Here is a 144179-nt window from a genome sequence, read left to right on the forward strand (position 1 = left end):
TGTAATGGAGAATGTCAATTTAAAAAGCTGATCACTATGCCAGTTTTGTGGCATAGCAGCGGGTTAAGCAACTGCCTGCAGCACTGGCATCCCATATTGGGCCTGCAAGAGCCCCAGCTGCTCCGCTTCTGATCCAGCTACTTGTTAATGCACCTGGGAAAGCAGCAGGGGATGGCCCAAGTGCTAGGGTCCCTGCACCCATGTGGGAGACCAGGGTGAAGCTCCTGGCTCCTGGTTTTGGTCTGGCCCAGTCATTCTTGTTGCAGCCATTTGGGGAATGAACCAGATCAAAGACTTCTCTCTCTCTCTCTCTCTCTCTCTCTCTCTCTCTCTCTCCGCCTCTCCTTCTCTGTAACTCTGCCTTTCAAATAAATAAATAAATCTTAAAAAAAAAAAAAAAAGAAAAGCTGATTTGTTCCCTTTGATAAAAGATACCTCTTGTTTCCACATTGAACAGGCTAAGTAAATATAATGGGAATACAGCCTACCCATCTTGTGTCATGAATTTTCATTCTTTTATTTAATCTCTGAGTAGAAATGCATGTCCAGTGACTTTGATTTGGTGAACAGGGTGAGCATTTAGAGCATCTGTGGAGTTAGGCAATGCAGCACATGTATTTTGTCAGATATAGGAGGAAGAACTTTGACAAACCCCCACGTGCTACTACTTAGCACCTGTCCCTTTAATTTTTTAAGCTCACGTGTATTATAAGAGATGTGATCTCTTTCATTCCTCCCCACTTGGTCCATAAAAGATACTTAGGAGACCTATTCCATGTTCAACAAGTTTTGCTGGTTTGTTTTGCTACTGTAAGAAACCGAGTAATTTTCCTTCTCCAGCCATTCCTCCTCTGCTTCTCCCCTTACAGCCCCTGGGTTTCTTCAAAACCAAACTACTGTGTAGCCTGGGGTAGGATTTGATTTAAAAAAAAAATTCTATTGATCTCTGAATCTAGGAATTGCTCTTATAGCAGTAATTGCCATTTACTGGAAGTCTCCTAGGCTCATGGCTTGATACTGGATACCTGGAGAGGGCAGTTGGAGAGGTACCTCATCCTCAAAACAAGTATTTCCTGAGCTTCTGTTCTGACACACAGCTGTACCTTCTACAGGATATCCCGACGAAAGAACAAAACAAGGAAATGGTAATGCTGAACTCATATTGGTATGTGTGCAGATGTCTATACATGAAAAGGACAGCATATGTGTTATATAAAGAGCAACAGCATATGAACCAAGTCGAATAAATTCACATGAGAAATTATGTAGTACAGCAATCTCCTATTTGTAAACAACTTACCTCTATTTATCCAAAACCCCAGTACTTCACGATGTATGATGTGAGGAGCTAGTACACATTCCTAAAGTAATTAAAATGCTAGCTCAAGTAGGCAATTATCTTACAAGGTCTAGACTTGGTTCACATTTTTAAAGCCACTTAATTTCTCATTTCTGGACTTCTTGACAATTGTATCTTGCCAATTAACACAAAAAATGTCACAATCCTGTTGTATGGCCTAAATTGAAAGCTTCCTTGTTGTAGGAAAAAAAGTTACATCTAAGTGTATATTTGATACTAATGTAAATCAGAGTCTACTTGTTTCACATATCAGAATTACCTGGACTAAAACACTTTTCATATCTCTTGACAGAAGACCCTGTTTTCTCCTATACATCTCATATCACGTGTCATTTAGTGTTTTCTTCTGTCACTCCTACTTATTGGATTCTCTCTGTTCTTGTTTTCTAAGTGACTATCATGAACAATTTTTGTTATAAATTACCTTTTAAAGCTAAATGGGAGCAACCAATCTCATTTTCAGCAAAAGACCTCAGGTTGGGAGAAGACTGCATTCCCAGAAGTAAAATAACAGGGTTTTATTTACTACAGTCTTCAGTCTATTTCATTGGTTTTTATTGGCATTGAAACAACATTCAGGAAAGATTATATTGCAGAATTTTTTTAATATGGCTGTTTAAAGGCTCACAATTAAATAGCTACCATTAATGTCTTCAGTACAAATGGATACTGGACACATTAATACCACTGATTTCAACCATTAAGAGAAAAATTGAGGTAAAAAACCATTTTGTAAAGGAAAGAAGAAAGCTAACATAATGCAGATAATTCTAACAGAAGAGCAAAAGAGTTATTCGAGTATGTGTTCTATCAATTTCAGAGATATGAATGAATGATAGGGAAGACAAAGTGTAAGAAAAGAGAAAAGGAAAGAATAGAAAGAATTAACAAATGAGAAATAAGTGTTTTTCCCCCAAATATTGGGGACTTTATCTTTTGTGACCCCTCTCAGTAGTTTATATTAAAAGCAGTAGGCAATTTCAAGACTAACACCTTAAGAATATAATTTAATAAACTTACATAGATTGGTTTTGCACTGCTTCTAAGTCTGACTCTTTGATGAACTGGGCTACTTCCTTTGTGCACTTAGCATTTTGTTCCATGTGGATCTATAGGAAGAGATCATTGAGATGATTGCTGACTCCATGGCCCTCACTTGGTTTCACCATATCTAAGCATATCCTGTTAGATTTATTTTGAGCATATTCTAAAATCACTACATTAAATCATTCTGAACTTCTTGGTTTATATAAAATAAAGGTTATTTCTCTACAAGTGTTTGAAACCATTATTCATCTAAATGTAAATGCTAATGATCAAACCAAACCAGAACAGAAGTTACAAAGCAAAAATTAAACAACTATAGGCATTCATCAATGATTTCCTGAATACAAATGATCATATAAGATATACTTTATTGTACTAAGTCATTTTATCCAAATTTATCAACTGTTCATTTTAATAACTTTCATTGCCTTACTTCTACCATTTACATTTAAATGCAAATCTTATTTTGTGATTCTACTAAAGATCTTATACAGAACCAAGGAAAATTACTATACAAATGCCATTACCTAGAAGTTGGAAATCCTGAGACTACAAACGGGTTAATTAATTACATTATCTGTAGCATTACCCTGGCTACATTCTGCCTGGAAGGCATATGGATCCACTCAGCTGCTGAATTTGAAAGAGCTGTGTCCTTTTCATCAGAAAAAAAAAATCATCGACATAACCCTCTTCCACCCTCTCTGTAAGCATTGGAGGACTTTCTGTTTCTTTTTCACCAGATTATTGTGTTCCTACTGAAATAATCAGAAGAATTGTTAAATAAATACCAAAATATTTCACCCGACCCCGACAGTCTGAGTATTACATATTTTATTCCAATCAGTACCTACTTATTAAGCTTCTATTACGTCCTAGGCAAAATGCTAGACAGTGAGCTGGGAGAATGAAGATGAATGAGACATGGGGCCTGCCTGTGAGGAACTCATATCAGAGAAAATTCACAAAAGGATAAGAAGAAAAAGAACACTGAAAAATCATTCCAAGATTTGATTGGAAAAGGAAGTATTGGTGGTATGAAAACAATTTGCCTAGCCACTTTCAGAGCTGAAATTAATTATAGAGTGGTGAAACATTTTAAATTGTTTTTTTTTTTTCTGTCCTCTTTTCCTACACTCCCTTTCCTAATTTTCCTCCTTCTCTAATTCCTTTAATTTTGTTATCATTTTTTCTCCATTTGTCTTAATTTTAAAAACAGTAGTAACAAGGCAGTTAAAAAATGCATATAGTGTCATGGGAAAAATGAAAACAGGCGATTGAATTGAAATGAGATAAATTAGGACTCCAAAATGTACGCCAGAAACTCCCACATAGAACTGTTCAGCCTCGCTGGCCAATGGGCTCTGAGTTCCCTAGCGGCCAAAGATAAAGGAGGCATAATTCAGCTTCCAAAATACTGGCAGTTCTTCAGCAGCTGCTGAGAAGCCCAGGACTCCTCCCAGTGTGGAGCTGGATAAAACGTTCTTCCTGATGGCAGGCATCAGGGGTGTCACGTGCTGTAGTAGGCGGTACTCTTTGCAATATCCTGTTGCCTGGTAAAACGCAGTTTCTGAGGATAACATGCTGGAGATTTCGTTAGTGTTACATGATTGTGGGAGAATTGAAACCCTCTGAAATCTGAATCATTTAAATGTTAGATTGGGCTTTCTCTCCTTCTCTTTCTCTGTAAAATATATATCACTTATAAGGTCTTAGTTGAGTACGAGCATAGTTATAACTAGTGTGAAGTGAAAAAATGCTTCCCGCAGCTAGAAAAGTTTTAACAAGTATACGCTTAAATTTAATAACAATGGTACATTTTGGTTTTTAGAGTCTTAATATTAATTGGAATCATCATGCTATTTTACTTTCCTACTTCAAAACTTCCAAAAATTTCTGTGTTTAGGTAAATTTTACATAATAATTTCAAAAATAATTTTGGCAATTGATATTTTTGTCTGAATGTTTATAGGCTTAACATTTAAGCTTTTATAAATATCTATTTTTACTTGAAATGTTTATATATTTTTGGAATTTTGGTTTTGTACTGTGAATGCAATATTACTGACTATGAATACTAAATATTTCAAAATTAAAGTATTATGCATATTAGCAATATTTTTATAGTTCACACTAAAAATATTAAAATGTTATCCTTTCCTTCTGTCCCAGACATGTAATCGCCACACAGTCTGAGAGGAGCTTTATTGCTCTTGCTGTCAACTCTGACTCTGTCTCAATGATGTGTAACAGTTTCACCATCCCTGTTACCAGAGGTTACTGCTTACCCGTATCCAAATAAAGGAAGGAAATAAGTAGAGAACAGGTGTTTGACTTAGTGGATAAGATAACAGCTTCAAAGACTCCGATTCCATGTTGGAACGCCTGGATTTGAGTTCCAGCTCTGGATCCCAAGTTCAGCTTTCAGCTAATGCATGCCCCGGGAGGCAGCAGGTGATGGCTCAAGTAGTTGAGGCCCTGACACTCACATAAGGAGATCCAGACTGAGCTCCCAGCTCCTGGCTTCACCTGGGATTTTGTTGCAGCCACTTGAGGAATGAACCAGAAGATGGGAGCACTCTCTCTCTCCCTCAATAGAGGATCCAGTTCTTTGTTTGAAGAAATTTGGAAAGTAATATGGACTAAGTAGCAGGTTTCAGTATTAATACAGATAGATTTTATCAAATTTGGTCATTATCTCCATAGGTTGTGTGCATGATACCCAATAACTGAGTTATGATATCTTTTAATGTCATGGAGCTTTAGTGTTTAATCTTCGAAGCAGGGGCTCTAACATGCTGACCATGGATATGGACCAAAACCCCAGAATTCTGCACAAATGGTCAATTCAAAACCAAAATAAGGCAGTTTGGTGGAAAGTTCAGTCAACTAGCATGGTGCTTTACAAATGAGACAATTTGCCAATGGAGTGACTCTTCCTTTAAAGTTCAGAGATCTCTTTTGGCTCTATACACACAGTCAGAAGGAAAGGAGGCTTGGTGAAATGTATGCTTTGAGTCTAACTCAGTAAATCAGGGAGAGCACATTTTCTGTAAGCATGAGCCATTTTCTGTACTTGGAAGCTGAGTGTGACCTAACGATGAATCACTTTATCATTTCTTAAGAAAACTTCTCAAGTCTGCTCTTTCCTAATTTATAAAATGGGATGGCTGCTTGGGGGGAATTATGGCCTGTCATCCAGAAAGCATTCTGAGCTCCTCATGGTCACTAGGCAGCATTTATTGAGCGCCCACTGTGTGCTTAGCTCTTTGCAAATACAAGGTGTCAGGTTAACAAATCACAACCCTTCTGGCTGCAAAATAATTTTTAAAAACCCTCGGCTCCATTAATATTCCATGCCATATGGTGGAGAAAGGTCTAAATTCTATTGCTTTTGCTTTTACAGATAATTTATGAAAAAAAATGAAATATTAACTAGGAATGTAGTAGAACGGCTTTCTATTTCGCTAGGAGATGACAAATGAAGCAGCATAGGCACACATTTGAATAAGGAATTATCAATCAACCTCAAACTTGACCCACAGCTGTCATCCCTATAAATTAATGTTTACCATTTTTAAGTATGTGCAGGACATCTGGAAACACACACAGGCTGTGGCTGGCGAGAAATTTCCAAGAAATAGTATATCAAAAGCTAATTATAGCAGCAGCGAGCCCAAGTGTCATTTTGTTATGGTGAATTATAGACGGGGAGCTCTGTCACCGCAAACTGTTATTCATAACTAAATCATAATGCTTTTAAGTTTTAATTAATCTGCTTAGCTTTAGTTGCAAGGGAGAAGCTTGCTTAACTGTTAAGCCACCAAGGCTCTCTCGGGCTACCCTGGAACTGCATCTGAGCACCTGAGGGAGCAAGACTGCATTATCAGGCTGACATTGCCTCTATTAAAGAGAATTTCTTTTAATATGCCAGAGTCTGAATATTTCTTTCTATTTCATTATCAAAAAACCAATTAATTTTCCATAAGAGCACCAAATTAATTACAAAATACTATGGAAATCAGAGATGTCTCTCCCTCCCGACCATTATGGAAATGCCAAGCCCCTTAGCAGCAAAGTCTTTGGAAGGTACCAGATTTCCTCCCGCGTTCACATTTTACTTGCTATATTGGGAAGACCGTAAAGAGCTGGTGGCTTCTTTTCTCATTCCCATGACTTAGTTTTCTTGCTTGTCAAGTTCACAATCTTTCTATTCAATCAGTCTTTCCTCAGGAAGGTTGGCTGGAGTAAAACCTTTCCATAAAGAAGCTCCTTTTATTCATTGTGAATAAAATGGGAATAATTCTGGGGTTTTCATCTTGTCAGTCCACATAGACTACAAAGTCTTCATGAGCAGAGCCATGTTTTTAACTTATTTTATACCAACACTGTTCTTTCTGCCCTGAATATGAACTCCTGCTGTGAATTCATACTAAGCATTTGATTAATCTTTGTCAATGTAAAGAAAAAAATTGTATGGGACTGCCGCTGTGGTGTAGTGGGGCTGAGCCTCCACCTCTGGCACCGAAATCCCATATGGGTGCTAGTTCATGTCCCGGCTGCTCCTCTTCCAATCTAGCTCCCTGCTATGGCCTGGGAAAGCAGCAGAAAATGGCCCAAGCCCTTGGGCCCCTGCACCCACATAGGAGACCTGGAGGAAGCTCCTTTCTCCTGGCTTTGGCTGTTGTAACAATTTGAGGACTGAAACTGAGCCAGTGGACGGATGACCTTGCTTTCTGTCTCTCCCTCTATCGGTCTGTAGCTCTGCCTCTCAGATAAATAAATAAAAACTAAAAAAAAAAAAAAAACACTTTAAAAAAATAAAAGAAACATAGCAACTGTAATTCGGTTAAAGAAATCCTGCCACTTGTGACTCATGGTTGGACATGGAGGGCAGTATGGCAAATGAAATAATCGAAAGACAAAGATTGTATGTATATGTGGAATCTAAAACACATTTTTAAAAAGTCAAACTCATGGAAACAGAGAGTAGAACAGTAATTTCCACCAGCTAAGAGGTGGGGGAAAGGGAGAGGTGTTTGTCAGAGTACATAAACATTCAGCTATATGATGAATAAATTATGAAAATCTAATGCTGAGTACTGTGGCTACAGAAATAATATCATATTGTATACTTGAAATTTGCTAAGATAATACATCTTACATGTTCTCCACAAAAATGTATGTGAAGTGATAAGCATGCTAATTAACTTGATTGTGATAATATTTCACAATATATATTTATATCAAATCATCACCTTGTGTAATGTAAGTATGCATGTTTATACCTCCATAGCATTCATATAAATTCAGACTTTTTTTATTTCATACGATTTTATGGGCATGGCATATTGCATGTCAATAAATGTATTCCATGTAATTTTAAAAATAACATGTTATTATGCAAATATACTATGTTTAACCAATCTCTAGTCATTAAATATTTAGATTTTTATTCACATATATTATGAAAACATTTAGTAATGACAATTTCTTTTAAGTATTTTCCCTAACTCTAATTATTGTGGTATAAGACAGTTTCAGAGAGCTGTCTCATTTGGCTTGTATTTTAAGACTTTTCCTATCTACTTTATAACTTACCCTTTAGAAAGAGATATTAATTTGAATACCCATAACCACTATATAATTGCATATTTACTCATATTCTAGGAAAATCCAAATGTTACACTTACTTCTGTGAATTTTATGTAATTTTAAGTTGATTTTCTTCATCATTAGAATCAACAAATCCCTGCATTTTAAATCTATTACTGCCTACTAAATGCTTCACAGCAAAGTTTCTTCTGCTGCCACCTCATTTTCCTCATTCCTAGAGAATTTTAATTTTGAGTCACTCCCAATGATTTTACTTCTACCAACAGATGTTCAAACTGCTACCTATACAAAGTTTTTTTTTTTCTGACAAGTGTTTAATTTGAAAATGTCATTATTATAGCTTCTTTCTGATATAGAAACATTTTTTTTTCCATTTTGGATTAACTCTTTTGGTAACTTCCCATAACTATATGAAGCACTTGTAAGCAAAGATTTCCACCTGATTTTCCCTAATAGTTGCCAATGCCTTTCTCCTAACTAATGTTGTAAGAAATGTATCTTCCTGGGATTCAAAACCCTCTGTACTCTTAATGTTCTGTTTACTGTAAGATCAGATGCTACGTTGACCCCTAATTGCTTTCAGTGCTACGTCTGATGTTTCAGTGAAGATTGTCTTTGGGATGCTGTGGCTAAAGAAACCATTATACTTAGTGAAATAAGGCAGTCCCCCAAAGACAGATACCATATGTTTCCCCTGATCCATGGAAACAAAGTACCTAAAAGGTAATCTATAGGAGTGAAATTGGCATTTTGAGATTCAATGATTTTTTTTACAGCCCTTGTCTCGATTATTGAAGAACAAACTGTTCATACTATCTGCTGAACACTTTACTTAGTGTAGGGTTAATCTTATGAGTATAAAGTTAACTGAACATAGATCTTTTCAGATGGGATAGGGAGGAGGAAGAAGGCTGGGAGTGTGGGTGGGAGGGAGGGTAGGGTGGGAAGTATCATTATGTTCCTTAATCTGAATAGAGGAAATACATGAAATTTGTATTCCTTAAGTAAAATTTTTAAAAAACATTAGTACATCTCAATCTTGGGGCTATTAACACTTGCAGCTACATAATTCTTTGCTGTTGAGTTGTCCTGTGACTGTAGGATGTTGAGAAGTATCCTAGGTTTTCACCCAGTAGATTCTTCTAGTACTCTGCCAGGTGTGACAGCCAGATATGTCCCCAAACACTAACAAATGCTCCCTGGTACACAATCACCCAATTGCAACCATAAGTCTAGAGTACAAGTATATAAAACTTGCAATAAGTTAATATCATTGTGGGTGCATTTAAATAGATCTAGTGCCCAGCTTAAGAGAGACAAATGTTCAACTGAGCTCTTATCAGAGCACAGCTTCAGCATTGACTCCAATTCTTTTTCAAAAACAGTTTATTTTAAAAATATTCTTAATAGACACATAAAATTGTGCATATTTATGGGGTACCATGTGATGCTTCAATACATGCATACATGTGTATTGTCCAATCATGGTAAACATATCATTTAACGTTTTTATAGTAAATTTAAAATTCTATCTTATAGGGCTTTTTTTGTGGAGAAATAAACAGTATATCAACATTATCTACAGTCACCTGTGTATCAGAACTCCAGAACTACTTCCACCTATCTGACTATAACTCAGTACCTTCCTTCATCGCTTCCCAGCCTCTCATAGCCACCGTCATACTTTTAATTTCTATGAGATCATATTTTTTTCCTAGAACTCACCTATGAGAATCATTAGATGACTGTCTTTCTATGCTTGTCTTTCTGAATCATACATTTGAAGACTCACGACAAAAATGAGAACTTCCAAAGCAGACCCACTCAGAGAACGAAAGATGTGAAGTTTCCTTGTTGAAGATCTTATGATGTAAGTGAGAGCAATTTGGTTTGCAGAACACTCAGAAAGAACTGTTTAATATCTGCTGTTTTAAAAGAAAAGCAAGATGGGAGACCTTATAGAAATACACATTTCATCTCAACATAAAGAACAGGTATTTAAAACATTGATAAGCTTCTTGTCACTTTAAGCTCAAGCAGATAAATGGTCAGAGTGTGGTTGGAAGGAAATGCTTACAGGAAGAGAACTTTGTCTTTCTCCTTTAAAATCTAAAGTTCTAAAGCTGTCCTTTATAGTTTTGGAGTAGTGTGTGTTTGTGTGTTTTTCCACTTGCCACCCTGCTTGAACAATATTCCCACCACTGGGCCAGTGTTTTGGCATAGTGGGTAAAGCTGCCGCCTGCAATGTCAGCATGCTGTATGGTTGCCAGTGTAAGACTGGCTGCTCCACTTCCCATCCAGCTCCCTGCTAATGTGCCTGGGAGAGCCATGGAAGATGGTTCAAGTCCTTGGGCCCCTACACCCACATGGGAGACACAGAGGAGGCTCCAGGCTCAGCCAGGCTTCAGCCTGGCCCAGCCCAGCCATTGTGGCTATTTGGAGAGTGAACCAGCAGATGGAAGAGCTCTCTCTCTCTTTCTCAAGCTCCCTGTGTGTATGTGTCCCTCTGTTTCTGTGACACTGTGTTTCAATATATAAATAAAAATTTTAAAAATATTTCCACCAAGCACATAAATACTGGAGGGAACAAAACGGAGTGACACTTTAACGAGAAGTTCATGTTCACCACCTGCCATGTACTCTGCTTCCAACAGTCCTTATATCTTAATAGGTCAGTCTTGTTGCCAGGTACCGCAGTAGGTATTCAGAAAGTACTAACAAATGTTTCTTGACCCCCCCTTCACTCCAAAATTTTCTGAACTCAGTAATATATTAATTCTTTTTAAGGATCAATTCCTTTTTAAAGATCAAATGCTGCTTCAGATTTCTAGCCGAATTAATCAGTTGGTTGATCTTTGTTTCAATCACCAGGTAGGCACATCCTGAAATAAAGAAAACCCCATTAACTTTTGTATCCCATTTGTTCCATTTCTTGGCTTTCTAGTAGACTGTAAGATTTCTAAGTTCAAAAACTGCTTCTTGGTTTAATTGCACACAGTATCTAGTGGAGCATGATGTACACATAGGCCCTTGATGAGCACCTTTCATATCCCAAGAGTCACAGTTCCATGAGGGAGAATGCTTTCTGCCCAGCCACCTGGGAGGTGTGGCTGTTCAGGTGTGATTTCCAGAGATATGCAATCCTTAGATGGCCTCTGTGGGAGAGATTCAGAGCACAGCATCATGACAGGAGGCTTTCTTCTGGCTAACACTTTGGACAATAAAGGGGTGTCCCTAAGCCCTTTCTCTCACTGCTTGTTCCACCTGCTCTTTCTACCTCTCTGGAGAAGCATAGTGGTTGATACCACCAACTCTGGTGCCAGATGGTGTCTGGGCTCATATCCCAGTTCAGCTACTTACTAGCATTGTGACTTAAGCAAGTCACTCAACTTCTCGTTACTGTAGAGTTCTCATCTTTACAATAGTTACATATCATATGAGTTAATATGCATTGTTATTAGACTGATTTAGCTATTCCATGATGTATACCTACATCCAAATACCATGTTATTTGCATCAGAAATAAATATAACTTGTAATTCTGTTTAAAAGATAAATATAGGCAAAAATTATTACAGTGATAACAAGAATAATTTTATGAAGTTGTTATAAGCATTAAATGAGTTAATTTGAATCAAACACTTAGAATAGTGCCTGTGAAATAATAAGCTCTTAATCATGTTAACTGTAGCTACCTTTGAAAATGTACATGAGAGAATTAAAAGTACTCTGCACTGTAAGATGTTACGATTGGATCTTCTCTTATGCTGCAGTTTTAACAAAAAATGTGTGTCTGTCTGCAGAAATAACTTCTCCCATCCTTAGGGTGATTGTTACAGTGATTAAATTTTTTTTCTTAGTTGGCATTATAGGACTGGCTGCCTTGGTTTGCTCCCCTCACTACAAGGAAATACTGAGATTATCCACATTTCAGATAGGAAAGGAGCTAATGATCTGGGAATCAAGTGAATAAATAATAGCATGGACCAGCAACAAGCTAAATTCCAGGAAAATTTATGAAGACATGCTGCTGCACTGTATGTAGTCATGCTTGATCTTGACTCCTATGTTCAGACCTGTAGACTAAATGGCTTTCTCAGAATTGCTGACCACTCAATCTACTTTTAAGAAAATAACAAGGTAATGACAATGATCCCTGTTCTCTGTCTTCCATTTCTATTTGACTTCTTTGTTTTGGGCGAGAGGGGTTCACAGGCTGGTTGTCTTTTTTTCCTTTGAAGGTTGAGTTCTTCCCTTCATTCTTTTCTGGTAGAGGCAGAGTTCCTTCCCAAGGAAATGGGGGTCCTCTGATCTGCCGTCGAGGGGAGGAGAAGCATGAATGAGAACTGTAAAAAGCCACCCTTAAAATCAAATAAAATTTTGATTGAATGACCTGAACTAGCAGTTTTAAGGAGCAAATGATGAGGTTCTGTGTGGAGGTTGAGAAATGCAATCATCACGGAAGGATTAAAATAAATAGTGCAATGAACCTTCATCCTCCTTCTCCCATGCCCCGATGCCCCCTCCCCTTGATAAATACACAAATCTACATGGGTGCACACCATTTCAGAGGGTAATTATCCAAACTGTCTAGAACAAACAAAACAAGTGCAAATGTTATGTCCATGTTTAATGAAGACTTTGGAGTGGCTCAGTGGAGTGAAACCCATTCTGCTCCGGTCACACATTCGCATCCCCTGACCCCACACACAGGCAGCCAATAAGGGGCCTTATTTGAAATTCAGAGTCTCTGAAGCTAGGATTTAATAACAAAACTGGCACCTGTCAGGTTTTTTTTATATATCAGCTGCATTCTACTGCTTTAACCATTGAAAACATCTCATCTGGGGAAAAACACAAAAGAATGCCAAGGAATATTTACTCTGCAGGCCTACAAAGACCCCTCAGGAAGTCATGAGGTGTGTGCTGCTAATTGTAGGGAAAAACAACTTCCAAGAAGTTATTCATGTGATGCAACTTTCTTTGCCCTTTTCTGTTTTCATTTGCATGCCTTAATCTTGTGGCAGCTTGGCATTCATGCCTTCACACACTCAAGCAGCTATTATTGTTCCAAGATGAAGCTAAAACTATCAAGTGGGAGCATGTGGGTCTGAACACACATGGGTGTATATTCCTGTACCTATGTGTTTACAGAGAAGGTAGTGTTTAATCCAGATTTATTTTTTGAAATGCTGATATCCAATATAACGTGCATGAGATATACAGAAATAACACTTAACGGACTTAATGGGCTGGCACTGTATGTTAGGCTAAGCTGTGTTTTGGACAGCATACAATATTTAAGTGCAGTTCAAAGCCTAGCTGCTTTGATGAAGCTTTCTGCTAACGTACCATGGAAGGCAGTGAATGATGGTGTAAATTCTTGGGCCCCTGCTATGTGAGAGACCCAGATGGAGTTCCTAGCTCCTGGCTTCAGTATGACCCAGCCCAGGTGCAGCTATTTGGGAAGTGAACCAGCAGATGGAAGATCTCTGTCTCTCTCTCAATCTCTCTCTCTCTGATGCTCAGCCTTGTAAATAAATAAGTAAATGAATAAATAAATCTTTTTAAAAAAAGGGACTTAAGTTCCACTGATGTACATAGGCAAAATGGATACAAACTTAAAATCCAGTCTGGAGTCAAACCTATTTAGATGTAGCTATATATGCCTGAAATAGATTAAAAACAAAATAGTTCTAGAAAGACAAATTATTTCAATTTTTTATGATCATAAAGACTTCTTTGAACATTTCCAAACTGAAAAGACAAAGAACCCTTCCCATCTCAAAACATTCCTCTTAGAATATGAAAGGACAAAGAAGAGTGGCTTGTTTTCAAGATATTCTCTTTTGTCCAAATTTTAGGTTCTTTTACCTAATCCTCCAGAAAAACAAAAGTGAAAGAAATAAAGAAGGGCTAGCCGTTACTGAACTAAGTTAACATCAGCAGATTAGATTCCAAAGTACCTGTCATCTATTCAAACTCATGCATTTTTTTAATTCCATTCTAGCTTACAATCTCTGGCTTCCTTAAATATTGAAACTGATGTGCAATATTAGACATTCATGAGCTATCAGTTTTTATAAAATACACAAGAATTGGGACCAGCACTGAATATGGCAGTAAATATGACACAGAAAATCTGAATTGGGATTTTTGCCTTTCAGGGATCTCTAAATGATTCAATGAGTTAAAGAACTTAGTGGTGTTTTTTGGGGCTGGCACTGTGGCGTACTGGGTACAGCCGCCACCTGCAGTGCTGGCATCCCATGTGGGTACCAGTTCGAGAACAGCTGCTCCACTTCTAATCCAGCTCTCTGCTGTGGCCTGGGAAAGCAGTATAGGATGGCCCAACTCCTTGGGCCCCTGGACCTGCGTCGGAGACCCAGAGGAAGCTCCTGGCTTCTGGCTTCGGATCCGCGCAGCTCCGGCCGTCATGGCCAACTGGGGAGTGAACCAGTGATGGAAGACTTCTCTCTCTCTTTTTGCCTCTCCTTCTCTCTGTGTAACTCTTTCAAATAAATAAATAAATCTTTAAAAAAAAAACTTTGTGGTGTTTTAAAAGCAGAATCAATTAAGAAGAAATATTGGGGCTGAGGCTGTGGCATAGCAGGTAAAGTTGCCATTTTCAGTGCTACCATCCACATAGGTACTTGTTCAAATAACAGCTGCACCATTTATGATCCTGCTCCCTGCTAATGTGCCTAGGAAGGCAGCAGAGGATGGTCCACATTCTTGGTCTCCTGCACGATGTGGGAGACTTGGAGGAGGTTCCTGTCTCCTGGGTCCTGATCTGCCCAGTTCCAGCTGTTTTAGCCATTTGGAAAATGAACCAGTGGACGGAAGATGGATCTCTCTCCTTCTCTCTCTCACTCTTGCTCTCTGCCTCTGCCTCTCTGTAACTCTACCATTCAAATAGATAAATAAATATTAAAAAAGAATAAATAGCAACCTATGAATTAAACAAGGGATTATTTCACTTATACCTCTAATCAAGAGTTATCATTATCATTTATTCCTTTCTCTGTTCTTGATATGAAGGTGTAAACAACATTAAAAGGGATCACTACAGCCTGATGTAAGAATATTTATGCTTGATTTTTCATGTAAGACATAGGTTTATGAAGATAAAAACTCATTTACAGTAAATCCATGATTCTTTTGTAATATAAATACCTTACAACATTCTACATCTGTCTTTTAAAAGAGCCATTAGGAATCATATTGAGCTTATTATAATATACACAGCGGTAGGGAAGGGACCAGAAAAGCTTAACTCATAGCTTAGTCTCTTGTACCTTCATAATTTACAGGTAAGAAATACAACTTTTCAAATGAATCCTTACCTATTTCTAGGCCAGTATTAGTTTGTTATTTGAGAAAAAGCAGTTTTAGGCGACCCTCTATACAGACAGAGGAGAGCCTCCCATCTGAACAATTAAAAAATTATGCTTTTACATTGTCATAACATAATGTCAACTCCTGCTTCCGAATCTGGTATCTCAAGCATATGGATCTTTCTATAATCAATGACCCAGAATATAGGCACTTCAGGCAGTTTTCAGGAAGTTAACTCTTTAATTGACTTTGATTCTGTACTTGCTACAACTTGCTTGTAGATATCCAATATTTAGGGAAGACAGAGTAAGTAAGAGGTTAACAGTCTCTTTACTTAGGATCCAGAGTTTCATGCCTACATTATTTTAATCATTGGTAATAATGCTATTCAGCTCCATTTTCTTAGATGTTTCTGGAAACAACTTCACTAACTTGATCTGTAATGTTCCCTATGACTTTCATTGTCATAGGAAACATAAAATAAGGATCCATTAATGGCTATTTCTGGAGATTGAAACAAAATTACATAAACAAAGGCAGGTATCCTCAGCCTTGATCACCTCAAACTCCAATATATGGCTAAAAAGAAGTAGAAGTGTTAATGGTAAACAGGGCTTTACTATTGAAAGGATATTATGGATATGATGATAGAAATAGAAAAGAATACAAACAAAGAGCTAAAGATACTGATTCAGTTACAACAATGAGAAAAATACAAAGCTGTATCACTGATGGGTAAGAAATTTTAAATAACCTCTGAAAGACTGAAAGGAAATGAGATTGAACTGTAAAGAAGAAACAACAATGAAAACATTCACAAGAGCATGTCTCCTGAATAGAAATAATTCTGGGATTTTGGCAACAGGGGCACGGAGCAGGAAACCCCTTGGAACCATCAGGGCCATTATTTGAGAAAATCCATTCACAATGCTCGAAAAAAACATCTTCTTTCCATCCTTAGCTTGTCAAAAGTGGGCTTCAAACCAGTATTTATCCCCAAAGCTAAAAACTTTAGTCCTTGTACTTGGGACAGGGAAGAACAGAGGTACCATAGGGAGTTAGTGATATATGTAGAAGGAACAGAAAACACTCTACCCAGAAAATATACCACAGGCACACTTATCCCAATAATATATCCTGCTACTCTCCCTCTTACATCAAAATGTAAGAACTTGAATAAGAATTAATACCCATGAATAGGCAAAATGAGATTAACAAACAGAAATAAGAAAAGATAAGGAAAGATTCCCAGACATTTGAATTAAACCAACACTATGAACAAGAAACACAAAACTTAATCAACTGAAGAACTAGCACTTGAGAAAACAGAGTTCATAGCACAAAAATAAAGTAACTTACTAATTCTCTTAGAGTTTTTTTTTTTTTTTTAAGATTCATTATCCAGCTAGTAATTTTCAATGTTAAGTTAATTATTCTTGTTTCAGGCTTTAGCCTAGTGGTTAAGATGTGACTTGGGATAGCCATATCCCATATCTCAGTGCCTGGGGTCGAGTCCTGGCTCCACTTGAGATTCTGCCTGCTAATGTACTGAACTCTGAGAGGCAGTAGGAGATGGCTCAAGTATAATTGGGTTCCTACATCTCACATGGGAGGTGTGGTTTAGATTCTGGGTTCCTGGCTTCAGTCCTAGCTCTGGCCTTTGTAGGTATTTGGGTAGTAAACCAGCAGAAAATGATCAAAGAATGTGAGTAATATTGACTTCATATTAGCATAAGCAAATATGATCACCCTCACTTACAATGAAGATTACTCAGATTTAAAGCTGTATAATTTACACCCATCAAATTTTTACAGTGTAGAAGTTTGCGAGAAAACAACAACAACAAATGAATTAGCGAACAACCCAAATGCTTATCAAGTGGAAAGCTATTAAACAAATTATAGTACATCTATACTATGAAGTAGTTTGCAATCATAAAAAGTATGCTGGGGCTGGTATTGTGGCACAGCAGGTTAAGCCACTGCTTGGGAAGCCCAAATCCATATCAGAGCATCTGTTCAGGTTCAGGTTGTCTGCTCCAGATCCAGTTTCCTTTTAATGCATTCTGACAAACAGTAGATGATGGCCCAAGTTTTTGAGCCCCTGCCATCGCACCCACACAGGAGACCCACATGAAGTTCTGGGCTTCTGGATTTGGCATGTCCCTGCCTTGGCTGTTTTAGGCATTTGGAAAATTAACCAGCAGAAGATATAAGATTTCTCTATCTTTCTCTTTCTCTCTCTCTTTTCTTTCAAATACATGGAATAAACCTTTTTTAAAAATGAATGCTATAATCTTTAAATACTGACACAATAAATATACCTAGTAGGCCACAAATAAACCTTTAAAAGACACTACAATTCCATTTATTTTAGAAGAAAAAAGCTCTGTGTGTATATGTCGAAAGAAAAGAGAGTATTCCCTTGCTTATATTTCTGTTGAACTATGGTCTTTTTATTTGTTGAACTCTTTTATTTTGTGAAGCATTAAGCCTTTGACTACAATGTAAATTAAAAATATATTATATTAAATTTAATAAAAGAAAGAAAAAGCTAAAAAAATACAGAAGATGGACTATAAAAAATCTACTAACATAACAGTAATTACTTATGAAAAAGGAACAATGGCAAGGCTGGAATGGAACTGGGAAAACAGAAAACAACTTTTTATTTCATGACTCAGTATTATTTAATATTTTCTAACAAAATATATCTATTACATAAAATTCTGAGGATATTTATACAAGGATATTGATCTCGTGTAAAACTATGCTTGAAGACAACTACACTTCTTTCCCCTTATTCGTTCAGCAAACATTTACTGAGCTCCTATTATAGTCAGATACTATGATGGCCAATACCTAAGGAGTGCAAAAAAAGAGTCAGTCCATGACCTCCCAAACAAGGGAAACTCAGATACTGTTTGGATTAGAACAAGTTTATTATGCTGAGAGTCAATGGAAATTGCCGCTGGAGCCAGTTCTAGCTAGAAATAAAATGAGACTATAAGGTTATAAATACAGTTGACAGTGGCACTATCCCAATGCAGATTTTGAGCAAAAATAGCTTTTTCTCCTCCAACAAATTTACTCTTCTATTCATGTGGGTGTACTTACCAGGAAGTAGTGCCAAAGCCCTCCGTTTTAATGTTTCTTTGCTCTATTCCTCACATGATTACAACTGAAAGATCTGAAAAAGATATTCTTTTTAACCTCTGATTGTAGCAAAGATTGCCCACATACAGTAAAATGTTAGTGTTTTCTTCACTGTAACATGTGGGTTTTCTGGTCTTCACAAAAGTTTCTCCACTTAAAAATTCATGTATATATTCACTGCCTACATCCTTGTTGTCATTTGCAGAAATGACAACAGGTTAAGATGTAAGCCTAAGTGTCATCCAACTTCTCATGACTAGTTCTTATGTATCCAGTTATTAGGGCTGGAGAAGATATAAAGTTACATTGCTGAAGCTACTAAGAACTTAATTTAAGGCAGTAAGGGCAGCTAAAGCCATGGAGAATACAAGTGAAACCCAGAAAATAATTCAGAGAATACATACCTTTGTTTAGTTCCTAAGGCTCTAATACTGTGTTGAAGTTACATGATCTTATATTTATACACTATTTGGTTTTAAAGTTGGTATATTATAATGAATAATTTAATAAAGCTACAGCCTAAATGCAAAAGAGCAAAAAAAAACAAAACGTAATTACAACCTTGTGAAATGCCTTCCACAACAGCAAGAAGTCTTAAGGGCAAGTGGATTTAATAGATTCAATGACTAGCATATCATAATAATTCAAATTTGATTTTCTTTCTTCTGCTTTCCCAACCTCAAAAATATTGCTTATTGTTTCATTAAATATATATGCTGAATACTGATGGTAAAATAATATCACAAATTTCAGTTTAGCATTCATTTTTCCTCTTTTTTCTCTTAGTCTTTAAATACTGACTCATAGTTTTTCTCCAAATTAAAATCTTCCATTATCTAGATATGATTTGCAATTAAAAAGCAAGTATTACAAATTTAATAAAACTATATCATAATTACCTAGCAAGGTCCAACAACTGAGTGTTTAGGATTGTTAATTTTGATTAAAAAGCAATTAAGTCCTGCTTGTTTCAACACAGTTTGAAAATCTTTTAAAATTACATAAGTTCTTTCTCCTTTCTTAACATGTGGAATTAAATTTCTTGCTAATTAAGAGCAATATTTTTTAAATGTACCATGGTTGGAAAATACAGTTGGCAGGATCAGGGCTCATTTTTCAAAATGGATAATTAAGATTAAAATTTGAGGTTAACATACAATGCACATATATGAATTTTTAAAAGAAAATACATTCTTGAAAGCAAATTGTATGTCAAAAATGTAAAATTGCTGGATAATTTTCTCATGAATTGTGTTCAAGAAACACTCCCAAAAAGTAGATTATCTCCTGGAAATGGTGCCACTTTTTAAATTTACCTTACCATCAACTCTTGACATTTGAGGTCCTTTGTATTTTGCAATCTTCTTTGTTTCAATTTCCCAAGTTTCACCAACATGCTTGGTGATCACTTCACCTTTTCACTGATTATCAAAGCACCCAAAGGATGCACAACCAGATTGTTTTTAGTAAATTTATTTCTATGTTTTATGTGCACTTCTATTTTCAACCCACATAGATAGGAAATCAACTTAAGAATTAAGAATTCCAATCTCTCCCTGTCCTAGAATCATATAAAATTTCAAAAAGAGTTCAAAGGGGCATCTGGTCTCTGGTAGATCCTCTATCCACATCATGGAGACACTCTGATATCATCATATCTTCACTGAGACAATTGGTCGACACAGGTCCATCCATCCATCTGTCCTTCCCTTGTCCAGAGCCTGTGGCCTCTTCAGGTGCTACTCTGGGGTATTTGGAAAACCTTCACCTGGGAATGTTGGCATCAGCTTGTTGATGTTACTGGGCACCTGGAAACATCCTGCTGCTCCAGGGCATGGCACACCACAGGGAAGTCAGAGAGGCTCTCTGGACCATGCGGCCATACCTACATATGAGTCTAGGAATGAGCCCCTCATGGGAACTACTGCCATCTCAGAAATTACCTAAGTCAACTTGTTTTCCTTTTTACATGTAAAGGAAGTGCTTTTGAATTTAAACATCTAAGAATAATTGTGTGTTAATTACAGAGTTCAACCAATAGTACTAGAACAAAAAAATACTAAAATGGATAAAGTATTACATTGTACATCAACAGTCAGCACAAGATCTCATCAAGTCACCGTTTCTCATAGTGTCCATTTCACTTCAACAGGTTTCCCCTTTGGTGCTCAGTTAGTTGTCGTTGATCAGGGAGAACATATGATATTTGTCCCTTTGGGACTGGCTTAATTCACTCAGCATAATGTTTTCCAGATTCCTCCATCTTGTTAAATATAAGAGTGGGAATAAGAGAGGGAGGAGATGTACAATTTGGGACATGCTCAAGCTGACTTGCCCCAAATGGTGGAGTTAGAAACGTGCCAGGGGATTCCAATACAATCCCATCAAGGAGGCATGTACCAATAACATCTCACTAGTCCCAGTGATCAATTTCAGTTCACAATTGATCATAATGCTAGGTCTAAGAGTCAAAGGGATCACACAAACAAGACTAGTGTCTGCTAATACCAGCTGATAGAATCAAAAAGGGAGAGAACAATCCAACATGGGAAGCGGGATACACAGCAGACTCATAGAATGGCACATGCCCTAAACAACACTCTGGCCTCAGAATCAGTCCATAAGTCATTCGGATCAGGCTGAAGAGCCCATGAGAGTATTACAGGCATGGAAAGCCAAGAAACTCTCGGAAAAAAAAAGACCTAAATGAAAGATCTCTGCAAGTGAGATCCCAGTGGAAAGAATGGGGTCATCAAAGAAGGAGGTACCTTTCTCTGAAGGGAGGAGAGAACTTTCACTTTAACTATGACCCTGTTGGAATAAGATCAAAGTTGGCGAACTCAAAAGGCTTCCATAGCCTTGACAACTCATGACTAGAGCCTAGGGAGATTACTGATGCCATAAACAAGAGTGTCAAATTGTTAAGTCAACAACAGGAGTCACTATGTACTTACTCCTCATGTGGGATCTGTCCTTAATGTGTTGTCCAATGTGAAGTAATGCTATATCTAGTACTGAAACAGTATTTTACACTTTGTGTTTCTGTGTGGGTGCAAACTGTTGAAATCTTTACTTAATATATACTAAATCGATCTTCTGTATATAAAGAGAATTGAAAATGAATTGATTCGAATTGAATGGGAGAGGGAGCGGGAGATGGGAGGGGTGGAGTGGGAGGGAACTTATGGGGAGGAAAGCCATTGTAAACCATAAACTGTACTTTGGAAATTTATATTTACTAAATAAAAAAGTGCTTTTTCAAGTCCCTAAAATCTAACAGTATTCTATTCTATCTTTTTCAATCATTCATTCATTAGGTCAGTCAGTGGCTCAATGAGTCAATATTCATTGATGTTTCATGATTCTTTGAGGTGTTTGTGTTATGTTCATTGTGCTTAGCACCTAAGTTAAAAAAATACATGGTACTTCCTCTCAAGAAGGCTATAGAGAGCAATAATATAAGAATAACAGATGTCCTAAACAGCACTCTGGCCTCAGAATCAGCCCTAAAGGCATTCGGATCTGGCTGAAAAGCCCATGAGAGCATTTCAGGCATGGAAAGCCAAAACACTCAGGGGAAAAAAAAAAAAAAAAAAAAAAAAAAAACAACCCTACATGAAAGATCTCCACGAGTGAGATCCCAGTGAAAAGAACAGGTCATCAAAGAAGGAGGTACCTTTCTCTGAAGGGAGGAGAGAACTTCCACTTTGACTACAACCTTGTCTAAATATGATCAGAGTTGGTGAACTCAAAAGGCTTCCATAGCCTTGGCGACTCATGACAAGAGCCTAGGGTGATTACAGATGCCATAAACAAGAGTGTCAAATTGTTAAGTCAACAACAGGAGTCACTGTCCACTTACTCCTCATGTAGGATCTCTGTCCTTAATGTGCTGTACATTCTGGTTTAATTTTATAAGTAGGACTCAAACAGCATTTTTCACTTTGTGTTTTTATGTGGGTGCAAACTGTTGAAATCTTTACTTAATGTATGCTAAACTGATCTTCTGTATATAAAGAGAATTGAAAATGAATCTTGATGTGAATGGAAGGGGAGAGGGAGTGGGAAAGGAGAGGGTTGCGGGTGGGAGGGAAGTTATGGGGGGTGAAGCCATTGTAATCCATAAGCTGTACTTTGGAAATTTATATTCATTAAATAAAAGTTTAAAAAAAAACGCAAAAAAAAGAATAACAATACATGGTATGGTAAGTATTATACCAATATATAAACAATGCTAAGAGATGTACTTCCCAAAATATTCTATTTAGGGGAGATTTTTTAACATTTGAATAATCTTTCAGCTAGAATAATTTCCCTTACTCACTAATCATTTCATTTACCTCTTCAGTCAATATATAGTAAGTGCTTCCATGTTTAAGGCATATTGTTGAAGCTAGGAATACAGAGATGAATAAGACAGGGACCTTTATTCACAGCTTAAGGGGAAAAAAGGCTTATTATGTAAACTTTGGGATTTGTCCCTGTCATAGGACAAATAGGCATTATAATAGAATAATAATTTGTTTCTTTCGTATATACATATATCGCTATAATATATAGGTATGTGTGTATATGTATATATATTTATATGCTTACATAAGAATGAATGAAATAAACAACTGAAAGAATTTGGTAGCAAAATCTATGGGTGTTATTAATCAATTTCACCATTTATTCTGTTGTGCAGAAATTTTTATTTTTCAGGTCTACACTCTTGGTTGTATTTTGGATAAAGAGGACGCGTTTGAATACTCTTATAAGAGTCTCTACTCACAGTCCAGTCTAATCTCTATTTCTAGAATGATGGGAATGGTGACTTCACTTCTACCCAGCGATCTAAAGCAACAGCAAAACCCAGAGAGAGACGTTGATTTCATGAAATTTTTCAAACACAGAGGAGGGGGGGAAGAAAGCTGTAAAATAGAAAATATTAAAGCTAACTATTTTTTCTCAGTATTTTGAAGATATCCCACTGTCTTTTGGCTTCCATTCACTGCTAACACCACAGTAGCTACAAAATCAGTCATCAGTTTACCTTTGCAGGATACTCTGACTGCTTTGGAGTTCCTTGCTTTGTTTCTCAGAATGTTTAGGTGGAAACTTCATCCTATGATTCACTAGACTTCTTTTCCTTAAAAATTTAATAATTATCTCTTTAAATATTGCCTATCTACCATTCTCTTATGTTTTCTGAATGCTTATTTGATCTTTTAACTTATTTTCCATTCCCTTAATTCCTTATTAGTATTGTGTATCATTTGCATTTTGTTCTATATTCCATACACTCTCTTCAGATTAATTCTGTATAAATAACTATCTTTGTAGTATTGCCAACACAGAGATCAGCTAAGTATGGTCTGCAGAACAAACCCAGCCTATATTTTTTAAGAAAACTTTTATTTAATAAATATAAATTTCAAAAGTACAACTTTTGGATTATAGCAGGTTTTCCTCCCATAGCCACCCTCCCACCCACAAACCATCCCATCTCCTACTCCCTCTCTCATCCCATTCTTCATTGAGGAGCCAGCACTGTGGCCAGCACTGTGGCCAGTGGGTTAACACACTGGTCTGAGGCATCGGCATCCCATATGGGCGCGGGTTCGAGACCCGGCTGCTCCAATTCCTATCTCGCTCTCTGCTGTGGCCTGGGAAGGTGGTGGAAGATGGCCCAAGTCGTTGGGCCCCTGCACCTATGTGGGAGATCCAGAGGAAGCTCCTGGCTCCTGGCTTCGGATCGGCACAGTTCTGGCCGTTGCGGCCAATTGGGAGTGAGCCAGCGGTTGGAAGACCTCTCTTTCTACCTCTCCTCTCTCTGTGTAACTCTGTCTTTCAAATAAATAAATAAATTTTAAAAAGATTCATTTATAATTATCTTTATATACAGAAGATCAACTTAGTATATACTAAGTAAAGACTTCAACAGATTATACCCACACAGACACATAAAGTATAAAGTACTGTTTGAATACTAGTATTACCATTAATTCACATAGTACAACACATTGAAGACAGAGGTCCTACGTGGGAAATAAGTGCACAGTGACTCCTGTTGTTGATTTAACGATTGACATTCTTATTTATGATGTCAGCAATCACCTGAGGCTCTTGTCATGAGCTGTCAAGGCTATGGAAGCCTCTTGAGTTCACAAACTATTTATTTAGACAAGGTCATAATCAAAGTGGAAGTTCTCTCCTCCCTTCAGAGAAAGGTACCTCCTTCTTTTGATGACCCGTTCTTTCCACTGGGATCTCACACAGAGAGATCTTTCATTTAGGTCATTTTTTGCCACAGTGTCTGGCTTTCCATGCCTGAGAAACTCTCATGGGCTTTTTAGAGTGATCTGAATGCCTTAAGGGCTGATTCTGAGGCCAGACTGCTGTTTGGGGCATTTGCCATACTATGAGTCTGCCAAGTATCCCACTTCCCATATTGGATCGTTCTCTCCTTTTTAATTTTATCAATTATTATTAGACCCAGCCTATATTTGTAAGGCTTGAGAGCTAATAATGTTATTTGTTTGTAAAACACTGTAAAAATCAGAAAGTAACCAAAAAGGAATGTGAGACAAATCAAAGTTTGGCCCTTTACAGAAAAGCTTAGATGACCCTTGATTTAAATTATTATTCAATCTTTCCATAGAATACATATTCCACAAAGTATTTGATTTAACTTATATGCTAATGTTTTTTTTTTTCTAGTTGATCTTCTCATTTCTTCTAAAACATGTTTCTGATTCCTATATCTGGTTGAATTTCTCATATGTTTAATAATTACCTTTAAAAATATTCTACATCTTAAAATTCCAGGATTTGAAGATCTTCAAATCTGATTCTGCTGTTTCTTGTGCCTGCTGACTCTCACCCATGAGAGTTTTATTTCCTCATTGCTTTGTGACTTCCCTACTGTGACCTGAAAATCTTTGGTACTATATCTCTAGCATGTGTTCTAGATATGAATTGTGGATGTTTTCCTCCAGGTAGGATATTACTTGTTTCTGTAGAGATTTAGAGGCACTATGCAATTAGGTATACTTGAAATTAAAACTCTGAACTTGAGGGTTTTGTTTCAAATAAACAGGATACACTCAGGATTAAAATCTCTATTAACATTGACTTTGTATGTACATTCTCCAAAGAATTTTCTTCTCTTCCTAGAGTTAAAACTGGGTCAATAGATTTTCTTGTACTCTACAGCTATAGGGTACATTTTTCCAAGGCCCTGACCTGCCTGAGGATGTAAATTATGTTGGATCACAGAATATTTTAGGCAGAGAAAGGTATGGCAGGTCTTCACTTTGCTTTCTTACCGCTTGGATATCTCAGGACTTTGTATTTGCCACTTCCCTCCCAGCAGTCACTGAAATACAAGGTCCAGGTTATCTGCTGTCAGTACATAACTCTCATCAGCAGGTGTGTCAGTTATCTTGCTCAGTTAACTTCCCCCTATTCACGTCTTTGCTCCTTTAAGTATCTTTTTTTAAAAGACTTGTTTATTGATTGATTGATTTAAAAGGCAGAGTTACAGATAGGCAGAGGCAGAGAAAGAGAAGAGATCTTCCATCAGCTGGTTCACTCCCCAAATGGCTGCAATGGCTGAAGTTGAGCCAATCCAAAGTCAAGAGCCTGGAGCTTCTTCTGGGTCTCCATGGAGCTTCTTCTGTGTCTCCCATGTGGGTTCAGGGGCCCAAGCACTTGGGTCACTTCCTCTGCTTTCCCAGGCCATAACAGGGAGCTGTATTGGAAGTGGAGCAGCTGAGACTCAAACCAGCACCCATGTAGGATCCTGACACTGCAGATGGTGGCTTTACTTGCTATGCCACAGTGCTGGTCCCTTCAGGTATCTTTTTAAAGAGGGCTTAAAACTAATTTATCTGGCATTTTTAGGGGTGTTTTATGGTGAGAAGCTTTCAAGATTCTATCCTGTCATCAAATTTGCTCATAAAAGTCTCAAAAATACATTTATGATAAATTAGTAAATAAATTATTTGACCTATAAAAGTTTCTATGTCTCTAGAACAAACATGTATGTATACAAAGGCACATCTTGGTGGGGTTTTGGCACAAATCATGTTTATTACATGCTTTCCAGTGCCTGTATAAACATTTACTCTGGTCATTTTGAAGCTATTGTCTCTCAAGTCTAATCAACCCTTCTGTATATAATATTTATAATATTGGGATTATTACCATGCTAAATACATTTATCCTTTACCAGTTGGCTTCCTGTATATTTCACCAACAGGAAGTACTGCAGACAGTACTGCGGGGGAGAATGTAGCAAGAACACAAATCTGGTTTCTGTTCTCATGAGTCTCGCCCCAGAACAGGCATTTCACTTACTAACAGGACAGATTTTCCTGGCTTCCTTGGCACTTTCAGAGATATCTGCATTATTTTCCTAGTATTATACCATCTGGACAGGGCCTTCTCTCCGAGTTCCAAGTGCCAACTCTAATGCGTCCATCTCAAAGCTCCCAAGGTCCCAGCAGGTAGAATACTTTTTCAGAAATCTGAATCTCAATCTGTGTTGCTTCTTCTCTGAATTCATCACTTCTAGAATCTCCAGTGTTTTTACTCTATTCCCCCAGCTCCAAAATTGCCATCTCTTTCCTGTACTTTTTTTTTTTTTTTTGACAGATAGAGTTAGACTGAGAGAGAGAGACAGAGAGAAAGGTCTTCCTCCAGTTGGTTCACCCCCCCAAATGGCCGCCACAGCTGGCACTGCGCCAATCTGAAGCCAGGAGCCAGGTGCTTCCTCCTGGTCTCTCATGCGGGTGCAGAGGCTCAAGCACTTGGGCATCCTCCACTGCCTTCCCGGGCCACAGCAGAGAGCTGGACTGGAAGAGGAGCAACCGGGACTAGAACCAGCGCCCATATGGGATACTGGTGCCACAGGTGGAGGATTAACCAAGTGAGCCATGGCGCTGGCCCCTCCTGTACTTCTTATATCTGTGTTATCTCAGTTTATGTTTGGTTTTTTCAGTCCTCCAAGTATTGTCTAACAATTTCTTATATTAAATTCTTTCTGCTGATCCATATATTGTGCTGTTTCTGGTTTTTGTTTTGTTTTGCTTTCATTTTATTTTGTTTTACTGCAACATCTCCATGAACAAATGTTCAGTTACTAGCTGCCTTCAGTAAATCCCAAATGACTCAGGAAGCATGAACGAAATAATATTCAGTGGGCACTTACTAACATAACACCATCACTTGACTCTCTCTAAAATCTTTTTTTATTAGTTACTGTCAAATCTATAATGACTATAAATATTATGAAAATCCATCATGCCTGTCACATATTGAGATAATCCCTCTGATATTTAATATATACAATGTCTGGTATCTAATTTGTAAACACTTACTTTGTGTATAAATGTTACTGGTAGACAAAAATCCAATACATTCAGGTTTAAGAGCAATCAAAATAATGCCTGGCCTGAATTTTTTTTTTGATATTGTACAATACACACCAAAGGTGAACAAATTTAACCAGTCACAGTGCTGTCAATTAATGCCAATTTTATTTTAACTTAAACACCTCTATTCAAAACAGATAATGACCTTGAGCATCTAACTCAGCAAATAAGCATTTTGTAAATCATACTCCAGATAATTTTGCACCCCCTTAAGGTGTTAATGGAGCTGAGTGAGGATAGTGGCAGGAAAAAGTAGCATCAGGAATGTAGATGTGGGACTTGTGGTAACTGAGACCAAAATCTATGTGTGGCATCGAGACACATCATATTGAATGCACCTGGGTGTTTAAGATGATAATTCATGGCCTCTCAGAAGTCAGGCTTCCCTAGGCTACCCTTTAACAGACAAGGATACTACAGAAAATCTTAAACCAAACTTGTGGGCACTTAGATTTGCACACCCTTCATAGGAAATTATGTACATAGTCTCCTACTGACTTGATATCTAAATGAAATAGTAATTTTGCCTGAAGTTGATTTTCAGAACAATGTTTCTCAATGTGACACATGACAAACATCTATGGCATAGTCAGACAAAGCAATTGTAAAGAAATGTTAATGACTCAGATTTTGTGCCAATGAGTTCTATGAAAGGAAAATAATATATAAAGGATATTGCAAGGAATTTACAATTACCTTGTGGTATGATACAAAATGATGGGCAAGGTGTATTAAGCATGTATTTTGGTGCCTATTCTAAGTAATTCTTACATGCACTAAGTTATTTAACCTTCAAGGTAATTCTGTTATCATCATAGAAATAAGAAAACACAGGCATAGAGAATTATATAACTTGTACAAAATCTCACAGATAGTAATTTTAAATGCAGGACTTATACTGATGCAATCCGATCCATCAGCCATACCCTCAGCCATGACACTATGCCTAGGTGATAACCATCAAAGCTCACATACAGCAGTTAATCCATCACTCCTCTGAAGTGTCAAAGTCACAAAGAATTGAGATTTTCAACACTGAATTTATTTACACATGAGAAAATATAATTCCTGTGAAAAAATTACTCCTGTCTAAAAATAAAGTAGGTCTACATTTACAAAGTTCATAGAGTCCTTTGCTTATGTAACCTAAATGCAATGTACATATTTTTTATAATATCAATCATATATGGGCCAATTTTACCTAGAATTACATCTAAACTTACCTGTTTTCTCCTTTTAAGGAAACCTCATTTGGTATTTCACCAAGCCAAGAAAGTCTGAAACATGTTTTGAACTTTTCTGAGTAAAGAAAACTAATCCGTGTCTCATCCTACCTCGTAGATGTTTGACCTGAAAGAAGCAGAGAGAACAAACTATTGTGATAACACAAGGATGCCTTATAACACAAAGCACATAGATAGTATAGACACAATGTTAAAGGGATAAAAGTAATTTTTTTAAACATCAGAGAGTTTATGTGATTTGTTTTAGTATATTTGAATGTGCTTTATTGAGAAAAGACAAGTATTGTAATATTTAACTTGTCTGTCAACCAGTTAATGCCATTTAATAGTAAATTATTAAGAGGTACCTTATTGAATTTAGCATTTGGAATTAAAAAACATTTGGAATTAAATGATTTGTTTTATTATACTTAGTTGATGATTTCTATGGTTATGGAGGCTATCAAATATTAATTGAATTGGTAAAGCAATATTTTTAGAAAGTACTGATTTAGATTCAATGAAATAAATTCTTTTAAGAATTTACTGATTTACTGAGCCATGGGTGAAATCAAGTCTTTGGTGATAAGGGATCATTGGATCAATGGAAATGAGTCAAGAGAGTAACAGTTCTAACAGGTCACTGTGGTAACCAGCGGGCCAGTACAGCTAAGTCCTTCTTTTGGAGGGCGCTAGTGAGCAGAACTGAATGAACCCTCAACTGCTACACTTCAAGTGACCCTTTAACCTCTCTCTGTCAGGACTATTTTAGCTGCTGTCCTCCCCCCAACCCCAGGAACTCAAGGACATTACAATGGCTGGATCAAACTTTAGGTGTGGGTTCCTCCAGAAGGCTCCGGCTCTGTCCTTGTCTTCCAGCTAACTGGGTTTGGCCAGAATTTCCCAGTGGTGGTTATATGGGACCCCTCACTTCTGCGGAGACCAAGGCCAGGGGCTTCTGAGAGGCCAGAAAATACCAGAATGAAGCTTTGGGGGAAAAAAAGAATATACTGATTTTCCTTCCAGTGATAAGTGAAGAAAGGAAATTACTTAAAAATCTTTTGATACAGTAAGATTGTAAAATGAGAACGACAAGGTTTAGCATGTATTTGACATGACATTTGAGAATGAACATATGGCTAAGAGCATAAGGTATGGAGTCAGCTAGAAATTGATTTGAATACTGGAATCACGGCTATGTGCTTCCTCAATAGTGTACATGCACCATAAAACAGTGTTCAAATAGTAGACACTAAATAAAAGAACTTAAGTTAATTTTGTGACTTTCAATCTACATTACAAATTTTCTGAACTGATTTTGATTTCTGGAACATTCTATTTCTGGAACATTGCCTCCTGTCCATCTGGAGAATGTCTACATTTTCCTCTTGACTCAAGTCTCCTCTGAACATAGTCTAGCTTTCCTTCTCTATTCTCAGTTACACCATTTCTTTCTCTATATTCTGAAGAATACGTCTCTTACCTTTGTTACAACACCTACAAATATGCATGTTTTTCCTCACTTACACATTTATTTCCCCTCACTAAAGCGTACAACATTCAAGGACCAAAACTAATTAATTTTATGTCACTAGCTCTTAGCACAGGGACAAACATCTGGCAAATTTTCAATTTAGTACTTGCTAAATAAAAGAAATAATAACAGAAAAGGTAAGTGAATAAATAATTGTATCAAGTGATTCCTCTTCATTATTCAAGATTCAAATGTGCATGTAAGATATGCAATAAAATACACAAGGAGGTACCATTAAATATTGGAAAATCATAACAGTTGTATTTTATTCAATAGTTAAAACACTAGGTTAAGACTTTTCTTGGGACACCCAAACCCCATATCAGTGTACCTGGGTTCAAGTGAGCTCTGCTTCCAATTTCAGCTTCCTGCTAATGTACACCCTGAGATAGCATGTGATGCTTCAATTAATTGAGTGCTCACCAACCACATGGGAGACCTGGAATGAGTTCTGGGCTCCCAGCTTTGACATGACTGAGTCTCTGCTGTTGAGGTCATTTGGGGACTGAATCAGCAGATGGAAGACAATGTCTGTCCACCTCCCTCTCTCTCTCTGTCTCTGATTTTCAAATACATAGTTAAAATAAATCAATAAAAATTTAAAAATTAATAAATCATTTTGTGTTTCTAGATCTTCTCCATTATTTAATTTTCCTAAGTGTTTTATAAGAACCATCAAATGGACTTAGAGGAAGGAATAAATTATTCATATTTGCTTCCAATATCAGTATTTCTTGAACCCTTCTGTTTCTGGGTAGTCTTCCTTTTATGGCTAGCTAGAATGACACTCTCTATTGTTAGGCTGCAGTAAAAAGTTGAATTTCTGCATGTAATTTGTATTATAGTTATGGAATTCACTGGCTTCCATTTTTTAAATACTTTTGTGAACTGGAGCCAGGGATTACTGGTGAGTTTTAATTAAATTTAATGGATTCTAATTAAATACCAGGCAATAAATGTTCTAATCCTTTGACTGCACATACATGTCAAAATATTTGGCTTCTTGAATCAGAAGCCACCAAATATTCTTTGAGTTTATTAATAGAAGTAGGATGAATTTAAAAAAAGGAATAAATTCTTTCTAGGTGATCAGGTATTTCACAGTTAGAGGCCTAAGGAAATTTTCCTAACTTACATATAAGCTTTTCTTCCCCAAAATTTGAAGCAGAAATTATGTATCATCAAATATAAGAATGTATAATTAGTAGGCTTTATTATATGCACAAAGTTGAACAACTATTGTCACTACCCAATATCAGACCATTTTCATCACCCCAAAAAGAAGTCCTATAACAGTTAGCAGTTACTCTCCATTACTCCACTACTCTGTTTCCATGAATTTACCTATTCTGGAGATTTCACATAAATATAAAAATACAATTTGTAGACTTTTTTAGTCTGGCTTCTTTAATGTGTCATAAAACTTTCAAATACTGATACTATGTATCAGTATTCATTATACGTCTGACTAATATTCCATTTTATTGATATACAACATTTCCTAAGTTGGTTCCTTTTCTAGATATTACAATTAATGCTGCTATGAAAATTTTGTCAACAGGCATACAGTTTCAGTCCTTTGGATATAGTGAGGGTAATTACTGGATAATGGCTATCAATTTAAGAGACTACTGAACTTGTTTCCAAAGTGGCTGCTCTGTTTCACCTTGGCAAAGGCAATATACGGGTTCTCTAATTTCTAATTTCTCTACATCTATGCCAACACTTAACTTTTTTTCATTGTAGCCAAGTGCAAAGTAGAAAGATTTTTATTTTTATTTCCTTTTTCTTGTATTATTATTATTATTTGACAGGTAGAGTTGTAGACAGTGAGAGAGAGAGACAAAGATCTTCCTCCTGTTGGTTCACCCCACAAAATGGCCGCTACAGCCAGAGCCAGGAGCCAGGTGCTTCCTCCTGGTCTCCCATGTGGGTGTAGGTGCCCAAGCACTTGAGCCATCCTCCATTGCCCTCCTGGGCCACAGCAGAGAGCTGGACTGGAAGAGGAGCAAGCGGGACTAGAACCCGGCGCCCATATGGGATGCCTGTGCGGCAGGCGGAGGATTAACCAAGTGAGCCACGGCACTGGCCCCTCATTTCCTTTTTCTATATCATTGAATCATAAACAAATATTTAACCTTTGTTCCCTTTTTCTATCATAGAGAAACAACATGGAAATAGAATATACATCATGCTACAATACCTTTGTATGGAATATTCAATTAAAATAGACTCTGTACTCTAGAAAATCTCAAAGGAAATTATATTTATGTCTGAAAGTATAAAGTAGGCCATATTCACTGACTATAATGCAAAAAGATCAAACTCATATAATCTGCAATGTAGTCCTAAACATCTGTAAATGAAAACAAAAGAAACATAACACAGGTTTCCAAATGATCCATGAATCATAAAAACGAAAGTTATTTTTAAAATCTGTAACTGAGGTATTGTGAAAGTGCAATATGTAGATATATCAATGTGTCTTTGATGGTAGTTAAAGCAGTCTGTAAAAGCAATTATAGCCTTAAATATATTTATCAGAAAATTTGAAAGTTAAAAAAAGACTAAGTTTTAAACCAGGAAGTTCAAAAAGTACAAAGTAAACTAATAATTAAATAGGTAGGCGTTTAATGCAAGAATTAAGAGGCTGCTTGGGACGCCCATATCTCATATCAGAGTGTCTAGGTTCATGTCTTAGTTCCCCTTCCAATTCAATCTTCCTACTACTGAGAACCCAGGAAGGCAAAGGTGATGGCTCAAGAATTTGGATCCCTGCCATCCATGTGAAAGAGTTCCTGGCTCCAGGATTCAGCCTGGCCCCACCCTAGCTGTTGCAGACAGCCAGGGAGTGAACAACGGATAGAATATCTATCTCTTCTGTCTCTTTCTCTGGCTTTCTGTGTCTTTCTGAGAATCAAATAAATTAAAATAATTAAAAATTATTTAAAAATGAGCAGAAGAGATTTATAAAATGGGATTTCTCTAACCTAAAAAGGAGTATTAATTAAAGTTAAAAAGTTAATACTGTATCATACTTAATAGTGAAACATTAGAAGGGTAATAGTTAAAGTGAATAACAATGGTAAGGAAGACCACTAACATTGGGCATTGATTATAACATATTGTCTTAATGATTATAATAAATCAAATGAGTATACATGTGTGAATGTATATATGTGTGTATGAGTGTGGCCTGCATAGAAAAGGATTAAACTTAGTTGAGTTTTGTTAATTATGTGCACTTAACTAAACAACACAAAATATTTAATTGAAAGCTATTAGTGCAAAAAGGAAAATTTAGCAAGGATGAAGAAATTAAAATCAACCAAAGCATGTCAAATTATTATGTGGAACAAAGGAAGCCAGATACAGAAAATCGCATGCTATATACATTTTTATGAGGTGCAAAGAACAGAAAACTGAATCTCTGGTGATCAAAGTCTAAATAATTGTTGGTCTTGGGATGAAATAATTTCAGAAAGAATTTAAGTAGTTTCAACAATTGTCTGCCATATGAAAAATTAGATCCTTACCTCATACTCTACACAGATAAATTAAAAAGTTACTTACAAACATAAATTAACATTGCTGAAAGAGGGAAAATATTTATAACTTTGTAAGCTTTTTAGAAATATTTTCTTATCAAACACCAAAAGCTAAGATGTGTATATGAAATAATTATTAAATTTGAACAAATCAAAGCTTTTGCATAGAATAAAAGAAAGTGAGAGGAGAAAATAATTTGTCAAATATATAACAAAATAATACAGCTACAATATATAAAAATCTTCAGAGATTAATAGATCAAAAGATAAATATTATAGTGTAAATATGAGCAGTTTGTGAACTATTACATCAGAAAAGAGAGACTAGAAATTGCTAATAAATGAAAGATTCAGATTTTGTAGTATCAATTAAAATAATGAGATACTATTTTCATTTAGCAACATGATAAAATAAAAATTCGTTGCAGAATTAAATGTTGGAAATGTAAAATAGCTAATATTTTAATAGTTCACTGGTGGTGTGCAAATGAACATAACTGCTCTGTAGGTCAAATTGTCAGAACATTAAAAAATTAATAGTATGCATTTCTTAGGACTCAGCAGTTCAGTTGCTTGGTGTCCAAATTTGAGAGTCATTGGCACATGAACACAAAGGCACAGATACCAGGATTTTCAATAATCACTGTTTATAATAAAAAATAAAAACAATCCATATGTTCATCAATAAAGGAGTATGTTAATAAAATGTTGTATACTTATAATACAACAATAAAAAAGAATGAACTAGATTAATATTACATTAACATAGATATCAAAAACATGGTTGAGAAACCAGAGCAAGCTGAGAACTACACATGCAGTAGTGCAGTACAAACCCATTCCTTTTTGTAAACACACACACATACATACATACACACACACATACATACACACACACATACTGCAATGTTCTATATGTTCAAAGAATTCAAATATTTGTGAGTAAAAAGACTGCAAAGATGAAAACATCCATGCAGCATGTGTCATCATAGGAATGCTGACAGAGAAATATAATGCCATTCAGGGAACTCAAGGAGGAGCAGTTTTATCTTTTCTGTTTTACTTTTTTGAAGAATGAAAAGCTTTTATGCATTGCTTGAAACCATTAGGGATACTTTTTTTTTTTTTCTGGCTGGTACAATACAAGTGAACATTGTTTTCTCAGTAATATGTTACCTTATTTTCTAAAATATAAAGTAAAAGATGTTAGAAGAGAAGGAAGCAGTCTGTGAAGTTACTAGAGTGGCTTGGGAGGAAAAATGGTTTCTGGTTTTTCCATGTATTCTTTTACCGCCAAGAGTGTGTATCAGGTCATGAGTCTCTCTGATCTTACGTTAAATTGCTAAGTGAGACAAACCTCGTGGGGCCTCAATTTTCTCATCTGTTAAAAGAGTAGGTAGGACTTAGCTTTCGTTTAAGGTCCCTTCAGGTGCTCTGTTTTATAATTCCACACGTAATAGTACGAGATTTCTTTGTAGTTTGGTAAAGGAAGCTGGTGTTTATTCTTCTGACTGGAAATGTCTTCCCATAGCAAAATGGAATACAGATTAATTAATCACCCCTCTCTTCTTCTCCAGTCCGTAATTATCGCCCTCAACAATCACTAATCTATATATTTTTTAAAAAAGACAAAAATGAGAACCTACCCAGTAAATTGTTCACTACCCACTTTTGTTTATTTGTTTGAAAGACGGGTCACCACGTATTAGGCCATGTAATTGCAACCCTTTTTTAACTGTCTTGAGAAAAACTTACGAGGCGGGTAAAGCTTGGATTCCAAGATTCCCTCTCACCCAGTTCAGTCTATTTCTTCCATCTCATCGGTACTCTCCATTTTTGAACAACCAAGATTCAACTTAAAGTCCATTCTAAGGAAAATCTTTATAACTGCGGGGTACAGGTTAATGTTACTATGGAATAAATAGCAGATCCCTGACCTCAGTGACTTGAGGGGAGAGGAGAAGGCTAAAGCTTTTCAGAGCTTTCTGAAATCCCAACAACATATAGTTCTCCACATTAGAGACTTAAAAGCTGGTTCCTCTCACTTTCACAAGTGGAAACTTCAGATGCCAATATGTCAAGTCATTGCTTCCATATCTCGCAAAGAACTGGGATTAAAATCTGAATTCACGACTTCTGAACTCCCAGTCTTGCTTTAGTAAGATACTCTGAACAACTTTCTCTCTGATCTCTTCTATTTGCTTAGCCTATCTCTATAAAAATCCCCTCTTCACTTTAACCCTCTTGTTATCATTAATTGATTCTAAATGTCTCGCTGTCCTTATCTCCACTGCCCTGACAGCTTTAACTGATGTGGTGCTTCCTGGCCAGCTTTGTCATCATCCATGCCAAACTGATCCCGAGCCTCAGCAAGGATTTTGAATTTGCTTCTTCATCTTTTTGCAATCTAGAAGGATGCAATCAGAATTGTCCCAAAGACTGCTTTGGCCCTCTACTAACCTCTTGAGTTTTAATATTTTCTCTTGTACTTACTTGATTCCTTAATATGCTTCACCAGAGTTTAATTCTCTGGTACTGTTGTATTCAGTTTTCTCATTTTTACTTCACTATGTACACATCGTCACATGGCAGTGGTATTAAACCTGCCTCTTGTTTTCCTACTTTCAATAAAATCTTACCTGTCCATAAGCAGGAGATCTAACACAATTTCTCCTTCAATTACATTAGCTACGGTTGGAAACAGAAAGTCACAGTTCTCCAATTCAGTGACTCCTTTGATCCTTCATGGGTCTTTAACCCAGCAGATGTCTGAGGAATCCAAGTCCCCTTGGAGTTCAACATTATGAGAGTTCAACTGACCCCAGCAGCTGGTTTTCCCTCACCTACCGTTTTGATGGCCTTCAGCAGATGACTCATAACACTGTCTTTGTTTTAGTTTTTTTTTTCTTCCAATTGCCTAAGTCAAGAGTTCTCCCTAAGCTCTTTATGTTTTAGATGACTATGAAGAGCATGTGACAACTTCAGAGAAATTACATCAGTACTCTGGGTTCTAGTGTTGAGGGATTTTATTTTTGGGTTTGGGAGAGATAGGAGAGATGGGACTGGTGACAATGGTCATAGGGGGAAAAAGACAAATACTGCCTTGTTATGATTGATATGCTCTTTATTTCACTTTATCCAATGTTCACTGAGGACTGTTACTCCCAAGCCCAGGGTTGTCTACTTAGTGTCCTAACCTCTCCATGAAGAAGGGAAAAACTATGCTCTACAATGAGTTGCTGAGGCACCATAATACCTAGTTGTTAGTGGGACATTGCTACTCCCAAACCAAACACAGTAGGTTGGGGCTACTACCCTACTTTTCCCAGTGCTGGTTTCAAACTCTGAGCTAAAAATATACTTGCAACATTAAATTCAAAAGATTCAGTCTAACGCGGTATCAAATAACAGGAAAATTTCCACATTAGTCCCATATGAAATTCTTATGAATCCAAACAATATACTGGGTACCAGAGTGATTTAAGGTTCAGATTTTTGCATCAGAAAGATTAAAGTTTGATTCCTATAACTGCCTTTTACTATATGTGTGTTAATAAGTCACTTAGCCATGGTAGCCTCAGTTTATTCATCTGCAAACTGGTGATATTAGCTATTTACCTCATAGTATTATTGTAGGAATTATATAATAGAATCTATTTAGAATGCCTAACATGGTTCTGAGGACATAGTGGGCACACCATCAATATTATCTGCCATTATTATATGCTCTTAAAATGTTAGCTGATTTCAATATTAAAAATGTCTAATCTATATCACTCAATTGCAAGACATATTTCAATCACATCTTCAGATGTTGTATACTTTCTATTTATAAGGAATATCTAGAACTGATTATATTTTTGAAAAATGAAACAAAAATACACAACTATGACTTACTTAGAATCAAGTTTTGCCTTAGGACATTCCACTACCAACTGAATTTTTACAGATTTTGATAATTCCCTGGTAAGTATTATGAAGTCACAGAATTTATAACTGAAAGGCATCAAATTCAAATGAACTATAGTACTATAGTATGAAGTATGTTTTATGAATGATTCCTTCTATATCCCTGTGAAAGACTCAGGCCTTATTATCTGTATTCCACAGGATAGCAAACCAAAAGAATATTTGAAATGACACAAATTCAGTTTAGTATAGTCTCTGATGAGAGATTGATTGGCTTTTCTGAATGTCATCAGTCCTCACCAGGAAACCATTTCTCTAATTCCTGAAGAGAATATCTATACTGTCACATTTCAGAAATTTCACACATTCTACTGTTATAAAGGAAAAGTTTCTAGATAATCCCCTTCCTGGTAAACCAGATGAAAAGCTTCCCATTGTATCCCCATGACCCATTTGGGCCGCTAGGGATCTCACATGGTCAGAATTGAGTTTGAAGGAGCTTAGAGCTCTCCTTAGCTGTATACTTAGTGAGAGAATTAATGGTAAATTCAAAGTCCTCTTCCTGAGCTTCTGAATGATAGAAACTTTATATAGAGGTAGGTCCATAGAACAAAAACCTGGAAATAAAATATTTCCCTGAAATTTATTTTATAGAGAAACTACTTGCTCCATAAGTCCAAAGAAACATTTAGACAGTTGTCTAATGACATGTATAGTTGCAAGATTTTGTAGTTTCTCTGAGATCAGGGACAAATATATTGAGTAATGCAGCAATGACATTTACTCTAGTGTACCACAATAACACCCTAGTCTTTTTTATAATGCTTTTATCCCTTCACAACTTCAGTTTATTCATCTGTAATTGAAGATCCTAATCCTGCGGAAGTGAAACAGAAAAATTGTGTGTTATTAATTAATAGAGAAGCAACACGCCAACAAACATCTATGGTTCTCTCTTCTCACAGCATTGAAGAGTAAAGGTAACATAGAAAGGAAAAAATAGAAATAGAATAGAGATAATATGAATAATAAATTCACAGATGGTGTTAACGACATTCTTCATATCTACCCCATCAAATAAATGTTTTCCCAGAGCTGCCAACCAGCAAATTTGAAGGCGGTTGAATAACACATTTTTCTTTGCCCACCTACTCATTATATTTGTTATACACCACACTAGATAGCAGAGTATAACAAGAAGCTAAAGATTTATACAACTCACAGAAATAATTCAGAGCTTCAATCTGTTTTCTATGAAAAATCCAAGATAGATAGATGTCAAATACCAAGGGTTTTGTCACCATTTCTCTACTTTGAGACTGATTAAGACTTTAAGAATGGACATGGGAGCAGACATTTAACAAGTTGATATCTATACCCTACATCAGAGTACCTGGGTTCAATTCTGAGCTCTGGCTCCTGACTCAAGCATCCTGTTAATGCAGACCCTGGGAGGCATCAGGTTATAGTTGAAGTAAGTGATTTCCTGTATCCCATATGGGAAACCAGGACTGTGATTCCAGCTCCTAACTGTGACCCTGGCTTAGGCCTGGTTATTACAGGCAATTGGTGGTGACAGCAGATGGGAGTATCTCTCTCTCTCTCTCTCTCTCTCTCCTTCTGTCCCTCTCTCTGCCTCTCTCCTCCCTTTTCTCTCACTTTTTATATAAATAAAAATAATTTAATAAAATAGAAATTATCGTGTTTTCTGCCTTTGTTTCTGTCTTACAAGTATATAGGCAGAATTTCTCAGGCTCTATATTATTGGCATTTGTGACTAAATAATTTTTGTTGCAAGGATCTGTCTGTAGGATGATTAGCCGTATTTCAGTCCTCTATCTACTGGATGCCAGTAGCACATCCCCCAGTTTTGACAATAAAAAAACATCTTCAGGCTATGCCAAGTGTCTCTGGAGGATACTCCCAGATTAGAACCACTGAAATAGTGGTATTTTTTTTATACCTTGTACCAATTTTAAGTGACTTCACCATAATTCTTTCTGATATAGAAAAAATTCCAACAAAGTTGACCTAGGTTGCCTTAAGTGTTGCTCTCTTCATTTTGCTTCCTGTCTTTGTCTCACTCTCTCTACACACCCACATGTGCACATGCACATTCACACACTTAAACCTTTTATCTTCCAAGCCTGCATGTTAAAGATGAAAAGGAGCCCATGGGTTTGTGCTGCCACATTACCTCTTAAGCCTTTCAAACTTATAATTCAGTAGATAAAGAGTTGTACAGTAATGTGGTTTGTCAATTCACTGTTCAACCTGATAGTAGTACTATGTGGTAATTTCAGCCAAAAAAAATTTAAAGCAAAAAATCAAATGACTCCCTTATACAGTTAGCACTTTACAGTCCTATGTGGAACATTCTTTTCTTTATGAGCTGTGTGCTATAAAGAAACTGTATAGAAAGATGTTTAATGTGTCGTCGAGAGTAAAATTATTAGCGTATTATATATGATGCAGTCATATAGCAAAAGAGCTGAAGCTTGTGTTTGCCCTTAAAGGAGATGCAGACATATAACAGAGAGCCTTAGAGCTAGGGTTTACTGTACTTTGGGAATTAATCACATAAACTATAAATTGGGTTCAACAGGCTGGCTGGGTAAATAGGCGCAGCTAATGAGGACACTATGAGATCTTATAAGAGAGCTGACTGCCCCAGGACAAATAGTCCGTGGCGCACCTGATGGAAAACTAGAAGACATCAAAGCATAAAGGATTAGTGCTCTCACAGTGTTGAGAAATGGCCGGGGGGAGATTCACCAACTTATTACCCACATCCAAGCTAATCCTGTTATCTGCAAAATATAACTGTGTTCAGGAACTGCCACCACCTCAACTTGCAGAAGGATAATTTTGCGTTTACATGGACAAAAGTGCAGCGAATTTTCATCTGACTAAGAGAAATAGAAGATGATAAATATTTTTAAAGGTTTCTTTCCTCCCTGTGTTTTTGGCTGCATGTAAGAAAACAAATAGAATATAAAAAGCTTCTGTGTCCATAAGTGGTGTAGAGGAGATAGGGTGGGGTTGGAAAGAGATAACTACAAAGAAGAAGCTACTGGGATTTTACCATAACTTCAGCTTGTCTGCAAAATGAGTATCAAGGGAAGAGGGGGCACGTGGCATATATAATTAAATCTGTACTAATTTCAAACAGACTGGATTTACCTTTCAAAGAAGGTGGGAAAGCACTCTACTTTAAAGGTAAAAGAATTAACCAAGGAAAGAGAAGTAAGGCACTGCCCAGCCCACTTGCTGCCCTTCCCTGCCCAGCGTCTCTCCCAGAATATTGATTCTGGGGAGACACCCACCTGATCCCAACAGATGATCTCTGCAGGGGAAAGGGGCCAAGCCCCTGAGCTCCCTGCCAGTCTGCCTTGGGGAAAATGGCTTCCTGGCCTAGAGTTGACATCCAGTTCAGGTTTGTTTATGTTATCTAGGGTCATACTGTTTGGAAAAGAATTACAATGTACCCCCATCTTCTACTGCTTATGAAGCAGAGAGTGATACTTAAGCTGATTCAGTCACTAACTGGCCTCCACATCCCAGGAGAACCTGTTTTCTCTGCTGCTCCTTTGTCTAGCTGAGCTGATGACAACATGGCTTGTGGGTGAGGAAGAAGGATGAGATTCCACCTGCTTATCTTCAGCACCAGTGCCTTGTGCAGAGCTAGGTTCTCTGAAGGAACATAAGTAGCTATTGAACGAATTCGTGAACACTGCAAAGATATGGGAAGAGTTTCAGCAACTAACACCCTATGGGAACAAAGAAAAGAGCATTGTTTTCAGATAAAAAAGGTCTATCAGAGCAGGTTCTCCAACATATCTTTTCCTTTACAGAAAACTTTAGGATTGCAGTTGTACTATTTGCCTGAAGAAACAACAAACAAAAATATTTGAAATGAAGTAAGAAAATCATCTTGAATTTTCTATCTCCATTCAAACAGGCTTCTCTGCTGTGATCAGAATTTCTGCAGATCCACTGGCCCTAGAAATTAAGCTTCTCATTTACCCCAACCCTTTCCTGCATCACTTTCCTCTCAGTTTCTACACATTTTGCTCTCCTGGTCTTATTTTGTTCTCTTTGAATACCTGCTCTCTCTCACATACAGAGTTCTCCTGCCATTTCCACCCACCTCCTCCAGTGTTCCTTTCTCTCTTATCATCATTGCAGATTTCTTCTTTTTCAAGAATTCAATTATCAGGTCAGTTCTCTGGCATAGTGGGTTAAGCCACTGCCTTCAGCACCGGCATCACATATGAGCACTAGTTCAAGTTGTGGCTGCTCCACTTCCAATCCAGCTCCTTGCTAGTGTGCCTAGAAAAGCAGCAGAGGATGACCCAAATGCTTGGGACCCTGCCACCCACGTGGGAGACCCAGATGAAGCTCCTGGCTCCCAGCTTTGGCCTGGCACAGCCCTGGTCATTGTCGCCATTTGGGGAGTGAACCAGCATATGGAAGAGCGCTCTCTCTCTCTCTCTGTAACTTTACCTTTCAAACAAAATAAATAAATCTTCTTTATCTCTGTTACTAATTCTCAGCTTTGTCTTTAGCTCTGCCCTTATGCCAAGATCCATATACTATGGTACCAGTATCCTTCTTGACATAGCTAACTAAGGAAATCAATTTAAGTTCAGATTCTACATATTCAAGATAAGTCACTTTGCTCTCCAAACTACCTTCTATTTCTACCTGATATCAGTGTAATCAAGGATCTCTAAGCTTTTCATATTGCAAACATCATAGTCATTTTTATATATCCATTTCCAGTATCTTCCATAAATAACTGACCTTCCATTCAAGTTTCCCAGAATATTGCTGTAGAATGCCTTCTTCCTATCTTGCCCTGCTTGCTACCCTTAAGACTGTATTACCTCAGCACTTCTCTGGCTCATGGCTTCCTCTGGTGACTCTCAATGAACTTTTTCACTAAATTTCCACACTAAATGCTACTTCATATATTGGCATGTCCAGAAATTTCAGACTCTGAATCCATTTATTGCAAGGTTATGGACACAGACTACATAATCTTTTTTTTTTTAATTTTTTTAACTGTTATTTAATGAATATAAATTTCCAAAGTACGACTTATGGATTACAATGGCTTCCCCCCATACCGTCCCTCCCACCCACAACCCTCCCCTTTCCCACTCCCTCTCCCCTTCCATTCACATCAAGATTCATTTTCGATTATCTTAATATACAGAAGATCAGCTTAGTATACATTAAGTATGGATTTCAACAGTTTGCTCCCACACAGAAACATAAAGTGAAAAATAATAGATGATTTTTTTTTAATGATGATGAAATCAGATCAGACCTATTGTCATGTTTAATCCCAGTGAGAGTCAAGTTGGGAATTGATAATTTCTTTCTTTTTTTTTTTTTTTTTTTTTTTTTTTACAGAGGATCAGTTTAGTATGCATTAAGTAAGGATTTCAACAGTTTGCACCCCCATAGAAACACAAAGTGAAATATATTGTTTGAGTACTCATTATAGCATTAAATCTCAATGCACAGTACATTAAGACAGAGATCCTACATGAGGAGTAAGTGCACAGTGACTCCTGTTGTTGACTTTACCAATTGACACTCCTGTCTATGGCATCAGTAATCTCCCTATGCTCCAGTCATGAGTTTCCAAGGCTATGGAAGCCCTCTGAGTTCTCCGACTCTTATCTTGTTTAGACAAGGTCATAGTCAAAGTGGAGGTTCTCTCCTCCCTTCAGAGAAAGGTACCTCCTTCTTTGATGACCTGTTCTTTCCACTGGGATCTTACTCACAGAGATCTTTTGCCAGAGTGTCTTGGCTTTCCATGCCTGAAATACTCTCATGGGCTTTTCAGCCAGATCGGAATGCCTTTAGGGCTGATTCTGAGGCCAGAGTGCTATTTAGGACATCTGCCATTCTATGAGTCTGCTGAGTATCTCACTTCCCATGTTGGATCACTCTCCCCTTTATTTACTCCATCGGTTAGCGTTAGCAGGTACTAGACTTGTCTATGTGCTCCCTTTGACTCCCAGTCCCTCCACCATGACCAACTGTGAACCGAAATTGATCACCTGGAACAGTGAGATGGCATTGGTACATGCCACCTCGATGGGATTGAATTGGAATCCCCTGGTATGCTTCCAACTCCACCACTTGGGGCAAGTCCGCCTGAGCATGTCCCAAATTATACATCTCTTCCCTCTCCCACTCCCACTCCCATGTTCAACAGGGATCACATTTCAGTTAATTTTTTGAAACTTGTTTTTATAATCTATAGGATGGGCCTCTTACTGAGAATTTTCCAAAGAAACAGAACCAACAGGTTACAGAGAGATTTCTAAATAGAGATTTATTATGGAGAACTGGTTTATGGAATTATAAAGGCTGAGAAGTTTCATGGTCTGCCAATTGCCAACTGGGGACCCAGGAAAACCAGCAGTGCAGCTCCAGTCCTAAGTGGAAGATGTGTGAACCAAGGGAGGCAACAGTGTAAGTTCCAGTCAGAGTTAAAAGACCTGAGAACCAGGAGCACTGACATCTGTGGGCAGTAGAAGAAAGATGTTCCAGTTCAGGAAGAAAGACTGAGGGGCTGATATGGTGCAGCAGGTCAGGTGCTGGTTTGAGTTCCCACTGCGTCCTTCTGATTCAGCTTCCTGCTAATGTCCTGTGAAGGGAGCAGAAGATACCCCAAGTGCTTGGAGCCCTACCACCCATGTAGGATAACCAGATGGAGTTCTTGGGTTCTGGCTCTCTGTGTGACACAGAATAGGCTGTTATATTCATTTGGGGAGAGAACCAAGAGATGGAAGCTTTCTCTCTCTCTCTCTCTCTCTCTCTCTCTCTCTCTCTCTCTCTCTCCCTGCCTTTAAATACTTTTTATAAATCTTGAGGGAAAAAAAAAAAAAAACAGAAGAGAAATTGAATTTGTCCACCTTTCTGCTGTGTGTGGACTCTCAATAGACTGGATGACATCCACTCACATGGGTGAAGGCCATCTTTTGATTTAGTCTGCCAATTTAACTGTTGCTCTCTTCCAGAAACATTATAATGAACATCAAGAAATAATGTTTTACCAGTTGTCTGCGCATTCCTTACTCCAGTCAAATTGACACATAAAAGTAACCTTAACATAAAAGGAACTTAATCTGTGCTATATGGATGGTTTTAAGGGTGATTTTATACACACATACACACACACAAACACATATATATATATAAATGTATATATATGAAGCATCTAGGGTAAGGCCTGGATTATTCATGTGTTGTATTTACGTAATCCCTTTCTCTTTGCTCTTTCTCCTCCTCAAGGACACTGTTGTGATTTTAATGATATGTCACCTCTAACCCAAATACTTCAAGTCAGTAGAATTTTAGATGATTGACTCCATTCTTCCCTTCCAAGCTGCAGTCTCAGCTGTGCTCTCATTGGCTAATCAGCAAGTACCACTCATTCCTCCTTTATTATGTTTTCCTGGAGTCTTTTTTCTTCCTGGGCCAATTGCTATTCATTCTTCAGGAATGAACTAAAGTCATTCTCCTTCTTGACAACTTAACAGAAAAGTCCCTACAGAATCACTCCTCTTTTGAGCTTTACTCACCCTCAAAGTCTCCATCAGTCATGCTAGAATCTGCAATACTCAGATTCCCTAAGCAGGCATCATCTCAAAATCATCATATTTCTCACTTTACAAAAACACAGCTGAATAGCAGAGAGGTCTAATGACTTATACAGAATCACATCACTAATTTCTGGCAGAATCAGTAACAGCTTAAGTATACTTAGCAGGTAATTTTTAAAATGTGTTTTATAAAGTTTTAATTATTGCAATTGTATTACTCTTATTCATCCAAGAACGTTGTAATAAAGCTAAGAGTAAGCTATCTATGACACTCTAAGTCAACCAAAACACACACACACACACACACACACATACACACACATTTGTGTGTTTAGGACATAACCTAGAAACTCAACAAATATGTGGAAATTAATTTAGAAGTGAATTTGGTTCATCATCACACAAAGATTAATCACTATGAGACCTGTGAGCCCTTGTCACAGGTATTTTTAAGTGGTTTGGAAATTCCTCATCTTAAGATCTTTAAACAAAAGGAGAAAGTAGTCTATTTTAAATGAACCACTGCCTAAAGGCAGGAGGATAGATTGGGTGGCTTTAGGAGTTTCATTTCATCACTATAATCCTATGATTATCTCACATATATCCCTGGAAGGGAGATAGAAGGCAGGTTGAAAAGGGCCCATAAATCATCTTCCATGGGTACATGAATACCAGCCGTGCCACTTCCTTTCTCTCTCTCTTTGTCCAGCACCTTTTCATGGGCAGCACTTAAATCACACACCCAGGCATGTTACATAGAGCACTGCTATATCCTGAATTCTGGGACTCATAAAACAAATAAAAGTGTCAGAAAAATGTGGAAACCATGTAATGGTTAAGAGAACAATTTTGAGAAATCACAGACCTGAGGTCTAGCCATGTGATCACAGGTAATTCACATAACCTCTAACAGTCTCAGTTTCCTGCTCTGTAGCATCCAAGGTTTGATGAAGATTAACTGAAATAATACAATTAAACAACTCATCCTCATAGCAAAATCTCTGAGTATCATCAAACACCAGTTGATGCACACACACTGGAGCTGCCTTACTTTTGAACTGCCTGTTTCAGACTTGCAGTCTCTGCAAGGGCTCTGGGAATGAGTTGATAGGTATTTCTGATAGAAAAGTCATCTGCCTTCTTGGTCTGAGATCAGAAGTCAAATCTTCTGAACCAGAAACCCTATTGTCTTCCATGTTTTAAAATTTACAGTCTCTTCAAAGGATATTTCCTTTTTGGTGGATATTTTATCACCTTTATCCCTTCAGTGATGAAGTTCACAGAAGGAGTTTCTTTTTCTTTTCTCGCAACAGGAGATACCTTACCACAAAAAGGGATCCATGTCAGAAGAGAATTCCAAGAGTCTGCCCTCTGGCATTCTCAAGATCCCCTGTGAAAGGGGTAGAGAACAGAATGATCAGATTGGAAGGAGCAGTCCCTTCATCATTTTAGAACTTTATCATAGGCAAACCTGTTTCTCTGATTAAAATAAACACTGCTCATTAGTAGTCTTCAAAGAGAGTTCGATTTCATTGAGTCTTTATTTGATTTCTGGATGATTTTTTTAAAAAGACAAGATAGGTCCTCTTTAGGAAACACGTATTCTTTTGTGTAATGTGGAGAAACAGATATATTGTCTGCCCACTGCACTCTTTCTGCAGACCTAGTATTCCAAGACAAAGAAGACGATTTGCTTCTTTCACCCAAACCATGTACCTGTCATGGGCTTTTGGTGGTTGATAGAAACTTGCAGAAGCATGATTTATAGAAGTCTGGGGTGACACCATCCTCATCTCTCATCTCCCTTCATTGGTTCAGCCGTGATCCTCAGAGGGTTTTTCCCAGGAAAAAGATGTTCTGGTAGAACTCACAGATCCAAGTTTTCCAAGTCTGGGGTCAGCACATTCTGGAATACTTCTTACCTCTGGTTCTCATCAACCATTACCAAATGTTAAGTTTTAAAATCCAAACATTATTTTTCAAGTTTACAGCAATAACTCTGGAAGGTGAAACCTAGAGTTTATATGAGGCTCTCTTTTACTCATTACATATTCATTCAATGTCATAGTGCTAGAGTTCGAATATTAGTCTTGATGTCCCCCTATGTTAAAGGCATGGTCCTCAGGGTGGTGCTATTGGAAGATGGTGGGAAATCAGTAGGTCATTGGGGTGTGCCCTTGTAAGGGCATTATAAAGTTGTTATAGAAGACTGGATTTGGGGCCAGTTTCTTTCTTTCCTGATTTATCATGTGATAACTCCACCACTTGTTATGTGACTATCACCAATGTCTGCATCATGCCATCTGGACTTCCAGCTTCTCAGAAAGGTAAACTAAATAAACCTCTCTTCCCTTTGTAAGTCACTTGTTTCAGATATTTCACTGTAGTTATAAAAAACTGACTAATACAAGTAGTCAGTGTGTTTTATTTGGGGTACTGACACAGACCTCACTGGGGTTGTTAAATCAAATAAAGTGTGTTTATCACTTTGCACTTTAAAAATATGAAAACTCTCAAATTCCAGGAATATCATTATATTCCTAGACTTGTATGTATAAGTCATATTGAATCTGTTAAGAATTAATTAAAATTAAAAATTTAAAAATAAATAAAATAAAAAAAAATTTAAAAAAAACCTACTTCCAAGAGTACTGGGCCAGTGATCTGAATTATCCCTTTTGCACAGCAAAAAAGAGAGAGGAAACAAGCGAGAGAAATAGCAATTCCTCCATCTGCTGTGCCTTAGAGTTGTGAAATTTTCACGATGCTTCTCAAACAATATGCATGCAAATTCCTTGATGAGCCTTGTTAATATGAAGATTCTGATTCAGTGGATTTGAGATTGAGTCTGAGATTCATTACTAACCAGCAACTGGCTATGCTGCTGGTCTATAGACCATAGTTTAAGTAGCAAAGATCTAGAGATTTGGAAGGCTCGATTTTTTTTTTTCACTTGGGCCATCCTCCACTGCACTCACTGGCCACAGCAGAGAGGAAGAAGGGCAACCAGGACAGAATCCGGCGCCCCGACCGGGACTAGAACCCGGTGTGCCAGTGCCGCAAGGCGGAGGATTAGCCTATTGAGCTGTGGCGCCGGCTGGAAGCCTTGATTTTTAAGAATATACCATGACATAATAAAAGGCAGGAGCTTATTACCAATACACAGGTGAGAAAAAAGGGGGATTTCATATGTAACGCATTTTACCTACTTACACATAGCCAGAAAATATAAAGTTGGGACTCAAAACCCTGGTGTCTTGACCAGTCTACCTCTTCTCCTTCTAGTTACCACATCACCAAGAACTGGTCACTATCAAAAAATAGCATTCAGAATCAAGAGTACTGGAAGAGAAAGTCCATCAAGAATTGTATGGGAATATCTCCCAGGGAAACATATATAATTAGTCATTCATGGTATGAGTGATGAAGCAGTAGACAAAGACAAAGAAAACTCCAATTCTGAGCCCTGAATCTCTCAGTAAAATGTCTGGCTCTCTCAGTAAGATGTCATCTCTGTAAGATGTCCTGGGTGTAAGCAATCCCTAACGTGCTTTGTAACTTTAGCTTTCTATAGTTCTACTTCAGTTGATCTAAGAGAGGGGAGCAACTTTGGTGAATTCTCACTTATCACCATCTTTCAGAATAATTCCCCACCATCAGGTGCTTTCTGTCATTCTAGATAGTTTGATATCATAAGGAAGAGCATCCTGGAGACAAGTTTTCTGAGTGTTTCTTATAATATTACTATTATTTATTTTTATTTATTTATTTGTTTGAGAGGTAGAGTTACAGACAGTGAAAGGGAGAGACAGAGAGAAAGGTCTTCCTTTCATTAGTTCACTCTCCAGATAGCCCCAATGGCTGGAGCTGCGCCGATCCGAAGCCAGGAGCCGGGAGCTTCCTCCTGGTCTCCCATGCGGGTGCAGGGGCTAAAGCACTTGGCCCATCCTCCACTGTTTTCCCAGGCCATAGCAGAGATCTGGATTGGAAGAGGAGCAGCCGGGGCTAGAACCGGTACCCATATAGGATGCTGGCACTGCAGGTGGAGGATTAACCTACTGCGCCACGGGGCTGGCCCCTCTAATATTATTTTAATTTTACATATTTATGAGGTACAGTGTGGTAATTAGATACCTATATTTAATGGGTGATGGTCAAATTAAGTTAATAGCATTTCCACCATGTTAAACATCTTAAAATTTTTAATTAGCACAATAACTTTACCTATGTCTATGGTGTATGGTGTAACATTTTCAACAAATGTATAGAATGTGTACTGCCTAAGTCAGCACAATAAATCTTTCCTACAGCTTTTCATTATGGAGGCTTTAAACTACACTCTGCTATTTGTTCATAAATTATATACTGTACACTATATATTGTGAAATGTACCCACCCACTGTGCTCTTGACCTCTAGAATGTATTCCACTTATGTAACTATCTTGATACTGTTATCTAACCTTCCTCAATTCCCCCTCCCACCTTTCCAAAACTCAAGTAATCTACATTCATATCAATTTTCCTTTTTATAGATTACACATATAAAAGCACACTTTTTATCTTTATGAGTGATTTATTTCACTTAGCATTACATCCTCCTGTTCTACCCATTTTGCTTCCAATAATAGGACCCCATTATTTTGCAGTTGAAAAATATCCCATTATGTATATATATTCCATTTTGTTATCATTCATCTGTAGATGGACATTAAGGTTGATTCTATGTCTTGGTTACTTGTGAATGGTACAGCAATAAATATGCAAGTGCAGGTATCTTAGCTGCCTGGGTTTAAATTCTACCACTACAACTTAGTTGCCTGTGTAAACAAGGCAAGATCCTTAATATCTTATTACCTCAGTTTCTTTGTCTATAAAATGGTGATAATCATAGTACCTACCTTAGGAAGTTTTTAATAGAAGTCTCAATTAATTAATGTAAGTAAAATATTTGGGAGAATGCTAAAGGGGAACATTTTAACTATAGCTCTTTATTTTATTTTATTTTATTTTTTGACAGGAAGAGTGGACAGTGAGAGAGAGAGAGACAGAGAGAAAGGTCTTCCTTTACTGTTGGTTCACCCTCCAATGGCCGCTGCGGCCAGTGCGCTGCACTGATCCAAAGCCAGGAGCCAGGTGCTTCTCCTGGTCTCCCATGCAGGTGCAGGGCCCAAGGACTTGGGCCATCCTCCACTGCACTCCCGGGCCACAGCAGAGAGCTGGCCTGGAAGAGGGGCAACCGGGACAGAATCCGGTGCCCCAAGCAGGACTAGAACCTGGTGTGCCGGCGCCGCGGCTCAATAGGCTAATCTTCCGCTTGCGGAAGATATCTCTTAAGATTTCCATTTATTCTTAAGAGATACAATAAGTCAGACTTGAAGATTTTAACTTCTTATTTTGAAAATATTTTATGAGTATGTAATTATGCTTCTCCCAATAAAGGACATTCTGTAAGTGTAACTTCATTAGTTCCTTGAAAATGAAAGAAGCAAGAATTAATTCTTATCAGTCTTGAAACTTGAGCATCCTTTTAAAAAGAGGGAGTTTGCTACTGGTTTTCAAAATATTGGTGATGAAATTGTTCTCAGGGTAGTAGAGCAACACTTACACAGAAGTTAAGGTGATAAGGGTATGAACATTCTGCAAACCCACCCCACTCCTAATCCAACATGTTTGCATCTGGCCATTGCAGGCGTTGACAGGTTGTTATTAGCATGCTCACATATCCCTTGGCTTCATCTGATCAGTTACCTTCCCGCCTTAAAATCACTTTTGTGGGAGGATGAAAGGGAAAGCAAAATGATTGAGGTGACAGGCCCCATGGTGCACTGAAAAACTGTGTCAGAAAATACTGCCAAAAGCTATTTTCAACTGGAGAGGAAACACCCTTTTGCGCTTTGTAATTCATGGTTGGACCACAAGAAAGTGAAAATACCTAATGTCTATGGAACATTGCCATTCACACATAGCAACAGCCTTATTTATAGATACAAAAACCATTACTACTTTCTGTTCCCTGAAGCACAATTTTAAGGCTGGGAAATTTCCTAGGATCACAAACATACAAGATCAAATCTTTGAGATTACTCTACTCCAACCTCCCAAGTCGGAATAACAACCTTGTGCATGTGATTTCCACTGCTTCTTCCCACAGCCCCCTCATCCTTCTGCTCATACCTGAAATGGATTTGGACAGGGACCAGAGAAATGGCTTGATTGCCTGGTATTGATTTATATGGAGATGCAATTTAGATGTTTTCTAAAGATTTATTTTATTCATTTGGAAAGGCAGAGTGACAGAAAGAGGGAGAAACAGAGCAAGCAAGAGATCTTCCATCCATTGGTTGGGTCCCTACATGGCTGCAATGGCCAGCATTGGGCCATGCCAAAACCAGGAATCAGGAGCTTCATCTGGGTCTCCCACATGCATGTCAGGGAACCAAGTACTTGGGCTACCTTCCGCTGTTTTCTCCAGGTGCATGAGCAGGGAGCTGAATTGGAAGTGGAGCAGCCAAGACACAAATTGTCACCCACATGGCATTCTGGCTTTGCAGGCAGCAGATTTATTCATTATGCCAAGACACCAGCACCGATTCCACATTCTTAACCATTATGCTACTCTGTTTCTCTGTGAGAGGGAGCTTTGGCAGAAAGGCAGAAAGACACCCAAAGTTCAGCTTTTCTGCTTCTCCTGTGGTCTCACAGAGTGCTGCCCCTAACCCCAGTTTCCTAAAATACTATTTATTGCAAGTAAAGAAGAACAACTTCACTGTGAATCACTATGTCACCTATTGTAATAAATAAAATACACAGATATTTCAAAAACTTCATGGAAAATGGAATTAGCAGATAATTCATGTTTTCTATGTAGATTTTGAAGGAGTTCATACTTCCAGAGAACTAAATAGGATGCCATTTCATAATTGAGGAAGAGATAGATGGATATTACTGAGAAGTTTTTATTTCAAGGAATATTTCCTGAAGTTTGATATTCATATTGCTTTGTTTACTAATAACCAGTATTTTGAGACATTTATACAACAAACTATCAAAAGAACTAGCTTGATATGTGAGAAGTCTGAGTTGGAGTTTCCAACATTATCTGTGATGAATTTGTTTCTGTAGAGACACTACCTAACTGAAATTTAATTTCCCCATTAGCAAGTTAGGTATTCATTTACTTTCCTCTCCTTAATTGCCTTTTGAGGATACTTAGACCAGCGATGTGTACAAAAATAGAATGTATGAGGGGGCTTCAAAATGTTCATGGAAAAGTGGAATCAAAAAACGCATAGGGCCAGCTTTGTGGCATAGCAGTAAAGCCGCCACCTGCAATGCTGGCATCCCATATGTGTGCCGATTCAAGTCCTAGCTGCCCCATTTTAAATCCAGCTCCCTGCTGATGGCCTGCAAAAGGCGTTGGAAGATGGCCACAGTGCTTGGACCTCTACTACCCACATGGGAGACCAGGAAGAAGCCCCTGACTCCTGGCTTTGGCCAGGCCCATTCCCAACCGTTGCAGCTACCTGGGAAGTGAACCAGTGGATGGAAGATGTCTCTCTCTCTCTCCCCCCCCCCCACTAACTCTCTCTAACTTTCATATTCAGATAAATACATCTTTTTAAAAAAGATAATGCACTTTTATTCTCTTCAAACTTTCTGAAGATCCCTGGTATTTAAAAAGAAGAGGGGGTTGGCACTGTGGCACAGCAGGTAAAGCCGCCGCCTGCAGTGCCAGCATCCTATATGGGCGCCAGTTCGAGTCCCAGCTGCTTCACTTCCAATCCAGCTCTCTGCTATGGCCTGGGAAAGCAGTGGAAGATGGCCCAAGTGCTTGAGCCCCTGTACCCACGTGGGAGACCCAGAAGAAGCTCCTGGCTCCTGGCTTCAGATCAGTTCAGCTCCAGCTGTTGGGCCGATTGGGGAGTGAACCAGTAGATGGAAGACCTCTTTCCCTCTCTCTCTGGCTCTCCTTCTCTCTGTGTGTAACTCTGACTTTCAAATAAATAAATAAATCTTTAAAAATATATTAATCAGAGTAGGAAGTCAAAAGCAAGACCAAGAGTGGCAAGAGTAGGCACAACTTTTCAGGTATTATCAGCCTTCAAATCACTATTGACAGTGAGCTGATCTGGCACTTTTTATGAGAAATAAAAGAAAAAGTTACCAGCTCTTGGAACGAATGAACTCTTTCTAAAGGCTCTCTAACATGATCTCCTCAAACGGATTTTCTTAAGGAAGATTTTAAATAACATGATAAACAACATCGTAAATGATTTTCCAAACACAGATGCATTACAGAATTCACAAGTCTATTTCTGAAAACGTGTAGAAAGCTTTGGGTTCACAATTGAAACCCAGTCCAGAGAAGTTTGTTCCTAGCAAGAGGGATGTAAATGAGTAAGGCAAGGAGGAGGACAAGGCTCAAGAAAAAAACAATCCAGTTTACACCTCCTGGTAGTCTGGCTCCATCCAAGGGCTTATATTTGGGATTATATGTAAATCGCTTTAAGAAGATTATGAAAGTCATAGACTCTCAACTCAGAAAGTCACACATACTCATATATACAGACTTTTTTTTTTTCTACAGATTTGGAAAGCTGGTAGATCTTCAAAATACCATCCAATCAACTGTTGAATGCAGGTCTTGGCGTTACAGGTTAGGCAACTCCATGTGGAGGAATAGATGAACTATAGCTCTTTCCTGTAGTGCTCCATAAATACTATTTATAACATCATAGCCTCTGATAAGCATGGAGAAACAAGTTGAAAGTGTCTAATTATAGGAAACATATGAATAGTTGATTTCTCATTATAGAAATCAATCAAGAAGCCCAAATAAAACTTTACTTGCATAAACAATACTCTTATTTCCAAAAAGAGTTCATAACATGCCACTTGGAAAAATCAGAATATTCTTCAGTAACAGTTCTGAGTCTGCCTTTGGATATGAATAATTGATTTATTAAACACCCAGTATTCTTTACCCTTGAGTATTTCTTAGTTGATCTTAATAGTATTCAAAGTAGATTGTTATTTTAAGAAACTTCACTGATTAATGAATCTGATAATGTGAATTAGTTGCCAAATGTGCACAACCCTTTTTTTAAAAAAATATTTATTTTATTTTAAAGTCAAAATTAAAGAGACAGAGGGAGAGATAGAGAGATGGGGGGGGCGGAGAGAGAGAGATCTTCCATCCATTGGTTCATTCCCCAAATGGCCACAATGGCTGGGCCAGGCCAAAGCCAGGAGCTTCTTCAGTTCTCCCATGTGGGTACAGGAGCCAAAGAACTTGGGCCATCTTCCACTGCTTTCCCAGGCTCATTAGCAGAGAGCTTGATTGGAAATAGAGAAGCCGAGACTTGAACTGGTACCCATATGGGATGCCAGCACTGCAGTCAGTGGCTTAACCTGCTGTGCCATAGCTCTGGCCCTGCAGAATGTTTTGAAAGTCTTTGGTTGGCATTTTTTGCTTAGGTTTCATATGACTTAATGTGAAATAAATTAAATCAATATTCCACTTTACATATATTATTATTATCCTATAAATTGTCTTACAGGATTTTGTATATTTTTAAATCTTAAATTTTATTAAAAATAAATAATTCATTTTTGTTCTTTTGTTTTAATAGTTATTATATTGACATTTAACTGCAGAAGAGTGACATTGTTAATTAACATGTTAGCTTTGAGAAACAAATAATTCAACAATTACCTATTTTAATCTAACAATTTTCTTTTTGTATTTTGAAGTCAATATATGTTATTCTCTGTATTCAAACATTTTATCAAGCCCTTCCAAAATTCATTTCCTAGAATCTAAGTCCAAAGAGGCTAATGAGTAAAACATCCCTGGATAAGAGATCAGATGACACATTGGCATGTTAATTAAAAAAGTTAAATTTTGAAAAATATATAGAAAACCTCTTGATTTTAGGATTGTTGACATTTACTCATATTCTGATGATAATAAGATGATATGAACAACTGTCTATTGAGGGTATTTCTCATGGCAATAAAGCTGTAACATCAACATACAGAAGAAGAAAGAGAGGCATGCATTCAGATTTCCCAAAACACACTGTACACCTTTAAGACTTAAGTTTTAAGCCTCTCAATATTGCTGAGTTTTCCTCAAGGAGACTATCCTGAAGCCTTCAAAAACTAAAGTCATCTTAAAATAGAGGTTTTGAATTTGCAGCAATAATTGAGCACCAATATTGAAATCACACGACTTATCCCATAAACTTGTTTTTATACATAAAAATTACTAAAGAAAGAAACATCATAAATTTTCCATGTATTTTTTGATATATTTTATCATGAAACTGCAGGGTTTAATAATTATCCATGATAGGGACCAGCACTGTGGCAAATGGGTTAAGCTATTGCCTGCAGTGCCAGATTCCCATATGGGTGTGGTTCAAGTCTCAGCTCCTCCATTTAAGTCCAGTTCTCTGCTAATATGCCCGGGAAAGTAGCAGAAGATGATTCAACTCCTTGGGCCTCTGCACCCACTTAGGTGACTCAGCTGAAGCTCCTGGCTCCTGACTTCAGCCTGGCTCAGCCTTGGCTGTTGCAGCCATTTGGGGAGTGAACCAGCAAATGGAAAATACATCTCTCTGTGTCTCTCCTTCTATCTCTCTGTGACTTTGCCTTTCAAATAAATAAATAAATAAATCTTTTTAAAAATTATCCATGATAGAAAAGATATTTCTAAAATCTGCATGATCTCCTAATGGTTACATAAAATATTGAACTGAAAAATTAAGATTTATAACTTTGTAAACTCGGAAACATAAAATAGTTTAGAAAAGCTGCTTATCAACAGATGGATGTATAATAAAGGGAAAGAACAGAACTTTTTTAAAAATATCATATTTTTTCAGTAGTTTCTATTTGAAGCCCCCCCTCCTTTGAGGTGTTTGGTGTTGTCTGCACCAAAACCAGAAAAAAAAACTAAGCTTTTGTATGTTTTGTATACTGGATTTCCACATATATTATATGTGAGGAAAAAAGGATTCCACTATCTTAAAACATAAAAAAAAGTTTTGAAAACCAATGAGGCTGTCTTTCTTAGAGTGTGCTCAAATAGAATCATTCCCATGAAGTTAATTAGGGTTATTGGTAGAGATCAGAGCTCAATGCAACAAAGCTTCATACATACAACAGTCAATACAATACAAGTCAATACAGGCTCTGAGCAGTTTTGGAGGTGAAAGGTTTCTATTGAGTATCTTCTTTAATTTAAACTTTATACTCAATAAGATATCTGCAGATGTTTTAAGTCACAGGCTGAGATGAAATTTAGGGACTTCAAATAGTTATCTTAAGAACATATTGATAAAATAAAGCAGTCACCCCTAATAGAATATTCAATTTTCTTAATCTAATTTATAGATGGGACACCAGTAAAAATGACTGGAAATGGGAATAGGGGAAAAAATCATAGATGCAGTTTGAAACATTCTATCAAACATTTTTCATCTTTTAATTTTTTAAAATTTTAAGATGTAACAACTTTTAACATTTTCCCATCATGATTTTACACCTACACACACATAACAAACACTTTGGTGGAGAATACCAAAGTTTATGAATGAACAGAGTGCTCCTGCCCAGCAAGGGTGTGGAAAGGCAGAGACACCTAATACATGGTCTTATGTCTGAATCCTTTGTGTGATCAAGTTGTTAACCAGCTAGCCTTTATCCTCATAGGAAAAAAGGAGTGGACAAACTGATGTGAATAGAAGTTCACAGTCTGCATTAAGGAAAAAAGAAAAGAGAAAGAACAGAGGTGTTGTCCCTCAGCAGAAGCTTCTGTGGGACAGCCAAAAAAAAAAAAAAAAGAAAGAAAGAAAGAAAGAAAGAAAGAAAGAAAAAAGAAATCAGGGTAGAAAAGGAGGTGAGTTATAAATGAATACTGCAAAAACTTGAAAAAGAATTAGTGAACAATTAAGTTCTAGCTTATTGTGCTATAAGGAATATTTTTTTAAACTTTTATTTAGTAAATACAAATTTCCAAAGACAGTTTATGCATTACAACGGCTTTCCCCCCATAACTTCCCTTCCACTCGCACCCCTCCCATCTCCCGCTCCCTCTCCCATTCCATTCACATCAAGATTCATTTTCAATTATCTTTATATACAGAAGATTGATTTAGTATATATTAAGTAAAGATTTCATCAGTTTGCACCCACACAGAAACACAAAGTGTAAACTACTGTTTCAGTACTATTTATAGCATTACTTCACATTGGACAAAACATTAAGGACAGATCCCACATGAGGAGTAAGTACACAGTGACTCCTGTTGTTGACTTAACAATTTGACACTCTTGTTTATGGCATCAGTAATCTCCCTAGGCTCTAGTCATGGGTTGCCAAGGCTGTGGAAGCCTTCTGAGTTTGTTGACTTTGATCTTATACCGACAGGGTCATAGTCAAAGTGGAAGTTCTCTCCTCCCTTCAGAGAAAGGTACCTCCTTCTTTGATGGCCCCATTCTTTTAAAAAAAAATTTTTTTTTTTTGACAGGCAGAGTGGACAGTGAGAGAGAGAGACAGAGAGAAAGGTCTTCTTTTGCCATTGGTTCACCCTCCAATGGCCGCCACGGCTGGCGCGCTGTGGCCAGCACACCGCGCTGATCTGAAGCCAGGAGCCAAGTGCTTCTCCTAGTCTCCCATGCGAGTGCAGGGCCCACGTACTTGGGCCATCCTCCATGGCACTCCTGGGCCACAGCAGAGAACTGGCCTGGAAGAGGAGCAACCGGGACAGAATCCAGCGCCACAACTGGGACTAGAACCTGGTGTGCCACCCCGATGGCCCCGTTTTTTCCACTTAGATCTTACTTGCAGAGATCTTTCATTTAGGTTTTTTTTTTTTTTTTTTTTTTTTTTTTTTTTTTTTTTTTTTTGCCAGAGTGTCTTGGCTTTCCATGCCTAACATACTCTGGGCTCTTCAGCCAGATCTGAATGCCTTAAGGGCTGATTCTGAGGCCAGAGTGCTGTTTAGGACATCTGCCATTCTATGAGTCTGCTGTGTATCCCACTTCCCATGTTGGATCGTTCTCTCCCTTTTTTATTCTATCAGTTAGTATTAGCAGACACTAGTCTTGTTTGTGTAATCCCTTTGACTCTTAGACCTATCAGTGTGATCAATTGTGAACTCAAATTGATCACTTGGACTAGTGAGATGGCATTAAGATGATTGTCTGGAAATGAAAATGACTATAGGCAAATAGAATTTATAAATGAATCCAACCAGAAGTTATTAGCAACTGTTTCATACTTGCATAGAGGTGATGGGAAGCCCTAATTTTCACTGGGTAGATTATCCCCACTGTGCCAGTATATGTTGTCAATGAACTTAAACTAGGGAAGAGGTGTCCACAATTGGATCTTTTTTTTTTTTTTGACAGGCAGAGTGGACAGTGAGAGAGAGAGAGACAGAGAGAAAGGTCTTCCTTTGCCGTTGGTTCACCCTCCAATGGCAATCCTCCACTGCACTCCCGGACCACAGCAGAGAGCTGGCCTGGAAGAGGAGCAACCGGGACAGAATCCAGCGCCCCGACCGGGACTTGAACCCTGTGTGCCGGTGCCACAATGCGGAGGATTAGCCTAGTGAGCCGCAGCGCCGGCCACAATTGGATCTTATAAGTCAAGTCAATCATGCTCCTGTGCACCAGTGAATTCAGCTTGCATTTTGTCCCTGGGAGTTTCTAGGATCAATATTTTTGCTTTTACATTTATTTTTTAGTCCTCAGATCCATAAGAAATAAATACTTTTTTTTTTTTTGACAGGCAGAGTGGACAGTAAGAGAGGGAGACAGAGAGAAAGGTCTTCTTCCGTTGGTTCACCCCACAAGTGGTCATTACGGCCGGCGCGTTGCAGCCAGTGCACTGCACCGATCCGAAGCCAGGAGCCAGGTGCCTGGTCTCCTATGCAGGTGCAGGACCCAAGGATCTGGGACATCCTCCACTGCACTCCCGGGCCACAGCAGAGAGCTGGACTGGAAGAGGAGCAACTGGGACAGAATCTGGTGCCCCAACTGGGACTAGAACCTGGGGTGCCAGTGCCGCAGGTGGAGGATTAGCCTAGTGAGCCACGGTGCTGTGCCAGCTGAAATAAATATTCTTATCCAAATAAGGAATCAGAGAGGTCACTTGCATAGTCAGAGAAATAGAAGGCCTGAAACTATCTAATACAGTAGCAGTAGCCACAGGTACCAATCTAATTTAAATTTTAATTAATGAAAATAAAACTAAATAAAAAAATCAAACTCCCCAGTCACATTAACCATATTTCAAGTGCTTAATAGCCACATTTGGGGAACAGTTACTATACTGAAGAATACAAATATAGAAAATTTCCATCAAGGCAGACAGTCCTATTGGATTTGCTAATTGAATGTCTATTAAGCTGAAATCTGGGGCTTGAGTCCAATGGCCAAAAGAGACCAGGTGTCTTGAAAAATAGAAAGTACTATAAAATAGGTTGTTATCTCACACTGCCTCTGAGTGATTTCACCTACTCACCAGCGATGCAATTTTCCCCTGAGTGTTTGGCTTTAGGGGTTGGATTCTTGTAGTAGTGAGGAAGAACTTTGTGCATAAAAGGACCAAAGGGAATTATAGAAGGCTCTTCTTTGAAGCTTGAATCATTACCTCTTTCTCACCATCCTTCTGTTCATATAAACTGCTTCAATTCATGAAATTTCCCAGTATCGAGACTTTGAAAGTTAGCACATGTTTCTAAAGAGCAAGAGCTTTATTTTATTCACCAAAATAGGGCTGGAACATAATAGGTAGTCAATGATTTTTATTAATAAAAGAGCTGTAATATATGTTAGGAATATAAAATCATATAATTTAAGTCTTTCAGAAAAAAAAGCATAAATTGAATTTTCTTCTGTTTCAAGAGGAAAAATAGAGTGGAGCAATCAGGGTATTTGTCATAATCTTTCTACTCAAATGTTCCACCCATGATTTATAGCACTAGTTTGTACTATCTGAGTGTGTGGTTGGAACTCAATGAAATCACTGCCAATAAATATTAACTGGACTTTGTGTGGTAAAGGAGAGCCCTCATTTGCAGCACATGCTAATTTCTGGGGGGGTGTGTGTGTGAATACTCCCACCATAGTCAATTACAAGACACTATATCAAAGAGTGACATGGGAAAAGTTGTACTCAGAAAGTTCTTGCAAGTCATGATGGGCCAGCTCCAACACACCATGGAATCCACATCTACCCAATGCAGATATACACGCACACTCACTCACTTACTCCTATCCAGAGTCTCTTAAATAAGGGCTGCAAAATTTGGTTTTAACAAATACCACAGATAATTCCAACGCACATACAGTTGTGAGAATAATTTCATAGAAATAGCAGGATTGACTGTAGTCGCTAAACCTATAATACCGCAAGGATCCCTTAAGTAGGCAGGCAAGAATGGGATTCCAGTAACAACAACATAGCAGGTGGGAACCAGAGGACCACAGGGAAATCTTCATCCAAACTGCACATTTTACAAGTAAACCCCGTCCCAGAGAAGAAAGGAGACTCCTCTTTAACTTCTAACCATTTGGCCGGCGCCGCGGCTCACTAGGCTAATCCTCTGCCTAGTGGCGCCGGCACACCGGGTTCTAGTCCCTGTTGGGGTGCCAGATTCTGTCCGGGTTGCCCCTCTTCCAGGCCAGCTCTCTGCTGTGGCCAGGGAGTGCAGTGGAGGATGGCCCAAGTGCTTGGGCCCTGCACCCCATGGGAGACCAGGAGAAGTACCTGGCTCCTGCCTTCGGATCAGCACAGTGCACCGGCCACAGCGCGCCAGCCGTGGCGGCCATTGGAGGGTGAACCAACGGCAAAGGAAGACCTTTCTCTCTGTCTCTCTCTCTCACTGTCCACTCTGCCTGTCAAAAAATAAAAAAATAATAAAAAAAGAAAAAAAAAAACTTCTAACCATTCCAGTGTAAATCTCTAACTCAGGGTTCCTTCCTTCTATCATGCCATTTTTCCAATGCTACAGCAGCACTTTGCCATGTTCCAAGTATGTAACTGCAGATACTTAATCTCTGGGCCTACCTTTCCTTTCAAAGTGAGAAGAGGGCCTATACTATAGAATTATTGTGGCAATCTTTCATGTGAAGACTCTGACAAAAAATAAAATGTTATAGACATTTCAGTCTCAGATGGCATTATTACCTACTAAGGAGTGTCTAGATCTAGAATCCTATAAAAGTCCAAAGTAGACCCCTCTCCGCTCCACAGAAGTCTTTTGTAGGTGTTTGGGACTCAGATTGACTCACTATAGCTAACAATACTGGCTTTCTGCCTGTTTATGTATTTATGCATCAATAAGCATATGTTCCTGGTACTTGGGTGCTCATCTCCAAAAGAAGCTTGTTTACTCTGAAGGCCGAAACTGAAGTCTCAGGGTGGTCTGTAGTCTCCTGGGATAACCTGAGCGATCAGAAGATAAACTTCAGACAAAGTTTTGACTCTTGACCAAATCCAGACATTTCAGCTTTGGAAATGCGCCCATCTACCCAGCACGTGTCAGAACAAAGGAATGGCAAACAGAAATGAGAAGGGCATTAAAAAGAGACTCTCACACCTGCATCCTGGTGGCAACTGGAGAAAGAGTTTATTTTAAGCACTAATTAGAATCTGTGAATTGAGTACGAATGCAGATTTTTGTTTTTCATCACTATGCTAGAAAATCTGCAGGCATGGACCGAGAGCTGTGCTAAAGGCTTTTGCTTTCATTTTTAATATTTTTTTCTTTGCAACAACCCCTGTAGATGCTTCTCAAAAACACCCCATGATATGATCTGTATTTGAAATATCAGCCAAGTAACTTATCCAAGGTTATGATGGAACCGGTGCTGAAACAGGACTGTGTGACACCAAAGCAGCACTCACAGCACTCTCCCAAGGAAATATCAGGCATTTGGAGTACCCTGCGTCAATGTTCCTTTCTTTTTGATCTGGAATTGAGAGCAGAAGTGTGGCAGCCAGAAAGTTGCCTGAGGAGTTCAGTGCCTGAGTAGGATGAGCACAGACCAAACAAGAGTGTTCATAGATATCAGGAAGTATATTTAAATTACTTGTTTAGTTCCTAAGTTGGAAGGGTCTTCTTTTCCAATGCGTTGACAATGCAACCAAAAGGAAGTAGAAGGATTGTCCTGTGGAACCAACTGCTGTGTGTTCAGGGGCCTTGATCACATTCTCACACTAATGTTGTCAGAGACAAGGTCTCCTGAAAGCCTTGGCAAATATATATACAGAGAAGCATAACAAATCCATAAGGAAGCTGTTTATGGAAAGTTAAGTACTGACACAATGATTTAGGTTTTCAAATGAATTTCTGATGTTTATCTTTATGAGGCTGTTAGTACACTGTAAACATTAATTTTGATATAATCTCCCCTATACTGCAACTGGGTGATGGCTGGATTCTCAGTTACAATGAAAGTATTGTGCAATGTGGCATGCGATCCATGAGATAATAGCAATGTTAACTGCTGCACTCAGGTGGAGTATAATTAATAAGTCAGGTAGGAAATAAGATCACAGCTTTTTTTTTTCCCTCAGTGAAAGCTATAACAGATTTTGACTCAAACAAACCATGAGCAAATGAACCAAGTCTGTATATGTCAAAAAAAATCACTCAGCATTAATATGCTTGAGTAAATGCCTATGAAAATAAACTGGTTTTCCTCCATGATATTTGTTCTGAACGACCAAACACTGGTTTTGTTTGCTTTCTCGGTTCTCATGTTTATAAATTGTTGGTTCACTGTTTAATAAACCTTCTTCAGCACAGTTATTAAACCTCACCCACTAGGATGTGACATCAGGTTCAGATCCTGGGAGAACTGGAAGAAAATAAGCTCATCACTCTCAAAGATACCCTATGCATTTACAAACACAAGAGCCAAGTGCCCCCTTAGGCATGGAATGGTGATAAGGCTACTCAGCCCTAAGAGAGAGTCAAAGGGTTGTGTACTGAGTTCTGAGATCCAAAGATGGAACTCTGCCCCATCACACTCCATGGTACTTTGTCCTGAAAACACAAAAACAAATATTTCAATCTTTCAAAGGTGGGGAGGGGATTGAGACAAGGAAAAGATGGTCATGGGCTTGCCTAACCTCAGTCTTCCTTGTATTAACCCCTCTGTGAGAAAACAGAAGCTTTAGAGATTCTCTACAGAGAGCAGCCCAACTGTTTGGGGCTCTGGAAACCACATTATCTGTTTCTAGTCCCATCTTGGATGTGAAATAGCTGTGCGATCTCAAGGAAACCATTTAACTAGTATGCTTTTTATGTGACTTCTTTGTGAACTGGGAATGCCAGCACCTCACCACCTTCCTTCTCGTGGGTGGTATAAGCATAAAGTGAGAGTTGGATGGCAAAGGGCAAACTGCAGGAGCCCTGGGAGCCCTGTAACACAAGTTGTCTTTATTACTGACCCTATTATCAATGCTACTCCATTCTTTCCTCATCTCCGAAGTCAGCTGTTGGAGTTGGGGAAGAGTAATGCAGGGCTCCCCACTCCATATTCTTACCCAGCCTCCTCGGACACTTCTGCAGCCCAACTAATTCCCTGTCTGTGTAAATTGCAGGAAATCTTCACAGACTCGCGTTTTTATTTTTATTTCATCAGTTTTTATAACCCCCTTGAGGCTCACTCTTTCCTGAATCTTGAAGATTAAAAGCAAACTAGGTTTAAAATGAGATTATGCCTAATTAATTCCACCTCAGTCTTAAACTTCATCCCACCATCCTCCAGTCCCCTGGATGCTAAGGAGAGCCAGCTTCAACTTGAGAATGGGGGAAGAGTTGCAATAAACATACTGGCTGAACTCTGGGTTGGAAGACCCTTAAAGATACCCCACTATGTAGCCCTCAATTCACTCAACTCATTCTGCTGTTAAAACCTTCCCTGTGCAATTAGATATCTGCTTCTCACTCAACAGTGTTCTAGGAATGTCTTTGAGGGAAGACCTATCACCCAAACAAACTTGTACTCTGGGATTCTAGGGAGTGCCAAGTGCTGGAATGTGCCTGATCTCTGGCTTAGAAATGAGAAAAAAACATTTGGAGATGAGAAGAAGGGCAGAGCCAAACTTTTTTAAATGGAGGGGGGGCGAGGAGAAAGGGCCTGGGGTCTATCCTGTCTGGTGAGCAGTCAATGCACTGCAGGCCTGCTTGCAGGCCAAGTGGGGTTGGAAAACTCTAATTAGATTAGTGATGTTTTGCTAGGAGGCAGAAAGCTTAAAACATTAACTTTTTAAACAAGTACATCAGTTCTGAGTAAACATTATTCTTTTATTTAGTCGTATGGTCTGAGTCAGCCTATTTCCAGGACAGTGGTAATGCATGCGTTTGATTCCTGAATGCAAATATGCTTTCAATTTTACTATGCAAATCCCCTGATTTTGGTATGCTTCTCCCAGGCTTGCAACCACTATCTGCTGCTCTCTTCTCTTCTGCTTGATGGAGCTCTGTTCCTGCCAGGCACCATTACACAGCCAATGGCAGCTCATGGTAGTCTTGCTAGAGCTCCCAATTCCTATGGACTGAATAGCATTTCATTGTCATTGATAAAGCCCAAATTTTTCACCAACTCCATAAAATTAATCCAACTTACATATTCATATATAAGGAATCATAAATCTTTACTTTGAAAGTAGTCACTAGAAGCAATAAGGTCTACATGAATATTAAATCCACATAGATCTGAGTAGAATTCTAAGACCATCATACTGATTGGGTGACTTTGGTAAAACTCAGTTTCCACACTTGTAAAATGCAGATATTTCAGCATTCTCTGTTGAGAGGATTAACTAAGACTGCATAAAAAGGGGCTCACTCATTGACTAATCACATACATAGTCCATGTTATTTAGTTCTTTCTATTCCTTTTCTATTTCCTACTCCACCAGAATTCAGGTGACAAGCAGAAAGTAGAAGTGAACTGGGTATATTAAACCATCATCTTTCCTTAGAAGGGACAAGAGCCTGCAGAACTGTGGATGGCCTTAAATGTCTCCATTCCAGCAACAACCCAAGCAAACCCACACCCAGTGTTTTGCCACACACTTATTCAGTTACTTTCTAGGCCTCCAAACATGCAGTTAACTCTGTATTCAGTATCTTCCCCAGATTTCTTATAAGGAAAGAAATAAACAGATGCATTTGTTTATTTGGAAGTCATAGTGACATAGAAAGAGGGAGTGAGAAAGAGAGATTTTCATCTACCAGTTCACTCCCTAAAAGCTGAAACAGCCAGATTTGGGACAAGCCAAAGCCAGCAACCAAGAACTCCACCTGAGTCTCCCACGTGGGTGGCAGGGAACCAAGTTCTGACACAATATTCCACTGCTTTCTTAGGTGCATTAGCTGGGAGCTGGGCCAGAAGCAGAGTAGCTAGGACTCAAACTAGCATTCTGACATGAGATGTAGGCATTGCAAATGGCAGCATAACACACTGTACCATATCACCAGCCTCTCTTCCCCACATTTTTTTTCTATAACATAAAGAATGACATGGCTTCAATGTTCAGTTTCAACATCACTTCCTTGGTGAATTTTGCCTGCTTGCTTACTCCTCAACCTCAGCAAAGTCACTCACCATATACACTTGCCCATGCTTTACCTTTCGCTTACTGTAGTGTGGGAGAGTATTCATTTCTTTCCTGGTCTTGCCCCATATTGGTTTCTCCAATGTATAAGTCTACATTTGAACCCCTAGAATCTAACACAGTACACAGCACACCTTTTGCTATTAAATAAATATGTATTGAATGAATGTCATGATGGGGCAGCATGGAAAATCAGTACCATAAAATATTTCTTGAACAAAGGCACTGACTCTCTTCTGAAGGATTTCAAGAAATTTCTGAGCACTCAATCCTAAACTACTGTGGAAGGAGTAATATTCTGGGCACTGCTCATGAGTCCTCTTATGGACCGTGATCATGGCTGCAGCTGCATGGACCCTAGAACTTTCCCTGCCTCTCAGTTTTATGCCCCATCCTCTCACAATCTTCTGAAAGGAAAGCTGCTTTGCCAGCAGCCTCAGAAGCTGCAGAAGCCACTAGTTTCAAATGAGCGACTATAAGTAAGCTGTAGACAATAAAGCAGGAATGACAGAAAGGAAATTAAGAGTTTTTGTGCCTGCATCACCAGAGACATCAATATCTCCTCTCTTTGCAAACGCAACAGAGGGAACTGGGGCAATTTTGTTCCACCTTAAATACAGCTGTCCCACAAAGAGCTTCCTATGTGACCTATATGAGCTATCACTGAACCACCTGGAATACAGGCAAGTTATAAACTATGACATTTCAGATGTGGCATAAACTGCCTGGACTTGAGCTTCAAGCAAGGGCACTACAAACATCTAAAAGACTACAATATGGTATTTTTTTTCTCTCTCTCCTTGAAACTTTCCTCCATTAAGGTCTTTTAGCTTTGCTTTCTGAACTAGTAGCTGGAATGGGGAGTGGGCTCATGGGAAGATGGAAGATGAAGGAAGAATGTTTGGAGAAACATAAGAGTTGTTCTCCAGGGTTACACAGCTAGTTGGCCTGGCCATTATTCCAATTTTCAGAGGAAGTAACAGAAAGGCCTTAAAAAATAACATGTGACTTTCATGACATCTGCTGCAGAAACTGAGCTCTGTCTTCCACCACTTGCCCTGAAATTTGCTGGCATTAAGTATGCAGTAGGAATTGGGCCCATAGGAACTTAACTAATCTTTCTCATGCATATTCACATATTCAACTTATTCAACATATTCTACATATTATTGGGGGTGATATCGCTCTATTTCTTTAAAAAACAGATTTATAACTGTGCAGAATGTTACAACTATATTTTTGCTTAGTACTCTTCAAAGATTTTCACAAACTAATGATAGCTTTTTCTTTTCATTTCCTTTGAGAGACTGATAAAGGGTTACCAAGGTATTATTTTGTCATAGTAAGGGCATTTTAAAAGTCATAAATTATAATTACTTCATCAAAGAAAGATTATTTTAGCACCAACAAAGAATCAGATGGTTCTAATTTCAGAAAGAAGGAAGGAGACTCTCTAACCTTATACTGTCCTATGGGTACATATTTTATGTTTTTCAGTCCCTGTTCCCCGGGGAATCATTCATTGAGCCCAACTCCACTGCATATATAAATGAGGAAATTGTGGCTTAGAAAGTATTAAGTAACACATTTAACCACTGCTAAATTCACAAAATCTAATTGCATGTAAGTCACTAATTGCTAATATAAGTCACGGCATAAAATGCAAACACTTGTAACACAGGGGTTTCTAACACATTGGAGCTACAATTACCTTACAGAAATGACATATGAAAAAAATAACTTGGAAACTAGATACTTCACTAATTGAAACTGGCATTCACAGCTCTTTGGAACACAATGAGTAAATAATATACCTATATAAAGGAGGGGAAGCCTTATGAGTTTAAACTCATGACCTAATGCTTAAGCACTCTATATATCAAAAACCCTTTCTTGGATTTTCACTTTAGGTAGAATTCCACAAGTCTTGGTGTCCTGGTATACTAGCCCATAGTAGATGAAAATAATAAATCAAAATAAACAGGACTGTTAGGATACCACAACAGCTATAGAGACAGCAGACAACAAAAGGGAATGTAAAAACTACTTCAAGCAACACAAAGTGTTGAGCAAAAAGGCAGAGACTGAGGCCACTTAACATAGAGACAAGAAACTCGGGACACAGAGATAGATCTTAAATGTGTCATTTCGTGAGCACACAGAACAGTAATTATTGCAGTTGAGAGCGTTTTCTAAGTGTTGAACCCTATATAGTGACCAAAGGATCAAGCTTTTGTTTGGATTCCTTGAAAAATAATGCATTTCCTGAAATACTTATTCCAGTACAACCATTGCTTTCACTGTCCAGCCTGATAAGAGAGGTAGTCTGGGGTCTAATATTTCTGTTGCAAGGAATTTAGAGGAGCTTCCTGTCTAAGTTATTCAATATTCTTTTCACACAAATTTGGAGAACCAATGCTCTGATTCAATGCCCTTTTTGTCAGGATTTTGTGTGTACACATGTGTGTGTGCATGTCTGCTATCCATTTTTCTGTTTTTTTTTCTTTCTCCTAAAAAATTCAACATTAGCATTTTCCCTTTTATTCTAGTACCCTGAAAATGAAGGACCCATTTTTCCTCTCAGTTGAAAATACCTCTAAGTTTTTTTGCTGTTTTCATTTCTGCTCTATTTTCATTAATCGTATAAAAAAAAAAAAAAACAACGTTAATCTACCTGCTGTTATTAGAAACGATTACAGGTATGTCCACACTTGTCTCCCATATCTGCATCATGGCAATAAACCTGCATTAGTCATTGAACATTGACAGTCTCATTATGTTTTGTCCATTTTGATGCCTGAGCTTGACGAAGTGCCTTTTGATTCCTCAGGGGTGGGGGAAGTGGGTGGGTAACAGCAGCCTTGTAGATGAAAGCCCTTTCAAGCAAAAGAATGCTGACTGGTGAGGGAGAAATAAAGCAGCCAGCTTGAGATTTTTTCAAACATATTTTGCAGAGGATCCAGTGTGATGCAAATGGCATGCCATAGCATAAACGTGTACACTTTTTCCAGAGAAGTTTACTTCAAATACTCCCCACAGATGTTCTCTAATAAAGAACAGTTGCCCCGGCCCTGCGAGTGAGTGAACTACTTCCTTTTGGAGCAGAAGGCTTCTTTGTAAGGCAGGCTCCAAATCACAAACATCTGAAAGAACCTGCAGCCTGGGGAGCTGCTGCCACCACCTTTGAGATGACCCTTCCAGTGCCCCCATCTCTCTGGACCTACAAGCACTGTCTTTGTGGTCCCATGCACAGTGTAGGTTCCAGAAAGATTCAGTTCTCCCCTACCCTACCCCCGATACACCAGGATGTCTTTTACCCATTTTAGGTGGTCACCAGGTCCATTAACTCAGAATTGTCCAAGCCAGGAGAGCTGTGTTTATGGTGTGTATATTAAAACAAATGATATATTTCCACCCCTACTCCAGTCTAGGTACTAGAGAATGATCTGTAAGTGATTATGGAGTAAGATAGGCTGCTATAAATACAAAATGAAGTATTGACATAGACAAAAATGCATCAAGAAGGAAACAAGTTAGAAAATAAAAATTGAAACAAGTGATACAGGTTTGCCAAACCCTGAAGCAGTAAGGCTAACCCAATTTCTTTCTCAGTGCACTAAGGGATATGATTCTTCTCCATCATGGGAGAGAAAGTTGTGCAAAGCCAAGATTAATGTGAGGCAAGGTTAAGTAGAGGTTTGGATCCTGTCTTCATTTAAAATATTGATATTTTGTTCATCATGAATTTTTTGCACATATTTTTATTTCCTCAAATATTATATTCAAATAGTTTTCTTGATTACTGAGTTTTTGGCTGACTTTTTAAATTTTGCACTGAGACAAGTGCCTAATTCTTATTCCACCTCTGATAGAGTAGACATTTCCATTAAGAAAATTTGTTCCTTATTATAAAATCCAGTTGTGTGCAAATAAAGCATAAGAGCATTAGTCTTTGAGTAAGGGTCCAGATTTATGACTTCAAGCAACTCACTACTCTACTCTCTAAGCTCCCATCTCTTCATCTGAGAAATCGAGACAGAATATTGCAGATGGAAAAAGGCCAAGTAAGATAATCCACCTAAAAAAGTTTTTAAAATACAAAACAGTATATAGTTAAAACAATAGCAGGTTGTATACTCCTATGATATTTTGTGTATGTCAATTAAAACAAGAACTCTGATAAAAGCAATGGCAAAAATTAGCCAGATACATTATTAAGGCAGTAAGGTAATTCACATACCATGATATTAGAGAGCTTTTATTTTTTAACCTACGTTTCACACAAGCAAATTAAAAGTTGTTTATTCCCTTCCCAAGCTTAGAAAATGGTTCACTGAGAAGTCAGATTTTAGGGAGAAAGGCAAGAATACTTGTCTTTTTGCAAAGTAAAATTATATGAGAAGCAGTGTGGCCAACTACCCTGGTTTGCTTTTTGACGCTAAACTAGAGGAAGTCCAATGCAAACTGGAAAACGAGTCAGTCACACAAAAAATCATGCTGTAGATAGTGGAAAGAGCACTGGACCCAGAGCTGGGTGTCCAACACTTTCTTCTTTGTTGGTTTTCCATTTACAACGTGACCTTGAGCAAATTACTTAACCTCTGGTCCTTGATTCCTTCACATGCAAAATTGGGAGGTTGGACTTAGTATGTAGCTAAATAACACTCATATTAAGCATGGTCTACATTTTATATCTATTTGAAATGCTCTGTGGACCTTACCTCATTGAATCCTCTCAAGAACTCCATGATGCAATTACTATTAGGACAGAGAGAGGGAAGGAGTATAAGTTGTACCATGTGAGGATCATTGCTGTGATGGACATGGCCTCAGAGACCAGGGATCTACCTCCAGCCTGACCAAGAGCTAGATATGTTACCTTGGGAGGATTCCTTAATCTCTGTGCCTCAGTAATGTGGGGGCTTCTTATAAGGTGATTCAAGAGTGCTTCAGACCACCTGGCACAAGAGAAAACCTATGCACATGTTTGTTCAAGAAATAAAAAAAGCATCCTTGCACTTAAATACTACACAGGCTGCTGCTCATTGCAAAGGTCTGAATAGTTTAATTTTATGAAAAGCCAAGTCCCATTATTGGCTCCCCTCTGAACAAAGGTAGAAAACAGATTGCTAAATACAGAAAATTTTTGGCAATAATGAAGGGTTAAATTATTGCCTCATTTCTAAACTACATTCTCAAAAAAAAAAAAAAGAAAAAAGAAAACCCTATACAGATTTACATGGAGTATCTGTGTGACTGAAAATATGTGAATTCATTCCTGGGCATCTTTAAAAAGGAAAGAAATCAGCACAATATTTGGGTAGTGCCTTGATTTTAAATTTGCAGACCTTTGCCAGTTTATAAGTTATTTGGAACCTAAAGATCTCTTAATTGGAGTTTTTTTGTTGTTTTATCTGAGAACAGAGAAGGTTTTAGTTATTATATTTAATCTTTCAATGAGTCATTTGGAGACTTTTCACATTGAATTTATGATCATTACTTAAGTTTCATATGTAGGATAAAGATATGATTTTGATTTCTAATATTCTGACAAAAATTCCCAGACATCTTTGCAGTTAAGTATTGTGCTAATACATCTTAATCACTAGTTTTTACATATTACATACCAATACATCACAATTCAGTCAATAATTTTTTACTGATTAAATCCTATGTGCTGGGCACATATATTTAGTAACTTTATTTGGAATACACAAAGCAGTTTCTAGGATATGCATACTAAGTCTGCTAATTTGCCTTTTTGGGAAAAATAAGAAAGTCACATAAACCAAATTTTACAGAAAAAAAATTTACAAAGACCTCCAGGAGGCTGACTCAAAGATTCACAGGAGAATACCAAGTGGGCTACAGTCAGAAACGGGCACAAGGCTGATTTCCTATTTCTGCTTCAGAAAGATTCCACTTCATTCTTTAATTGGCAAACAAACCTGATTTATCGTGGTTTACTGAGTTCTGTCTGCAGTTCTAGTCTGTTGCTGTTAGACGGTTTTCTTCCTCTGGGTGGCTAGGACAATTTTTTCCATTAAGAGCAACAGCAGTGAGTCCTCATAATTCCTCCAGCCCCTTTGCCCAGCCTAGTTCCAGTGATAGTAGCTGACAATGTAATACTCATTCAGCAGCTGATTATAATTAAAAATATCAGAATAATTAAAGTCCTCAGCTTGACAAGCAGAGCCATAACTTTGCCTTCAGACATTCCTCTCTAATTAGTTAATTAATCCTAATGCAAATTATAAGCAATAATTAGTCAGCCAAGCTTGACATACAAGTCTGCTGACTTACAGCTAAAAGGCTTTCTGGTTGCTGGTTTGTAGTTTCTAAAGGTGTCTTTTGTCCACTCATGGTTTCTGTATCCATCCTACTTCGAACTTTCTGCCGACACATAGATACTCAAAGCAATTTGAGCTGGAGAAAACCACAGCTATAAAAACCTGTATTACCACAGGCATTTTTCAGTTTGACATAATAAATTGCATGCTTGGTTTCTGTATAGAATATCAATATGAGATATGTCCTATTCAGGGGAAAAAATAGAGCAGGTAGAGAGGAGGCTGGGACATTATAACTCAAAGCATGATCTGAGATGTGTTCCAGGTTCATTAGTGCCAGATCACAATGGTCTTAACATGTGCTGATAAACTGAGTCATGATGAAACATGTCTGACATTTGACACCTCTGTAATAGAAAAGCTAATATTTGATCCAGATTTTCAGTGCATTTAACCAGATCCAGAATCTGTTACGTGAAATAATTTAAATTATCTTCTGATAAACCTAGGCTTGAATAATATACTCTCTATATATCTCTTCTATTAATGAGCATAATCCTTTCTTCTTAAAATTAAGAAATGTACAAAAGTCTGATCAAACAGAATATTGGAAGGACATTTTCCAGACACCTCCAACAACCACACACTCTATCACCAGTTACTTTAAATTTTTGTCCAGTGCACAAAAGAGTCTGTCCTGTGGATTAGAAATTAGCCCATAGAAAGCTAACACTAAGATAGCAGCAAGGTAGAGCTAAAATACGCGTGGAAACATCCCTCAAATGCTGTCTTTGGCCATAACACTCAGAAGTAATGTTTTAATTTGCTGATTACAAAAATGTGTTGAGCTATTCCTTTCTCTGTATCCAGACCTCTTGAAATGTGACTTTGTAGCTCTTCTCATTAGGCGATTGAATTCATTTCTTCACTGTGGAATTAGGCTTGTCTTCTAACTTGCTTTGGCCAGAAGGATGTGGTAGAAGTGAGAGCTTTCCAGTTATAAGCCAAGGCCTCAATATACCTTGCATACCTCCGCTTGCACTCTTAAAACCTGCTTCTACCCTAAGGTAAGCTGAGACTGGCCTGCTGGAGGATAAAGTAAAAGAAAGCATGTGATGGAGACAAATCATCCCTTGCAGGGCCAACTTAGACAAGCTGAATCATGAGTTGATTTTCAGAGTCCAAAATCAACCAAGTCAACCACAACAAGAATATTCACTCAAGTGATCTATAAAGTCATGAGGTAGATAAGTTATTTTTGTTTTCACTCAGTAAGCTTTGAGGTGTGTTGTTACACTAGCTAAATGACACAAATAATAATAAGACATCTCAGTCTACCACTTTGCACTTTAAAGAATCAGAGGAAGGGACTTCCACTTCCCCATTGTGTAACATCTCCATATATTCCTTCCTGTGTTTATAAATAGTCAGGTCTTCTCTTGATTACCAAGGAAAAGAAGAGGGAATAATATAGACTATTTCCATTTCTTTCATATCTGGCATTCTCTCCTGTAACTTCTCTAGTTTCTTTCCCTGAGACCAAAAAGTTGCTCAGGACTCTAAGTATATCTCTTGCCTTAATACCATGCCAGTGAACCCCACCCTACCCCAATTCAATCATAAATTTCTCCTTTCCATAACTGACAAACTTTTAAAGTAGGTTTTAATATACATTCTTCTACTTTCTCAATTTCCATTTTTTCCTAAGTGATAATAATCTGGTCCCTACCTCTGCCACTCTACAAAAACTAATTTCAATAGGGATACAAATAACTTCCTAATTGCCAAATCCAGTGATAGTTCTCCTGCTCTATCCCTTTATCACTATAAATTCTTGTGAAGTAGATTATGTATTTCCTTTAGTACAAAAATCAGTGACCAATTTTATTGTCATGCAGTTCTGTAAGTTAAAGTCTAAAGTAGCTCTTATGATTAAAATCAAGATGTTGGCTGAAATCTTTCTGGAGGCACTGGGAGTAGAATCTGTTTCTTCCCCTCTGGATTCCCCTACATATGGCCTGTTTCTTCATCTTCAAAGCACCTCATTCTTTTCACCAGCACATCTCTGTGTTCTGAGCTACAGATATTCCTCTTACAAGAATTCTTGGTGGCAATTGGTCCCATCCAGATAATCCAAATTGATATTCCAATTGAAGATGGTTAAATTGATCCCATCTTCAAAAGCCTTTGCCAAGGAAGTAACATAGTCACAGATCCCAGGCATTAAGGCATGAATAATTTGAAGGATTAATATTCTATCCAATATATCATGTGACCATTATCTAAATCTCAAACATTGTCAGAACTTAAAAAGATCTTCCTATTGCCTTGAAGTCATAACTGTCCTCTACGAGCAAATACCATCTTGAATTCTAATACCATAGATTGGATTTGACTGTTTCACATTTTATAAAAATGGGATCATGAAACATGCACTTTTTGTTCCTGGCTTTTTTTTTTTGCCAACCTTATTTATAAGATTTATCAACATGTTTATTTTAATTTTAATTTTATTTTACTTCAGCATTTAATTTAATTTTATTTTAACCTTAAACATTTAATTTTATTTTATGAATATTATTTTATTCATTATTTTATGAATTTTATGAATGAATTATTAAACATTTAATTTTATTTTAATTCAGTATTCAATATTTATTATTATTATTCCAAAAATAAGTTGACTAATCTGCTGCTGAACATTTGGATTATTTCCAATTTTTGGCTATTACAGAGAATGCTGTTATTAACTTCTAAAAAAATTGCATATTTGTTTTCCACCTTTAACACAGAGTTTCCCAAATTGTGTGTTTCATAATTATAGCTGCCCCAGCCCTTCTGATATTTACTATTTCTGCCTTTACTCTGTCCCATCATATTGATCTCTGTGTAGCATCTGACACTTTAGACTTTTAGAAAAACTCTCCTTCCTTGCACATCCCTCTCTCATAAGTCCTTAAGTGCCTGTCTAAATATTCTTTTTCATTTTTCACTGTTAGGTTCTCCCCCTTAATATATCACCATCCACCCTCACTTTTCACTTTCTTTCAGCCACTTCTCTTAAATGTTTTCAGTGGTACTTCTCAATTTCTATAGTATGGTAAGATAAAACCTTTCTTAATTTTATTCTTAATATTGATTCCACTAAAACAATGGCTTCCCACTGATACTTTCTGCTCTTCACCCTTGGTATATACCAAAATATATTTCCAAGCTTTCTTTCAGTTAAATAAACTATGTGACTGAGTCATAGAAAACGAAATGTGTGCAGAAGTGACAGCTGCAATTTTCAACCTTTATATCCCCCTCTCAAACCTGCCATGCTTCATAATTTGTTTTCTTTCTACTTTCTAGAAAATCTTCAAAGCTACGTGTATAAAATAGCAGTGCGAAAATATGGAAGAAGGCTGAGTATCTGAATCACTGTTTGGAAGGGAGATTCTTGACATACAAAGAATGTGATATAAATGAGGAAGATGCTTCTATAGTGTTAAGTCACTGGGATTTGAGAGCCGTGTGTTATAGCAGTTTGCCTCAGATGACAAATCTAGAAATTGGTAGCTTTGAAGTGGAATGCTGCAATAATAAGCATCCCCAATATATTTTTTAATGTGTCAAAGAAACAGATATAGCAAACTGTCAATCTACATTATACACTGAAAAACATACTTGGTAAAGTTATAACCAAAAGTAAAATGAGAAAGAGACCATGTGCTTACTGAGCTGGGAATTCTAAGAGAGTGGTTGTTTCAGTGTTGGTAAACATTGGCTACTGTTGCCTTTATTTGGCAAGGTATTTCAAAAAAGAGTAAGCTCATGAATGTAACAAAGAACAAAGTTCAAAATTTTGAAGTTAGAAAAACTGACCTTTTTTAGGTCCCAAGAAGAAAAGTTAGATTGGGATGCCTTTGACAAACAAAAGCTGTTCAGGATCCAGCTTTGGGAAAAGTGTTGACCTCTCCTCTAAAGTCAAGTATCTGCAAGTTAGCCACAATTAAATTGAGAGGAAAGAGATGCATGAAAGTTAATAAGCAAATAAATAGGAGATGTTGCTGTGGCATGGTGTGCTAAGCCTCCACCTGCAGCACTGGCATCTCATATAGGCGCTGGTTTGAGTCCAGGTGGTTCTTCTTCCAATTCAGCTTTCTGCTATGGCCTGGGAAAGCAGTAGAAGATGGCCCAAGTGCTTGGGCCCCCCATGTGGAAGACCCAGAAAAAGCTCCTAGATCCTGGCTGCAGGCCGCCTTAGTTCCAGCCATTGCAGCCATTTGGGGAGAGAACCAGCAGGTGGAAGACCTTTCTCTGCCTCTCCCTCTCTCTGTCTGTAACTCTGCCTCTCAAATAAGAGAGAAATAAACTCATTAAGCTCTATGCACAAGAACCAAGATGTAGAATCAACCCAAGAGTCCATCAATGGATGAATGGATAAAGCTACAGGTGTGCGCACACACACACACAATAGAGTATTGTTCTGCCATAAAAATGAATGAAATTCTGATATTTGCAGCAAAAAATGGATGGAACTGGAGATCACTGTGTCAAGAGAAATAAGCCAGACACAGAAAAATATTGCATATTATTGCTTATATGTGGAAGTTGAAAACTGACATGTGTATGTGAGAAAGAAAGAGAGAGAAAGGGAAATCCAAATTCCACAACAATCACTATTGTTGGAGGGCAGGAACAGGAAATGGGGGAGGTTGGATAATGTGTGCCAAAATAACGTAGCGTAAATGTAATGGGTTCCAGTGTTTTACAGCATGGTGGATTGAATGTGGCTCACAACTCTGTATAATATTCTGTATAAAGAACTGGACTAGTGTTGCTAGTAGGTTCCAAATGCAAAGAAAGGATAGGGAATGAAAAGCTGATTGCCTGATAGGTTAAGCTCTGTGTGTGTGTGTGTGTGTATGTGTGTGTTGAAATGTTGCACTGTGCCCCTTAAAAATGTGCAGGTAATACATGTTAATCGAAAACTTAAAAATTAAAAAAATTGAAAGAAGAAAAAAAGAATCTCTATCTTTAGGTCATATGACATTTCCTCATGCACAAACTCAGTTTGTAAAAAGGAAAAATAGTAATCTCTCCTTAAAAGTTTCCTGCTTCCCACTTTTCCCTCCAGCACACATTTATTCTTATCATTCTCCTCATCCAATAGTATTTATTAAATGGCCACATTTGCATGGCACCGTACCTGTGATTTTCCATTTCTCTCCAAGGAAGATTTCCTGGTTTAGAAGTTTTAATGGCTGCGCCTTTGAAAATGTCTTAAGAAGGTTTTGACTGTAATTCCTTTTCTCCTGGCTCTTATTTAATAGGTACCAATGCCTATCTTTTGCCTGGGGTATTGAGGTAGGGAGAGGAAGATTCATTAACCATGGTGAGTTATGGATTTCAATGCCCTGGCTACTTCATTTCTCATATCCAAGTAGATCGTTTCCTCCCTAGTCCTTCCAAGTCCAAAGAGGCATATATTGTAAGTAGCCTTAATCTGCTTCATTAGAACATTTTTTTAACTTTACAAGAATGATACAGCCGATATTACCATATTACTTCTGGTGACATGCATGGCAGAATAATCATATATTCATACTAGCTGGCAGTAATAGTAATGATTTTAGTTGTGGTAGGAAGGGTAGAAAGTCATACTATTTTATAGCTGAGAGATACTGAAATTAACTTCATTCTCAGATACAAAAATCCATGTCCAGAGAGGAGAAATGTGTTGCTTAAGGTTCCATACTGGTGACAAATGCCTGATTCCAGTACCTCTCATTCATAAACTGATATGTTACCACTCTACTCTTTTGAGTAGCAAGGCAGAGTGTAGGGTGACATAGATGGCAAGGAAGACTATTTCAGGAGCAAGGAACAGACAAGTGAACAAGGATTTTATGTACCATAACACAAAAAAGTACATGTGCTCTTGGTACACTTGGGATACCTTTTCGTTACACAATTCTCCCTTTGCTTCCTCTCCACGTGTCAGTGAAGAGCCCTATTTGGATGTATGCCCTGGAATACCAGCAGAAGCTTTCTTACTCTGAGACCAGCTGTGTTGTCTCCTAGGGAGAAAAGTAATGCACACATGCCCACAACATTGTCTAGCTTTCGGCACCAAGTTAACTCTTACCAAGAAGCAGGATTCTACTTGTACTTGCTATAAATGGAAGCTGCTTTGGTTCAGGGGATCATTTCTATGATCTGGCCACGTGGATAACCTTAAAATCACAAATGTTTATTTCTGATCCCTTCTCTAGAGTGGAAGTTCCCAACCTGTGCAATTTTTCTACGCTATCCCGGCTACAACCCTTCCAAGGGAAATTTGGCGATGTCTGGAGACATTTTCTGTTGTCTCAACTGAGGGAATGCTTTTAGCATTTAGTAGATAAAGGTCAGAATGTTGCTAAACATCCTACCATGCACAGAACAGCCACCACTAAAAAAGGGGGAGTCCAGTTAAAATGTCCATATGCTAAGATTAAAGAACGCTACCCTAGTATATTATCTCTCCCTCCCCAAACCTCAAATGAAGTCATGTGAGTACTCTTCCTTGGACTCTTAGCTCTTAGCTATCACAGTAAGAAGTCACATTTTGCTGTCTACAATCTTCCTTTAACAGAAGACTTCTAAAGCCAGTGGAGAAACAGCTCTGGACGGGGAGTATAGTACCTGGCTTCATAAATTCCCAGTTGTAAGAACACCTACTTACTTCATTGGGTTTGTGTAAAAACCATAGAATAAGAAAGTAGAAGTGTGATTAAAAGGGGTGGAAGGAGCAGTGGGAGTGGCGAGGTATAGCTCAAAGGGTGCTAATTTGTATTATACAAGATGGATAAGTCTAGAACTCCAAGGTGCAACATAAGGAATATAGTGAAAATGTATTGTTTAGTCAAAACTTGCTAAGAGAGCAAATTTAGGTGCAAATATCACACAAAAAATAGTTAAGTGTTTGATGATGGACATGTTATTTTCATTGACTGTAATTATTTCATTGTATATATATATATGTATATCAAAACATAATGTTGTGGAAAATATTTTTAATAGCTGAAAAGACACTGCTTGGTATGCCTTCATCACATATTGGAGTCTCAGATTCAAGTCCTAGTTCTGCTTCTAATACCAACTTCCTGTTAATATGTACCCCAGGAGGCAAGAGGAGATGGCTCAGGATATTGGGTCCCTGCCACCCACCTAAACCAGTGGATGGAAGGTCTCGCTCTGTCTCTGTTTGCCTTTCAAATAAATAAACACAATTTTTAAAAAACATTTTATATATCTTAAATATATAAAATAAAAATAAAATAAAACATGTTTGTTAGAGTGTTCCATAAACTGTGAAAGTGTTGCAAGATACAAATGCATTACATTGTCATGGGAGGTAACAATTCACAACAAATGTATGGATTTCTATTAGCGGAATTTCAGGAACTGACTAAAGGTACTTCTGGCTCAGAAGTTTGTACAGCATCTCTATTATTCCACAAAATAGGTGGCAAATTATGTTTAACACTAGTTCTGTTTTTACTGTTTTGAAATACTGTGTTTCTCAGTGCTAATCACATAGTGTATATTTAGTAAATTATTTACTCATAAGTTAAACAACATAGTTTTTACATTACAATAAAGACAAAGACCTTTTTCACCTCTACTAATTCATAAAAACTTACATTTAATGAGCCTTTCTGTGGTTTGATTGAGCTTCTTTTTCCTATCATCACAACAGAAATAGGTTAATGAGCCTGATAGAGTTTATTTCCTGAAATTAATTTGGTTTAACACTTGTATATTAGACATTGTGGTAGGGACTAATATGCAAATAACAGAGGCTAGCATATATTACACTCCAACCCTGTGTCAGTCACTGTGGTAGGCACTGTGTCACTTTATCCCTAACATTCCCAGAAGCAAGAGAAGTAAGCATTTATCCCATTTGATAAATGAGGCAGCTGAGATTCAAAAATTTTTGTGACTTATCTAAGACACTCAGCTCACTGCATGAGTGCTAGTACTGAGAGTCAAATTTACATTTACCTGGTGGTAGATGCCATGTTCTTCCTCACCAGTCCCCAACAGCTTCTCAGTTCCAGCCGTGTTCTGGAATTACACATCAAAACAACATGCCCAGTTATCATGATGAGCCAGGAATGTCTGTGCTAGAGAATGGGGTGATAATGGACAAAACACCCATTACTAATGGAGATGCTGGCATCTCTCAGGCAAGTCCAGTCAGTGCGTACTACTAGAATGAGTGAATAACAAAATGCCTAAATCCTTCCACTTTCTTAATACGTAAAACTGCTTGCAAAATAGGAATCACTTGAGCAACTCATATTTGTAGTGCACTGAGGATTTGTGTTTCAATTCCAAATAAATGAAGCCTGACTCAAACAAGTCTTTGTTATTTCCTACCTATCGAATTCAATTACATTTGGTGAGGACTTACTGAGTCAAGACTGTGTGCCTAGTGCTGTGGGAAACAGCAATGGATGACATGATAACTGCCCTCAAGAGTTTGATTTAGTCAGAGGGAAATGAGACTTAATTAGAGTATAATAAAAGCCAGCTGATACCCACATAGTAAACTTCACAAGATCTCCTTTATTCACCAACACATTCTCTGGTTCTCTCATAGACTCACGTATTCAGTGAACACGGAGGTGCTGTGGGGTGCAATGGGCATTGCTGTGCAATATAGAAAAGTGATACCAAGTATAGTAGATGAGCCTGGTGCTCAAGGGTGTGATCATGAAGGCTTCTAGCAGGTAGGAGCTGTTTTAGGGGAGGTGCTCAAGAATAGGGAAGATATATAATATGCGGAAAAAAATACATTTTGGGAAGATTCTGCTGATGCTCTATTCCACAATTGATAATGAGTTACTATATTGCTGAAAGCCACACATGTTTACAAACACATTATTGTGTGTCTTCCTCTGAGATAATAATCTAAAAATAGCCATCCAATGACACAGTTTCAACCAAAATTAGAGAGAAGCAATTAACATAAAAAAGTAATCTCACAACCTGGTGATGTGTGAAACTAACCTTCAGTACTAAAAGTAGAAGCTACTCTGTCATATTAAACAGAGAATATTTCCCTTAGTATTCAAAACACATGCCTCAAGAGAAATAGTTAATCCTGCTGATAATAGAAACTCTCAGATGTAAAAAGTAGCAACAGTTGCTTTGCATGATTTTCCTCACTTCACATGACTGCTAAAATATTCTTTTTTATCTTTTAATCTGTCTTTATTAAAATATAGCTCTGTATGTATTTTTAATTCCAAAAAAGAAATTGAAAACAGGAAAGGGAAATGAACTAAGAAAATGTGAACACTGTCCCCAAATATAACGACTATGATGTAATTATATCATATCCAAAATAAAATACTTGCATTTTTTGCACAGTATATAATTTTTATTTGGATGATAAGTAGGTAATTTCTTTTCATTTTAAATATCCCAAGACCATTAAACTTCTATTTATTCTAACTATCAACAAGAATATGACTTCCTTTTTTCTGCCTTAAAGACCAATAATTAAATAATAAGAATTAGGCATGGTGTTTAGGACAGTTTAAGTTGCCACTTGAGATGACTGCATTGCACATTGACGTGCCTGGTTCAAGTTCCAGCTCCTCTGCTTAGGATCCAGCTTCTTTAAAAAAAAAAAGATTTATTTTATTTATTTGAAAGAGTTACAGAGAGAGGTAGAGAGAGAGAAACAGAGAGAGGTCTTCCATCCACTGGTTCATTCCCCAAATGGCCACAACAGCAGGAGCTGAGCTGATCTGAAGCCAGGAGCCTCTTCTGGGTCTCACCCAGTGGTGCAGGGGCCCAAGGACTTGGGCCATCCTCTGCTACTTTCCCAGGAGCATTAGCAGGGAGCTGGATCAGAAGAGGAGCAGCGTGGCACCCAAATGGGATGCTGGCACTGTAGACGGCAGCTTTACCTGCTTCGCCACAGCACTGGCCCCCAGATCCAGCTTCATACTAACATATACTCAGGGAGGCAGCGGGTGAAGGCTCAAATTTTGGTTGCCTATCACTCCCATTGAAGTTCCTGATTGCTGGCTTTGACCTGGTCCAGCTCTAGCTGATATGGGCTTTTGTGGAGTGAATCAGCAGATGTAAACTCTCTTTCTCTGTCTCTGTTTCTTCCTCTGTGTCTCTTTGCCTTTTAAATAAAATGAAAATAAACATTTAAAAATTTTCACAAAAGAATGTTTGACTTGCTGAGTGGCATTGGTATCTATACAAGATAACACAATGTGCCTTCCATAGGTTTCTAGTTCATTATGAACTCAAGAGACAGGTTTAATATACACAAAAATATTAGTCAACTTTGCTTCAGAAAGAAGCAACTCCAGATCTAAGTGGCTTAAAACAAAAGCATGTATTTCTGGATTTGATTTTGTGTTTTGTGCCTGAAAGTTACTTGTGGTGGCCCTTTGTGTGTTTCTTATCCTGAATCAAGAGCGCTTCTATTTGGGATGCGCCTTCTCATGTTAGAGAAAAAAGCATAAGAGGTGGCAGAAATATGAAATGGCACTTAAAATTCCACTTGGAATTCGCAGTTGGTCATACCTTCTCACATTCCACTGTCTCCACAAATTATTTGGCCAATCAACAATGAGATAGGGAAATAAATTCTGCCTATATTTCATGGCAGTTGGTGGGGATATTTAATATTTTCCTTTGGAAGGGATCAAAAATGCATAAAAATAATATAGTCAAGATAAATATATGAGTTTGCTGATTCATCAAAATTTTTCAAATTCCAAAATATATCATTGATATGTATTTAAAGTTCTGTAGGAGAAATTTAAGGAGAATAAGAAATAAGAAGACAGAAATTAATGGAAATACATCTCATGTTCATGGATTCAGGGAATTAATGTTGCTAAAATATGTATTCTACCCAAAGCAATCTAGAGATTCAGTGCAATTCCTAATAAAATTCTAGTAACATTTTTCACTGAAATAAGAAAAATCATCCTAAAATTCATATGGAACCACAGATTCCCCAAACCTCAAGCAAATTTCAGAAAGAACGACAAAATTAGAGCCACCACATTCACTAATTTTAAAATATGTTACAAAACGATAGTTGCAAAATCATAATCATAGACAAATGGAACAAAATAGAGAACTCAGAAAAAAATCTATGCATATGCAAGTCAATTAATTTTCAACAAGGGTGCCAACAATACAAAATATGGAGAAGATCATCCCTTTGATAAAAAAAAGTGTTGAGAAAACTGGATATAAACATGTAAATACTAGTGAGATGGCATTGGTACATGCCACCTTGATGGGATTGAACTGGAATGTTTCTAACTCTACCGTTTGAGGTAAGTCAGCTTAAGCATGTCCCGAATTGTACACCTCTTCCCTCTCTTATTCCCACTCTTTCCTTAGTGTGCTGTACATTGAGATTTAATGCTATAACTAGTACTCAAACAGTATTTTTCACTTTAGGTTTCTGTGTGGGAGCAAACTGTTGAAATCTTTACTTAATGTATGCTAAACTGATCTTCTGTATATAAAGAGAATCGAAAATGAATCTTGATGTGAATGGAAGGGGAGAGGGAGTGGGAAAGAGGAGGGTTGCGGGTGGGAGGGACGTTATGGGGGGAAGCCATTGTAAAAAAAAAAAAATGTAAATACATGAAACTGAACCTGTATCTTATACCATATACAAAATTTAACTCAAAATGTATTAAAGATTTTTTTTCATTTTTTCAATATTTTATTTACATATGGTGAACATATTTCATGTATTTCATATATATACAGATTTAGGAACATAATGATACTTCCCATCCACCCTCCCTCCCACCCATACTCGTACCCTCCCTCTTCATTCCTTTCCTTTTTTTTTCTTTTTGTAGGACCTGAAATTGTAAATTTTCCAGAAGAAAACTTGATATTGGTGTTGGCAATGATTTTTTGACATGACACCAAAAGTCAAGGCAATGAAAACAAGAAAACAAAAAAAACTAGAATTATGCCACTGAAAAGCTTCTGCATAGCAAAGGAAGAGATAAACAAAATAAAAAGGCAAACTGTGGAATGGGAGAAAACATTTCCAAACCATACATCTGAAAAGGGGTTAATATTTGAAACATATAAGTAATTCATACAACTAGACAGAAATAATAATAATCTAATATGAAAATGATCAGAGGAATTGAATAGACATTTCTCCAAAGAAAACATACAAATGGCCTACAGATAGGTGAAAAAGTCCTCACCATCACAAATTATTGGAAAATAAAAGAACTATAAGACACCATCTCACATCTGTTAAGAGGTCTAATATCAACAAATAAATAAATAAATACCACAGACGTGGGTCAGAATATGGAAAAGGAGAACCCTTGTATATTGTTGGTAGAAATGCAAATTGGTACTGTTATTTTGAGAAATAGTATGGAAGTTCCTCAAAAACTTAAAAATATAACTATCATATTGTCCAGCAATCATAATTCTCAGTATTTATTCCAAAGAATTGAAATCATGATCTCATCTGCACTCCCATGTTCAGTGCATCATTATCCACAATAGCCAATATATGAAAACAACCTAAATGACCATCAACAAATCAATGACTAAAGAAAATGTGGAATATAGGATAGAATACTACTCAGTCCTTAAAAAGAATGGTATGAATGAATGAACAACATTATGCTAAGTGAAGTATGTCAAATACAGAAAAATAAATGGTATGATCTCACTTAGATGTGTAAAGTAAAACAGTCAAGCATATAGAAGCAGAGAATGGAATGGTGATTTACACAGGCCTGGGGATGAGAAAATGGAAAGCAATAGTCAAAGCATACAAAGTTTCAGTAATGCAAAGTAAATAAATTCTTGAGATATACTACATAGCATAGTACCTACAGCTAAAAATATTACATTGTATACTTTAAATTTTCTAAGATGGTAGATCTTATGTCAAATGTTGTTGCCATAAAAATAGTAGTAATAATAGTAGTAGCAATAGTAATAGTTATAAAGAAAGTGAGAGGAAACTTTGAGAAGCAGTGGATATGTCTATGGCCTTGGTGGTAGTAATGGTTTCATGAGGGCATAATTATCCCCAAATTCATGCTTTTGCATCCATTACATATGTACAGCTTTCAGCATATCAATCATAGCTCAATCAAGTGTTATTTTAAAAAACTGTGTTGTAGACCTACTTGGCTTAGTATTAAAGAGAGGCCTTGATAATTTGATTCTTTTGTATTAGTCACCAGAAACGAGAAATGCTCCCCATGGTGGAGAATAAGACTTTCAAATTTGCAGATATTCTAGTCCTGTGATACTGAAAAGAAAACACGTATGTAAATACAGTCTTTTAAGTGTTTAATAAATGCTTATGTTTGTATTAGGAAATATACACAAGTTCTCAATCTCCATCTTTCATGAACTTTTCTCTCTAATGGCTATTCACAGACAATTTATATTTGCAAGTTTTAACCATTTAACTTCCTGAGAAAGGAAATTGAAACAACAGAAGCAAATGTGTCCTGGACTCACGTACGGAACCAGTTATTTCAGGTTAATTATTATCAAGAACTGTGCAAGACCAAGACTGAGATTAAACATTAGCTTGTGAGATATTTCACAGTGGGGTTCTACAATAAAAACAGAATATTGTTCTTTCTAGGTTTTTTTCTAAATAGTCCCAAACTACACATGCGAATGAAGCTAATGTCTAAATAATTAAATGATAATGTCATTATTATTCAATGTAGGGATACACTTGAGAATCAAATTGAATCAGTTTTTTCCCCCTTGTGGCACAATAACAATTCATATTCAAGCTTACTTAATATATTCCTTGCTTAAAAGAAAAATCTGTGTGTACACTCATTGACTTCTAGAAAAGAGAGCTAGGCCTACGTGACTGTGGGACATAGCAGTCAAAAATCCAAAACAAAACAAAACAAACAAACAAACAAAAAAAGCAGTAGCCCTGGACTCAATGTGAATTTGGCTATGAACAGCACCTCTGCCTCTTTTTCCTAAACTTTCTCCTATTACATAGGAATTCAGTATCCTCCATCTTTGTTGAATCTCACTTCTTAAAATTGGGCTATTCTTGCAAACCTTGTCAAATGGCTACCGCTCCTAGGAATATTTGTATTTTCACTCACTCTCCATTGTTCATTGAAAAGCTCTGTTCCATTAATAGAACACTCATCAAATGCCAGGCTTAGTTCTAAACACATTCCCTGTATTAACTCATTTAATCTTCACAAGAACATTGAAATCAACACGTGTATTATTCCTATTTGATAAACAAGGAGACTGAGAAACAAGGTGAATGAGTAACTCTCTTAAGGCTGCTCAGGCACTCTAACCTGAGCCTGCATTTCTACCACTAAGGGTACGTAGGGGAGACTCGCATATCCCCAGTCACTGCTTCCAAGCCTTTTCTAGTATTATTTGGTTGTGCAGTTTCTACCATCTTACCACATTAAAGCCTCATAGACTGATGAAAATTTAAGAAAACTCACATAAATTCTTCTGGAAAAACACTGTCCTGACTAGGAAGAGGGAAATGGGCTTGGGAAGATGTCCTTACATACTCTCTCTCTCTCTCTCCAAGGACACCTGGGCCTTGCTAATCTGTCATCCCATGTCTGAGAGATTACATATTAGATGCTTCAATATTTTCCAATTAGTTTTGTTTCATTTGTTTCATTTGTCTAGGTGAGATAAGGTAAATCCTGAAAGGACTGTCACAACCCCTCTTTTTGACATTCTACCTTTATGATGCTACTAAGACTGGCTATGGTGGGAAAACAACACAGATATATAGGTTTAAGATAGGATTTTAAGGTAAGACAGGCCAGAAAAAAAAATCTGCTACAATACTAAGAAAAATTTTTCAATCTGTTAAAACATAAATGCAAGACTGTTAACTAAATAAATTAGATGCTCATAAATCATAAGTAAACAAAATGTGAATATAAAAAAATCGATTAGAAGGTAGCAGTCCTAGAATGTGTTGAGAAAAGTTGTTAATAACCATTCATAGTGAATGGAAGATCTCTCTCTCCTCTCTCTCTCTCTCTGCCCCTGCCTCTCTCTAACTTTGCATTTCAAATAAATAAATGTCTTTAAAAAAAGAGAATCATTTATGAGCTCTCTCCTCAAAAGAAACAACTAAATACGATGGTAAAAAATAATTATACATTTAAAAACTCATCTTAAAAGCATCAAAGTTTGCGAAAGTTAACAAAATTGACAAGCCAGCATCTAAATAAAACCTGGAACACGGGGAGTTAAGAGAAATCAGTATTGTCTGGAGGCACTTGCTGATTCTGTCAACTCTTGGCTTTCCTGTCTGTTTGGGTCCACAGGATGGTGACCAGCAGGATCTGCCCATGGTGGAGAAGCTGATAGGAAATGCTACCACCTAAGGTGCTGATATTTCACCTGGCTACCTCCTCAAAGTAAGGAGGCGCCAGGAGTAAAGACCTCATCTCCACATCTCTACGTAACGTTGGTTTAGTTTGCATTTGAGGGAAGTGTGATCATATATGTGAAGAGCTGCAAGCTTGCTTTAATAGTCATTATAACACAATATCTTACCCTTCCTAAAAATACAAAAATCAAAAAAAGGAATACTCATGCCAGGAAATGAAGGTAATTTAAGTGACCATAAACCAGAAGTGCTGTTAGGCACATGACAGAACACAGTGGAAATTCAATAACTCTCCACTTTAGTACTGAAAGAATTCTCACAAACAATATAAGAAACTTTTCCAGGGCTGGCACTGTGGAGTCCTGGGTAAAGCTGCTCTCTGCAATGCTAGCATCCCACACGGTTGCCAATTTGAGTCTCAGCTGCTCCACTCCCCTTCCAGCTCCCTGCTAGTCCACCCAGGAAAGCAGAGAAGATGGCCCAAGTCTTTGGGCCCCTGCACCCACATGGAAGACCCAGAAGAAGCTCCTGGCTCCTGGCTTTGGCCTGGCCCAGTTCCAGCCATTGTAGCCATTTGGGGAGTGAAACAATGGATGGAAAATCTCTCTCTGCCTGTCGGTCTGTCTGTCTATCTGACCCTCTCTCTCTGTAACACTACCTTTCAAATAAATAAATAAACTAAAAAAAAATAAAAAACCAAGAAAATTACCCATGGATAGCATAGTGAAATAAAAAAGAGCTACACAAACAAGAAACAGCAGTAAGGAAAGACAAACATGCCAACCAAACCATTAGACACTGGACTCATCAAAATGAGACACTAGAAATATTACACAAAGATTTAAACAGTTGTGTAAAATTGTCTTTACTATATCTAAAGAACTAAGAGATAAAATATCAGCTAGGAATAAGTAACAGCTATTTTTTGAAAATAATGTAGATGTGAAAAAGAATGAAATTAAGAAATGAAGACTAAATTCACTAAAATGTAAAACCCAAAAATGAGTTTTACCACAAACATAACTGTAAAGATAATTAGAGGCCTGAAGAATACATAGGAAGTAATTATCCAAAACGCAGGAAAGAGGACAAAAATGAACTAGAAGATGAGTCAAAAATAGAGTAAAAAAGATCTGACATACATTTAATTAGAATCCCAAAAAGAGGTGAGAGAGGTCATGTGACAGGCAATAGCTGAGAAGACAATGCAAGAGAATTTCCCACATACCATGGCAGAAAATAACTCTCAAATTAGGGGAACAGGGTAGCAAAATCAAGAAGAATCCACACCCAGACACACTGTAAAACTGCAAAACCAAAAAATAAATAAAAAGTATGTATTAAAAGCAGCCTAGGGGCCGGCACTGTGGTGCAGTAGGTTAATCCTCTAATCCTCCACCTGTGGTGCCTGCATAACATATGGGAGCTGGTTCTAGTCCCGGCTGCTCCTCTTCCAATCCAGCTCTCTGCTGTGACCTAGGAAAGCAGTACAAGATGGCCCAAGTCCTTGGGCCCCTGCACCCACATGGAAGACCTAGAAGAAGCACTTGGCTCCTGGCTTTGGTTTGGCGCAGCTCTGGTCGTTGCAGCCATTAGGGGAGTAAACCAATGGAAGGAAGACCTTTCTCTCTGTCTCTCCCTCTCACTGTCTGTAACTCTACCTCTCAAATGAATAAATAAAGTCTTTAAAAAAAAAAGCAGCCTATAAGGGTAGGCATTGTGGTACAGCAAGTTAAGCCACCACCTAAGACCGGCATTCAGTTATTAGAGCACCAGCTTGAGTTTCCAGCTGCTCTGCTTTTGAACCAGCTCCTTGCTGGTGTGCCTGGGAAAGCAGCAGCAGATGTTCCAAGTTGGTCCTGAAACCTATGTGGGTGACCCAGATGGAGTTCGAGGCTCTGAGCTTTGACCTGGCCAACGCGCAGCTATTGCAGCCATCTGGGGCATGAACAGCAGATGGGAGATGTCCTTCTCTCTGTCTCTATCATTTTCAAATAAATTTTAAAAAAATGTTTTAAAAGCAATCTACCATACTACTACTAATAATAATACAGATTGCTTTAAAATGGTTAACAGATTGACAGTTGTCCTTTAAATTAAAACAAAAAAAACCCTGGTAGCCAGATTTAGTGAAATGTTATCCTTAATATGCTTAAAGAAATAACTGGCAACTGTGACTCCCATATTCACAAAAATATCTTTTATGAATCAGAGAGATTTAAAGATATTTTTCAGATATCCTCATCTACGAAAAAATGATAGTGCATTTTTTTTTTGACAGGCAGAGTGGACAGTGAGAGAGAGAGACAGAGAGAAAGGTCTTCCTTTGCCGTAGTGCTTTTAACATCAGCAACATACACTAATGGACACTCTAATGAACATATTTCAGGCAGAAGAAAAATTACTATAGATGGAAGGAATAGTAGAAGATGTGTGAGAGTAATTCTAAATATAAACTTACTACATAAAACATTAACAATATTTTAGAGTTAAAAATGCAGCCATTGAAGTAAAATACATAATAATAATAACCTAAGTCAGACAACCATGAATGAAGTTAAATGTTCTATGGATCTTTTACCATCAGGATAGAAGGTGAAGGCAATGATTAACTCTGACAAGTTAAAATGCATGTTATAATTTCCAGAGTACACACTAAAGTAAGATTAATCTATAAATAAGTAGAAGAAAAATATCTGAATTGGCCCATAAGAAGATAATGATTAACAGAAAAATATAGAAGGGACAAGATAGATAATTTGAAAAACTTTACAAATAAACTGAAATATATTGGTAATAAATAATATTAAATATTGAACTTGTGCCAACAAGAAAAATACAAAAAATTTCAAAGGACTTAAACCTTACAATATATGACAACAGTTTAATTAAATCGCAAATTAATAATAAAATAATTAAGAATTCTTGTGTCTGAACATTAATAAACATATTTTAAATAACCAATAGATGAAATAGAAATAAGAAATCATAATGTAAATAATAGTATATTTTGAAATGACTAATAATGCAATTATTAAATATGAGATGAATCCTAAGCAATATTAAGATAAAAATATGGCATATGATGCATTAGATTTGAGTGATAGAAGGCTTAGAAAATTCTGTGAAGGGAACTATAACATCCTCAAGATATTAGAAAAGAACAGGGGGAAATGAAATGGAAGAAAGAAGAGACAAACAGAAAAAAATGACCTAAGAATGAAAATCATTCAATAAAGATTATCAATAAGCCTCAAACTGGTTCTTCCAAAAGCCTAATACAAATTGTCAAATCTCTGGCAAGACCCATTGAGAATAAAAGAAATAAGTCATGGGGCTGGCTCTGTGGTACAGCGGGTTAACGCCCTGGCCTGAAGCACTGGCATCCCATATGGGCGCCAGTTCTAGTCCCAGGTGCTCCACTTCTGATCTAGCTCTCTGCTATGGCATGGGAAAGCAATAGAAGATGGCCCAAGTCCTTGTGACCCTGCACCCACGTGGGATACCCGGAAGAAGCTCCTGGCTCCTGACTTCAGATTAGCACAGTTCCGGCCATTGCAGCCAATTGGGGAGTGAACCATCGGATGGAAGACCTCTCTCTCTCTCTCTCTTTCTCTCTCTCTCTCTCTGCCTCTCTCCTCTCTGTGTGATTTTGACTCTCGAGTAAAATAAATAAATCTTAAAAAAAGGAAAGAAGTCACAAGTAATCAAAATCAATAAATAAAGTGGGATACACTAGGAAACTGAAAATATTTAAAGTTAATCACAAAATAACATAAATACTATATGCCAATTATTTTGAAAATTTAGACTCAATTGACAAATTCCAGAAGATAACTAAAGTGACATAAGAAGAAAAACAAATTCAGACAGTTTAGTAACAAAATAATTGAAAGGTATACATTAGTTACTCAAATATTTGATTTTTATGGACTATTCATGTCTAATTTTTGAGCAATGAATGTGCATATCGATGTTATTTATATTGTCTTCAGTTGTCAAGAACACACTAAGACTGTGTGTTGGCATTGTTCAACAATCATATACAACAACGTTCTGAAGTAGCTTCCTCTTAAAACAAAATATATTTTCAGTGTAAAATATGATTTTCTGTACTATTTACTAAAACAGGCCTCTTGACTCTGATTTACATTGTGAAAGATGTCTTTGGCATAATTCTTTCTCTCTGCCCAAAAGTAAGTCTCATCTGAGGGTTACCTAATAGAAATCAGTCCAATAGTTTAATATACCTCCTTTTCCTGATCTCCCAGTAAAAAATTAGCTCCCACCTTTGAACTCTTACATAGTATTTTCTTCATCTCTTATTATTTCTAATAGGGCTTGGCAACCTTATTCTACAAAGTGCCAGACCTTTGAACTCTTCATAGTATTTTTCCCATCTGTTATTATTTATAATAGGATTTGGCAAACTTTTCCTATCATGTGCCAGATAGTAAATATTTTAGACTTTTTAGATCATATGGTCTCTGTTGCAGCTACTCAACTTTGTCAATTTAGTACAATAGCAACCATAGGCAGTAGGTAAACAAAATACTGTGGCTGTATTCCAATAAAACTTTATTTAAAAAAAAGACAGAATTTAGCCCATGAGTTAGCCAGCTTCTGGTTCATACTAGTACCCTGAGCTAAAATTAGTTCTCTAATATTAGGTTGTGATCTCAATGAGGCAAGTAATATTTTATGTTAATTTTCAAAAATCATATCGAAACTTTTAGAACATTTGTTTATGCCAAGCACAGTACTTTTTTCCAGCAAATAATGAATGAGTGAAAGAAATAATTTTAACTAAAATTTCTGTTAAAACTATATACACTGAAATAGAATTGAAGTATGTAATCTAATATTCAATTATGTTATCACATAACTGTTCAAATATGTCACACTTGAAAACCAGGCCTGATCTGATCTGAACAAGTTATTTCAAGCAGGAGGGGACTTGGGAGTGCAGTGGAGGATGGCCCAGGTGCTTGGGCCCTGCACCCCATGGGAGACCAGGAAAAAGCACCTGGCTCCTGGCTCCTGCCATCGGATCAGTGCGGTGCGCCGGCCGCAGCGCGCCGGCCGCGGCGGCCATTGGAGGGTGAACCAACGGCAAAGGAAGACCTTTCTCTCTGTCTCTCTCTCTCACTGTCCACTCTGCCTGTCAAAAAAAAAAAAAAAAATTAATCAGAATAACAACCTAAAATGTTCTGAGAATTTAGTTGATGGTGAACAGCAAAGGATTCACTTATTCCAGAAATGACAGTATCTGAGTTGAACAGGATCACAGGTTCCCATCACAGCCAGCAACTAAGAATAAACCAAGATGAAGGTAGTTGGTCATAGAAATGGAAACCAAGCAGTAAGTAGTAGTTTCCTAGCCACAGAAATAGGATTCAGGATCAGACCTCCATTCTCAAATAGAAGAAATTTAAAAGAGAAATTTGTATCCTCCTTTTAAAAGATGATTGAGGGGCCGGCGTTCAAGTCTCTACTGCTCCACTTCTGATCCACCACTCTGCTATGGCCTGGGAAAGCAGTACAAGATGGCCCAAGTCCTTGGGACCCTGCATCTTCATGGGAGACCCAGAAGAAGTTCCTGGCTCCTGGCTTCAGATTGGCTCAGCTCCTGCCATTACAGCCATTTGGAAAGTGAACCATCAGATGGAAGACTCTCTCTCTCTCTCTCTCTCTCTCTCTCTCTCTCTCCTCTCTCCTCTCTCCTCTTTCCTCTCTCCTCTCTCCTCTCTCCTCTCTCCTCTCCTCTCTTCTCTCTTCTTTCTTCTCTCTTTCTTCTCTCTTCTCTCTCTGCCTCTCCCTCTCTCTCTGTAACTCTGTCTGTCAAATAAACAAACACATTTTAAAAAAAGAAAGTGATTGAAGTATTATTTAGCTTATTTGAGTGATGAACTTCAGAATTAAAACTAAGAAAAAAAATACAGATCAACACTGAGGTTTAGGTCTACAAGCAAGCATGTAGAATTTTGAACCATAGAAAATGGAGCTAGAGCTGTTTCAAAATTCCTTCCTCAAGAGAAGTTAGTTCAGAGAGCAGAACAAGGAGGAGAGCACGGATAGGGAATCCCATAGAAATAGCTATCAACGGGAAAGAAATGAAGGAAGTAAGATATACAGCTAGGTCCGACAGCCAGTCCTTGGCAGAGCAATGGTGCCTTTATGCCACACTTCTAGGCTCTAAATGTATATGCAATAGCATTTGTTACTTGGCTTATTGAAAATCACTAAGAAAATAGACAGCTAATGTGCCCCAATCTTCTATATTGTCTTTTTTCCTGCATCAATTTTCCCACTCTATACTTAATTTTGTTGATTCAGTTTGACTTTACAAATTTGCATTGCAGAGTGTTCCATCTATTTATATGTTTTGTGCATCTGGGCATGGTATGTATAGTTACCTTAGTCAATAGGGGGCAACTATAACAAAATACTTTAGATTGAGTAGCTTATATACAATAATAATTTTATAGATCTGGAAGCTGGACTCTAAGTTCAAGATGCTGACAAGTTTGGGGACTTGACAAAGGCCCATTTCCTGGCTTATAAAAGGCTCCTTCGTGCTGTTTTCTCATGAAGTGAAAGGGGTAGGGTGGTGCTCTGGATTTTAAGGTAAGTAGTCCCACCAGGTCACAATTCCTACCATCACCACAGTGATGATTAGGTTTCCACAAATGGTATCTGAGGGAACATATTCAGACCATAGTAATGGTAATTTTGCCAAAGGATAGCTTTTATGTTTGGAGTACAATTTATTTCAATGTTTAAGTATTTCAATAAGAAAAAAAAAGGAAGATGAATTTGATTATAGAGACAGGCAAAATAGAACATAATTTACCACCCACTTGAGAAACACAAGATTTAGTATCAAAGTTAATTTTTCTGAGAGCCTAAGTATGTATGTAGACTTCTCTCAGATGATTTAAAACTGGAAAACCTTTTTACATTAGTTCTCCAGAAGTCACTAAGAACCATTCATTAAATTATATATATAATATCAGTGATTTAATTGTGAATTCTAGACTCTTTCCCACCAATTTTTTGTTTACTTTTAAACTATTTGAGTAGGGAAGGTGTGGGCAGAAGTCACTCAAATTGATGAAATTCACTTTTTGAAATATTTTGAAAAATTCATATTCTTGAGGATTGAAACCTGATTCAAAAATAATAGTATATAAAGTTTTATTTTACCAAAGTCAGCCTGCCATCTCCAACCTCAGGACAATTTTCTTCCTTTGAAGAGTAATTCCTATGATCAATTTTAGGTTAAGTGGCAGGTTTCAAAACTTATGCAAGGTAAACTAGGGCACTTGTGGATAAAGCTGCACTCACAGTAGAGTGATATTTTCCAACTTCCTTTAGGTGCTCATATATGGCTGAAAATGTCAATGACAACCCAAACTGGCTAAAGCTATGTTCTCTCTACTTCTTCCTTTCTTCTGGTCCTTTAATAGAATATTCTCATTTTTATTTGCTGTTTTTATAAACAAAATTTTATAAATTTGACAAGTTAGTGTTATATAATTACTATTTATTTCAAAGAGAAAGGTTGACTTTTGTACAGGGAGCATAGGAAGGTCCCTTCTGAACATCGTGGCATCAAATATATATTATTGCTCAAAAGCTAGAGTAGTGAGGAAGTTATTTGGCTGCACTGCTATTTCAGTAGCTTTGGGAAGCACAAAACTGTTGAACCTGGAGTCAAAATACTTAGATGGAGAACTAAATTTAACATTTACAGTTATGTGAACACAGACAGAACATGTCATAGGAATAATGACCGTGGTGCCTGCATCCTGGAGTTGGAGTAAAAATCAAAAAAGATAATGTGTGCATCTGATTTCTAAGTGCTCATCACTATACTAAGGTAACCACTTTTAATACAGTGATAATCATAACCACCTCTTTCTGAGTATCTTCAATGTTTAGGTTACAATAAAGAAAAATACCTTTCCAACCACACAAACAGTCTCTGATTGTCATCCAGTGTTTTATTCTTTCTTTTATGTTCATATTTTTTTTTGACAGGCAGAGTGGACAGTGAGAGAGAGATACAGAGAGATAAGTTTTCCTTTTCCGTTGGTTCACCCCCCAATGGCCACTGCAGCCGGCGCTCTGTGGCCGGTGCACCTCGCTGATCCGAAGCCAGGAGCCAGGTGCTTCTCCTGGTCTCCCATGTAGGCGCAGGGCCCAAGGACCTGGGCCATCCTCCACTGTACTCCTGGGCCATAGCAGAGAGCTGGACAGGAAGAGTAGCGACCCAGACAGAATCCGGTGCCCCTACCGGGACTAGAACCCGGTGTGCCAGCACTGCAGGCGGAGGATTAGCCTATTGAGCCGCAGTGCCGGCCCGGTGTTTTATTCTTTTAAGCAATGCTTATCTTTTGACAAAATGATTAGATATGTTAGGGAAAATATTTGGATTCCTTGATCAAATGGTGCTTACTCTCCTGGACACAGAAGCAAATAGCCTCACATGAGCTGAAAGAATTTGTTCACAGCTACTGAAATAATGACTCTGGGGATATCCCGGAGATCAGAAGAGGACCTACAATCTACTTGGAATTTTCAAGCCAATTTAGGATATGACAACCTGCTGATTAAAGAACTGGAACCACTGGGAGAACTGGAGAAATTCACATTCTTTTACCACCCAGTTAGGTTATGTTTCTGGAATCAGAGTCCCTATAAAATCTGTGCAGTTCAAAATGAAAATCAGTGTATCCATAGCAGCCTTCATGGTACTACTATTAGGGAAACATGGAGCTTAACATATAAGTTTTAGTTACTGATGGAGTCAGTCAGCTGTTCCTATCCATGATAAGGCTTAAAAATATGTCTAAAAATATATCTCAGACAGTGCGTATAAAGAGTAGGAAAAGATGACCGTGTTTCTGTGTTTCTGTGTTCAACACTTCTTTAAGCATCTTTTGCAGGGCTGGACAAGTGGCAACAAATTCTTTCAATTTCTGTTTGCTATGAAAGGTCTTTATTTCACTTTCATTCACAAATGAGAGCTTTGCAGGATATAATATTCTGGGCTGGCAGTTTTTCTCTCTTAGTACCTGGGCTATGTCTGCCATTCCCTTCTAGCTTGTAGGGTTTCTGATGAGAAGTCTGCTGTGAGTCTAATTGGAGATCCTCTGAGAGTAATCTGACGTTTCTCTCTTGCACATTTTAGGATCTTTTCTTTCTGTTTCACTGTGGTGAGTTTAATTACAACATGTCATGGTGAGGATCTCTTTTGGTCATGTTTACTAGGGGTTCTATGAGCTTCCTGTACTAGGATGTCTCTGTCCTTCTCCAAACCTGGCCTTCTTCCAGGTCTCCCATGTGGGTACAGGGACCCAAGTACTTGGGCCATCTTCTGATGCTTTACCAGGCACATTAGCAGTGAGCTGAATTGGAAGTGGAACAGCTGGAATTTGAACCAGCACCCATATAGGATGCTGGCACCACAGCTAACAGCTTCACCAGCTACATACACCACAGCGCCTGCCTCTATTGCTTACTTCTTTACAGACACTGCACCGTGTTGTTCATTTCAGAGGGCACATTCAAGTTATCATCTAGGACTAGTTCCTTGGGGGTATACAATATGGCATGTTATATGAGGCCGGTGCCATGGTCCACTTGGTTAATCCTCCACCTGTGGCGCTGGCATCCCATATGGGCTCTGGGTTCTAGTCCCTGTTGCTCTTCTTCCAGTCCAGCTCTCTGCCATGGCCCCGGAGGGCAGTGGAGGATGGCCCAGGTGCTGCAGCCATTTGGGGAATGAACCAATGGAAGGAAGACCTTTCTCTCTGTCTCTCTCTCACTGTCTATAACTCTACCTGTCAAATAAAAAAATATGGCATGTTGTACAAGATACTTTTTAAACCTTTAAAAATGTGTATTTATTGTATAATTACATGAGGTCAGAATGATAATTGTAATTTCCATTTTGTACAAATGAAGTCAAGGAATGGACCAGATTTTATACTTAAGTTTAATGGTGCTTAAACTGTCTTCTTAAGAAACCAGAGGTGAAAGTTGAAAGTAAGTAAGCAGAGCCTTTCATGAGTAGTCAAAAAGTGTTTACATCATAAGCTGCCTCTAGAAAGGCAGGCACAGTGAATAATTGGGCTGCTTACAAGAGCCTCTCATCCTGAGTCTTGTCAAGCAAGGTGATAAAGAACATTTTGTGTGCATGAGTGGTATCACCCACCTCCTGGTTTAATTGAACAGATTATTTCAAATACAAAATGAAACTATATTTAAATGAAACTATATTTATAAAATACCTAATCTAAGTCTTTTGAATGACTCACAGAAAGAAAGAATAGAAATTCTATTATACTGGTTTGCTGCTTTATAGTAAGCTAGCAGGAGGCATAAATAGAAAAACAAGTTCAATTATTACAAAGCAGTATAGAAAGGGAAGTCTAAACTGTCGAATTTACCCTTGAAAAACAATTCAGAATCTTCCAGCACTCCCAGATGAAAGTCAATGCTCTGTTTTGGTCTTGCATTTTCAGTTCTCAAAAAATAGGAAGCTTTGCAAATTTAATCCTAACTAAACCTTTTCCTTGGTAAATATAACTAGATATTCTAATTCCTACAAAATCATCTATACAAGCAGTTTCATACTCTCTGAATTTATTTGTCTTCTGCCTGTGGGTAGTATTACTAATCTCCTTGAAACCCAATGAAATGGAAATGCTGAGAATATGAATGCGTTTAGCTTGTATTATTATTATTATCTTTATTTTACAGAATTAAGTTTCCATCAGTTCTGTTCTAAAGAGAGACGGAGAAAGAGGAAGATTTCAATACAATTTGTCTGCATTAAATGGTCCAGATGATCTAGAATTGAAACCAACATTCACAGGATATAACACATCAAAGACCACGGCACCCTGAGCAAGAGAGAGAGTACATTAACGACTTGTAAGACCATGTCTGTTTAATTTGCATTCAACATGAGTACTTCCCAATGATTCCAGAAATCCTATTCCAGCATACAAACAGCACGATGGCTTGACCCTCCCTTTAGAAGGAGAAAACCTTCCTTGTGTTTCCTGTTTCCAGAGGCTCCCTTACCCCACTTTTCCTCACTACATAATAAAAAAAAAAAAAATAACTGTGTAAGACAAATAGGTCCAAGTAGAGCAGTCTGTGCTATCTAGCACAGTAATAGCAATCCACAGTCTCAAATGCAAAAGGAGATCATTCGGGCTCTTGTTTAATTAAATGTGTACCTTCAGGGGAACAAATATACCCTGAATATTATTTTGGGCAGCTGAGAAACAGTCTCCAATAAACATGGAACAGAGAACAGCAGTGAAGAGCACAGACTTTGAACTCTAAGAGCTTCATCTCTCTTCAGATAAGCAGCCATCAGTCCCATTTTAAAGACAGGGTAAGGTTATCTTACATTCCAATTAAAGAATCCAGAATCAGACTGTTCATATGTCACTGGAGACATCACCATTGGTAATAGGACCCGCAGAATGGGCTCTGTTATTTGGGATTTAAACTCAAATTATTTTGATTGGATTGGAAACCACATGTAAAGTCTTTATTTTTGAGCAAATAAATAAATAAAGCTGGGTGTTTACAATAGCCTATTTCAAATATTATGACACAACTCTAGTAATTAAAGCAGCAAAGCAGTGGTTAAAAAACTAACATATATATCAATGGAACAGAATATAAAAATCATAAATTAATTCACACACATAAGCTGATTTTTGACAAAGGTGCAAAGAACATGTATTAGAGAAAGGCCAGTTTTGAATGTTTTAAATGTCATGATGTTTTGAATAAATGGTGTCTGTCTCTGTATCTTTGCCTTTCAAATAAATAAATAAAATTTTTAAAAAAGAAATTGGGGGCCGGCACTGCAGCTCACTAGGCTAATCCTCTGCCTGTGGCGCCGGCACCCTGGGTTCTAGTCCCGGTTGGGGTGCCAGTTCTGTCCCGGTTGCTCTTCTTCCAGTCCAGCTCTCTGCTGTAGCCCGGGAGGGCAGTGGAGGAGTCCTTGGGCCCTGCACTCACATGGGAGACCAGGAGGAAGTACCTGCCTCCTGGCTTCGGATCGGCGCAGCATGCCAGCCGTGGCGGCCATTTGAGGGGTGAACCAGCAGAAGGAAGACCTTTCTCTCTGTCTCTCTCTCTCACTGTCTAACTCTGCCTGTCAAAAAAATAAAAATAATAATAAAAAGAAATTGGGAAATAAAGGTATAGACAATGACTTTTTTGAGTGGACTCCAAAAGTTCAGGCAACAAAAGCAAAAAGAGACAAATTAGGTTTCATCAAACTTAGAAGCTTCTGTACAGCAAACAAATAGTAGAGTAACAAGACAGAATGGAGAAAACCATTTGCAAGCTACTTATCCAACAACAGAGTAATACCCAGCAAGTATCAGGAACTCAAATAAAACAACACACCCAGACCAGTCAAGAAATGGGCAAAGGAGGGGCAGCAGTGTCATGGTGCACAGTTTAAACCACTGTTTGCTATGCCAGCATCTCATATAGGTGCTGATTTGAGTCCTGGAAGCTCCCCCTTCCAATCTAGCTTTCTGCTAATGACCTGAGAAGGCAGTGGATGGACAATTTCTACCTATGTCTGTCCCCCCCCGCCATGTAACTCTTTCAAATAAATAAATAAAAATCTTTATTAAAATGGCTAAAGAATTAGACAACTCTCAAAAAATAAATATAAATGGTTAACAAATATATGAAAAATGCTCAACATCATTAGCCATCAGTGAAACATAAATCAAAACCACAGTGAGATATCACCTCTTCCCTGTTTGAATGACTACTATCAAAAAGAGAAAAAGTAAAAAATGATGGTGAGGATATATACTGTCGGTGGGAATGTCAATTAACATAGCTACTATAGAAAATAGTATGGAAATTGCTTTAAAAACTACAGAATAGCCATATGATCCAGCAATCCCATTGTTGGTTATAAATCCAAAAGATATAACATCATTATATACAAAAGATACCTACTGTATCATGTTTGTTGTAGCACTATTCACAATAGCCAATACACAGACTCAACCAAGCTGTCCATCATCAGATAAATGAAGAAAGGAAATGTGACATATTTTCTTGTAATACCATTTAGTGACACAAAGAATGAAATGATGTCATTTGCAGTGAAATGAATGGAACTGGAGGACATCCCTTTAATAACTACTATTTGGTGTTCAGATGGAGTTCTTGAAGCTTTCAAGTATGAGGAATGACATGTGGTATTTGCCTATCAGACACAGAAAGACAAATACCACATGTCATTCCTCATACTTGAAAGCTTCAAAACCCCATTTAAGCACAGAACAATTATTATTAGAGTCTGGGAGGGATAGAGGAATATAAGGATTTGAGATAAAAAGTTAGACTGAAGAAACAAGTCCCTAGTGTTATACAGCATAGTTGGGTGACTGTAGTTTATAATAATTAGTATGTATCATATGAACAAATCAAAGAAATGAGTTCAAAGCCTCGAATCATAAAGCAATGTCAAAGAAGATGAGATGCTGATACCATGATTTGATCAGTGTAACCTATAAATATATACAATTATCGTTATACAAAATTATGTTTTTTAAACAAGAGTTTATTTATTTGAAATGTAGAGTAATAGAGAGAGAGAGAGAGAGAGAGAGAGAGAGAGAGATCTTCCACTCCCTGGTTCACTTTTCAAATCTCCACACAACAGACTGAGTTGGGACAGTTGGAAATCAGGAGCCAAAACTCCATATGGGTCTCCCACATAGGTGGGAATGAACCAAGTACTTGAGCCATCATCTGTTGCATCCTAAAATGTATATTAGCAGGAAACTGGATGGGAAATAGAGGAGTGACTTCATTCCAGGAACTCTAATATGGGATGCAGTCATCCCAAGTGACCGCTTAACCTGTTGCATCCAATAATTGCTTTACCAAATCCTTTCTAAAACAAAATTAGTGTACTATAAGAACAGTCATCTTGTTTTTGAAATACAAAAGCAGAACCCATATTTTATCAAAAAGCACAAGTTAAGTTTGAGTGTTTAAATTAAAATTTCTAACACCTGACATCATTTATGAAGAAAAAATTAAAATCATAATTATCCCAGAATGTTCATATTGATACATGGCATCGTAATGCAGTACATAAGCAATATATTATATTTGATTCATTGATATGTATAACCCCTTTCTTGAAGGGCTGAAGAGCAAATATTTTAGGCTTTACATAGTTTAAGGTCTTTGGCACAACTACCAAACTCTGTCATTGTAGAGCTAAAGCAGGCACAGACAATGTATAAATTAATAGGTGTGGCTATGTTCCAATAAAGTGTATTTACAAAAACAAGCTACTGGCCAAGTTTGGCCATGGACTATAATTTGATAGTCTATGCCATGATGTATATACAGTTTTGATTCATTGAGTCATTATTATTATTCTTATGATTGTTAGTGATTGGAATGAGTTGTAACTGAAGAAAACTTGGTTGTATTTACTTTTAATTGCATCATAATGATAAGAATTTATAAAAGAAATTTCCAATCTTTAATGCTACTTGTTTTCCTACACTATTTAAACTCATACTTTACATGTTTCATTAGCATATAAAAAACCACCACATAGGAAAATATCCATAAAATGACTCAATGTGGAAAGAACAACCATCGTAGTTTATCTCCAGAAAGACAGTACTCAACCTTATCAATTTACATTTAGCCAGGTACATATAGTTTTATTGCTTACAGAACAAATACACAGAGTCCAACAGAGAGTGAAAATGTTTAACTTTTCCTTTGGATGAGTTTATAGTGGGACCACATGAAGTTCACAGCAATAGAGGACACAGTAACCCAGAAAGAAGAAATGGAGAAAAAGAAGACAGCCACTTTCTCTCTAAATTAAACCATCTAATGGTGATAAAGGGAGATTGTCCGGTAACTCTGTTATGTACTTACTAAGAGAACTTTCACAAAAGTATATTCAAATTAACCCTGTAAATCTAATATGAACACCAAAATAGTATGGACCAAAGGTCTAGAATGGCTTGATATAAAAAGATATTTTCTAGTGATATAACTAGTACCTAGAAGAATTACATTTGAATAGTTTCCAGATAACATGAGCTTCCTGTTCTTTGGGTATATAAATCATAAAGTTTATCATATTCTCCAATGTTATTATACAACAGGTATTGATATTTTTTCATTCCTAAACTTGCTATGATCTTTCTATCAATCATAGACTTGATTATTTATGTGTATATACATTTATAAGTGTGAATTTCTTGTGATATTTCATTGAACTCAAACAATATATCAAATTTTTTCACTAATTGTTTCTATCACAGGGTAAATTTTCAGCTTGTAGCTTTTTTATCTCTATTCTCATACAGTCTGAGCTACTATATCACTAAAATTTTACTAAAGGATGTACTTCTAATAATACTGTTAACAATCATACCAGTACACATTAGAGGAAGAGAGAGATAATATCTGGCTCTGCTAATATATGTGTTGGAAAAATCCAAACTATCTAGGAAAGTATCATCTCCTCTATACTTATTTGGAGAAAGAAAGGGACCTCCAAGTACAAGAAGCACCTAGAACTCCTAATAGACATGACCAGAAAAGATTATCACCACAACACATTGTAATCAGACTCGTCACATAATAAAACATAAAGAAAAGATTCTAAAATGTGCACAAGAGAAATGCCAGATTACTTTCAGAGGATCTCCAATTAGACTCACAGTGGACTTCTCATCAGAAACCCTACAAGCTGGGAGAGAATGGCAAGATACATTCCAAGTCTTAAGAGAAAAAACTGTCAACCCAGAAAACTGTACCTTGCAAAGTTTTAATCTATGAGTGAAGGTGAAATAAAGACCTTCCATAACAAACAGAAATTGAAAGAATTTGTCACCACTGGTCCAGCCTTACAAAAGATGCATAAGGATTTTTTGCTGCACTCAGAAACACAGAAACATGGTCATCACTGCAAAAGAAGGTAAATAAAGAAAATCACCCAGTAAAAGTACAAAAGAAAACCAAATTAAAAAAATAGGAATACTGAGGGAAAAATGGCAATGCAAATTCATTACTTATCAATATTCACTTTAAATGTAAATAGCCTCACTCTCCAGTTAAAAGACATAGAGTGGCTGAATGGATTAAAAAACAAAACCCATCAATTTGCTGGCGACAAGAAACACATCTCACCAACAAAGATGCATGCAGACTGAAAGTGAAAGGATGGAAAAAGATATTACATGCTAACAGAAACCAAAAAAGATTTGGTGTAGCCATTATAATATCAAACAAAATAGACTTTAACACCAAAAAGTGTTCAAAGAAGAGCACTATGATTAATGACTAAGGGATCAAATAAACAAAAAGATGTAACTATTATATATGCACCTAATTACAAGGCACCTGGCTATTTAAAAAGAAATGTTAAGGAATCTAAAGGGGGATATACCAATTTGTAAAGTCAACAACAGGAGTCACTGTGCACTTACTCCTCATGTAGGATCTCTGTCCTTAGCATGCTGTACATTGAGACTTAATGCTATAACGAGTACTCAAACAGTATATTTCACTTTGTGTTTCTATGGGGATGCAAACTGTTGAAAGCTTTACTTAATGTATACTAAACTGATCTTCTGTAAAAAAAAAAAGAAGAAGAAATTATCAATTCTCAACTTGACTCTCACTGGGATTAAACATGACAATAGGTCTGATCTGATTTCATCATCATTTAAAAAATCATCTATTATTTTTCACTTTATGTTTCTGTGTGGGAGCAAACTGTTGAAATCTTTACTTAATGTATGCTAAACTGATCTTTTGTAGATGAAGAGAATCGAAAATGAATCTTGATGTGAATGGAAGAGGAGAGGGAGTGGGAGAGGGGAGGGTTGCGGGTGGGAGGGACGTTATGCGGGGGAAGCCATTGTAATCCATAAGCTGTACTTTGGAAATTTGTATTCATTAAATAAAAGTTAAAAAAAATAAATAAAGGGGGACATACACTCTAGTACAATAGTAATGGGGGACTTCAATACCCCACATTCAGCAATGGACAGATCAAACAGACAGAAAATCAGCAAGGAAATAAGAGGGTTAGTTGACACAATAGACCAAATGGACCTAACAGATATCTATAGAACTTTCATTCCTACAGTTGCAGACTATAAATTCTTCTCACCAGTGCATAAAATTTTCTCTAAGATTGAACACATGGTAGGACATAAAGCAAATTCAAAAAAATGAAATCATATTATGCATCTTCTCAGACAACAATGCAATGAAGCTGTAAATGAGCAACTCTGGAATGTTTAGAAAATATGCAAACACATGGAGACTGAACAACATGCTCCTGAATGAACAGGGGGTCATTGAAGAAATCAAAAGAAACATCTAAGGTTTCTGGAAACAAATGAATACAACATATCAAAAAATATGGGATACAGCAAAAGCAGTGTTAAGAAGAAAGTTTATAGCCATTGGTGTGTACATCAGGAAATTGGGAAGGCACCAAATAAATGAGTTATCAATGCATCTCAAGGATCTAGAAAAACGACAGCAAACCAAACCCAAAACTAGTGGGAGAAAAGAAATAATTAAAATTAGAGAAGAAATGTACAATTTGGGACATGCTCAATCGGACTTGCCTCAAATATAAATTTCCAAAGTACAGTTTATGGATTACAATGGCTTAACTCCCCCCATAACTTCCCTCCCACTCACACCCCTCCCATCTCCTGCTCCCTCTCCCATTCCATTCACATCAAGATTCATTTTCAATTCTCTTTATATACAGAAGATCAATTCAGTATATATTAAGTAAAGATTTCATCAGTTTGCACCCACACAGAAACACAAAGTGTAAAATACCCTTTCAGTACTAGTTATAGCATTACTTCACATTGGACAACACATTTAGGACAGATCCCACGTGAGAACTAAGGACACAGTGACTCCTGTTGTTGACTTAACAATTTGACACTCTTGTTTATGGCCTCAGTAATCTCCCTAGGCTCTAGTCATGGGTTGCCAAGGCTATGGAAGCCTTTTGAGTTCGCCGATTTCGATCTTATTCCAACAGGGTCATAGTCAAAGTGGAAGTTCTCTCCTCCCTTCAGAGAAAGGTACCTCCTTCTTTGATGGCCCCGTTCTTTCCACTGGGATCTCACTCACAGAGATCTTTCATTTAGGTCTTCTTTTTTCTTTTTTTTTTCCGGAGTGTCTTGGCTTTCCATGCCTAAAATACTCTCATGGGTTCTTTAGCCATATCCGAATGCCTTAAGGGCTGATTCTGAGGCCAGAGTGCTATTTAGGACATCTGCCATTCTATGAGTCTGCTGTCATAATACCAGATTTCAAGACATACTACAAAGCAGTTACAATCAAAACAGCCTGCTACTGGTACAAAAACAGATGGATAGGCAATGGAACAGATTAGTAATGCCAGAAATCTATCCAAGCATCTACAAGCACCTTATATTTGACAATGAAGGCAAAACTAATCCCTGGAGCAAGGACAGTCTCTTCAACAAGTGCTGCTGAGAAAACTGGATTTCTATATGCAGAAGTATGAAGCAAGACCTAGCCTTATACCTTACACAAAACTCCACTCAAAATTGATTAAAGACCTAAATCTATTAGAGAACATTAGGGAAACCCTGCAAACATTTGCACAGGCAGAGTTCTCGGGAAAAAATCTCAGAGGCACAGGAAATCAAAGCTAAAATTAACAAATGGGATTACATCAAATCAAGAAGTTTCTGTACTACAAAAGAAATACTCTGGCAAGTTAAGAGGCAACTGACAGAATGGGAGAAATTATTTGCAAACTAGACAACTGATAAAGTATTAATAACCAGAATATATAAAGAGATCAAGAAACTCAACAACAATAAAACAACCTAGTGAAAAAATGGGCAAAGGTCTTAAACAGACATTTTTCAAAAGAAGAAATCCAAATGGGCAATAGATATGTGAAAAAATGTTCAGGATCACTAGCTGCCTGGGAAATGCAAAACAAAACCACAATGAGGTTTCACCTCACCTCCATTAGAATTGCTTTCATACAGAAATCAACAACAACTGCTGGCGAGGATGTGGGCAAAAAGGTACCCTAATCCACTACTGGTGGGAATGTAAACTGGTAAACTATTGAAGATAGTATGGAAATACCTCAAAAATCTGAATATAGACCTACAATATGACCTAGCCATCCCACTTCTGGAAATTTATCCAAGTGAAATGAAATCAGTAAACAAAAGTGTTATCTGCACCTCCATGTTTATTGCAGCTCAATTCACAATAGCTAAAGCATGGAATCAACCCAAATGCCCATTAACTGAAGACTGGATAAAGAAATTATGGGATATGTGCACTATGGAATACTACACAGGGGTAAAAAATGAAATCTGGTCATTTGCAACAAAATCAATGAATTTGGAAAACATTGCTTAGTGAAATAAGCCAGTCCCAAAGGGACAAATACTACATGTTCTCCATAACCTGTCATAACTAATAGATAACCTAAAAGGCAATCTGTAGAAATGAAATTGACACTTTGAGAAAAAAATAACTTGAATAGCCTTTGTCATGACTGTTGAGGAATGATTTTTTATACTATTTGTTGTACTCTTTATTTATCACAGAGTTAAACATTTGTCTGAAATCAATTGAAAATAGATTTCAGTTAAAAAAAATATGAGTGGGAATAAGAGAGGGAGGAAGAAGAGGGTTTGAGAGTATGGGAGGGAGGGTGGGATCAATGGGAAGAATCACCATTTTCCTAAATTTGTAATTATGATGTGTATGAAGTTTATAACCATAAAACTGTATAGTTCTGCGTACATTCCTATGGACTTACTTCTAAGGGTACAGTTTTAAAACTTGCCATGGGACCCCAAATCCCCTTGAGCTTGGTGGTAAAAATATCACCTTAAGCATTATAGTAATCATATGGATAGGATTAAGGGTCTAGTAATAATAATAGATAAAATTCAAAAGGAGGGAATGCTCCAACACGGGAAGTAGTCCACACAGCAGACTCATAGGATGGCTATCTATTAACTATTATCTATTAACTATTAATTTATTTAAGTAGCACTGTGACCTCAGAATCAGCCCTTAAGGCATTCTGGTGTGGCTGAAAAGCCCACGAGAGCATTTCAGGCATAAAAAGCCAAGATATTATGTAAAAAAATGTCCTCCATGGTACCTTTCTCTGAAGGGAGGAGAGAACTTCCACTTTGACCATGGCCTTGTCTAAATATGATCAGAGTCGATGAACTCAGGGGGCTTCCATAGCCTTGGCAGCTCATGACAAGAGCCTAGGGTAATTACTGAGGCCATAAACAAGAGTGTCAATTTGTTAAGTCAACAACAGGAGTCACTGTGTACTTATTCCTCATGTAGGATCTTTGTCCTTAGTGTGCTGTACATTGAGATTTAATGCTATAACTAGTACTCAAACAGTATTTTTCACTTTATGTTTCTGTGTGGGAGCAAACTGTTGAAATCTTTACTTAATGTATGCTAAACTGATCTTCTGTATATAAAGAGAATCGAAAATGAATCTTGATGTGAATAGAAGGGGAGAGGGAGTGGGAAAGGGGAGGGTTGCGGGTGGGAGGGACGTTATGGGGGGGAAGCCATTGTAATCTATAAGCTGTACTTTGGAAATTTATATTCATTAAATAAAAGTTAAAAAAAAGGAAAAAAATGTCCTCCATGAAGGACCTCAGTGGGTGAGACCCCAGTGGAAAGAAGCGATCATCAAAGAAGGATGTACTTTTCGCTGAAGAGAGGAAAGAACTTCTACTTTGTTTATGGCCTTGTCTAAATACTGATGGAGTTTGTGTATTCAAAAGGCTTCCGTAGCCTAGGCAGCCCATGTCAGGAGCCTCAGGTGATCACTGATGTCATACATAAGAGTCTTAATTGCTAAATTTACAATAGAAATTGTACTGCACTAACTTCCCATGCAGGACCTCTGTCCTCAAAGGGTTGTACCATGACAGTTAGCAGTTTGTTCTCAAAGATTTATTTCATTCAATGTATTAAGTGGAGGATATTCTTATATCTCATAAGTTTTTTATGCCTAAGTGTCCAACTCCATTACTTATTTTTTAGGGCTTCCTTAATTAATGATAAAACTTGTTCTCAAGGACTTATTTTCTTTTAATGTATTAAATGAAGGATATTCTTATGTCCCATATGTTATAGTTATGTATGAGTGCTTGCAAAAGATCTATCGTTCTTGGGTGCTTCTTTGAATTTCTTTTCTAAAAAAAAATAAGTGAAATTAATTTCAAGATGCAATGACTTTGAACGGCCCCTGTCTCAACTGTTGAGGAACAGTTATTTTATTTTTTGTATAAATTGTTGAACTGTTCACTTACTATAGAGTTGGTCTTCTGTGTATAAATTAATTGAAAAGGGATCTTAGTGGAGAATGGGACTGGGAATTGGAGAGAGAGGAGGAGGAGGGGTTAGAGTGAGGGTGTGAAGCAAGTATAAGGGAAGAATCACTATATTCCTAAAGTTGTACTTATGAAATACATGAAGTCTTTTTTTCTTAAATAAAGGGTTTCTTTGGGAAAAATGCATTACTCTTATAGTTAGAAATCTAAAATCAGATTCACTAGGTAAAGTCAAGGTTTCAGCAGGAGTTGTCCTAGAATTTCTGAGTGGAGAATCACCTTGTTCAACATCTACTGGATGCTTGACATGGGCCCTTCTTCAAAGCACATCATTCCAACCTTCGTTTCTAGCCATCACATCAACTTATCCTTTCTGTCAAATTTCTCTTTGGCTCCTTCTATAAGGGCATTTGTGATTACATTAAGGGCCAGAATGATCTGGATAATCTCTGTAACTGAAGATCCTATTCTCTGAAGATCTCTGAAGATCCTGAAAAGTCCCTTTTTCCAAGTTAATTTAATATTCACAGATTCCATAGATTAGGACCTGGATATCTTAGGTAGTCATTATACTCTCCACAAAAGTACATGCTCTAGAACTCAAAGATTCTTGTCCATCACACATGCAAACTACATTCACAACATCCACAAAAATCTCAAACCAGTGCAGAGCCAAATGTCTACTTTCTCTTACATATTGGGGGGGAGGGTGCTGGAGACATCATAAATGTATTGAGTAGGGCCAACAGAAAGAGTTTTTCAAGTGAGTCCAAGGCTGCCTAAGAAATATGCAATTCTCTGTTTAACTTTCTCTATAGTTCTGTATAGCTATTTCATACATTCTCCGTTTTCTTCAAACTGCTCACTGTGCATTGCTTTCCTCACCTGCCATTCTCAAAACCATTACCCCAGCTAAGATAGACTTCATCTTGAGCCTGACCTTCTGGCCAAGATTGTAACAGATTTCCCTGCTTCCAGTAATAATCATCATATCAGTCAGGGGATCATGAAGTTATCCAGATAGCAAGGATGAAGATCTGAACTGAAGAACTGGTAAAATGAAAATGAACAGATGGATTTAAATTTACCAAGAATAGATCTTAAGTATTCTACAAATCTACAAACACACACACACACACTCACACACACACACACACAGGGGAGAAATGGATACATTATTGGTTTGACTGTGATAGTCACTGTACAATATACATGTATATCAAAACATTGTGGCATAGTGAGTAAAGCCATTGCCTGTGACACAAGCATCCCATATGGGCACCAGTTAATGTCCTAGCTGCTCCACTTCTGACCTAGCTCCCTGTAAATGTTCTGGGTAGAGCAGTGGAAGATGTCCCAAATGTCTGGGCCCCTGCCATGCATGTGGGAGACCTAGATGATGCTCCTGGCTCCTGGATTCAGCCTGGCCCAGCGCTGGCTGTTTTGACCATCTGGGGAGTGAACAAGTAGATAAAAGATCTTTCTCTTTGTCTCTTCCTCTCTCTCTCTCTCTCTCTCTCTCTCTCCCCCCTTCAAAATAAATAAATAAATCTTTAAAAAATTCATACATTAATAAACATTTTTTTCAATTCTGCCTCAAGAAAGCTGAAAAATAAAAAGAAATATTTAAGGGGAATAATAGAGATTGTGGCAAGAAGGAAAGGAATGGAATGAATACAGGATACATAAGAAGAATATAGGCCCAATTTCTGGCTTGGGTCTCTAAATGAGTGTCTATGTCCATAAAGAGATTCAGGAACAAGATTCATGGTGGAGTATGTAAGGGAGATGATGAATTGGAGATCCATAGTACATCTAAGAGATAACATCAACCATAAGATGGCTACATTGTTCTAGAACTCAGAGATCTGACACACAGATATGAATTGCACATAATCAGAGTGTTGGTAGTGGAAGTCACTGGCCTAGATGAGGTTATCCAAGGGGAAAGACTGAAATAGGAGAGATGACAGAGGAAAGACCCCACCCCACATTTAAAGATTGGGTGGAGGAAAGGAAGCTCATGAGGTTGACTAAAATGACTCTAAGAAGCAAGAGAAGGGGCTGGCACTGTGGCTCAGTGGGCTAAAGCCCTAGCCTGAAGTACCGGCATACCATATGGGCACCGGTTCTAGTCCTGGCTGCTCCTCTTCTGATCCAGCTCCCTGCTATGGCCTGGGAAAACAGTAGAGGATGGCCCAAGTTCTTGGGCCCCTGCACCCATGGGGGAGACCTAGAAGAAGTTCCTGGCTCCTGGCTTCGGATTGGTGCAGTTCTGGTCCTTGCGGCCTTCTGGGGAGTAAGCTATAGGATGGAAGACTTCTTTCTGTCTCTACCTCTCTCTCTAACTCTGTCTTTCAAACAAATAAAATAAATCTTAAAAAAAAAGCTCCCCAGGAAATTCTAATGTGTGAAAAATCAGAGAACCAGAACCAGTTTAAAAAAGAAAAAAAGAAGAAGAGGACAAGAATATCCAATTACATTGATAGTGAAATCAGGGCTGAACATTGTCCATAGTGCTGAGTGGTTCAGAAGTCATTAACCTTCATGGTAGAGATAGAAGCCAAGAGCTGGAGAAAAGCAGATATATTTTGAGAACTCTGGTCATTGTAAAAACTGTCATTTTGGTTTTTGAAGACAAAAGAGGCAAGAGAACATAAGAAGAATGAATAAATACAAAGGAAAATACAAAAGTGAAAAATAAAGTAAGATGTGGCAAATAGAGAAAGGTAGAGAATTAAAGAGGTTCCATAACAGATGTGAAACGATTGTCTTAGAACAAAAGCACAGATACACCTTTTCCTAAAAAATAAAATGGAGAACGTGGATAAAGGTGGCTTAAATATCTAAATAATTTATGGAACACTCACTTGAGAATGCATGTTTTCTCTCTAAATTCCAGCTGAGATGCTCATCTGAGAGGTTAGATCCTCAGAATCATGATTAAAACTGTGATATATCTATTGTTAAGAAAGAAAAACTTTGGGACATAGGAAAGTATTACTGAGAAGAATTGAGGACTCATTTGAGTCTGGAAATATAAAGTTGTAGCTTTGTGTCATGTGAGTTTTATGTAGTTTGTTCCCCCAAAGGTTCATGTGTGAAAACTTGATCCTTGCTATGGCCAAAACAGTGGACTTTCTAAGAGGTGTGGCCTTGTGAAAGGGAATTAGGTCATGGGTGCTCTACCCTCATGAATGGATTAATGCTGTCTTGTAGGATTCAGTCAGGTTCTGTGGGACTGGATTAGTTCCCAAGAGCAGGTTGCCTTGGCTTTCTCCTCCCCTAGTCTCTTGCTTGCTGTGTCAGCACTTGATTTCTCTTCCCCTTCTCACATGTGCTCCAGAGAAGATGTCATCTGCCATGTTGTGAGGCAACCAGAAGGCCCTTACCAGAGGCCAAATTGATGGAGATAGCTAATCTTGAATGTTCGACATCCAAAAACTTTATAACTTTCCCAGCCTAAGGTATTTTGTTTTAGCAACAAAAAACAAATGAAGACAACCACCAAACTCACAATCACAATTGCCCGGGTGCTCTTTCTGCAATGCAGCATTTTAGATGTTTCTGAGAATAGGGGACAAAAGGATGAAGGAGAAGAGAATTTAAGATACAGAGCTCTCCTCAATTAATCATTTAACATGACAAAATCAGGAAAATTTGGAGAATTGCCTTGCATAACCTATATCTAAAGAGATTTCCCAATTTCTCCTTCCCTTTTAGTAATGCACAAAAGTTCCCTTACCAGGAAAGTTGAAGTGCCTTTTTGAGGAGAATACTTTCTCAAGAGTACTTACTGAAAAAATTGAAATAATCAAGCACAAGTCACAAATTCTTTCTTGAGTAAAAAATGAATAAACTATTGTGTCACTTAGATTTTAGGTTCAATTACCAATTGTGACAAATGTATGCCACTGAACACAATGCATATTTTTTACCTTCCTACAGCATGAATTCTTTCTTCTATAATATAGGGTCCAAAAAAGGTACCTATTCAGTTTTCATGAAAATACATGTAAGATTAAATAGATAATAAATAATATCCATTAGCTATTACTATTTCTTGTTTTGACAGAGGGAAAACAATGAGCAAACAGACACAACACCCAAAATGTGAGGTTACCATCAAGAAAGGGGAAGTGATAAAAGTTGAAGATAGACTTCACTTGAGCCACAATGTTAGCCCTAGGCCAAACCTGTTTTCTATCTGCTGTTCAGGATGAAAGAAAAAGACTCAATGCAATGTTGATGTGTACTGCAACTGAGTGTATGACAATCTGAAAGGGCCATTTTTGCTGAGCTGTATGACACACAGAGCAGCTCTAGGTCACCTGGTTTATGCATATTTCTCATATTAGCATAGCCAGCTTCATTAAGAAGGCAACATATTCTCATCCTCCTCACTGTATCTGTGATATCTAAAACAAAAACAAATTTTAAAAACCCCAGTGCTTTCAGAAATGTCACTTCACAATTGCATAATGCACTTTAATTACCATTGCTTTTGAGAAAATAGAAATCCCTCCCAAATTCATAAAATATTTTCTTCCCTAAATGTCCTTGAAAGGTCTGAAATCCACACCTCAAGAGTTTTCCATGGTGCAGAAGAAACTGCTATTTTAAAAAAAGAGATTCAAAGCATAACCTTAAGACCACCCTCCCAAGTAAGAGATAGAAAGTGTCAAGGACTGTTGAGCACCCAGTAAATTTCCACAGTGGAACAGTAAGAAGTTATTTAGCACAGGTGTTTAATTATGATGCATTAGGGAAATAGGTAGTGTTCAATGGTCCTCAAACATGAACCTCCACCTGTGCAGAGGTCTAGCATTGGTTCATAGAGTGATAACATCAAGGGAAGTGATTTTGCTCCCATCCTGCTCAAGGGCCTTTCTTTTCTTGATTGGTGTGACCAAGTTCACTGCCAGGAAGCCACGGGTTTTCCCCACATGAGCAAGTCCATCATGCAAGTTTATAATCTGCATCTGGGTTATCTATCCCAGAATTAGCCATTTCTGAAAGCAAGTGAGTACTTCAAGATGTCCTGCAGAGAAAGTATTTTCAGGTACCTTCCCAGAATTTTGACTTTGTAAGAAATGGAAATCAACATACTGGCCAAATGACTAGACAAGGTCATTCAGATTGATCTTGAAACAGTAACCAGTTCCCTTGAGCTAGTTTGGCTAGCATTCCATAGTCAAGAATGCTGTGGGATCCATTATTCAGCACCATCCTAAGAACTTCAGAAGCATTATCTCAACAAAATTCTATGATGTAGATACTAATCTAATTACTGTTTTAGAGAAGAGAAAATTGATATTAAGAATCATTGCACTGGAGCTGGTATTGTGATATAGCAGGTAAAGCCTCCACCCGCAACACCAGAAAACGCATATGGGTGCTGATTCTTATCCCTGCTGTGCCACTTCTGATCTAGCTCCTTGCTAGTTGCCTGGGAAAATTAGTGGAAGATGACTCAAGTGTTTGGGACCCTGCCACCCACATGTGAGACCTGGTTGAATCTCCTGGCTGTTGGTTTTGGCCTGGTCCAGTCCTAGCTATTGTGGCCATCTGGGGAGTGAACCAGCAGATGGAAAATCTCTCTCTTTCTCTCTGTGTGTCTCTGCTTCTCTGTATCTTTGTTTCTCTCTCTCTGTAGTTCTTCCAAATAAGTTAATAAATCATCTTTTTAGAAAAAAGAATCATTGCACTATTACTTGCCAGGGCCAATGTTTACATTTTTATTTGTGGCATATGCCTTCCCAAGGCCCTGGTGGTAACATCCACAGACTCTTGAGTCAAGAGAGTATAGGTAAACAGGAATGCGATAAAGTCTTCATTCCCAAATCTACTAACCGCTCATGCCACCTCAGCATTCGCTTCTTTCCCTCACAAACAATTACCTTTCTCTTCTGCTTGGTCCTTGATTTAAACTACATAGTTATCTGTAGCTATCCTCTTAAAAGAAGGGAAATAGATCTAATGCGTGAGACAAGTAAACTGTTTAGACTTAGTATGAAATGACTGTAATACGGTCCTTTCTTTTAAAACCTGGTAGATGAGAAGTAGTGTCTATGAACTATCAGAATCTAACAAGCAGCAGTGATAGGGCAGAAACATTAATGGACTTATTATCAAGAGATCTGAGTTTGCCCATATAATGTGAGCTGGTAGAAAACTAGGGATATGTATAACTTGCACATCTAACTCAGGGTCACATGCATAACAGAAACTCTATGTGTGTTTATTGAACTGTCTGGAACTAGTCCAAGCTCTCCCATTCACTTTGGTTTAATAAAATATAAGTCACTCTGAAGGTCTCAGCTCTCTTACCTCAATCATGGAAGTATCAGATGAGATCAGTGGTTTTCAGACTTCTCTTCCATGGAATCCAGTGTTCAAACGAAATATTCATCATGAGCATAAGTGAACTGAAAGAATAAAAGGGGATTAATATTCACAGCTTCCAAAGCAGTAACAGAAACAATTAGAATGTGTTAGAACTAATTTTTTTGGTGCTAATACTTGTTAGCTTTGTGTTCTGAGCACCCCAAATGACAGTGTGCTTTAGTATAGTTATTCTGACTGAATGATTTCAGATTTTCCTAGTTAGCTGGACAATATCAATAAAGACTATTTAAGCAGTTCACCAGTTAGTAGGTAGATGACCTTAGAAAATTTATGTTTCTGATCTACAGATGTCTCATCCTTAAAGTGGGGACAGTTTGATAACAGAATACAGGATATAGAAATATACTCTAACTATCTAATACCTTCTACAGAGTAGGTACACATGTAATATTCCTGTTGGAGTGTAAAGCCTTTTGATTATGGGACAGGCATCTGGTTCAACAGTTAAGTCACTGTGTGGGACACTCACATCCCATAACATAGTGCCTGGTTAAAGTACCAGTTCCTTTGTTTCTTTTTTTACCATCAATTATGATTTTTATCCTCTGAAACAAAAATACTATTTACATTACAATAGAAATCATTGGAGAATGTCATCAAGTTATATGCAAAATAGATACATAACCCCTTTACTATCTTTAATGTCTTTGTTTTATGAACCCTTGAAGATGTGCCACTTGAAGTGGGGACGTGCTGGTTTGTGCTCACATTTTCAGCTCATAGCATCATCACTATACATGTTTACAGAATTACTATCTATGTTGTACTGGATGTGTATATTTTAGGGATAATCATCCTGTTATTCAAAGTGTTCTTCCACTTTTGAGACAATTTCCTGTTAATGCATATCCTGGAGAAGCAGGTGATGGCCCTAGTACTTGGTCCCTACCACCCATGTGGGAGACCTAGATGGAGTTCACCATACCTCGGCCCTGGCTATTGTGACCATTTGGGGAACAAAGAAGCAAATGCAAGACCTCTCTAGCTTTCTATCTGTCTGTCTGTCTGTCTCTCTCTCTCTGCCTTTCAAATAAAATGAAAATTTAAAAATTAAAAATTAAAATATTAAAAAAAAACCTTTCGATGAGGATGTAGAATTCTAGCACTGCACACTCAGACCAGCAGAGTATCTGACCCTATGTCAATCCTGGGAATGGATTCATGGATGTACTTAGGTGGTATGACAGAATGAGTTTCCATGGGCAATGGCTACCAGTACCTAAGATAGTGGTTAACTTCCTTTACACAGTATCCATGTACATGGTATCAATGAAAACAATCTAACACAAATTTAGTGTTTTCTTTGAAATTTATTCCACTCCAGCCATAATAAGATTAATTTCCTTGAAATTCATATGTCAGTTAACACTCTCAGGTTTAGTGGTTGAGATACTTAAAGCCTATAAAAACATTACAGTAACATTAAATCAGCTAAATTTCTTCCTCTTCAAGAAATATACCAGATTGAACTTTAAGAGTGGTTATTATCAAGTATGGTCATGAACTATTCAGGTTACTACTTAGAGCAATACCCATTATTGATTTCTTACTACTGCTGATTAGCAGTGGGAAACCCAAAAAGATTTGAACATTTTGACCCAATCTAAGAATACTGTAAATATTTTCCAATAGCAGCTACATTTGTCAAATTTAATAACTAAGATCTACACATTTTATTATGTATTAGTTATTTCTTATTTAAAATAAATAATACAAATATTCAAAATGAATACATATTAAAAGTTATTATAACTGAGCATTCTTATGTGGGATGAATGCTGTGTATAATTAATGTGTGAGATTGAAACACTTTTCAGTAGGCCTTAATGGAGGCATCTAACCATCTTCTTTATCTTTTAGGGATTCAAAGAATGTAAGATTCAGTACCAGGGGTCAGTGACATGCTGAAACATTTGAATTCTACCATTTGATGAAGCATCAATTCTTTTCCCCCTTAAATTCTTTTATGTGACTGACAGTTTCATCCACTTTTTCCTGAGGCCACTATTGAAATTCCTTTGTACTTGTAGAAGCAAGTTTGCTGGTTCAAGAATTTTGTTTTACCTTTGCCTCTAAGACTTGTCAACGGCAAATTAGGACAAGGAATTCTAATTTATGTTTCATAGGCATCGGTAGTAGTGAGAAGTATTTTTATTTACATTGTCCCCCAAAAAAGTGTCAAGTCAAGATGATGAACCACAACATACTACTGTACAATTATTAGAAAATTCCAAGAGGAGTTGTGAAATATGAGAAGGGCAAGTAGGGATAATGCCAGCTAATCCTAATAAGGCTCCTGAAGTGTTCAGCACAGCAGCTGGGGCTGGTCTGGAGGGAAGTAGAGTGTGTATTTGACCCTCACTTCCATTCACATTTGTACAAAATCTACACATAAACACAAATGTCTTTAGAGAGTTAAAGTTGTCTCTAGTGTTTCTAATACTGCATAATAAAAACAAAATAAAAGTATTGGCACAAAATAGTGGCTTTTAGTTTTGTTGTATGCTATGATGAGTACTTTCAGATATACAGAAAATTTGAAAGAACTGTACACTGAATATCCATATTCCTGTTACTTAGAATCTATAATTAACATTTTTGCAATGTTAGCTTTATCAGATATTCATCCATCTATCCAACTTGCTATCCTTCCATGCTTTCTTAAAGCAGTCAAAGTAAACTATACCTCAGTGACTAAATATCAGGATAGTTTTTGTTTTCTCTTTTCCTAGTGTTACTCAAGTCACTAAATGATAATAAAGGTCCTTTCAGGCCTTATTGTAAGAGCGTATTTTTAATTATTGAGTCTGCTTATTGAGAGAAGGTGCTTATGTACTAGCTCATTCTTTTGACAATATTACAAGGGACACAGAAATTGAGGATGAAGAGGAATAGACTTCTGCCTTAAGCACCATTCAGCAAGATGTAGAAAATACAATCACTTTAAATTCCATTGCTTTCATGGATATGATTGTCCTTAGACTTTTAAGCTTTCAACTCTGTGTGATTCAAGAGTCACCCACATCTTATAGGGTTGACACTAAGTAACTCAGGTGTTGGCAGAGAACCCTGATGGATTTACTCAATTTGGATCCGTAACAGCCACCTCAAATGCATCAGGTCCTGTCTGATCCTTATACATATTGCCTTATATGCCAGCACTGGTTAAGACAAAACTGATGGACCACCCAACCCCTAGACGGTTGTTGTACTCTGCAGTCTTTGATGTATCACCCCTCTCAAGAATAAAACCCCCATACACCCACTGATGTCTTACTGGGTAATTTTCTTTTAACTGGGCAAGGTACAGGGAATGAGGCAAAAAAAACTTTGGCCCATTCTCCCATCCCTTTCTGAGGTTACAGGAAACTTGACAGTTTGTATTTGGTTCTCTCCCCACAGACACTGTTACTGTCTAGTGTCCAGTTTGTTGTGGTATAAGGGAGTTCTCCCCAACAAAGCAAAGACAAATGACTTTTAACCTCAGATTTTCAAATTTAAAGAAAAGTCTATCCTTTTCCCTCACCATACACACAGAAGTTTAACACTTCACTCAATGCTCTTGCTTCCTTTCCAAAGCTCTAGCTTGTCTCTTCCAGCCCAGAGGGTTTTAGATTCAATCCCTGTGCCAGGCAAAACAGGATAGCTAAGTATTCATCCAAATGTATTGTTTAATCTAGGATCTAGCCCTTGGGAGATCAGAGGCTGAGCATTATCTTGTTTCATTTCTCTTTGTACTTCAGTTCTGACCTCCATTTCCCTGGGGCATGGATGCCAAAGCAGTTTGAACAGAGCAAATATGGTGGGACTTCAGATTAAAAAATAATAATAATGAAAAAGCATCACCTAATACTCCTTAGCTCACCTCCTAATATCTGCACTATGTGTGTCAGTCTGTTGTCTAGAGCAGTTGTTTGCAACTGGGGGTGATTTTGCACCCCATTCTTCCAGCCCCCAGGGGGACATTGAGCAACGTCTGGAGACATTTGGGAAGAGGAAATTGCTACTGGCACCTCATAGATGAAGACATGTGATGCTACTAAAGAACCTACAATGTACAGTTTAGTCACACAACACAGAACTTTGCAGCCTTAACTGTCTAGAGGGCCAAAGTTGAGAACCTAAACCAATGCTTCTAAATCCATTTCAGAAGACCTAAAATTTCTATGGAAAGATTATATCAAGAGCTAAGGAGAAAGCCGGCGCCGTGGCTCAATAGGCTAATCCTCCACCTTGCGGCGCCGGCACACCGGGTTCTAGTCCCGGTTGGGGCGCCGGATTCTGTCCCGGTTGCCCCTCTTCCAGGCCAGCTCTCTGCTATGGCCAGGGAGTGCAGTGGAGGATGGCCCAGGTGCTTGGGCCCTGCACCCCATGGGAGACCAGGAAAAGCACCTGGCTCCTGGCTCCTGCCAGGATCAGCGCGGTGCGCCGGCTGCAGCGGCGGCCATTGGAGGGTGAACCAGCGGCAAAGGAAGACCTTTCTCTCTCTGACTCTCTCTCTCACTGTCCACTCTGCCTGTCAAAAAAAAAAAAAAAAAAAAAAAAAAAAAAAAAAAAAAAGAGCTAAGGAGAAGATGAAGAGGTCACCCTCACCCCAATTTGATCAGAGAAATTTCACTTTGAATTTCAATAAAAGATTTCATGGTGAGAAGGGCAAAGTATTTGGCTGCACTTTTAAAAATCACTGCAATAGGTGACCCTATATTTTCCTAATTTTTTTCACAAATAGCAATTTTTTAAATGTAGAGGAAATGAAATTAGACTTTGCCAAGAAATGACATTAATAGCATTTTTATAGGTTCTTGTTCATTGTTACCATGATTTATTATAATTTGATAAAACAAATAATCTCATCCTAATAAAACGACAGGAAAATGTATAACTTCAAAACAACAGATAACAATTTCAGTTGAAATATTTTAGCCTTATGGAAAACTTACAATATTATCTGTATTTTTCTTATTTTGCAGCAAACCAGTAAAAACTCATTTAAAGACCAGCCTTTATCGACAGACTGACAGGAACTTCTGCTACAGACTCTTAACTCAGGGATTTTATAAAATCTATTCTAGTGTTTGAGATTTTTCCCCTGTCTCCTTACTTCAGTGGTACTTGTGATGTTTCCCAGTACAATAAGGATGTCCACATTGCTTTATATTTTTCAAACACAGCATGAATCTTGAGTTTTTGTTTAGTTTTGTTTGTTTAGTTTGTTCCCTAAATTTGGAACTTTGTCCACTGAAGCCCGGATTATACAGATTCTAATACAGAGAAAATGACAAATACATTATAACAAGTCACAATAATCTTTTTTGTTGAATTATAATGGATCTTTCTCTATATTTACCCAATCCAAATTTCCAGGCACCAGCACTATAACAATTACTAACTGGGGCAACACACAGTAATCGAAGACATAAAATTAATGTAAAATTAATGGTTAAGGGTCAGTAAGAGAATAGACTAGGGTGGAAGTAGATGACATTGTATCTGAATTTATGATTGGTGGTCAAATGATTTGAGTGAGAACATAACATTCATATGTTTATGAACATACAAGTAATTATATACATAAATATTTCAAGCATTATGTTTTCTATTGTAAGGAATAAAAATAAAAACCTTCCTGTGATAATGAATGTCCAGGACCCACAATCTGTAGAAGCCTTGAGAACCCCATATATGCTCAGAATGAGATGACAGGAGAAAAGTTAGCTCTCTTTTGTTTTGTTTTGTTTTAGCTATATTGACAGTTAAGACATACTTATCTATAAAAATCTCATTTACAAGTACTTAGAGCGTTCTACTTGCTAACTCTCAGTTCCATCTTAATCCATACCCTCTACCACATACATTATGAAAATAATTTGATCAATGAACAGCTCTTGGAAGAGAAGAATTAAATCATAAAACAAAAAAAACAACTTCTCCTATGTGGATTTAAGTGATGTCATCATATTTTGCACTCCTACAATAACTTACATCACCATTAGCCAATATTAACGAACCACTTCTAAACACATGACAATGTAGACTACGAAATTATCACGAAATAAAGATGTGCTTTTAATTCCTAAGGGCTTAAAGCCTAAAAAAATTTCAGTATAATCTGTTTAATGTAACTAGATCTTATCTGGCCAATGGAACACACAGAGTGAATCACACATATGTACACACACAGAGTTTTCTAATTCTACTGTAAGCTTGAGGCTATTACTATGACTTCATTTCGTCCTGTTTTGTTTTGCATGGAAATAGTAATGGAGAAAAGGTGATTGTAAATGGAAGCAAAACAAAAAAAAAAAAAGAAAATGAAAAAAACAGAACAAACATATACTGAAGTTAAATTCCTCATCAGGTGTTTTACTTAATTGTATTTCTTCTCAAGTAATTCTCACAATAGTCCTTTGAGGTAGAAAAATAACCTATGTATGATGAAATGGGGGCTTAGAGAAGCTAAACAGCATGCCCTCTGCAAGTCATAGCATTAACCCCAACTAAGTCCACCTCCAAAGTCCCTTATCTTATCACTCTATCATGCTAAAAAGAAGATGCATTCGACAGGATTTTTTGTCTATTATGTGCCAGATATGTAATCATGGAATCACAGAACAGGATCTTGGAATAAGCAAACAATTTTTTTAATTCATTCATTCCTCAAATACATACTGGTTACTTATCCTGTGCCAGTCAGAGTAAAATTCCTGCCTAGAAATATTTATATGCAATGTAAGATAAATATTACTCAATTGCTGACAATTACTGAACCTTACCCAGTACTGTTAATCAGTTTCCCAGAATGGTTTCCACACTAGGGCTGGTAATATTGCATTACCAGGGGCTTGTGATTTATTAGTGTACTCCATCTTATATTCAGAACTCTGCTTTCTTATTTTGAGTTCCCTCACTTTTCTCTATCACAGTTTACATAACTGTGAATTACTGCAAATTACTAAATTTTTAATTGTTAACATAATTTAGTCTTTCTTTGAAAATTTTACAAGGCTTTTTCTGGATATCTTTCAAGGGAATTATATAGTTATATATAATATATATATATTATATATATACCTATTCATTTTATTGATAAAGACACTAAAGCACAAAGAAAGGTCTTGAATTCCGATACTCACATGACTAAGTGCCAGCAAAACTAAGTCAAAAACTCAAGCTTCCTAACTCCTGGAATAGTATTATTTTCATTTCTGTGCCTCTTCTTATTTGGAACTGAGTCAGTTCCTCAAGTATAAAAGTCTCTTCAACTTATAACTAATTATGGTTATGAGAGTCACAAAATTTTCTGCCTATTCCCATGCCCATTTTCTAATTAAACAAGTGATAAAAGATGTGACTGATGTAATGAACATCAAAAAAAGGAGAAATATGAAATAAACATTATGAGGTTATGAGTTGGCTTGAGATCAGTTCACTGTTCTTCATTATACTTATTCATACCAGCTTGGAGTATATCCAAATAAGCTGCAACTCTATGTTCTAATACAGCAGATTGTTAGGTTCACAGGTTTTATGCATTAAAAAATAGAAAGGCATCAAATTCAGTCAAAAATTGTTTAAGTATCTGTATGCATGAGGCATTATCATAGGCTATACAAAATCAAAAGTATTTCCAAGACATGGCCCCAATCTAAAAGAGTTTTACAATCTTTTTGTAAAATTAGCAGTTCTTCAAAGTGAGACATTTATCATATTATTCAGTCACTTACCCACTAGCTAAATTATTTATTGAGCATTTATTGCATGCAAGCACTATGGTAAGGAGACAATCAGCAAAAAGAAGCAAATAAAAAAGCTCAAGTATAAGTGTATTAAGAACATATAAACTGCATAACAAATTACACTAAAACCTAATGACTTAAATAACAAAACTGTATTATCTTAACAGTTTCTGTAGCTCTAGAATCCAGGCATGACAGAGCTAGGTGCCTCTGACTCAAAAATTCCTCATGAGTTAATAGTTACACTGTTAGCTGGAGCTGCTGTTTCATCTGAAAGTTCAACTGCAGAAAAAGGGGTGTGGTTATCTTACCCTGTGGGATTCCTACAAGACTACTTTATGAAATGACATCCAACTTTTCTCAAGGAGAGCAATCTAAGAAGGAACACTCAAAATGGATGCCATTGTCTTTTTATAATTTAATCTTAGAAATGACATTTCACCCTCCCAACGCAGAATTCTATTCATTAGAAGCCTGTAAATAAGTCTAGCCCACATTCAAAGAGAAGGAATCACAAGTGGGGGTATTAGACATTCACTGAGATCACCTTATAGATTGCCTGCCACAGCAAACCTTGCCCATAGGAAGCTGAAAGCCTTTTTATGTTTAGCTTTATTTTTACTATGCTGTCCCATGACTTTAAAGAAGTAACTCACCAGGGCTGCCATTGTGGCACAGCAGGTTAAAGCCCTGGCCTGCAGCACCATCATCCCATATGGGTACAGGCCCCTGTCCCAGCTGTACCTCTTCTGATCCAGCTCTCTATTGTGTCCGGAGAAAATGGTGGAAGATAGCCTATAAGCTTGGGCCCCTGTACCCATGTGGGAGACCCAGAGGAAGCTCCTTGCTCCTGACTTTGGATTGGCCCAGCTCTGGCCATTGCAGCCATTTGGGAAGTGAACCAGGGGATGGAAGGCCTTTCTCTCTGTCTCTCCCTCTCTCTGTCTGTAACTCTACCTCTCAAATAAAATAATTTTTGAAAAAAAAAGTGGCTGGTGCCATGGCACAGTAAGGTTAATCCTCTGCCTGTGGCATCAGCATCCCATACAGGTGCCAGTTCTAGTCCTGGCTGCTTCTCTTCCAGTCCAGATCTCTGCTGTGGCCTGGGAAAGCAGTAGAAGATGGCCCAAGCACTTGGACCCCTGCACCCACATGGGAGACCAGGAAGAAGCACGTGGCTCCTGGCTTCGGATCAGCACAGCTCTGACCATTGTGGCCATTTGGGGAGTGAACCAACAGAATGAAGACCTCTCTCTCTCCTTTCTCTCTGTCTCTCCCTCTCACTGTCTGTAACTCTACCTCTCAAATAAATCAATAATCTTTAAAAAATTTTTTTAAAGTAACTGACCAACAGAAGATTCACAACAGCTATTTGCAGAAAAATAGGTAACAAATAACGAAGGTGTTCAGGGCTAAGTTGAAAAAGCCCTAGAATGAGTAATTTATACTTAATTTGATGAGCAATGTAGACTCACTTCTACCTGGAGCTGACATAGCAACATCGTTGGGGAGAATTGTTATTCACTCTGACAATTGCCCTTTCCCATCATTCCTCTGTTCTCTCACAAGCACTGAGAAGAAAGTTTCCATCCTTTTTCTACTAGGGTAACAAACCATCCCAGTTTGCCCAGACCACATGGGTTTGCCTTTATGGGACATAGGACTTTCAGTGTGAAAATGAGGAAGATACTGGATAATCTCCTACAAAGTGCTCAGCCCCCTCTACTCTGGAGGTCCTTTCTCCCTACAGAAGGAAGAATGCCAGTTCAATTGGTTCAAATTCCAGGGGTATCTCAGAACCATAGAGCTCTCTCACATTCTGGCCACTTACGCTTAGCTGAACTTCTTTTTTTTTTTTTTTCTTTCAAACTTTTATTTAATGAATATAAATTTCCAAAATACAGCTTATGGATTACAATGGCTTTCCCCCCCCCATAACATCCCTCCCACCCACAACCCTCCCCTTTCCCACTCCCTCTCCCTTTCCATTCACTGAACTTCTAATACCCACTCAGGAATCATGCCTCTCAGTTCAGCCAATTCATCTGCCTAGGTAGATGAATTGGAAGTTAGAAGGCTTAGTCAAATTCTCTTACCTGGCTTTGCCAAGAATTAGACAGATAATATACACTATTTTATTGTTCGAGTTTTCACTTTGATAGAACACTGAGAGACATTAAATAATTATGGTCTCACATATATCCAACAAGAATTGAAACTAAATTTTCAGCAGATTAGTTACCAAGTGTTTATAAAATGCCAAATGAGGAGCACACAGAATATTAGTAAAACAAATAGGGCAGTCTCCACCCTCATGATATTAGCAGTTAAATGGGAGAACAGACATATGAACCAACATTTACACATACCACCTAAATTTTATCACAGTCAATTATTTATATCACCTTGAAAGGAAGAGCAGCAAAAGGTATATATTTTCCTTAAAAATTCAAATTATTGTTATGGTTGCATCATTCCACAGAATGGGAATTATGGACCTTATTTTAGAAGGAGTGATGCCTGAATTAAATCTTGAAAAATAAATGCAAGTTTGTGAGGCAAATGTGTCAGAAAGTGCATGCCAATCCAAGTGAGCAGCATGTGCAACAACATGTAAGTGTTAAAGATGATGGAAATAACAGAAAATAATTTAGAATGTATTCACCTCTAGGAGACCGTGGGAGCATGGCAGAAAATAGAGGTTAAAGTTCATTTTGCATCTGGACGTTTTGAAATAGTAGATTATGGCAAGGCTTGAGAAGCTCAAGTTATAGATTGAAATACAGGTTAGAAATGGGAAGAACAGTAATTCTGAATACGGTTGGGATGGTGCAAAAACTAAAAAATCAAGTGGTTGCTGTAGAATGAAATGAGATCAAATTGGACAGACAGAGGTAGGGAACATAATATATAGGACTTTCTGACTGGTGAAAGAGAGATAAGGGCACAGACACAAAAGTGATCCTGACACTCTGGTATAGGTGACCAGAAGAGAAGTACCCTCAACAGAACTAGGAAATTTAGAAAGAGTGTTTAGGAAATTGGTTCCATTGAAGAACTATTTAGTTTCAGGGGCTGGTAGGACCACCAGAGTTATGGAATGATTCATTAGGAAATGTGCACATGCATCTTAAAAGAGATGTAAGGAGGCACCAAACACAGATCTATCTAGTGATGATGGATGACTGACGATATCCCCAGAAAGGGGAAAAGAAGGAATTAGAAAATAATCAGAAAAGCCAATATTTTTGCAGGAATAAGGATAAACTCTTTTGGGAGAAGCAGTAAAGAGAAGTGGTTCAGCAGGTAACTGAAGGGAGGAAGGGGAGATTTTTGAAGGAAGAAAAGATGATTAGTTGAGTTGAAGCAACTTGAGATGCCAGGAATTTTATGGAATAATTGGATAATTACACCATAATGGGATAATTGTCCCATGTTCCTATACCCATCAAATATGAGGGATGAATAGGAATATGTATGTGACTAATCTTCACTTTGAGGGGTTCCCAGTAAACTCTAAGTCAAAATCTATGCCCAAGTGGAAAACACCATTTCAGATGGGAATATGCTATGACATCCATTATGCTCTGGAATCTACAACTTTTCAGTTAAAATGGTGTTTTTAGAGTTTATTGGCTCAGACTCGTTCATTGTAATGGTTGAGAAGTTGAGACCCAATTATGTAACACATATAATTCAAATACCTTAAGATGTTAGCTACTTGATTTTGTTTATTATGGGCAACAAAATATTAAGAGTATGGTTAATCATACATAACAGCCTTGACAAAGAGAGAAATAAAGGCAACATAGATGTGATGGACAAGAACTTGGAGGACAAGTTGCAGCATAGCTAAAACTTAACAGAAGTACATTGTTTCATTTATTCTGCAAATATTCATTGAACATCTACATTATACCTGACACTATTTTAGGTACAGTGGTGAATAAAATTTAAAAAAAATCTCCACCTACATGGTGCTTAGGTTCTAACAGGGAGCAAAGAAAACCTAGAAAACCTAAAAAATAAACACATACCAGATCAGGTAGTATATTAGTTACCTAAGGCTGCAGTAACAATAAGCACATTTTTTAGAACCAGCTAAGATCTATAGTCTCTAGATTAATAGACTATTCACCAAATATACCATTTATGAACAGCATCAAATAGTAGGCCTCAATTTCTTATTCACTCTCTCATTCATCCATCCATTAATGAATTCACCTATTGATCCATTCATACAAGCATAATGCTAGATATTAAGAATACAAAAGTGATAAGTAGTTCCTACCTTCAGGAAACCTTCTGTCTGTTAGTCTGTGTGAGATATAAAAATGAAGATGCCTGAAGTGTAGCAGTTGCTATAGCAAAATCACAGAGGACAAAGGAAGTTCAAAGTACAAACTGGAATTTCCTCCATGGCTTTAACAGTGCCAACAAAGACTGAAAAATTTTCACTCATCCACAGTACAGTGAAAATCAGAATGGGTTCTGCCAAAACAAGGTCACTAGCCCCCCACACACATGTCAAATAGCAGGTGACAAACTCAGACAAATGGAGGGTAAATAAATTGGATTTTAAAAGGTATGGCAACAAAAACTCAAAAAGCTGAGGGATCAAACAGGCAATCTTTTGTTCTTTTTATCAAAAGGACTCTGTTTTCAACTGCGATCAGTGACTACAAGGAAAACTTATAGAAATACACTTTAAGGGTTTTGTGTTACTGTAGTAAGACTCACTTAATCTCTCTACTTGAGGTCTTACAAAGAAGGTGTTGTCAAATAGATAAGGTCCAATAGAGTTCAAGCATGAAAACCATAAGACTTTTCCATATGGTCACAGCACAAGCTAAGGATAGAAGCTGTGATTACTCCTTCCACAAAGTAGAAACAGGGCAAGATTGCTAATGTCATCCTGACTCACTGAGAACAGCCAAGACTCACCATTCAGCAAAACTGCTGAACTGTACAGTTGCTGCTAGATGATATCCACACAAAAGGACTCTTCACTACATGAGGCTCTCAAAAAGCAGAAGCATCTGCGAGGGTCCAATAGATGTGCCACGTTGAAGAGTCCCTTCCACACAGGCAGGTGCCAGAAGGACAAGTGGAAGAACAGATCAGCCCAGCAGAGGCCACTTGTAGGGGAAGAAACTTGCAAACGAACTTTCAGGCCTCCACTGAAACCTGCCAGATCTGGTGTTCACAAGGCTGTGAAACAGAGAGATATCCAATTATCCCTTATTAGATAGAAAGTACAATTTGCTTGGCACCTCTCAGGCTTGAAGTCATCTGCAATGATCACCATCATGACCAATTAGCACCGACAAAAACCCACAACATACCAGTACTTCACTACCCAATAGAACTTGCAGGTACCCAACTCTCCAATGCTGCGAGGGCAGCAGAGACTTTTGTTTGGAGACTGTAAGGATGGCTACACACCTTCTCTTCCTGGCTTAATAGGTAGTTCTGGGAGAAGGAAGAGAAAAGCAGAAGTCTGTTACAACTGAGAGTGTCTTCTTCCTTAAGAGAGGGTCTAATCTCCCCCACAGCAAAGCTAAAGAGGCTCCGGAGAGAGCCAAACCAGGATAATTGTCCCATGTTCCTATATCCATCAAATATGAGGGATGAATAGGAATATGTATGTGACTAATCTTCACTTTGAGGGGTTCCCAGTAAACTATATGCCCAAGTGGAAAACACCATTTCCGATGGGAATATGCTATGACATCCATTATGTTCTGGAATCTACAATTTTTCAGTTAAAATAGTGTTTTTAGAGTTTATTGGCTCAGACTCGTTCATTGTAATGGTTGAGAAGTTGAGACCCAATTATGTAACACATATAATTCAAATACATTAAGATGCTAGCTACCTGACTTTGTTTATTATGGGCAACAAAATCTTGGCACCAGGGAATAGATGATTAGCACAGCAGTTGAGTCACTGCCTGAGATGCCCACATCCCATATAGGAATTGCCTGGTTTGGGATCCTAACTCCACTTCAAATCTAGTATCCTGCTAATGTGCAACCTGCGAGGCAGCAGATGATGGTTCAAGTTCTTGAGTCCCTACCATCCATGGGGGAGACTTGGATGATGTTCCAGGCTACTGACTTTGGCCTGGCCAAGACCTGGCTGTTGCAGGCATTTGGAGCTGTGAAAGAACAAATGGGATATTTTTTTCTTCTTTTTCAAACAAGATGGAAAGAAATAAAATTTTTTAAATCTTGAAACTTATATTATCTGTGGGGAGCAGAGTCCGTCTCCCGCAACATGGCGGGGCGCCCGGAAGACAAATAAGTACTGAGACTGTGGACTGAAACTAACTCTATGCCTCTGATCTCCCACCATATGGTGCTGAGAGGGAGTAAACAAATCTTTTTTTTTTTAATTTTTATTTAATGAATATAAATTTCCGAAGTACAGTTTATGGATTACAATGGCTTGCCCCCATAACGTCCCTCCCACCCACAACCCTCCCCTTTCCCACTCCCTCTCCCCTTCCATTCACATCAAGATTCATTTTCGTTTCTCTTTAGGGAGTAAACAAATCTTACACAGCTGCTTTGTCAATTAGCTCATTCCTGACCCAACCTCTGATTGGAGGAAAGTGTCGTGCTCAGCACGTGGGCAGCAGAGCACGGATTGGTGGGAGAGGACTATAAAAAGGGGAGAGAGACAACTTGCCAGCCCCCTGAGAGAGTCGGTTGGAGAGCTCCTTGGTGCCGCTCCTCTGTGAAAGCGGGGGAGCAGCAGGGGTGCCACTCCTCCTCGGAGGCGGGGGAGCAGCAGCAGATCCGGGAAGGACCGGGGAAAGATAACAGCATCCGGTGTCATTCCTCCGCGAGTGGGGGAGTGACATTATCAACCTGATGAAGTGGAGAATTTGTGGAAAATGCCTAATCCTGTACTCTGTAATGAAAATGATATAAACTTCCTAAATATATTCAATATAAGAACAAGTTATGCTGATGCCCAGTGTCTCTATACCAAGAAGAGGTGGTACATGGGCCTAGCCCTCCTGGATCCTCTCTAGTGTTCCCCAAAACCATATCCCAAACAATGAGATGTTAACTGGGATGTCCATTATTTGTTGTAGGGTCTTCAGTACATGCTCCAGGTAAAAAGCTATCTTTGTAATTTAGCTTTCAGAATTGCATTCTAATCTGCGGATAATATGATAATTGAAGTTTCTCTGGAGAATGATGTCTTTTGGTGCTATGGTTAAATGAATGTCCATATAGTAGGCCAAGAATGAGTCAGTAGCATAGCAGCAGAGATTGGGTGGGCTAGCTCCACAGACAGAAGACCTGGATTTGTTTAATCCCAGCTCTGCCAGTTGCTAACTGGTGCTTTAGGCAAATCAGTGAACCTCTTTGTCACTCCCCCTCTTCGTGGAGGAACGACACAGGACCCTGCGCTGTTCTTTCGTCTGCTCGGCCCTCCCCGGGTTTGCTGCTGGTTCTTCCCGGGTTGGCTACTGTCCCTTCCACCTCCGTGGAAGGGCAGTTCCCCCTGGCCACATTCCCCACTTCCGCAGGGGAGCGGCACACCGCCGGCCGGCTCTCTCGGGGGCTGCACAGGTGTTCCCCTCAGATGTTCCCCTTAGATGTTCCTGGTGCATGCCGTCTCTCTCCTCCTTTATAGTCCTCCTCTGCCAATCCCAACTCGGCTGCCCACACGCCGAGCACGCTGCTCTCCTCCAATCAGGAGCAAGTCCTACAGTTTATTGGTTGAACTGGAGGCAGCTGTGTAGAAGCTGTTTTCTTCTCTCCCAGCGCCATATTGTGGGAGAGCAGGTGCATAGAATAAGTCTTAATTCCAGTAACACAGTCCAGTCCAGGTTGCTCCCCACACCTCTTAATCCTTTCCTTTCTGTCAAGAGTTTGATAATAACAATAGCAACCTTACTTATATGTTGTGAAGATTAAATAATAGAGAAAACAATGCTTTGAACAACATTAATATTAACATTAACCAAAAAAAAGTTGTTCTCTCATATGTGCCTTATGATAAATTTTCCTCCATCAGCATCTTCCAAATAACATTACCTTGGGCACTACTGCTTAATCGTAGCACACTTGATATAATGGATGTTGTAGACACTTAACTTGGTGAATTGGGAATAGAATCCAGATTACCTTGCTTTCATCTAGTTCTCTCTAGGGAAGTGTCTTCCTGTAACCCACTTACAATTTGAAAGAAGTCAATTCCAGTCTCTTGCCAAGGGATAAAAATTTACATCCATAATCACAATCACTGTTTTCTCTTTCTCTTACCCATAAATATAATATAAATTAGGCAGGACTTAGATTGTGTTTTTCTGGTTTTCTATGACTTGATTGAAAGGCCTTGTACTTCATTTCTACTTTGAGACCAATACTACTTTTCTGAGACACGAATCTATGATTTTGATATTGTTATAAATGAGTCCCGCAGTTTTTTCACAATAGGCACACTTTAAAACTTGAGGGAGAGAGACCTAACCATAACTACATACCTAAAAGCAGTAATGAACAAACAGTCATGAAATGAGCTCAACATCCCAGTCCTTGTACTGGAAAACACTCTACCTAAGTATTCCCTACTCTGCACTAAACTTCTGAATAAAGCTGACTATCAAACAAACCAGGATATTGTGACAGTACCTGTTCCTCACCACAGGACACATTCTAGTCAAAAACAGCTTTCAAAGGACAAGGTCAAGTCTCCAGCAATTCATTTCAGCCCTATGTTCATTCAAATATTCTCTTTCATGGCATATAAAAATTACTTTTTACAAAAGGATCAAAGACAGCAGTGAAAAATATGTAGTCTCAATCATCTTGCCTAAATTTGCATTTACTAATTGGTTTACACAAGGACATATTTGTCATGCCACCAACTTGAACACCAAGTTCTATCAGGTTTAGTTCAAATATTTGAAATATTATTATTGGAAGATATTCACTTAGTTATATTATTCACCAAAGAAACAAGCATAATTATTACCACATTCAATTTTTATGTAAAAATTCAAACTATTCAAAACCAGCTTAGTTTGGTTCACAATCAGCCAACATCTTTGACTTGTTATAACTTTCTTATTTCATTCTAATAGTTTCCAAAGTATACAAAATCATTTTTATATAATTTCACATCCTAAAAATATTAAGTAATTGAAAAATTAATCCATTGTTTCATGCACAATTATATGAATTATAATCACTTACTCAAATTTAATTTACGTATCCATAGCCTGAAATCACATACAGGAAAATATTAACATGTCCAGAGTAATTTTGCAGAGTGGTTAAAATATGACCCATTAACCACATCAGAAAAATTCATCACTGGAGGAATTAGAAGGGTGTTTTCTTATTGCCTTCCTCGCTTTTCTGGGTTTTTATCCTTCTGGGGCAAACTCTATCAGTTAAGACTTCTGTGAACCACATCAAGATGTCTGGTTTTGATTCCTGGCTCTGGTTCCTGACTCCTGCTTCCTTCTAATGCAGACCCTGGGAGGCTGTGGTGATGGCTCAAGTGGTGAGGTTCCTGCCATTTTCATGGAAGATCTAGATTGTGTTCTCAGCTCTAAGCTTCATCTCGGCCTAACCCTAGCCATTGCAGACATCTGAGGAGAGAACCAGCATATGAGAGCTCTGTCTGTCTCCCTGCCTCCCTCCCTTCCTTTCTGTGTATGTGTGTGTGTGTGTATCTCCCCCTTCATCCTTCCCTCTTCTTCTTTATATCAAACCAGATGAGAAATAAGAAACTTCCAACCAAATCAATAACACTTTAGAAGGAAATATTTTCGGGCAATTAAGTGATGACAGATCTGAATAGTCCCATTGCTCAGTGTCAGTCACTTTGCTATTTACAAAGAAAAAGCAGAAAAGGGGAACAGAATCTACAATTGTGAACTGAAACAAAAAATCAGTCTGCCTTTCCATTTTACATTTCCCATTCTCTTTAATAATGCCTTCACTTTATATTAAATTGCATATAACATACATACATTTTAAAATTTTAATCATTTTAAATGTATAATTCAGTTGCATGAAGTATATTCACATTATTTTGCAACCATCACTATCATCCGTCTCCAAATCTTTTTTGTCTTGCAAAATGAAAACTCTGTATCCATTAAACAACAACTCTATTTTTATTTTAATTTTTTTAATAGCCAGCCTGTGTCAGCCAGTCAACCTTTTTTAGCCTTTACTATCTACTTATCTGATAAGAAGGGAAGGTGAAGGTGGTGTGTCTGCCCCCAGGGAGTTGACATGTTAAGACAGAAAGATAGACAAAGACAACATTGCAGAAGGTCATTCACTGAATACACACCTGACACTTAGGCAGGTGCAACAGTTAACTGAGTTTCAAAGTAGAATAGCTGATAGTTCAGTTTCAAACTTTAGTTTCAGATTTCTCACAGGCCATATGGAAGATATAGCTCTAGTTCAATGGAACATGCTATTTTAAAAAAATAATAAGCCATTTCAAAGAAAAAGAATAGTGCTGCTGTTTTAACTATAATGGTCAGAATGTCATTTCTGAGGGTTCATTAGTCTTTCTTTGACTAGTTCTATGAGGGTAATTTTAGGTCAGTTGAGTCAACTGTTGCCAACTCTAAAAATCCCAATGCAACCCAACATGTTCTCTGAACTATTGTTGGCTATGGGTAATAGAAATGAGCTGAGAATCCTGTGTGGGTCACAAGGCATTCTGCTTTCCAAATCTATCACATCAGGATGTGACAAACAGAATATCAAAATGCCCAAGTTCAACCTAAAAAGGAGGTTAAAATACAATTTGTATTTTCTAATAAACATTGCATTTCTCTGAATAGTGGTTGCATCTCTCACCAGCAAATACCTCTTATTCACCTTTCTGGCTCAGGAGGCCAGCATTGCAAATCTGTAGTCCAATTCCTCTTTCTTTTTTAATGGGAACCAGGTGTTGTTGTTGTTGTCATTTTAAATTGCTGTTCCTGTTCCAAATCATCAAACAGAAAAAGTCATGCTGATATATTCCAAGCTGAGTATTCGTGTTCTCTTTGCTAGTGGTCATTAATTTCAGTTGGACAGTTATTCATGTAAGCAATTTGCCACCAAGATGACTGCAAAAATATTGAAGAGCTGGGCTTTTAAAATGGTAATATGTGGAAAGAGATATAATTCTCTTGTAAATTATAGTCCTCAAATTTAGTATTTGGTCTTTGGTGATATGAAGGATAAAATCATGCTAGCTAGTCCAAATCATTTTTATTAAAATGTTGGTTTGGGATAACAAGGGCTGAATCTTTTAAACGCCCATTTGGAATACAAATATTGAGCTCTAGCTGTAGTACATCTATAAAGATATCTAGAATTTAGGAAGATAACACCAATGGAATAGCATATTTCTTCAGTTCAATTTTCTCATGGAAAATGACATAAATGGCTACTGCTACTTTATGAAATTCTTCAAGAAATGATCGCTTTGAAAGGATTGTGCTCAGCACACAGTGTTTCTACTTATGCTTCAAGCCTGTTACTGAATTTATATGGAAATGAGTGATGGAGACAGCAATGCAAACCTAGTGTTTTACAAAGATGCTTTTTCCTAGCCTTACATAAAGCTGTGGAATTGACCTCATTAGCTGTCACCAGCTGGTTTATTTCTAGGACTCTCTCTACAGTTTAAAAATCACGTCAGAACTGTCTGGGTCTGAGTCCCCAAACACCATCTTAATAGAGCATGTATCACTAAAATAGGATTATCTGCACGAAGCAACACAGCATAGGAGTTGCAGAGGCCCACAAGCACCTTCTGATTCAGCGGGATCTCCTCATATATTGCTACCTCTCACTTTCATCTGGTCCAGTTCTCAAGACCTTTGCTAACTGCAGTAAATTCCTGCTTTAAAACAATCATTTGTCTATGTCAGACACAACACACAGTATAGAATCTTAACATTAAGCAGCAGCTTGGAAAAAAAAAATCCAGTCCAATATCTCATATTATAAGTGAGGGAATTGAGAGTGTAAAATGCTTAGTTATAGATATGAGCCAAAATTAACCCTGGTGTGCAGAAGTTACCCATCTATTGTCCTTTCCAGTCAGGCAGTTCCAGAAGTGTGCTATTTATTTGGTAAATCTGTATTGAATGAAAATATAATAAACACCAGAAAATATTCTATACATAAAGGTATGAGCTGCATCATCAAAAGTGTTCTTGATTTCTTTAATCCTGTTAAACTATCTTTTGCCATCTGTATAACATTAGCTTCTCCTCAACAAGAAAATCTATAAAAAGAAATTTCACTATCTCATTCTGTCAAATTGAATCACACGTTAATTGAAAGCTTAAAGAGTTATTGTAATCACTTACTATTTTCCTTTAATGATTTTCAAATTTTGAGATAGAGCCAAATACCTCTCTGAGTACAAAAATAGAGCAATTTACAGAAGTGATAGATATTTGGCAAGATTTGCAGGTAAAATGGATTTTTAAAGTGTATGTGTTTGAGAAGGTTCTCTTGTGGGATATACTTAAAGACATCACACTTAAAAGAAAGCTTGAAGCAATATCATGCTCATAAAATTAACTGCTCTCTTACCTAACGTACAAGACTTGAATTCGTGTTTTAAAATGATTTTTACATAGCTGACGATATCAGAGTTGGCAAAACTTTGCAATAAAATTTTGTAATGACACAATCCTAACATTTAATGAATCATCAAAAGACCCAATTTTTATTTCTTTACATAATTTCTGTATTCCAAAGGTGGTTGTTCAGTTAAGAGATAGCACTGTCTGTCTAGCTGTGATCCTAATGAGATCTTTATTAGGACCTCCCAAAAAATAAAAAAAAAAAAACATTTGTTACCAAAGGAGGTAAAGGAAAAAGAGAGAAATAAATAAAGAAGAAAAAAGAAAAAAAATCTGGGATTTATTTGTTATTCCTGGTAGTAGCCTGAGTGTGTAAGGGTCTTTTCCTAGCTTCCATGACCAGTCACCTCATATTATCAAATAGTTACTCTTTTGATTCACCCACCACCTTCTACACTCCATTTGGTGTTGGCTACATTCCAGGCATTGTACTAGGCACTCAATACACATTGGCACTAATCCTAGCCAATCCACATAGCAGTACATTGCTGCTATTGTATAGATAGGGAATTCAGGCTTGAGTAGCTTAAATGATTTGTGTAAGTTCTCACTGCTAACCCTGGAAGAATAGGATTATTTTTAAATTTCTTTTATCCTTTCCCATTATTTACTTACTTCAGATTTCTATGTTTAGAAGGGTGTTAGGAACAAAGGAATTCAATGTAGAAAGAAGAAAGAATTAGAGAGAAGTCAATGTAGAAGCCATGTGTGGCCCTCAGGAACACTTAATGATTAATGATATATTCTGCATGTGGCAAGCCTTGACCAGTGCCTGGTTTTTTGCAAAACTTTACTTTTCTGTAACACCCAAATCTATCAGTGTAGAGGCATGTAGTATATTCCCACTGTATTAAAAGCCCCATAGGCTGTCAGATAAGGTTGTCAGATAAAATATCATATATGTACCACAAAAATATAGGATTCACTTATGGTAAAAAAATTATTCATTATTTATCTGTAACTCAAATCTGAGTATACTAACTTTTGGCTTGTATTACAATAACTAAATGTGGCTGCCCACTAGTAGGAGGTATGCACAAATGTTTCCCTTCATTTTGCTTTTTAATTATCACTCTTGCACTTGGTGTGACAACCCAAAGACATAGGGGAAAGAAGTCAATGATTCAACACATAAATGCCATGTGAGCCATGAAGATATTAGGGCTCTCTATAAAGAGTCCAAAATTTTTCTCAGAAATAACAACATACAGTACCCTCTGGCAAGAAATCTTTCTAGATTAGCTTAGTGCCTGGACTTGATGCCCCTCCCCCTCTTTTTTTACAATGATCTATTCTTTCCATTTATTCTGCCTTTTTAGAGCCAGGGACTCAGAAGGAAACAGATGACACACTCAGAAGGAATAATTAAGAAGAGTATAATGGGGGACTATTTACAACTATTCATGCAGTATTAAAAGAAACTAGCAAGGAATGGTGAAGTCCACCAATGCTAATCACCTTGGAAAATTGTTGCCATCCCTAGGACTCCAGATTGCAACTGGAACCATTACTAGAATACAGAGAATACTTAAATCTAGAAATTAGTAGGAAAGTGATAAGAAATGCAGCCAAGAGCTATCTGTGGCCCAGCAGGACAGGAACCATGGGAAGAAATAGTATGACCTTTCTTACCTTGTTCCCCTCTAGTGCCTCCCATGCACCAAACCCAAGCAGAAACAGGGGAACCAAAGAAGTGCAATATGAAGTCCACAGGAGTCCACTTCTGCTTCCAAGTGCACAGAGCAAGGAGGGAAGGATGAAGAGTAGACCCAGAGGGTCAGAGAGAACAAGAATATTCTTCCTGTGATGCATTTTTTGTACACTCCCTTAATATCTTACATACTTGTGCATAGACTTACTGCTTGTTATGTTTCTTCCTAAATATGTCTTTAGATTATGTCTCTAGTAGTCTATGAACATCCTTCCCTGAGACTAGCAAGAAAACTATATGTATTTTTGACCATGTCATATGGGCCATCACAGCAAAGAAAGCAAAACACAGCCTATGAAATCTTCACTGACAGCACAATGGAAGAAAAAGGCAGGGGGAAGAGATGTTTGCTTCCCCCCTCCTTTCCTGAGATTGAGGAGATGGATTGTTTGATGGAAAGCCCACCACAGGGATAGTGATGGGAAAGAGGGTAAGGTAGTGCCTGGAGCGGTGAACTCACTGCCTTGTGGCAGAGCCTAGGAAAGTGTTTTCCAACCCACGCCAACTTGCCCCAAAAGCTCAGCTGGGAGAGTTTGTGGTGTCAAAAATATGGTAGCGCAAATCCATTCTCTTTTGTTGTTGTTGCCACATGACTATGTCTAACACAGATTTGCTCTTCTTCAACTTATTTCCTGTTCCCTAGAACTATTTTGCTTTTTATTTTTTTTCCATTGAGCCTTCCATGTGGTTGGTGCCAGCAAAAGTACAAAAACTGACAAAGTGAATATGAATACTTTCTTCAGAACTTGAAGCTATTGTAAAATCACTTAAGTCTCCTTGACTGGCAAAAACATGCAAAGCTCTGTTGCACATTGAAAAAACTACAGATGTGCCTCTTAACACCACCTTGAAAAAGTATCATTTGTCTTGTACAGCCTAACTCCAGAAACACAAATTTGTGGGATTTGTTAATTAACACTTGTCCCGGTCTGCTAACTAAATTATATCCAGTGAGTTTCTCATCATGTAAACTGACCAGGCTTCTTCCTGAACATAACAAATTATTAAAGAGTAAACAAAGACATTTAAGGGAATTAAACATATTTAATTCTATCAAATATATGTCATTTGCTATTTCAATGTATGCACTTAATTGAACAATTGAAGACAAGCATTAGGATACATTAATTTGAACATTTTTCCTTCCTCTCATCCATATAACTCTTATTTTAACATGTGTTTAAGATTGCACATTGGCTTCTGTCATGGATCTTTTCTTCACCCATTCTGGGGTACTTCCAAGGAACCATATTATATCCTTTCTCTCCTTGGGCTCAGCATCCTGAAGTCAATGAATTGGAATGTTTGTTCAACATCTTCTATTCTTTGTTTTATCATTACAAAAATGTCACAGTCATCAGAAGTTTAACAGTTGAAGTAGAACTCCTATATGCTAAAATAAACAATAACAAGATTGACAACAACAACCAAAAAAACCTTTCATCAATGACCTGATAGAAAACAAACAGCAAGAAAACATTTTTCTGAACTTGCTGGCAGTAACCTGTCTTCAAAGGGGACTATTGATAGAATTTTTATTTTTCTCTAGCAAATAGATTTCCTAGCAATGTATTTACAACTGTGTAAAGCAGTCACTGAGAGCTGAGACTCTAGAGTCAGACCCACCATTTGTGATCCAGCCAGAAAATCCTTCCATCAATTTTCTCACTGTAGTAGGCAGCCTCTAAGGTGGTCCCCAGTGACTCTTTTCACTGATACTCATGCCTTTGTGAAGTTTCACCCTCATGAATGTGGGCTAGATTTTGATACTCACTTCTAAGAAACAGAATATATCAGAAGTCATGGGATATCACCTCTGAGATTAAATTATAATCCTCTTGTGAGAGAGCTCTTATGTGCTTTCTCCATCAGAACCCTCATTCTGCAATAAGTTATACATGTTCTGAGCAGCCATATACAGAATGAACTAATGTTGTCAACCAACAGGCAGAAAGGGCATGAGGCCTATCAACAACTAAGAGAGCTTCAAACTGAATCTTCTGTGCCCTATAGACACCAGTGTTAGTGAGCTTGAAAGTGGATCCTTCCCAGTGGAGCCTTGAGATGAATACCTTAAAGGAAGCTTCAAGAGAGATCCTGGGCCAGAACCACCCAGCTAAGCAACTCATGAACTCAGAAACTGAGCCGGTGCCGTGGCTCACTAGGCTAATCCTCCGCCTTGCGGCGCCGGCACACCGGGTTCTAGTCCCGGTTGGGGCCCCGGATTCTGTCCCAGTTGCCCCTCTTCCAGGCCAGCTCTCTGCTGTGGCCGGGAAGTGCAGTGGAGGATGGCCCAAGTCCTTGGGCCCTGCACCCCATGGGAGACCAGGATAAACACCTGGCTCCTGGTTTCGGATCAGCGCATTGCACCAGCCGCGGTGGCCATTGGAGGGTGAACCAACGGCAAAGGAAGACCTTTCTCTCTGTCTCTCTCTCTCTCACTGTCCACTCTGCCTGTCCAAAAAAAAAAAAAAAAAAAAAAACCACTGAGACAGATGACAGATGTGTGTCATCTTCTGTCACAAAGTTAAAGGGTAATTTATTTTATACAGCAATAGCTAATATAGATATAAGCAACGAAAGCATAGTGATATTTTAACAGAAACCTAAAATATGTAAGTGGCTTTGAAACCACATAGTGAGTGTGCTTTGAATAAAGTGCTAATTAACAACTAAATTTCCTTGAAGACATTGTAGAATGTTGTTCATGACAGGTGCTGGCATATTTGAAAGAAAAATTTTATTCAAAACTGGTTATAAGGCAATTCCTATCATATACAGTGCTTTTCTGAAGATTAAATGAGTTAATGCACATAAACATTTAGCATAGTACCTAATACATACAATCCATTCAATATATAATATATAAATCAATTCACTGATATAAACTGGCAGTAGAAACAGTAGCTGAGAATATCAAATAATTGCATTAAATTTTAAAAATAGATGTAAAATGCAAGGCATTCTAGGTACTTTTAGTTATAAAAATATCTCAGCAATCCATAGATCCTATAAATTAAAAATTCTATTTCTACCATTTAAAATATATATTTTTGTAACTGCTCTTTATACATATATTTATATATACATATATATAGAATTTAAAACATGTATATAAGATATTTTATGCATATATGTGTATATGTATATATTTACATATGACAGAATTTCATCAACATTTTCTTAAAATCAATATTGGTTTTTCTGTTTCTCTTGGCATATCTCTACTTTTCTAGTTAACCTATCTCGAAACTGCAGTCCTCTCTCTATTGCTTTTTAACACCTGATCTAATTAATTATTAAATCCTGTTGTTCCTCATAAATAATTTCTCTATCTACCAATTCCTTTTCTTTACATGTTAAGCACCTCTGTCCATGCCCTGCTCATACTACATGTAGCATACTTTAGTAGTTGTACAATTCATATTGTAAGTGGGACTGGAATCCCTTCTCTCTGTGACTGCTACTATCAGTACCTGTATAATCAGACAATCCCAGACATTAGACCTGGAACTCAGAAATCTTTGATGGCTCATCGTCAATTCTCACATTAAATTAGTAATATAGTCCTGCTCAGCACTGCAAGTTAGGATGAGAAAAGATGAGAACCAAAGATATACTTTATGATACTCTAGAATTTGAGAAATAGGCAATGTGATGTAACACATTACATTACAGAAGTGTTGGAGAAAAAATATATATACTGACAAAAGGCAAGAAAGTATAATTTTTTTTTATTTTTATTTTTTTGACAGGCAGAGTGGACAGTGAGAGAGAGAGACAAAGAGAAAGGTCTTCGTTTTGCCGTTGGTTCACCCTCCCAGTGGCCGCCGCAGCCAGCGCGCTGTGGCTGGCACACCGCGCTGATCCGATGGCAGGAGCCAGGTACTTATCCTGGTCTCCCATGGGGTGCAGGGCCCAAGGACTTGGGCCATCCTCCACTGCACTCCCTGGCCACAGCAGAGAGCTGGCCTGGAAGAGGGGCAACCGGGACAGAATCCGGGACCCTGACCGGGACTAGAACCCTGTGTGCCGACGCTGCAAGGCGGAGGATTAGCCGAGTGAGCTGCGGCGCCGGCCCAAGAAAGTATAATTTCAAGGAGACAATGCTAAACAATGTTGAATGAAATAATAAAAAATTTTGGGTCGCTAAACACTAGCATAAAGTGAGTAACTCTTGTGTGTCAGAAGATACGTAAGTTCATTCTTTTATTTATTCAGCAAATATTTACTGAGGACTAACTATGTCCCCAGGACTATGTAAGGCACTGGTGATATCACAGAACACAGAGCAGTGAAAAGTAAAAGTACTGTCCCATTTTTAATCTAAAATCATCTTATGCAATCTTCATGAAAAGTCCAAGGTTGGTATTGCATTCTTAATTTTCAAATAAAGAAATGGAATGTCCACTAAATTGCTTATCATACGTGATACAGCCCTAAAATTATGGATGACTATTAAAATCCACTTCAGGCTGACTCTAAGTTCTTATTCTTTCTATAGTATGATCCTTCCTTAGCAAGATACATTAAAACTTGGCCATTGAAATAGGCACTTATATATAAATAAGTTCAATTTCTGTAGTGTGGAAAGCAGAATATTTCAATGCCTTATAAGCCTTAAAAAATGTTTTCCCCAGGACTGAAAAAAATAGGTAATACTGTACTCTATTGTAACCTAGTCTGTTGTAATAAAGAATTTAAGCTCTAGGAGTCAGATCTGATTGGAATTCTGCCACTGAATAACTGTGCATCTCTGGGAATGTTACTTAACTTTCTCGAGTCTCAATTTCTTCATCAGTAAAAGGGTGATAATAACAGCATCCATTTATGGTGTTGCTATATGGATTAAATGAAACAGAGCATGTAATATACAACTCCTACCATAAGAGATACCATCTCTAAGTGTCAGTTTATCAGAAGTTTCACAGGATAAAATAAGAACCAAGACATTGCTGTTAAGAGTTTTCATTCTTATAAAGATAGGTAGGCAACAATCAAACTATACATATAATGGATTAGCATGAAATAATAAAAGCATATGCAAAATGCATTTGGAGCAGTCAGCACTGTGGCATAGTAGGTGAAGCCTTCGCCTGCGGCATCAGACTCCCATATGGGCACCGGTTCAAGTCCTGGCTGCTCCACTTCCAATCCAGCTCCCTGTTAGTGGCCTGGGAGGGCAGTGGTGGATGGCCCAAGAGTTTGGTCCCCTGCACCCATGTGGGAGATGTGGGGGAGGCTCCTGGCTCCATATTGGCCCAGCTCTGGCCGTTGTGGTCATTTGGGAAGTGAACCAGCGGGTGGAAGAATGCTCTCTAAAGTTAAAAAAAAAAAAAAAAAAAAAAAAAAGAATGCTCTCTTTTTCTCCATCTCTCTGTAATTCTGCCTCTCAAATAAATAAATAAATTAATCATAAAAGAAAGAGCCAATATCCTCAAAACCAGGAAATTGACAATTGATGCAAAACTGCTAATTCAAATATGCTAATTCAAATAAAGACTTTATTAGGATTTCTAAAAAATTTTTTTAAAATGCTTTTAGAGACTAGAAAGAAGCAAGAAATTCTAACACAGGCTAACCATTCAGTGATTATATGATTTGAGGATGACATATTTCATATTTCATTTGCTTCATTAATAGGTAGTTTTGATAAAACAGTAGTGCTAGCAGTGAGACTTTGATTAAAAAAAGAAGAAGATCCCTCTAGAATTTTCAAAAAGCATGATCCAAAATTGCCTCTTTCTTAGTTCTCCAGTGCTTCCCCCTATGCCCAAGAAAAACAGGTGACTATTACCTTCCAGGTCCTCTCAGCAAATGAAGCAACAGCTCTCTGTAAGAAGACCTCGTACCTAAGTGAAAGGAGACTCACGAGTATGCTGGAATTCTTAATCTTGAAAGCCCTGCCTTCAAAGGGGGCTCCCTCACTTACATGTTATTTTTTATTTTTTAAAGATTTATTTATTGTATTTGAAAGGCAGAGATTTTTCAGAGAGGCAGATTTTACAGAGAGGCAGAAGCAGAGAGAGAGAGAGAGAGAGAGAGAGAGAGAG

The 144179-nt window shown here is 37.7% G+C and overlaps 1 long non-coding RNA gene across 2 annotated transcripts; it reads right to left on the reverse strand.

Moving 5' to 3' along the window:
* Positions 1-26212: 26212 nt before the first annotated feature.
* Positions 26213-116060, reverse strand: LOC127493028 (uncharacterized). Of its 2 annotated transcripts, XR_011388666.1 has the most exons (4): positions 115959-116060; positions 80757-80819; positions 29160-29286; positions 26213-26252 (listed from the first exon to the last, which is right to left on the reverse strand). It is a non-coding gene; the product is annotated as an uncharacterized lncRNA (long non-coding RNA). The 2 variants fall into 2 exon arrangements; XR_007922948.2 differs by lacking the exon at positions 26213-26252 and having other exon boundaries at positions 29132-29286.
* Positions 116061-144179: the final 28119 nt, after the last annotated feature.

Source organism: Oryctolagus cuniculus, chromosome 5 (genome assembly GCF_964237555.1).
Source record: "Oryctolagus cuniculus chromosome 5, mOryCun1.1, whole genome shotgun sequence".
Classification (NCBI taxonomy): Eukaryota; Metazoa; Chordata; class Mammalia; order Lagomorpha; family Leporidae; genus Oryctolagus; species Oryctolagus cuniculus.